Raw genomic sequence first — 133,112 nt, 5'->3', positions numbered from 1 at the left:
TTGTTGACGCTGGATTTGATTTACGTGTGCTCAGGTCACATCGAACGAGCTCACTGGGTTTAGTAACATGCAGTGTCACAACCAACAACCTCTATGGGTTCAGTAACATGCAAAGTCACATCGGTCGAGCTTCACGAAGCTCCAGTAACATGCAAGTCACACTCAACTGAGCTCCACTAGGTTCTAGTAACATGTCAGTCACTCCAACGAGCTCACGACAGGTTCAGTAACATGTCACATTCATCAACGAGTTTACTAAGGTTCAGTAACATGCAAGTCACACTCAATGACTTCACTAGGTTCAGTAACATGCAGAGTCACATTCAACGAGCTCATTTCAGGTTCAGTAACATGCAAGTCACAACCAACAACTCTATAGGTTCAGTAACATGCTGAGTCACATCGAACGAGCTCACTAGGTTCAGTAACATGCAAAGTCACACCTTAACGAGTTTCACTAGGTTCCAGTAACATGCAAGTCACACCCAACTTGAGCTTCACTAGATTCAGTAACATGCAAGTCACCGCACTCAATGACTTCACCAGGCTCAGTAACATCCAAGTCACATTCAACGTGCTCACTAGGGGTTCAGTAACATGCAAGTCACCACTCAACGAGCTCACTAGATTCTAGTAACATCACAAGTCACACACCTAATGACTCACTAGGTTCAAGTAACATGCAAGTCACACCTAACGTGCTCACTTGTGTTCCAGTGCAACATGCACAGGTCACGTCCAACGAGGCTCACTAGGTTCAGTAACATGCAAGTCACCAACGACTCACTGGTTCAGTAACTCAGTCACCCAATGACTCACTAGGTTCAGTAACATGCAAGTCACACCCAATGAGCTCACTAGGTTCAGTAACATGCAAGTCACACCAACGAGCTTCACTAGACTCAGTAACATGCAAGTCACACCCAATGAACTACCATGGGTTCCAGTAACATGCAAGTCACACCTAACGAGCTTCACTAGATTCAGTAACATCTGAAGTCACACCCAACAGGCTCACTAGGTTCAGTAACATGCAAGTCACACTCAACGTGAGAGCTACTAGGTTCAGTAACAAGTCAGAGGCCCATAACGAGCTTACTAGGTTCAGTAATAACACAAGTCACACCTAACGAGCTTCACTAGGTTCCAGTAACATCAGAAGAGTCACACCCAACGTGCTCACTAGTTCAGTAACAATGCAGAGTCACACCCACCAACTCCACTAGGTTCAGTAACATGCAAGTCACACCCACGACTACTACTACTAGGTTCAGTAACATGGAGAGTCCACACCAACGTGCTCACTAGGTTCCAGTAACACATGCAAGTCACATCGAACTTGAGCTCACTAGGTTTAGTAACATGCAAGTCACAACTAACAAGCTCTATGGGTTCAGTACCATGCAAGTCACATCGAACGAGCTCACTAGGTTCAGTAACAACATGCAAGTCACACGCCAACGAGCTTCACTAGGTTCAGTAACATGCAGAAGTCACACCTAACGAGTTTACCAGGTTCAGTAACAGGTCAAGTCACATCCAACAGAGCTCATCAGGTTCAGTAACATGCGTCACACCCACGACTCACTAGGCTCAGTAACATGCAAGAAGAGTCACATCCAACGAGCTCACTATAGGCTCCAGTAGCATGCAAGTCGTCCAACTAACAATCTGCTAGGTTCAGTAACATGCAAGTCACACGACACGAGAGCTCACTAGGTTCATTAGTAACATGTAAAAGTTCACACCTAACGAGCTCACTAGGTTCAATGGCAATACGTCACACCCAACGAGCTCACTAGATTCAGTAACATGCAAGTCACACCCAATGACTCACCAGGTTCAGTAACAGGAAAGTCACATCCAACGTGCTCATTTGTGTTCAGTAACATACATGCAAGTCACACCCAGAGCAGAGCTTCACTAGATTCAGTAACATGCAAAAGTCACACCTAATACTTCATCTATGGTCTCAGTAACATGCAAGTCACATCGAACGTGTTTACTAGGTTCGGTAACATGCACAAGTCCACGTCTAACAGAGCTTCTACTAGGTTCAGTAACATGCAAGTCACACCTAACGAGTTTCACTAGGTTCAGGTAACATGTGTGTCACATCCAATGACTTACTACTAGGTTCAGTAACATGCAAGTCACACTCAATGAGTTTACTAGGTTCCAGTAACATGCAAAGTCACACTCTACGACTTCATTAGGGTTTGGTAACATGTAAAGTCACATTCATCGAGTTTACTGTTCAGTGTACGTAAGTCACAATTCAATAATCTCTTGTTCAGTAATATGTAAGTCACATCGAACAGAGCTTCACTAGGTTCAGTAACATGCAAGTCACACTCACGAGCTCACTATAGGTTCCAGTAACATGCAAAATCACACCCAACGAGAGCTCACTACAGATTCAGTAACATGCAAGTTGCCACCCAATGACTCACCAGGTTCAGTAACATTACAGAGTCACATCCAACGTGTTCACTAGGTTCAGTAACATGCAAGTCACACCCAACGGAGCTTCACTAGATTCAGTAACATGCAAGTCACACCCAAGCTCGGGTTCAGTAACATGCAAGTCACCAACGTGCTCACTAGGTTCCAGTAACATGCAAAGTCACGTCCAACGAGCTCACTAGGTTCCAGTAACATGCAAAATTCACACACCAACGAGCTCCACTAGGTTCCAGTAACATACAGAAGTCACTGACTCCACTAGGTTCCAGTAACATGCAAGAGTCACACCCAACCCAGGCTCACTGGGTTCAGTAACATGCAAGTCACACCCAATGACTCACTAGGTTCAGTAACATGGAAGTCACAACTAACAACCTCTCTAGACTTTAGCAATATTCACGTCACACAACAATCTCGCTGGAGTGCAGAAACATGCAAGTCACAACTAATAACCTCTCTAGACTTCAGCAATTTTCACATCACCGACAACAATCTCGTTGAGTGCAGAAACATGCAAGTGACAATTAACAACCTCACTAGACTTTCCAGCCGTATTCACGTCACACAACAATCTCGCTGGAGTGCAGAAACATGCAAGTGACACCAACAACGCTCACTAGACTTTACAGCAATATTCACATCACACAACAATCTCGCTGGAGTGCAGAAACATGCAAGTCACAATTAACAACCTCCCTAGACTTCAGCAATATTCACGTCACACAACAATCTCGCTGGAGTGCAGAAACATGCAAGTCACAACTAACAACCTCACTAGACTTCAGCAATTCATTCAATCGCTGGGTGCACATGCAAGGTCACAACTCTCCAAGACTTCAGCTGGAGTGCAGAAACATGCAAGTCACAACTAACAACCTCTCTAGACTTCAGCAATATTCACGTCACACAACAATCTCGCTGGAGTGGCAGAAACGTGCAAGTCACAGCTAACAACCTCTCTAGACTTCAGCCGTCTTCCGTGCGATCTCGCTGGAGTGCAGAAACATGCAGAGTCACAGCTAACAACCTCCCAAGACTTCAGCAATATTTACGTCACACAACAATCTGGCTGGAGTGCAGAAACATGCAAGTCACAACTAACAACCTCTCTAGACTTCTGCAATTTTCACATCACACAACAATCTCGTTGGAGTGCAGAAACATGCAAGTGACAATTAACAACCTCACTAGACTTCCCCAGCAATATTCACGTCACACAACAATCTCGCTGGAGTGCAGAAACATGCAAGTGACAATTACCAACGTCACTAGACTTCAGCAATATTCACGTCACACAACAATCTCGCTGGAGTGCAGAAACATGCAAGTCACAACTAACAACCTCCCAAGACTTCAGCAATATTCACGTCACACAACAATCTCGCTGGAGTGCAGAAACATGCAAGTCACAACTAACAACCTCCCAAGACTTCAGCAATATTCACGTCACAAAACAATCTCGCTGGAGTGCAGAAACATGCAAGTCACAACTAACAACCTCTCTAGACTTCAGCAATATTCACGTCACACAACAATCTCGTTGGAGTGCAGAATCATGCAAGTCACAACTAACAAACTCTCTAGACAATTAGGAAAATGCCTGTCACACCCACACAACCTCACTATAGATATGTAACGTTTATAGGACACCCACACAACATCCGGGCAACTACCACATGTTGGACTGACTCATGAATGAAGTGGTTCAGTGACATGACTGGTTTTGGCAGGTCTGCCAGTTTGCACGAAGTTAGGTCCCCTATACTTACATACATGTCACCGTCACCAGGTGGCCACTGTTACAGCAGAGACACAATTTTACACGTACTGCACTAACGAACCCAAGTTGATAGATAATTAAATGTATCTGGAGATCAGGCTGGCTGACTTGGTTGACGGATGTCTTCGTATCCCAGTAGTGTGGATGAATGCTCAGGAGCTAAATTACATTGTCCAGATTCGATAATTAACAGACAGCCGTTATCCAGGTGGGGTATTGGTTAGGACAAAGTCAGGGTACAAACCAACAAACCTCACTAATGAGTGTTAAGGTAGTTAGGTATGAGCGCCATCTGACGAGCTTCCGAACAGTTTGGTCATGAGGTATAAAACCCCCTGATATCAGAGTCTCAAGGTGTAACGCGACCCAGTTACGCTGGACTTTGTATTCCCTCACGTCAAAGTTTGTTTTCACAAGGCTATTCATAAACTACAGTGTTGCCACTATCTCAAAGCTGAAGTAGGTTTCAATTTAGGAGGTGTGAGCAAGACTAAAAGTAGGTGTACAGTAAGGGAGGGGTGACCAAGACTAAAAGTAGGTGTACAGTTTGAAAGGGTGACCAAGACTAAAGAAGGGTACAGTTAGGGAGGGTGACCAAGACTAAAGAAGGTGTACAGTTAGGGAGGGGTTACCAAGACTAAAATGCAGGTGTACAGTTTGAAAGGGTAAACCAAGACTAAAGTAGGTGTACAGTTAGGAGGACTAAAGGGTTACCAAGACTAAAAAGTAGGTGTGTACAGTTAGGGGTGGGTTACCAAGACTAAAAGTAGGTGTACAGTTAGGAAGGGTGACTAAGACCAAAGTAGATAAGACTAAAGTACAGTTAGGGAAGGATGACTAAGTAGGTGTACTTAGGGAAAATCCAAAGTAGGTGTACAGTAAGGAGGGGTGACCAAGACCAAAGTAGGTGTACAGTTTGAAAGGGGTGACCAAGACTAAAGAAGGGGCACAGTTAGGGCAGGAGGGGTGACCAAGACTAAAGAAGGGGTACAGTTAGGGAGGGGTTACCAAGACTAAAGTAGGTGTACAGTTTGAAAGGGGTAACCAAGACTAAAGTAGGTGTACAGTTAGGAGGGGTTACCAAGACTAAAGTAGGTGTACAGTTAGGAGGGTTACCAAGACTAAAGTAGGTGTACAGTTAGGGAAGGGTGACTAAGACCAAAGTAGATGTACAGTTAGGGAAGGATGACTAAGACTAAAGTAGGTGTACAGTTAGGAGAGGGTGACCAAGATTAAAGTAGATGTACAGTTAGGGAGGGGTGACCAACACTCAGAGTAGAAATTACAGTTAGGAGGGGTGACCAAAACTAAAGTAGGTATACAGTTAGGAAGAGGTGACCAAGACTAAAGTAGGTGTACAGTAAAGGAGGGGTGACCAAGACTAAAGTAGGTGTACAGTAAAGGAGGGGTGACCAAGACTAAAGTAGGTGTACAGTTAGGGAGGGGTGACCATGACTAAAGTAGGTATACAGTTAATAGTAGTCTAGATGTGTGCACTTGTATCACTTGAAACATACGTGAGTGTAAGTTTGTACTTGCGTGTGTGTGTATTTGTGTGGCCGTGTGTGTATGTGTCTCTGCTCATGTATGTATGTGATTATGTGTATGCGTGCATGTGCGTGTGTGTGTACATGTGTGCATATGTGTCTGTGTGACTGTGTCTGTGTGATTGTGTCTATGTGTTATCCACATGCATGTACACCCGAGCCTCCCGGTCGTAGTTTATCCCTTTAAATACTGACAGTACAACAAGCATCGTGGTATTCGTTCTTACCTATTCACTCACTATACCATTGTATAGAAGATGGAAGAATGTATCTATATTACATTCTCTCCTGGTGATATTTACATGAGTCATCAAAATAAGAATGCAACGGTCTGTTTTCTTCTGACTGACTTCATAGTATAGTTACACATACAGTTTTTCGAATATCTATTCAGTTCTTGGCTTTATTATTGTTACTTATTTCAATGCAAGGAACCCTGACAGATGACGCACTTCATGAAGAACTGGTCACTAAACTGAGAGTGATAAACCCTGACCCTGTTTGGAGTCGTAATGGCCGTGAGGTGTGTGCACGTGTGTGTGCGCCTCTTACTCTCTCTCTCTCTCTCTCTCTCTCTCTCTCTCTCTCTCTCTCTCTTTTCTCTCTCTCTCTCTCTACTCTCTCTCTCTCTCTCTCTCCTCTCTCTCTCTCTCTCTCTCTCTCTCTCTCTCTCTCTCTTGCTCCTCTCTCTCTCTCTCTCTTACTCTCTCTCTCTCTCTATCTCTCTCTCTCTCTCTCCCTCTCTACCCTCTCTCTCTCTCTCTCTCTCCTCTCTCTCTCTCTATATCTCTCTCTCTCTCTCTCTCTCCTTTCTTTAGGGGTGACCTTGCTTGGTAGTTTTCACCAGCATGGCTGCATGAGTACATTACTTGCGCAGTGCAACCAGACATGCTTAAAGCACCAATGATAGAGCTGTGTTCCACATATTACGTACATAGAGATTCGTGAGTTTTCTGGCATATCACGTGCACGTGGCAGCCAACCGACCTTAACCCTGATCACGTTCTGGCTGCACAGTAGATATACAACAGTACCTCACGTCAACCTGTCACTCGCAGGATACGTCGAACCATACAGAGGGCTTCATGTATACATTATTCTAACGGACAAGGAAATCTCACAGGCTTTTGTACAGATCACAAGATGTCCGAGTTCAAATACATGTCATGGTTGCTGACATCTATCTCCCTAATCTGTTTTTGTAGTGGTCAGGACAGTATGGTGTCTGTCCTAAAGAAACTGGAACAGTTTGATGAGGATCTGCTTGATAATAAGATGGATATGATCGCCATGGAGAAAAGGATACTAAACACCATAGATGTTGTCAAGGCATCCTTGAGAGCTGAGTTAAAGGAAAACATACGGGATGAAGTGAGAGAAGCCATGGCCGAGATTCTACAAGGAGAGTCTCTTCAAGACATGGTGAAAAGTCAGGTTATCTCTGAAGTGCGGCATCTGAAGCAGGGCTATCATCAGATGAAGAGACAGTTACACCATGTCTCAACATCACTAAGTGATTTCCAAAACGAGACGACCATATTTCACGACTCTCTCCTGAAGAAGGCACTTGTGTGGAATCAAGATAATTCCAGAGATATCTGTATGAGAGATAAGCATAAACTGGAAAAAGAACTACAGACGTGTGACGCTAACACTGACAATCTCGAATCTGAAATTATGACATTGAAGGAGACGTGTCAGTCACATATGTCAAAGCTGACATCAAATGTCACGGTGTCTCCTTCTACCCCCCCCCTCATCTAGATGTTACACCAGCCTCCAGGACATCTGTGTCAACAACAACAACCAGACCAGAGGAGGAGAAAAGTAGGATTTTGATAGCTCCAATTTGGTCAAGTACTCCACATCAGTTCCGTCAACTCAACATTCACAGTAACTCCCTGAGTGTCTATCAGTACCACACCATGAAGGAGGTCAGATGTATTGCATATACAACAAAGACAAGGAAACTTCTCATAGGGTTACATAGCCCTGATAAGATAGTGTCATCTACCCTGGATACAAGTCACGTGACGGTATTAAGAGACCGCGTAGGGACATACGGCATGGCAGTGGATGAAGATCGGGACATCGTATTTATATCCACCTATCAACCACGGTACTCAATCAGTCGCATGTCTACACAGGGGAAAGACTTCACTGCCATCATTGACTTATCCAAGTATGGTAGTTCTCCAAAGCAAATAACTCTTGACACAAAGAGAAGGAGGATATATGGATGTAACACCGGGAAACTGTTCACTGTGACATATGATGGTCAAGGTCTGACAACATTAGCCACAGGAAGCCGAATGTATGCTGTAACCCTGGATCAGACAGCAGGTGTGTTGTATTATGGTGTACAGCAGAAACGAATGAAGATGACTGTATCCAATACTACGAGTACAGAGGTGACCGCACTGAACGCCGTCCCCTGGAACCTGGGACTGTATAGAGGCACCATCTACTACAGTAGCTATGATTCTCCTATTGTAGGTGCAGTTGATGTGACATATACCACTGTGGCATATACTCTACAGTCAGTCAGTATGAAGGGAACAAGTACTAACTGTATGTGTTTGATTCCCTAAATGTATCAATCGCATCGTGTTTCCTCTCTGTATTCCGATCTCATCCAACCTGGGAAACGGATTTTAAGATTACATATTTCATACAGCATGTAGCCTATGTTGCCATGTTAATTTGCTGTAGGTTTCATCAATAAATATCTTGTTACAGTTCTATGGCTACTGTCTCTGCTTCCAAGCTACAAAAAACAATGCTTCATTATCCATTATCACCGCTAATCTTTATGTATCTTGAATCAGGGCCGGAAAATAGAATGTTTCGTTTCTAATAGGCTTTTAGTTTGGAATGGAGATACTGTGTTTTCAATATGGCGTTATTTTACCAGTGGATTCAACAATTAGTTATCACCTGATGGAATATCAAACCTGAGGGCAATAGGATTAAACGTACAGCAGTAAACCACCACCGGTGAGGAACATTATAAACAGTCAACACATAGAAAACCATGTGTGTGTATTTGTAAGTGTGTGTGCGCATGCGTCTATATATGTGTATGTGTCGTATTAAAAGCACTGTGTGTACAGATCCTTCAGCAGCCTGTTGTTTGTTATGTTTTTAGCAGCAATACTCAACTGGTTGATTCAGACATTACATGAAGTATTTTCATTTACTTCTTGCTGTACCCGTGAAGATCGGGATTAGAATTGGTCTTCAGCAATCCACGTTTGTCGTACGAGACAACTAACGGGATCAGGTGATCAGACACGCTGACTTGGTTGATACATGAAAGCGTATCCCGATTATGTAGATCGATGCTCATGATGTTGATCACTGGATTGTCTGGTCCAGAGTCGATTGTTTGCAGACTCCGCCGACATATGTCTTGAATATTGTTGATATGGCGATAAACAAACCCAAAAATAATAACGGTGACTTGTGAATAATCGATTCCGGGCAAGACAAACCTGTGATAGATATCACGAGAAATGACTAAAGCCGCCAAGGGTTTCCATGCCATGCATTCAGCCATGTCACTGAGCCTTCCCACTGGATCCACAGTTAGTTCTCGACGCAAATAGCAGCTTTACAATTGCTGGTTGTCGTTAGCAGTCCTCACTCACTCGCTCACTTTTTCCATGAACCTTACAAACGGGACTGTCCTCCCGCATTAAGTAGGGGTGAAACGGTATACCGAGGTAGTTTGCCTTCTATTCGGCATACCGTAATGCAGTCCAAAAAATTCGGTATTTTCGGTTTTCGTACCTTTATTTTATTGTGATCTGCATTGTGATCCTATCTCATTTACCTAACCGAAACGGACTGAACCGAAGTACCGCAATCCGTACCGTGCCGTGGTAAGAGCGTACCGTCGTAAAAGCGTACCGTGCCGTGGTAAGAGCGTACCGTTTCACCCCCAGCATTGAGGCAACGGTTCAGAGCTCCACATTACAACACTACAACAGCGATGTGGGGACATTTGCTTGGGGCCACTTTTTTAAACCCATATTATTGCAGCTGATCGATGTAGTAATCTTGTCATTTATCAAATACGGACATATTGTTTGAGTAATATAGGAAATAAGATATCGATTGAATAGACATAAACTTCAGATCATCAGTTTCAAAAGGTCTAAGCCCAACAACCTCCCTAGACTTCGGTAACATGCAAGTCACACCCAACAACCTCCCTTGACTTCCGTAACATACAGGTTACACCCAACAACCTCCCTTGACTTCCGTAACATACACGTCACAACCAACAACCTCCCTTAACTTCCGTAACATACAGGTTACCCCCAACAACCTCCCTTGACTTCCGTAACATGCAAGTCACACCCAACAACCTCCCTTAACTTCCGTAACATACACATCACAACCAACAACCTCCCTTGACTTCAGTTACATGCAAGTCACACCCAGCAACCTCCTTTGAATTCCGTAAAATACAGGTTACACCCAACAACCTCCCTTGACTTCCGTAACATGCAAGTCACACCCAACAACCTCCCTTGACTTCCGTAGCATACACGTTACACCCAACAACCTCCCTTGACTTCCGTAACATACACGTCACAACCAACAACCTCCCTTGACTTCCGTAACATGCAAGTCACACCCAACAACCTCCCTTAACTTCCGTAACATGCAAGTCACACCCAACAACCTCCCTTGACTTCCGTAACATACGCGTTACCCCCAACAACCTCCCTTGACTTCCGTAACATGCAAGTCACACCAAAAAACCTCCCAAGACTTCAGTAACATGAAAGTCACATCGACACAACCTCACTATAAATATGTAACAGTTAGAGAACACCCACACAACATCAGGGCAACTACCTCAAGTTGGACTGACTCACACAAATGAAGTGGTTCAGTGACATGACTGGTTTTGGCAGGGCTGCCAGTTTGCACGAAGTTATGTCCCCCTGTACTCACAAACATGCCACCGTCACCAGGTGACCCTTGTTACAGCAGATATGAGTGTCACGTACGTGTACCCTTCAGTGATATGTCTTAACTCTGATTCAACTACAACACTGTGTAAAACTGACGTGAGTGTCACGTCCGTGTACCCTACAGTGATATGTCTTAACTGATTCAACTACAACACTGTGTAAAACTGACGTGAGTGTCACGTACTTGTACCCTTCAGTGATATGTCTTAACTCTGATTCAGCTACAACACTGTGTAAAACTGACGTCACTTGATAAAAAGGGACCACGCTAGACGCCCTGCACCACAATGAGGTAGGTCGATATTGTGCTACATGGTCATCCACAGAGACATAATTTTACACGTACTGCACTAACGAACCCATGTGGATAGATAAGAGGCAACTAAATGTATCTGGAGATCAGGCTGGCTGACTTGGTTGACGGGTGTCTTCGTATCCCAGTAGCGTGGATGAATGCTCAGTAGCTAAATTACATTGTCCAGACTCGATAATTAACAGGCAGCCGTTATCCAGGTGGGGTATTGGTTAGGACAAAGTCAGGGTACAAACCAACAAACCTCACTAGTGAGTGTCAAGGTAGTTAGGTATGAGCGCCATCTGACGTGCCCGTAAAAAGTTGGCCTATGAGTCCTAAAATCTCCAGGTGTAACGCGACCCAGTTACGCTGGACTTTGTATTCCTCATGTCTAGGTGTTCTCAGATAAGAGCATGAAAACAAGACTGAAGTACATTTACAGTTAGTAATGGGGGTTGAAGGCACTTATATCACGAGTGGTGTACTGTTTTAGAGCCTCCTCCTGGAGCGAAATTGTCTCAATTACGAAGTTAAACCCCATTTCACCTCACCTCACCTGCTCGGGACCACAATTTATACCCACAATAGGACAGCTCTTCAATGTAGTCGGGCCGGTGGGGTAGAATAGTGGTTAAAGCGTTCGCTCGTCACGCCGATGACCCGGGTTCATTCCCCATATGGTTACAATGTGTGAAGCTCATTTCTGGTGTCCTCCGCCGGGATATTGCTGGAATACTACCAAAAACTAAAATCACTCACTCACTCACTTAATGTAGTAATCTTCTCAGTTATCATGGTATACATGCCCATCGTCATATGATCTAAATATTCTCATGTACTACGTCAAGAGGGCAGCTCTTCAATGTAGTCATCTTGTCAGTTATCAAATATAGGCAGATTGTTAGAGAAATATAGGAAATAAGATATATTGACGAAGTTGATTCATGTGTTGAAAAGTGCATTTATTGTTGTGTGTTTCAATCTCTGGAATACTTTGGGGCAATGGCATATATATGTTGCTGTCTTTAAAGACATGTATGATTCTTCGTATATATGTGATTTGGGAATCGTCTTTCTATGAAATTTTGTCAAACTACGTGTTTTCCTTTTACTTTGATATTACAAAAACAGGGGATATCCTAAGAATTAAAGCAGTAAAAATCGCATTTTGCAACTAAAACATACTGCGGCGGTGTTAACTGAGATTATCTGAAACAAGCAGCTCTAGTTTAGCGTAGGAGGCCTTGAGATCCTGAAGTCCCGATCCACACAACGCTCGTAGAGCTACGACATCGTAAGCCAATGATAAGCTATACAGTTACGACACGTCGTACCGATACAAACGCTTTACAGATCAGGACCCTGATCCTAGTTTGAAAGCTGATGCACAGACACGATGTCATAACTATGGAATACTGTAAGGGGATATCATCGTGCTACATATGACTGTAAGAGTTTGGGTTGATGTCAATCAAATTTAACAGGTAAAACATGTGACGCCAAGAAGACTTGAACCAAATTTACAAGAATTACCAATTTGAGTCGACACGCTTGTCTTCCAGTTCTGCCCCAAAAATGATTCTGTACCAGATAGCGAGAGGACCAAGGGCGCCAAGTTTCTCCCCATTTGCTCTCAAGTTGGAGACCTTTCTTCGAATGGCGAAAATAGAATATCAGGTCAGTGAGGTTAATCAAAGATATCTTTTGGCAGTTATTGCCAATGCCAATCTGTAGCGTTACGTAATAGAAAATATCTCACATAAATATCCGATTATACACACACACACACACATATATATATATATACATCAAATATAGTAAGTGATCTCTGATTGCTGGAATTGTGAACAGTTGGAATTCTGAGAAGAAGAATGATATGGACTCGGATTTGACTAAAAAGTATAGTTGGTTGCTCTTATTTAGTAGTCTCCAACACAAGCATATATATAATTCTAAGGCTGTTCTAATCTGGGTCATCTTTCCTTTCGCCTGTATAACAGGAACCGTTGTTTACTTACAAACGCCACGCACACACACACACACACACACACACACGCACACACATACATACAAAGTAACCCCGACATAAAGCTGAGTTAGAAGGTAAACAACACACAAAGATAATACAAAGAACCCATTCTACAGCTATATAGCGACGATCTGTAAATAATCTCGCCTGCACCAGACAATCCAGTGATGAACATCATGAAAATTCATGAACGCAGTTGGGATACGATGAAATGGGTCAACTAATTCAGCGAGCCTGATCACTCGATCCCGTCAGTCGCCTCAGGGTTGCCGAAGATCAGCTCTGTATTCGCAACCATGTCATCGCTCCTTCACTATGTATACCACCTAGTTCTTGTATACACACCCAATTTATCCATAGTTATCACATCATACCATGTGCATATTTATCACATCATAACATGTGCATATTTATCATATCATAACATGTCCATATTTATCACATCATAACATGTCCATATTTATCACATCATAACATTTCCATATTAATAATATCATAACATGTCAATATTTATCTTATCATAACATGTCCATATTTATCACATCATAACATGTCCACATTTATCATATCGTAACATGTCCATATTTATCACATAATAACATATCCATATCATCTTATCATAACATGTCCATATTTACCACATCATAACATGTCCATATTCATCACATCATAACATGTCCATATTTATCACATCATAACATGTCCATATTTATCGCACCATAACATGTCATATTTATCACATCATAACATGTCCATATTTATCACATCATAACATGTCCATATTTATCACATAATAACATGTCCATATTTATCACATCATAACATGTCCATATTTATCGCATCATAACATTTCCATATTTATCACATCATAACATGTCCATATTTATCATATCATAACATGTCCATATTTATCACATCATAACATGTCCATATTTATCATATCATAACATGTCCATATTTATCACATCATAACATGTGCATTATCATATCATAACATGTCCATATTTATCACATCATAACATGTCCATATTTATCATATCATAACATGTGCATATTTATCATATCATAACATGTCCATATCATATCATAACATGTCCATATTTATCATATCATAACATGTCCATATTTATCATATCATAACATGTCCATATTTATCACATCATAACATGACGATTATATCCCTGCTGATGACACCGTCTTACAGCTGTAATATTGTTGAGTCTCATCACTTTTAAATCTTAGCATACAACTCAGAGGAAGTACCAAGATAAATGTGGTTAATTATTACATATCACTCTTTGTAGAATGATTTTAGTGTCAAGCGCTCGTCCAAAGGCAAGATTCCCTGGATGAAATACGAAGGAGAGGCCGTGGCTGACTCTCAGTTCTGTGTGGAGTATCTGAACCGGAAGTTGAACATTGATCTTAACAGTCACCTGACCGAGGAACAACGGGCTGTTGCGCATGCCTTTCGAAAGATGGCGGAGGAAAACTTATTCTGGTTGGTTTCGAGGGATTACAATTTTCGAGGACGCAATGTAGTGTTGTCCAGCTGTCTTGCGTTGTAATGACTTCGTGTGGTATTGTCCATCTGCTGTCTTGTGTTGTAATGACATCGTGTCGTATTGTCCATGTGCCATATTGTCCTCAGTATCGTATTGTACCTGTGTCGTACAGTCCCTGTTTGTATTGTCCCTCTGCCATATTGTTCCTGTGAAGTATTTTCCCTGTGTCATATTGTCTATGTGCCATATTGTCCCTGTTTCATATTGCCTCTGTGTAATATTGTCCCTGTGCCATATTGCCATTATGTCGTATTTTCCCCTGAGTCAAATTACCCCCTCTGTCTTATTGTCCTTGTGTCGTATTGTCCCTGTCCCGTGTGGTCCTTGTGTCGTATTGTCCTTGTGCCATATTGTCCCTGTTTCATGTTGCTTCAGTGTAATATTGTCCCTGTACCATAATTTCCTTGTGTCGTATTGTCCTTGTGCCATGTTGCCCTTGTGTCATATTGTCCTTGTGTCGTAGTGGCCCTCTGTCATATTGTCCTTGTGCCATATTGTCCCTGTGTCGTATATGGCCCTGTGTCATATTGTCCCTCTGTCATTTTGTCCTTGTGCCATATTGTCCTTGTGTCATATTGTCCCTCTGGCATATTGTCCTTGTGTCATATTGTCCCTGTGTCGTATTGTCCCTCTGTCATATTGTCCTTGGGTCGTATTGTCCCTCCATTTCTGACTTGTCAAAGCTTACAGCATGTGTGTCAATCTTGTTGCCATCTGCTCTCCGCATCAGGCAACGGTAGGGTTCGCAAATGTCTATGCGCGGAGTACGGTTCATATGAGTTTTTAAGCTGAAATATCCTCACTTTATTTAGCAGATGAAAAAGGGCATAGGTCACTACTACGCTGCATATATCGTTTTAATATACATGTTATGTGATAACCCATGACGTGCCAAAGACAGTTGATTTTTTGACCTCGGCAATGTTTTGACCATTACGCATCTTTGCAGGTGTATGGGCCTGTCCCGGGGCTCAGAACCTCGACTACGTGAAGAAACACATCAAGTTGAACAAACTGGTAATCTGGATCGGAACAAGAATTTACCTGAGTAGTACGAAAGCTCACGGAATCGGCCGACACACCCATGAGGAAGTGTTGCACATTATGGAGGAAGATTTGAGATCATTATCAGTCTACCTTGGTAAGAGATGTCGTCAATTGTGATGGGTTTAAATAGGGTTTAATGTGACGTTCAAGTTTATTGCCCTTATATAGCAATGTGCAAATACGTGCTTGAACCAGTCTGGACTGGTTCTATTGTGCAGCCCTCTGCGCAATAACGTTGGAGTTTACTATGGATACCGGGCATGCATGGACTCCCAGGTGACCAGTTCTTGTTTTATTTCCTTAATACTAGGCAGGGCAACAACAAGTGTCATCTTTTACTTGTTTTTGCAGCAGAGAATCGGGCCAACGAGTGAGTGAGTATGGTCTTACACCGTTTTCAGCAATAGTCCAGCAATATCACGGCGGGGGAAACGGGAAACGGGCTGTGCACACGGTTCCTATTTGGGGACTCGAACCCAAGTCTTCAGTGTGATAGTGTACGCTTTAACCACTAAGCTACCCGACCTCCCGGTCTCGAACCAACGAACTTCCGCCCTCAGGGAAGACAATCCATGTACTACAAAACAGCACTCAAATTTCATTGTTTATTGAGCATCAGTGGTCAAACATTTTAACTCTTTTCATCTGTACAACTTTTCTAATACTGACAGGGACAAAGAAATTCTTTTTCGGCGATCAACCATGTGAGACAGATGCTGCTTTGTTTGGACTGTTGTGTCAGTTTTGCTGGCAGTGTCCAGGAAGCAAAGGGGAACAACTCGTGAACGGTAAATACGTTGCCACAAAGACCTCTGTGGTGCTGTCTGGTCGTTCAGCCCTTAGAGTCCGTTATTCATTTGGTCGTAGGTTGACAACCCATGAGAACGGCAACGTTTGTTTGTTTGTTTGTTTGCACTCAGCAGTATTCCAGCTGTAAGGCGGCGGTCCGTAAATAATCGAGTCTGGACCAGACAATCATATGATCAGCATCATGGGCATCGATCTACGTATTTGGGACACGATGACATACGTGTCGAACAAGTCAACGAGTCCGATCCCGTTAGCCGCCTCTTACGACAAGCATGGGTTGCTGAAGATCAATTCTAATCCGGATCTTCACGGGTGTCTTGACCGTTAGGATTAGAAGTTATTTCTCTGTTTTCCGTTTCCTTTTGTTTCGTTATATTCCCTATGTACATATAATTCTCTGCGAAGTCGGTTAAAAATATAATTCTTGCATCCTTTGGTAAGTTCAGGGGGTTATAATGTGAATGAGTGAGTATGGCTTTACGCTGCTTTTAGCAATATTCCGACAACGACAGGGAACATTGTACCCAAGAGGGGAATCGAACCCGGGTGTTCGACGTGACGAACCAACGCGCTTTAACCACTATGCTACCTCACCACCCCTGTTACGTATTCGTCACCACTCGCCCCTTTCCGTAACCTCCGAGAAGACTCCATTCGTCACCACTCGCCCCTTTCCCTAACTTCCAAGAAGACTCCATTCGTCACCACTCGCCCCTTTCCGTAACCTCCAAGAAGATTCCATTCGTCACCACTCGCCCCTTTCCGTAACCTCCAAGAAGACTCCATTCGTCACCACTCGCCCCTTTCCGTAACCTCCAAGAAGACTCCATTCGTCACCACTCGCCCCTTTCCGTAACCTCCAAGAAGATTCCATTCGTCACCACACGCCCCTTTCCGTAACCTCCAAGAAGACTCGTCCCGGTCTCGATGCTTGTTATGTGCGAAAATACGACAAACCAATCAGAACGCGCGTAATGGTTGCGGTGCTGTGAATTTTTTATATGAATCATGAGATTGACAGTGAGAGATTCAAATGCGAAAAGCAAAACAGCAATACAATATATGAGTACTTCGGTGATATTAAATACCACTGGAATCAAACTGGAATAGAGTTATCGTTCCTGTTTGAAGTAGATCTGATGTTCCTACGCCAATATGAAATCCTTCTAGAGGGCCACGAGTCGCTATTCGCCTTGTCCCGGAATAACACGAGTTAGGGGAATCCCTTATATTAACACACGTTCGATAATGACATGCTAATAAATGTTTAATGCCACCGATTTTAATGGTGTGGTTCCCAAAAAATGCTGTAAGAGTTTAATTGATTCAATTTAATTATTATTTGTCGATTATTACGCGGCAATTCTTCATTGCTTTGATAACTTCAGTGTCAGGGTAAATCTCAGGTTATCTCTCCTTTCATTCCTTAGAGAGGCCATTAGTGACTTTGTACATTCCCGTCAAACCACGGAACAGATAAACTAACGAGTACGAGCGTCGAGTCTTTTCGTACATTTGAACAGCTCAGAGATTATCATAAAACGTTGTCCGGAACGAAACGAGTGGTTCCCAAAGTGCCATGGTTATAACTTTCAAAAAAAGACTGGGAGACATTTCTCACAGCCATACGGTATATAGAGAATACTACACGAGGTCTCATTACATACGAATTATACGAAACGAGTGTCCTTCCTATGGTATCTGACCGAGGGAAAGCGAGGTCAGAAACCATAGGAAGGTCACGAGTTTCGTATAATTCGTATGTAATGAGACCGAGTGTGGTATTTTATTTATTACCCACGTCTTACATGCATTTGAATTGACAAAATAGCGTATTGTTGTTATGTTTTTGGTTTCAAACAGAAAACCCGTTTCATAAAGAGGTTGTGGAAGAGTTTTGTACTGTAGTACAATATTTGCATGACGTCACACTAATGACGTCACTGCCATGGTACCCGACATCACGATGCATGTCAGTTGTCATCGCCTCGTACAGTAAACTACTCCGTTGCACCTCGTTTCTTTGTGTCCAGTTGCTTCATTCGGCTAACATCACTGGTGGAAACATTGCGTTTATGTTTTTCGACGGATATAATGTCTCAGTTCGACTCACAATTAAACAGCGACGCGGCAACGTCACAATCAAATAAATAGAATAAAAGTAAATGATGCTGACTAAAAGCGTTTCCATTTCAGTCTTCCAAAAAAATAATATTTACGGGACATCGGCGCCCGAGAGGATCTGGGTTGGAATTTGTCCTTTAGCAACACAGGCTTGTCGTAAAAGGCGATTAACGGGATCGTGTGGTCAGACTCGCTGACTTGGTTGAAACATGTCATCGTATCCCAACTGCGTAGATCGATGCTCATGATCTCAATCACTGGCTTGTCTTGTGACTCAAAAATTAACAGACCGCCGTCATATAACTGGAATATTACCGAGTGCGTTATTAACTGATAAACATACAAAGCGTAATATTGGCACACCATTGTCACCCCTAGAGTATAACTAATAGTGCCCCGTATTCTCCAGAATGACCAAAACATGTACGCATTTAAGTGGTTCATTTCTAGGGAGAAGTATCGATCTGACATATCCTTTAGAAGGTTTGTTTGTCTTTGACAAATGTTAAGTATAACATTACGACAGAAACATGTATTTTATGTTACTTATATTGAGAAAAAGGCAAGGGTCTAAACTACTATGCTGCCGTTCGGTTTTCTTTCAGACAAGTTCACAAATCTGGTGGAGTATTGCGAGCGAATGAAGGCGGCATTTTGGCCTGACTGGGAGGACTGCATCACGGCGGACGGAACTAAAACTGCAACAATATAACATGAGAACTTAATAAATGGAATGTGACCCAAAGACACTTTTAAAACATAAACATACGCCGCCAGATAACATGCCGGATAATGATAATTTTACTGCATTTGCATAATAAATATCGTAGCCAGACTACCAACCTAACCAAAGGCAATCAGTAGTAAATGTTTCTACTGAACAGACAATATCAAATGTTTTCAAGTATTCGATCAAAGATTAATCAACCAGTATACCAGCAACACCACACACCTTCCACGGCAAAATAGACACCTGTGATATAGCTTTCTTGTCCCCGTTCAAAATAGTCCGACCGGCCATAGCTCCAATCTCCCGTTCGTGTTGTTGCTGCTAGTGGTTCTTGATGATCGGCAGATAAACAGAAAAGTCCTTTCAGTGAATATAGTTAGCTAGATATGTTGATGCTCCGAATCCCTCCGACAGTTATAGCGAGCACCTGTGCACAAATAAGAGTCAATATTGAATGTCAGAACATCTGAGTGTGGGTAGCCGTGAAGGTCCGGGTTAGAATATTGATCTTCACAAACCCATGCTTGTCGTAAGAGGCGACTAACGGGATCGGGTGGTCAGGCTCGCTGACTTGGTTGACATGTCATCGGTCCCCAATTGCGCAGATCGATGCTCATGCTGTTGATCACTGGAGTGTCTGGTCCAGACTCGATTATTTACAGACCGCCGCCATATAGCTGGAATATTGTTGAGTGCGGCGTAAAACTAAACTCACTCACTCACTCTGACTGCTGGTGAGTAGTCGACATACTTGTCAACAACAATTAGCTGGGTGACCCTTGGATTTGTAAAAATCCGATCAATAGATATCAATCGATATTTATGCATTATCCTTATCTTGATTGCTGATAAATAAGACTTGTAACAGTGTGTCATCTGTTTCTGTATTTACTTGTACATGTATTTGTTTATGGGAGCAGCCTTCAAATTGGCTCCTCGGAGCTTGTTGGCCAATCCATTCATATCTTCATGAATAAATATGTTTAAACCATATCATCTTCCAAATTGAGGACACTAAAGGTTGTTTAAACTCACAGTTAGTACCTCAGTGTCCGATCGTGTCGTTAGGCTCAGTATTTCCACTTTTCTGCGCAGTTCACACACAGTGTTCGCAATATTTTAGGGCCTATTCGATTATGCTAAACCGATTTGGGTTTCGGGAAAACCATGCACTCGATTATGTCGAGCCTAACACTGGTTTCTGAAACTTCGAAACCATCTCCGAGGCAGTTTTCGCAGTTTCGGTTTCGCGTTCTCTCACAACAAAGATGGCTGAAACGAAAAGCGCTAAGTTCAGCTGATCTTGGTGGCCAAATAGAGCAGCAGTTCCTGTGACCAAAATAATGATAAAAATCAACTGAGAACTAGGAAAATATTATCTAAAACCCCAGTCTATTGACAATGACTATTTTATGTAACTTGAATATATATAATGACTTGTAACAGTATAATTACATATACGCAAATATGTACCTCCAATAGCATCTGTCTCTTTTTTATTTGTTAATCACTGATAAAAAAAATTAAAAATATTACCTTCGGCAATGCTGTCATTCAATTTGTTCCACATATACAGTAGCTGAGACATTTCTTCTGGTATCTATTTTGAAACCGGATGGTGTGACCATCTACTCGTTTATAAAACTAGAAACTAGTTTCACTTTGAAACCATGTAGCCGAAACTAGACACTCGTTTATAACTGGGGAAACCCGTTTCAGAAACCAAAACAAGTTTCGCAATAATCGAACAAGCCCTCTTAAATTGCCATTGGACCGTCAGGGCCTGCTGCCGCCTGCAGACTTTAAAATCTACAGGTCCGGAATGAAATCTGCAGGCCCATTTTGATAAAGTCAAACACACACACCTTACTATCACAAGCTACGGGAAGTCTACCATTATAAATATAGAACCTTTAATTTCAGTGCACTCGTTTCTCAATTTAAAAGGCAGATTTGATTCAAAATCATGTGTTCATATGACATATATTTTTTAACAATGATTGGCGTTATTTTTCGTTTTTGTAACATGTTTTTATTATTCACATTGTACATTCATCATGACATGATTACTCTTCTAATGTACCCCCAGAGCGGTATTCACATAAGCTTGTGCTTGTTTACCAATCCGGCTCTTTTCACAGTAAAATATCTTGGTTTCTGAACACCGGAAACCTAAAGAAAGTAAATGGAAACTTAGGTTTCAATTAGGTTTCTGGACCGTTTCTCTACATTTCCTTCAAGTTTCCGGAAAACGGAAACTTACAAAGTTACCCAGAATCCGGTAAGGCTCCAGTGAGTTTCCGTTACACAGATTCCCGTAAGGCTCCAGTGAGTTTCCGTCACCCAGATTCCTGTAAGGCTCCAGTGAGTTTCCGTTACCCAGATTCCCGTAAGGCTCCAGTGAGTTTCCGTTACACAGATTCCCGTAAGGCTCCAGTGAGTTTCCGTTACACAGATTTCCGTAAGGCTCCAGTGAGTTTCAGTTACACAGAATTCCGTAAGGCTCCAGTGAGTTTCAGTTACACAGATTCCCGTAAGGCAAATTCAACTTAGAAAGTTGAAAAATAACGCGATGAAAAAACCCGCGCGAAATCGGAGTTCAAACGATTCACTAATTTTTCCCCAGCGCTTGTGGTTTCAACAGCTGGGCTGCGCTCATAGCACATGCGCAGTGAAATAGGTTCGCGCAGCTCGGAAGCGGGTTGTCCGGTGAATACTCGGTGAAGGCTTTGATGTGAGCTATTTTTGTAATGTTTTGTTGATATTTCACAGGCGCGAGCTTTTTATATGTTATGACAGTAGATTACTGATTTAACTATTTATATAATTTCATTTGTCTATTTCACCACCCATTCTTCTTACCGAGTCACTTTCTCAGTTCGATACTTAAAAGCAATGGCATTATTTAGCATTGACAGAATTTCTAACTGTGATATAGATATGTCGTTGTCACAGACAAAACTCAATGTCTGTTTTATTGACACCTATTTTGTCTGCCTGCCCGTCTGCTAATGACAATATTCAATACACAACTTCGATCACTGACCACATGCAATTTGAACTTAACACCTATCAGGCTATACAACACAAACAAAACGCATTGATTTATGTCCCGAGTTCGGTCTCTGCCACGTTATGTAATTACACAGACAGGCAGATGTGATACTGTTGATTGTTGACTGTTGATGATGTCTGTTGATTGCAAAATGTTATACACAAAAAATGAGCATGTATTTAAAAAACCCAACATCTCTAAATATACACACACAATGAGCCGTGATCGAGGGCATCGGCAAATGGACCAGCCGTTACACTTGAGTGCACACCCACCCGCTCTGACTGGGTTCGGTATCGCGGCTGCTTCGTTTCTAGGGATGTAAACCCAAGTACAAAATATTACACTTTTGATTTGCGATTGTACACTTATAATTTCGTTTATATGTTTTTTCATATTCAGCAATGTATACTATATGTCATGGATAAGTGATAATTGTGTTTTAATTATGTTTGATTTTTTGGTTGCATGTAACCTTTAAGTTTCCATATTCTTTCAATTAGGTTTCCGTTTTTCGTGAAATCGATTTTAATTTATGTGACAATATCTTTTATTTGAACTCTGGTGTACAGAAACACTGAGATCACTAAACTTAAACCTATATAATGCATAGGCAGGTTAACGTAGGTTAATGTAGGCTTCAGATTATACGTTTTCTGGATATATAAAGTCAAATTTATTTTTTATTTTTCTACGATTGTTTCATTCAAGTTCTCACTAATGGAAACCATCAGTGATGGTTTCCAGTGGCTTTATGCAATGGAAACTAACAACGATACGTTACTGTAAGTTTGCATTTCTGGAAACTAGCCTTGTTGGTTTCCGGCAGTCTCCAGTCTCTGAAACTAACAACGATACGTTACTGTAAGTTTGCATTTCTGGAAACTGAGAAAATTTGAAGCGTTGTTTCTTGATGATATAATCGTGGACGGATTTAACTATTTTCTGGTTTACACAAGGAGTAAATTATTTGTTTCCCTTCAAAATGGTGTCCAGGTTACAACCGGTAGTGTAAAATACATATTAAATCTTATCTGAGTATAGTTACCGCAAGTGAGGAAATAGTGTAGGGCGTTTTCACTCTGATATCCACAAGAGAAACATGGACTGTCTATTAATTGTCTGTTATACTCTTCGGCGTTTAGGTTGCTACTTCCGAGCCTGAGGCGGCAGTGAACGATTTGACAAAAACGAGTGCCATAATTAAGGTCAAAATAAATCTTATTTTCGGTTTTTTGTAATTAGGTCTCTAAATTCTGTGAGACTACATGACTCTTTGGAATTTGGAAGGCAATCCATAAATATATTGTATCGGGTGAAAAGAATTTGGCATAAGAGGCAGTTCGACTGTAAATTCCTTGTATTTCAGAGTTATTTCTTAAATTATAGCTTGTAGTTTGGAGTTTGGGATCAGGTCACAAAGGTATTTTTGGAATTGGCTATTGTACACCTTAAGAAAACAGTCAACTTTTGACAGTACCTTCTATCTTGCAAGGACTGAAATTTGGTCTCATTGTAAAGTGTGTTATGACTTGTGCCATGAACGGCACCACGTATAGTCCTCAGAGCATCAAGATGTAAGTTTTCTAAAGTACGCGATTGCTCAGACGTACAGTTATCCCAAATATGCGAACAATAGTCAAATATTGGCAAGATATAGGACTTGTACATAATGTCCAACGTTTTACGTGATTACCGGTATTTTATACTCCTCAGACAACTGATCAGAGGGCGAGCTTTATCTACATTATCATTAGTGTGATCATTCCATGTACTTTCGCTTTGGAGTGTTAATCCTAAATGTTTTTGACTTTTGACTTCTTTTATGATTGTTCCGTCCATGAACAGGTTCGGTTTTAGAGACGGTTTCGCTTTACGTGAGAACTGAGTAGTTTCGGTTTTATTTGGGTGAAATGTAACCTGCCACTCACGGGCCCACTTTATCTAGGTCATTGTTAAGACAGCTAGGTAGCAGCAACTGATAGATCTTCTATGATAGCATATAATGAAGTGTCATCCGCAAAGAGACGAATGTTACTGTCAATATTACATACAATATCATTGATGTATATCAGAAAACGAATTGGTCCAAAGACAGAGCCCTGAGGTACTCCAGATGATACAGTTTTCTTGTCAGATTTATACCCGTTAATAATAATATTATATAATATACTACCCGTAATACCCGTTGCTACCCGTGTACTCTATTTTCTAAATAACTTTGAAACAATTTTAATACTTCGCCTTGAATACCATAAGATTTCAGTTTATTAATAATTCCTCTGTGCCAGACCATATCAAAGGCTTTACTTATATCGCAGAGGACTGCTCTAACTTCTTTTCCTTTGTCAAGCGCTTTGGCTTGTACAAAAAGGTTAATTGATTTGTTGAGAAATTCGTGGCATGAATCCTGATTGTACATTTGTCAGTGAGTCGTTATCTCTTAGGAACTTGAATACATATTTAAATACACATTTCGCAAAGACTTTCGATAAACAAGATGTGAGTGCAACAGGACGGTAGTTTGAACATTCATGAACGCTATCTTTCTTGTGAATAGGTATTACCGATGCTTCTTTCCATGCAGGGAAAAATTGACTGGCTAAGCGATTAATTGAATAATAAAGTATGGATGTTAGACTATTTGCGGTGTATTTAAGTACTTTATTTCCAATCCAATCCCATCCGGGCCGGTCGCTTTTGATGTGTCCAGTGACCTTAAAATATCTGACGTCATCGCGGGTTAGAGTGATGTTGGTCAATATTGGGTTACGAGGAACCTCGGTATCGGGCAAATCTCGATTTGGATCTAAAATAGTCGACTGAGCGATAAAGTAATTGTTTAAAACATTTGCGATTTCTTCGGGATCATTATAGACTGTATCGATGAAGATAATTGTTCGAAATTGATTGTCATTGTTGCGTGAGATTTGAACGCTTTAGTCAGACGCCACCACGTTTTGTATACCGAGCGAGGTATTAACAGAAGCTTCAACTATAGAGACGAATATTTGTTTAGCAGTTCTAAAAGCGGAAGTAACTTTATTTCTTGCTGATCTGAAATTAGCCCACTTCGTTGGATGGTTACATTTCTTTGCAATTTTACGTAAACGATTACGTTTCCGAATCAAAGAACGTATATAGACTCGTCATCCATAGCGGGTCTGCAGGTCTGATAGTGACAGTCTTATTTGGTATATGTTGATCGCAGATTTTCGCTGTTGCAGATGTTAAATCGGTTGCAATCTTATCTATATTATTGGAAGAAAAGAAAATATCACCATCAACATCATCGACAATCCTGTTCATATTTTCTGTTTCAGCTAACGAATAGCTATAAACTTTCCTCTTATAGTTTATAGGGAGGGGAATTGGTTCTTTGATGGTCACAATATCGGACAATGGTCACTGCAGATAGGCACAAGAACTCCCGATTCATGTACAGCTTTAATATTCGAAACAAAACACAAATCTATCAGGGTACTTGAATGCGGTGTAATTCTAGCTGGTTCTGATATAACCTGTTTAAGGTCACACATCAATTGAAGGTTATCTATTTTAGTTCGATTTTCCCGAAGGACGTCTATATTAAAGTCACCGACAACGATAGTGTACATGTTCAGGTCGACAGCGTTACAAAACGATTCCTCAATCAGGTCCCAGTACCCCGCGCTCTTATCTGCTCGATAGACGGATCCGATTAGGTAAGAACGGTGTTTACACTTTATCTGTATCCACACCGCCTCAAGACCGGGGGTGTCAAGATTGTCCATATGCTTGGCGTATAGATTACTTTTGACATTCATCGCGCCACCGCCACCACGAGTTTGCCTATCTTTCCTGAATGGTAGATGGCATCCAGGTATTGCTATATCAACACTGTTGATGTATGCATGCAACCAGGTTTCTGTTAGACATATAACGTCATAAGATCGAAATTCTGCGTCAAGTAAATCCATGGTATATAGGAGATAAACAGACCATAACCATGGTATATAGGAGATAAACAGACCATAACCATGGTATATAGGAGATAAACAGACCATAACCATGGTATATAGGAGATAAACAGACCATAACCATCGTATATAGGAGGTAAACAGACCATAACCATGGAATAAAGGAGATAAACAAACCATAACCATGGTATATAGGAGATAAACAGACCATAACCATGGTATAAAGGAGATAAACAGACCATAACCATGGTATATAGGAGATAAACAGACCATAACCATGGTATATAGGAGATAAACAGACCATAACCATGGTATATAGGAGATAAACAGACCATAACCATGGTATATAGGAGATAAACAGACCATAACCATGGTATATAAGAGATAAACAGACCATAACCATGGTATATAGGAGATAAACACACCATAACCATGGTATATAGGAGATAAACAGACCATAACCATGGCATATAGGAGATAAACAGACCAGAACCATGGTATATAGGAGGTAAACAGACCATAACCATGGTATAAAAGAGATAAACAGACCATAACCATGGTATATAGGAGTTAACAGACCATAACCATGGTATATAGGAGATAAACAGACCATAACCATGGTATATAGGAGAAACAGAAACAGACAATAATCATGGTATATAGGAGATAAACAGACCATAACCATGGTATATAGGAGATAAACAGACCATAACCATGGTATATAGGAGATAAACAGACCATAACCATGGTATATAGGAGATAAACAGACCATAACCATGGTATATAAGAGATAAACAGACCATAACCATGGTATATAGGAGATAAACACACCATAACCATGGTATATAGGAGATAAACAGACCATAACCATGGTATATAGGAGATAAACAGACCATAACCATGGTATATAAGAGATAAACAGACCATAACCATGGTATATAGGAGATAAACACACCATAACCATGGTATATAGGAGATAAACAGACCATAACCATGGCATATAGGAGATAAACAGACCAGAACCATGGTATATAGGAGGTAAACAGACCATAACCATGGTATAAAGGAGATAAACAGACCATAACCATGGTATATAGGAGTTAACAGACCATAACCATGGTATATAGGAGATAAACAGACCATAACCATGGTATATAGGAGATAAACAGACAATAATCATGGTATATAGGAGATAAACAGACCATAACCATCGTATATAGGAGATAAACAGACCATAACCATGACATATAGGAGATAAACAGACCATAACCATGGTATATAGGAGGTAAACAGACCATAACCATGGTACAAAGGAGATAAACAGACCATAACCATGGTATAAAGGAGATAAACAGACCATAACCGTGGTATATAGGAGATAAACAGACCATAACCATGGCATATAGGAGATAAACAGATCATAACCATGGCATATAGGAGATAAACAGACCATAACCATGGTATATAGGAGGAAAACAGACCATAACCATGGTACAAAGGAGATAAACAGACCATAACCATGGTATATAGGAGATAAACAGACCATAACCATGGTATATCGGAGATAAACAGACCAGAACCATGGTATATAGGAGATAAACAGACCATAACCATGGCATATAGGAGATAAACAGACCATAACCATGGTATATAGGAGGTAAACAGACCATAACCATGGTATAAAGGAGATAAACAGACCATAACCATGGTATATAGGAGATAAACATGCTGTGTTTGGAAACGAGATGAATGTTAGACCGAATTGATAGTCTTTAACTTTCGTTTAAAGCCGAAGCGTTCTACACACGTACTCGTCCGAGATACTCAAGTATCTCTATGTATATAATATATAGAACTTAGTTCCATCATTAGTGATTTAAGCGTGTCAAGTTGCATTGCACAAGTAATGTACTCATGCAGCCACGTTGGTGAAAACAACCATGCAAGGTCACCCCTAAACAACGGAGCGATCGATCGATAGATCAAGAGATACAGAGAGAGAGAGAGACAGAGACAGAGAGAGAGAGACAGTGGGAGAGAGAGAGGAAGGGGGAGAGGAAGAGGTAAATATGTAAACATGTAAATATCACCAGGAGTGCATGTTGTTTAAAATAGATACATTCTTCAATCTCCTATACAATGGTATAGTGAGTGAATAGGTAAGAACGAATACCACGATGCTTGTTGTACTGTCAGTATTTAAAGGGATAAACTACGACCGGGAGGCTCGGGTGTACATGCATGTGGATAACACACGTGCACACACACACACAGATGCACACATACAGACACAGATGCACACATGTACACACACACGCACATGCACGCATACACATAATCACATACATACATGAACAAAGACACATACACACATGGAAACACAAAGACACAGCCGCAAGTACAAACTTACACGTGCATACACACGTATATTTCACGTGATATAGGTGCACACATCTAGACTGCTACCTTCAACTCTAACACATGACACCCCTCCCTAACTTTAAACCTATTTCAGTCTTGAGATACTGTCAACACCGTGTTTACAAAGAGACTTGGTGATAAACAAACCTTGACGTGAGAAATACAAAGTCCAGTGCTACTGGGTCGCGTTACACCTGGAGACCCTGACATCATGGATATCTTTTAATAATACTATCTCCGCATTGGGTAGACCTGCCATCACTTTGCATCGATCATTTATAAACCCAGGTTTTGAAGTACATCAGGTTAAATTTCGACCATTTGATAACCTAGGTTTTTCAGCGCACGTTCAGGACAAAGGTAGGGCGTGCATTGCGCATGCAAGGTAAGGTGTTGGCTGCCAGTCGCATCCCAGTTGACACCGGCTGTTCCATCATTTCCGGGCTGTTCCATCCATGTTGTTCTGCTCAGTACGTGTACACAAAACATTTGCACTAATTGAAAATAATGTGTTTTACATTCATGACGGTTCATAAGTCGGATAAAACACTCCTCCTCGGTTTGGGTAGCAAATGTAAACCCGTGGAGTCGCCTTCAGCCTTCGGCCCTCGGATTTTCCTCCTCAGCGGGTTTTACATTTGATACTAAAACCTCGGAGTCGTGTTTATCCTTTACATAACTCATGGTCAAACTGTTCCTAGGCTCGTCAGAAGGCGCTCATACCTCACTACCTCAACACTCATTAGTGAGGTTTGTTGGTTTGTACCCTGACTTTGTCCTAACCAATACCCCACGGAGGTAACGGCTGGCTGTTAATTATCGAGTGTGGACTTTTATGTTACTGAGCCTAGGGAGGTTGTTGTTATTAGAATTACTGTTGTGACTTGCATATTACTGAAGTTTATAAATTAGTTGTGAAGTTGTTGGGAGTAACTTGCATGTTACTGTAGTCTAGGGAGGTTGCTATAAATTAGCTGTGACTTGCATGTTACTGAAATCTAGGAAGGTTGTTAGCTGTGATTTGCATGTTACTGAAATCTAGGAAGGTTGTTAGCTGTGACTTGCATGTTACTGAAGTCAAAGGAGGTTGTTAGCTGTGACTTGCATGTTACTGAAATCTAGGACGGTTGTTAGCTGTGATTTGCATGTTACTGAAATCTAGGAAGGTTGTTAGCTGTGACTTGCATGTTACTGAAGTCAAAGGAGGTTGTTAGCTGTGACTTGCATGTTACTGAAGTCTAGGACGGTTGTTAGCTGTGACTTGCATGTTACTTAAGTCTAGGAAGGTTGTTAGCTGTGACTTGCATGTTGCTGAAGTCTAGGTGTGGTTTTTGGGTGCTACGGCACATTCATATTGCTGAAGTCTAGGTAGATTGTTAGTTGTGACTTGCATGTTACGGAAGTGTATGGAGGTTGCTGGGCGTGACCTCAATGTTACTGAAGTGTATGGAGGTTGCTGGGTATAACTTGCACATTGCTGAAGTCTAGGGGGGTTGTTACTTGTGACTTGCATATTACTGAAGTCTAGGGAGGTTGTTCGGTGTGACTTGCATATTACTGAACCTGTTGAGGGTGTTTGGCGACATGCATATAAGTAAACCTAGTGAGCTCGTTGGGTTTGACTTCCATGTTAATATAGTTTGGAGAAGTTTTTTGGAGTGGCATACACGTTGCTGAGGTCCACTGAGTCTTTATAGATGTTACTGAAGACTCGTGAGGTTGCTTGATCTGACGAGCATATTGCTCAAGTCCATTGATATTATTGGGAGTAACATGCATATTATTGAAGTCTAATGAGGTTGTTGGGTGTGACATGCATATGATTGAAGTCTAGTGAGGTTGGTAGGTGTGACATGCATATGATTGAAGTCTAGAGAGGTTGTTGGGTGTGACATGCATATTACTGAAGTCTAGTGAGTTTGTTGGGTGTGACACTGATGTTATTGAAACCTTGAGAGGTTGTTTGGTGTGACATGTATGTTATTGAATCCTTGTGAGGTTGCTTGGTGTGACATGTATGTTATTGAAGTCTAGTGAGTTTGTTTGGTGTGACATGCATGTTATTGAAACCTTGTGAGGATGTTTGGTCTGACATGCGTGTTATTGAATCCTTGTGAGGTTGTTGGGTGTGACATGCATATTACTGAAGTCTAGTGAAGTTGTTGGGTGTGACATACATATTATTGAAGTCTAGTGAGTTAGTTGGGTGTGACACTGATGTTATTGAAACCCTGTGAGGTTGTTTGGTGTGACATGTATGTTATTGAATCCTTGTGAGGTTCATTGGTGTGACTTGCATGTAACTGAAGTCTAGGAAGGTTGTTAGCTGTGACTTGCATGTTACTGAAATCTAGGAAGGTTGTTAGCTGTGACTTGCATGTTACTGAAGTCAGAGGAGGTTGTTTGTTGTGACTTGCATGTTATTGAAATGTAGGAAGGTTGTTAGCTGTGACTTGCATGTTGCTGAATTCTAGGAAGGTTGTTAGCTGTGACTTGCATTTTACCTAGAAATCTAGGAAGGTTGTTAGCTGCGTGACTTGCATGTTACTGAAATCTAGGAAGGTTGTTAGCTGTGACTTGCATGTTACTGAAGTCAAAGGAGGTTGTTAGCTGTGACTTGCATGTTACTGAAATCTAGGAAGGTTGTTAGCTGTGACTTGCATGTTACTTAAGTCTAGGAAGGTTGTTATGTTGAGCATGTTGCTACTTGCATGTTGCTGAAGTCTAGGTGTGGTTTTTTTTTGGTGCTACGGCACATTCATATTACTGAAGTCTAGGTAGATTGTTAGTTGTGACTTGCATGTTACGGAAGTGTATGGAGGTTGCTGGGCGTGACCTCAATGTTACTGAAGTGTATGGAGGTTGCTGGGTATAACTTGCACATTGCTGAAGTCTAGGGGGTTGTTACTTGTGACTTGCATATTACTGAAGTCTAGGGAGGTTGTTCGGTGTGACTTGCATATTACTGAACCTGTTGAGGGTGTTTGGCGACATGCATATATAAATAAACCTAGTGAGCTCGTTGGGTTTGACGTCCATGTTAATATAGTTTGGAGAAGTTTTGGAGTGGCATACACGTTGCTGAGGTCCACTGAGTCTTTATAGATGTTACTGAAGACTCGTGAGGTTGCTTGATCTGACGAGCATATTGCTCAAGTCCACTGATATTATTGGGGAGTAACATGCATATTATTGAAGTCTAATGAGGGTTGTTGGGTGTGACATGCATATTATTGAAGTCTAGTGAGGTTGGTAGGTGTGACATGCATATGACTGAAGTCTAGAGGTTGTTGGGTGTGACATGCATATTACTGAAGTCCCTAGTGAGTTTGTTGGGTGTGACGTACATATTATTGAAGTCTAGTGAGTTTGTTGGGTGTGACACTGATGTTATTGAAACCTTGAGAGGTTGTTTGGTGTGACATGTATGTTATTGAATCCTTGTGAGGTTGCTTGGTGTGACATGTATGTTATTGAAGTCTAGTGAGTTTGTTTGGTGTGACATGCATGTTATTGAAACCTTGTGAGGATGTTTAGTCTGCATGCGTGTTATTGAATCCTTGTGAGGTTGTTGGGTGTGACATGCATATTACTGAAGTCTAGTGAGTTTGTTGGGTGTGACATACATATTATTGAAGTCTAGTGAGTTAGTTGGGTGTGACACTGATGTTATTGAAACCCTGTGAGGTTGTTTGGTGTGACATGTATGTTATTGAATCCTTGTGAGGTTGATTGGTGTGACATGTATGGAAGTCTGTGGATGTTATTGAAGTCTAGGAAGGTTGTTAGCTGTGACTTGCATGTAACTGAAGTCCTAGGAAGGTTGTTAGCTTTCGGTGACTTGCATGTTACTGAAATCTAGGAAGGTTGTTAGCTGTGACTTGCATGTTACTGAAATCTAGGAAGGTTGTTAGCTGTGACTTGCATGTTACTGAAGTCAAGGGAAGGTTGTTAGCTGTGATTTGCATTTTACTGAAATCTAGGAGAGGTTTGTTAGCTGTGACTTACATGTTACTGAAATCTAGAAAGGTTGTTAGCTGTGACTTGCATGTTACTGAAGTCAAGGAGGTTGTTAGCTGTGACTTGCATGTTACTGAAAGTCTAGGACAGTTGTTAGCTGTGACTTACATGTTACTGAAATCTAGGAAGGTTGTTAGCTGTGACTTGCATGTTACTGAAGTCAAAGGAGGTTGTTAGCTGTGACTTGCATGTTACTGAAATCTAGGACGGTTGTTAGCTGTGACTTGCATGTACTGGAAGTCTAGGAAACTGAACCTGGTTGTTATAAGCTGTGACTTGCATGTTGCTGAAGTGTTTTGATATAGGTGTGGTTTTGGATGTGCTCGTGAGGTTGCAGCACATTCCTTCCATTGTACTGAGAAGTCAATGATTGAATTGTGTGACATGCAGAAGTTGTGACTTGCATATTATTGAAAGTCTAGTGAGTTAGTTAGGTGTGACACTGATGTTTATTGCGTGACACTGAAACCTTGTGAGGTTGTTTGGTGTGACATGTATGTTATTGAATCCTTGTGAGGTTGATTGGTTTGTGACATGTATGTTATTGAAGTCTAGGAAGGTTGTTAGCTGTGAGCTTGCATGTAACTGAAGTCTAGGAAGAGTTGTTAGCTGTGACTTACATGTTACTGGAAATCTAGGAAGGTTGTGAGCTGTGACTTGCATGTTACTGAAATCTAGGAAAGGTTGTTAGCTGTGACTTGCATGTTACTAAAAGTCTAGGCCAGAGGAGGTTGTTAACTGTGACTTGCATGTTGCTGAAGTCTAGGTGTGGTTTTGGGTGCTACGGCTCATACATATTGCTGAAAGTCTAGGTAGATTGTTAGTTGTGACTTGCATGTTACGGAAGTGTATGGAGGTTGCTGGGCGTGACCTCAATATTACTGAAGTGTATGGAGGATGCTGGGTATAACTTGCACATTGCTGAAGTCTAGGGGGTTGTTACTTGTGACTTGCATAATACTGAAGTCTAGGAGGTTGTTCGGTGTGACTTGCATATTACTGAACCTGTTGAGGGTGTTTACAGCGACATGCATATAAAGTAAACCTAGTGAGCTCGTTGGGTTTGACTTCCATGTTAATATAGTTTGGAAGAAGTTTTTTGGAGTGGCATACACGTTGCTGAGGTCCACTGAGTCTTTATAGATGTTACTGAAGACTCGTGAGGTTGCTTGATCTGACGAGCATATTGCTCAAGTCCATTGATATTATTGGGAGTAACATGCATATTATTGAAGTCTAATGAGGTTGTTGGGTGTGATATGCATATTATTGAAGTCTAGTGAAGTTGTTGGGTGTGACATGCATATTACTGAAGTCCTAGTGAGTTTGTTGGGTGTGACACTGATGTTATTGAAACCTTGTGAGGTTGCTTGGTGTGTATGTGGTTATTGAAGTCTAGTGAGTTTGTTTGGTGTGACATGCATGTTATTGAAACCTTGTGAGGATGTTTGGTCTGACATGCGTGTTATTGAATCCTTATGAGAGGTTGTTGTTATTGACAGTGCATTGTTACTGAAGCGTCTAGTGAAGTTGTTGCGGTTGTGGTGACATAAATATTATTGAAGTCTAGTGAGGGCATTACATTTGCGTGTGACATGCATATTATTGAAGCCTAGTGAAGTTGTTGTGGTGTGACATACACTATTATTGAAGTCTAGAGAGGTTGTTGGGTGTGACATGCATATTACTGAAGTCTAGTGAGTTTGTTGTTGTGTGACAAATATTATTGAAGTCTAGTGAGTTTGTTACGTGTGACACAGATGGTTATTGAATCCTTGTGAGGTTGTTTGGTGAGACATGCATGTTATTGACTCCTTGTGAGGATGTTGGGTGACATGTATGTTATTGAAACCTTGTGAGGATGTTGGGTTTGGCATTGATGTTATTGAATCCTTGTGAGGTTGTTTGGTGTGACATGTTTGTTATTGAAACCTTGTGAGAGGGTTGTTTGGTGTGACATGCACGAAAGCTGAAGTGTAGTGAGGTTGTTGGATCCCTACTTGCACGTTGCTGAGGTGTTAGTAGTGATGTTGCTCCGAACGCCACACGCACGTTGGTGTGTTGATCACTTCCATCTCAAACTTGCTCACAAATGTAGCGTTTGCAGTCCTGTGGATATTTGTTTCGAAACCCAGCACTTGACAGGCCCATTTAACGGCCACTAACGAAAACATACTGCTCACACTGGTGCAGAGCATATGGATCAGACACCCACGTGTTCTCTCAGCTGTTTGAGGTAAGGCGCCGACTTTAAAATATTCATGTGCTCTTCAACAAGAACTTCACTTGACGCTCATCAGCCATGACACTGACAAAAAATCCAAAGATCACTTATTTTATGCAAGTCATATTCATCGTGATTATTCATAATCTTTATTCGTTGCTTGGCACTGAAATACATATGTATATTTCAAAAAGGCAAAAATTCTTCCTTTCTTGAAACGTCATGTCCTTAAAAGTTAGCTATGGATAAATATATTTCAGCCATCGCGACTTCCACGGATTCAGCGTCTGATTTTGGCGATAAGGTGCCTGACACACTGAGGTTGTGGGTTCTGAATCCCGGTATGGGACTCAACCCAACGAAAGTAGTAGAATCTGTACTTTACTAAGAAAGTGTAATCCCAAATATATAACACATGTAGCATATATTAATTTTGAAGACGTTCATCCAAACTGACACTCGTCAGTAAAGAACACTCGTCTTTTCGTCACAACAAATACAAGTTATGTCTGTCAAGTCCTCCAGAAAAGACAAGAAATACGAACAAGGAACTCAGCAACGTCATTCACAGAAATGCTTCTTCCTAAATGTGGACTCACCGATATTGTCAGAGGTACATGCTGATTTGGATACAATCTTACCACATAGCAGTCAAGGTTATTAGATATGAACTAAACTAGCACCAAATGTAAAACAAAATGATTGAAGAAACAGAAAACAATCATTGACTGAGTATCATTATTTAACTGACATTGAATAATATTTTATTAACTGGAAGTAGCTTTTTATTTCGATTTCAGGAAAAAAGCGTCTATACTAAAACAAAATGAAACTTAACGTGTGTTAGTTTTGTGCCCCCAAACATACCTATAGAAACAAAAGTGCTGGTGAATAAATGGATTTATGGACGTAATGAGCGTACACTAAAACAGGATTAAGCATTAAGGTGTGCTTGGTGCCCCTCCACTGTCATTTTCACAGGGACTAGTGTGCCCCAAACATACCCATATAGAACAAAGTATGTTGGCTGGTGAATAAATGGATTTATGGACGTAATGAGCGTACACTAAAACAGGATTAAGCATTATAAGGTTGTGCCTGGTGCCCCCTCCACCAGGAATAAATCATTTTCACAGCGACTATGTGCCCCCAAACATACCCATATAGAAATAAAAGTATGTTGCTGGTGAATAAATGGATTTATGGACGTAATGAGCGTACACTAAAATAGTATTAAGCATTAAGGTGTGCTTGGTGCCCCCTCCACAGTCATTTTCACAGGGACTACCCCATCTGTATTAGAATCGGTCATTGCTGGTGAATAAACGGATGCGGACGTCTCTTTGCATTCACAACAACAAGGCAACGTTCAGCTCATTGACCGCATAGCGATATATATATGCGAATATGGTTGGACGCAATAATGATCTGTTGTCCCATGTACCCATCCGTTTGCCCTGTTGCCTAGCAGGCAGGAGGTTACCTACCGGAAGTGTTCCACAGGTGAAGGACTTGCCTGATTGTGTGCTCCAGATAGGAGGCTTTCATGCTTGACTACGAGAGGGCCATTTGGATTGCTGCTGTGGCAGAGTTCCCGGATGATGAGGATCAAGGGATGGTTCTATCACCAGAGCCAAAATGTTTACAGATGGATCGAGGGTTCAGATACTACAAGCAGAATACTCCACATCACCTTCAGCTTCAGACCCAATGTCGAATGATTCCCGTCCTTGCATTCATTCCGGAACATGAGGTGGCTGGAGCGTTCAGAGTCCTGACAGAGCACCTGCCCGAGGAGCTCCAACCAGTAGTGGATTACTTCAAAGACACGTACATCGTCCACAGCGCAGAGTTCGCCGCCTTCCACTCTTCCCAATCCCATCCTGGAACCAGCACCAGAGAACACTGGAGTTCCTAACCCTAACCAACAATCACCTCGAGGGTGGCACCGACACCTCGTAACCAACATCATCAGGCTGTTACCAATCCATCTGGAGGTTGCTGGACGTCCTGAGACGAGAAGTCCCGAATGACCAGGTGATCACGCAGATGCTGTCCAGGGGCAATTGTCCCAGTTGGCAATTGTGGGTGGCAATTGTCCTAGACATGGCTTTGCTTACCCTGGAATGAACTACACAGCGTGTCCACAAACCCAGTAACATACCTGCTCCTTAGTAAGGAAACGATTGTGCAGTTCACATATCTCCCTGACAACTATCTGTCTCATTAAATACAAACATCACTGAACCCAAAGCTAAACCTTTGGTTCTGCCAAGGAGATTGACCATGTTGTAGTATAAACTATCTGATGAAGTGAGAATCTGCAGGTGTACCATTTTGCTATTCTCTCCATAAGTCCTGTTTCCAGCATCGAGGGCATGAAATCATTAACAAGGTAGCGAGTTTTACGTACCAAAACACGCTAGACTTTGCACCGTTTGCTCTTAATACGACAAAATCTGTTTAATCATCAATGTATCTGAATGGAGTAGGACTGGTTGGCTGGCTGGTTTGTTGTTTAGCGACAGACTCTAGTTAAGCAATATTCTTCCTGGACCAAACAATCTATTGATCAACAGTATGAGCATCAATCTACATACTTAGTATACGATGATACGTGTCAACCAAGTAAGCCTGACCCTGACCTGATCTTGTTAGTCGCCTTTTACAACATGGGTTGCTGAAGACATGGGTTGCTATCCCGGATCTTCACGGGTAGCATTGTCTAGGGAGGAGGTCCACCCATTATAGTATGCCACAAGGTTGAAGTAGATGGGATAGGGTGAGATATAATGGAGTTGATGGTCGCAGGACGTACCACTGCGCGCTTGTGGGTGTCTCCTTGTACTAGTTCGAACTAATACCGGTGTGATAGTCCTAGTCCACTCAGTCGCAGTTTAACATGCATGGTCAGTTAGGAATACTTATAGTAATTGCATCTTAATTCTAAAGGTAACGGTTCCCTAATTCATTTTACTTTCCGAGAATGACTTGACAAACAACTATCCAGAGATTGCATTGTAAACTTCAACACGGCTTCAATTCTGGCGTGCCTGTTACGTCATGTCAGTATTTTCCCCATACGTGGAACTTGATAACCTCCTTTTGAAGGACAGAATGTACATAAAATGTATGTCGGGTAAGGAGGTGAAGAAGGGATTAACATTACGCCTCAGAACATTATTTATATAGCAATGTGCATATACGTGTATATGCGTACATGCGCGTGTTTGTTTTGGTGAAGGTATATTTGTCTCTGTGTGTATGTTACGCAGGCAAACTGTGATACCTGCACCTGTTCTGTTCACACAGTCTGTGCAACTGGTGACCTGCAACACTGAGTAGGTCGATAACACAGTTAATGTATATTTGTACCTTGCGTCAGCCAGTCCGTAGCAGTAAACATCGAACCATACCGAGAGGTACACGCTCAAGTCACTCTAACGGACAAGGATATCCCAGAAGATATTGTATAATCCTAGCTATGGTCGACTTTAAGTATCTTCCATGGTTGTTGACATGTGCCTCCCTAATCTGTTCTTGTTATGGTCAGAACAGTATGGTCTCTGTCCTGAACAAGCTGAAACAGTTTGAAGAGGATCTGCTCGAAAATAAGATGGATATACTTCGTATGGAGAAAAGAGTACTTGACACCATAGATGTCACAGGGACATCCTTGAGAGCTGAGTTAAAGGAAAACATACGGGATGAAGTGAGAGAAGCCATGGCCGAGATTCTACAAGGAGAATCTCTTCAAGACATGGTGAAAAGTCAGGTTGTCTCTGAAGTGCGGCATCTGAAGCAGGGCTACCATCAGATGAAGAGACAGTTGCACCATGTATCAAGGTCGCTCAGTGATTTCCAGGACGAGACGACCGTATTTCACGACTCTCTCCTGAAGAAGGCAGGTATGTCGAATCGAGAGAATTCGTGTGATATCTGTATGAGAGAGAAGCATAAACTGGAAAAAGTACTAGAGACGTGTGACGCTACCACTGCCAACCTCAAATCTCAAATTACGACATTAAAGGAGACACATCAGTCTCTAATATCAAAGCTGACATCAAATGTCACGGTGTCTCCTTCTACCCCCGCTCCTCTAGATGTTACACCAGCCTCCAGGACATCTGTGTCAACAACGACACTCAGACCAGAGGAGGAGAAAAGTAGGATTTTGATTGCTCCAAGGTCGTCAAGTACCCCACATCAGTTCCGTCAACTCAACATTCACAGTAACTCCCTGAGTGTCTATCAGTACCACACCATGAAGGAGGTCACATGTATTGCATATACAACAAAGACAAGGAAACTTCTCATAGGGCTACGCAAGCCTGATAAGATAGTGTCATCTACCCTGGATACACGTCACGTGACGGTATTAAGAGAACGTGTAAAGACATATGGCATGGCAGTGGATGAAGATCGGGACATCGTATTTATATCCACCTATGAACCACGACACTCAATCAGCCGCATGTCTACACAGGGGAAAGACTTCACTGCCATCATTGACTTATCCAAGTACGGTGGTTATCCAAAGCAAATAACTCTTGACACAAAGAGAAGGAGGATATATGGGTGTAACAACGAGAAACTGTTCACTGTGACATATGATGGTCAAGGTCTGACAACATTAGCCACAGGAAGCAGTATGTATGCTGTAACCCTGGACCAGACAGCAGGTGTGTTGTATTATGGTGTAGAGAAGAAACTGATGAAGATGACTGTGTCCAATAATGTGAGTACAGAGGTGACCACACTGAACACCACCCCCTATAACCTGGGACTGTATAGAGGCACCATCTACTACAGTAGCTATGGTTCTCCTATTGTAGGTGCAGTTGATGTGACATATAACACTGTAGCATATACTCTCCAGTCAGTCAGTATGAAGGGGACAAGTACTAACGGTATGTGTTTGATTCCCTAAATGTATCAATCGCATCGTGTTTTCTCTCTATATTCCGATCTCATCCACCCTGGGAAACTGATTTTAAGATTACATATTTCATACAGCATGTAGCCTATGTTGCCATGTTAATTTGCTGTAGGTTTCATCAATAAATATCTTGTTACAGTTCTATGGCTACTATCTCTGCTTCCAACCTACAAAAAACAATGCTTCATTATCCATTATATCCGCTAATCTTTATGTATCTTGAATCAGGGTCGGAAAATAGAATGTTTCGTTTCTAATAGGCTTTTAGTTTGGAATGGAGATGCTGTGTTTCAAATATAGCGTTATTTCACCAGTGTATTCAACAATTAGTTATCATCTGATTGAATATCAAACCTGTGGGCAATAGGATTAAACGTAGAGCCGTGAACCTGTACACCAGGAACATTATAAACAGTCAACACATAGAAAACCATGTCTGTACTTTGTACGTGTGTGTGCGCATGCGTCTGTATATGTGTATGTGTCATATTAAAAGCACTGTATGTACAGATCCTTCAGAAGTCTGTTGTTTGTTATGTTTTAGCAGCAATACTCAACTGGTTCATTCAGACATTACATCAAGTATTTTCATTTACTTCTCGCTGTACCCGTGAAGATCGGGATAAGAATTGGTCTTCAGCAATCCATGTTTGTCGTACGAGACAACTAACGGGATCAAGAGATCAGACACGCTGACTTGGTTGGTACAAGAAGGCGTATCCCGATTATGTAGATCGATGCTCATGATGTTGATCACTGGATTGTCAGGTCCAGAGTCGATTGTTTGCAGACCACCGCAGACACATATCTTCAATATTATTGATATGGCGATAAACAAACCAAAAAAAACAAGCCATAATTATAACGGTGACTTGTGAATAATCGATTCCGGCCAGACAAACCTGTGATAGATATCACGAGAAATGATTAAAGCCGCCAAGGGTTTCCATGCCATGCATTCAGCCATGTCACTGAGCCTTCCCACTGATCCACAGTTAGTTCTCGACGCAAATAGCAGCTTTACAATTGCTGGTTGTCGTTAGCAGTCCTCACTCACTCACTCCACTTGTCCCATGAACCTTACAAACGGACTGTCTTCGTACATTAAGTAGGGGTGAAACGGTATACCGAGGTAGATTGCCTTCTATTCGGCATACCGTAATGCAGTCCAAAAATTCGGTATTTTCGGTTTTCGTACCTTTATTTTATTGTGATCTGCATTGTGATCCTATCTCATTTACTCTAACTGAAACGGACTGAACAGAAGTACTGCAATCCTGTGCCGTGGTAAGAGCGTACCGTTTCACCCCCAGCATTAAGGCAACGGTTCAGAGCTCCACATTACAACAACACTACAAAAGCGATGTGGGGACATTTACTTGGGGCCACATTTTAAACCCATATTATTGCTGCTGATCGATGTAGTAATCTTGTCATTTATCAAACACAGACATATTGTTTAAGTAATATAGGAAATAAGATATCGATTGAATAGATATAAACTTCAGATTATCAGTTTCAAAAGGTCTAAGCCCAACAACCTCCCTAGACTTCGGTAACATACAGGTTACACCCAACAACCTCCCTTGACTTCCGTAACATACAGGTTACACCCAACAACCTCCCTTGACTTCCGTAACATACAGGTTACACCCAACAACCTCCCTTGACTTCCGTAACATACAGGTTACACCCAACAACCTCCCTTGACTTCCGTAACATACAGGTTACACCCAACAACCTCCCTTGACTTCCGTAACATACAGGTTACACCTAACAACAGACTTAACATACAGGTTACACCCAACAACCTCCCTTGACTTCCGTAACATACAGGTTACACCCAACAACCTCCCTTGGACTTCCGTAACATACAGGTTACACCCAACAACCTCCCTTGACTTCCGTAACATACAGGTTACACCCAACAACCTCCCTTGACTTCCGTAACATACAGGTTACACCCAACAACCTCCCTTGACTTCCGTAACATACAGGTTACACCCAACAACCTCCTTTGACTTCCGTAACATGCAGGTTACACCCAACAACCTCCCTTGACTTCCGTAACATACAGGTTACACCCAACAACCTCCCTTGACTTCCGTAACATACAGGTTACACCCAACAACCTCCCTAGACTTCCGTAACATACAGGTTACACCCAACAACCTCCCTTGACTTCCGTAACATACAACCTCCCTACACCCAACAACCTCCCTTGACTTCCGTAACATACAGGTTACACCCAACAACCTCCTCTTCCTTACACCCCAACAACCTCCCTTGACTTCCGTAACATACAGGTTACACCCAACAACCTCCCCTTGACTTCCGTAACATACAGGTTACACCCAACAACCTCCCTTGACTTCCGTAACATACAGGTTACACCCAACAACCTCCCTTGACTTCCGTAACATACAGGTTACACCCAACAACCTCCCTTGACTTCCTGTAACATACAGGTTACACCCAACAACCTCCCTTTGACTTCCGTAACATACAGGTTACACCCAACAACCTCCCTTGACTTCCGTAACATACAGGTTACACCCAACAACCCTCCCTTGACTTCCGTAACATACAGGTTACACCCAACAACCTCCCTTGACTTCCGTAACATACAGGTTACACCCACCCCAACAACCTCCCTTGACTTCCGTAACATACAGGTTACACCCAACAACCTCCCTTGACTTCCGTAACATACAGGTTACACCCAACAACCTCCCTTTGACTTCCGTAACATACAGGTTACACCCAACAACCTCCCTTTGACTTCCGTAACATACAGGTTACACCCAACAACCTCCTTTGACTTCCGTAACATACAGGTTACACCCAACAACCTCCCTTGACTTCCGTAACATACAGGTTACACCCAACAACCTCCCTTGACTTCCGTAACATACAGGTTACACCCAACAACCTCCCTTGACTTCCGTAACATACAGGTTACACCCAACAACCTCCCTTGACTTCCGTAACATACAGGTTACACCCAACAACCTCCTTGACTTCCGTAACATACAGGTTACACCCAACAACCTCCCTTGACTTCCGTAACATACAGGTTACACCCAACAACCTCCCTTTGACTTCCGTAACATACAGGTTACACCCAACAACCTCCCTAGACTTCCGTAACATACAGGTTACACCCAACAACCTCCCTTGACTTCCGTAACATACAGGTTACACCCAACAACCTCCCTTGACTTCCGTAACATACAGGTTACACCCAACAACCTCCCTTGACTTCCGTAACATACAGGTTACACCCAACAACCTCCCTTTGACTTCCCTCCCTTTAACATACAGGTTACACCCAACAACCTCCCTTGACTTCCGTAACATACAGGTTACACCCAACAACCTCCCTTGACTTCCGTAACATACAGGTTACACCCAACAACCTCCCTTGACTTCCGTAACATACAGGTTACACCCAACAACCTCCCTTGACTTCCGTAACATACAGGTTACACCCAACAACCCTCCTTTGACTTCCGTAACATACAGGTTACACCCAACAACCTCCCTTGACTTCCGTAACATACAGGTTACACCCAACAACCTCCTTTGACTTCCGTAACATACAGGTTACACCCAACAACCTCCCTTTGACTTCCGTAACATACAGGTTACACCCAACAACCTCCCTTGACTTCCGTAACATACAGGTTACACCAACAACCTCCCTTGACTTCCGTAACATACAGGTTACACCCAACAACCTCCCTTGACTTCCGTAACATGCAGGTTACACCCAACAACCTCCCCCTGACTTCCGTAACATACAGGTTACACCCAACAACCTCCCTTTTCCTTCCGTAACATACAGGTTACACCCAACAACCTCCCTTGACTTCCGTAACATACAGGTTACACCCAACAACCTCCCTTGACTTCGGTAACATACAGGTTACACCCAACAACCTCCCTTGACTTCCGTAACATACAGGTTACACCCAACAACCTCCCTTGACTTCCGTAACATACAGGTTACACCCAACAACCTCCCTTGACTTCCGTAACATACAGGTTACACCCAACAACCTCCCTTTGACTTCCGTAACATACAGGTTACACCCAACAACCTCCCTTGACTTCCGTAACATACAGGTTACACCCAACAACCTCCCTTGACTTCCGTAACATACAGGTTACACCCAACAACCTCCCTTGACTTCCGTAACATGCAGGTTACACCCAACAACCTCCCCTTTGACTTCCGTAACATACAGGTTACACCCAACAACCTCCCTTGACTTCCGTAACATACAGGTTACACCCAACAACCTCCTTGACTTCCGTAACATACAGGTTACACCCAACAACCTCCCTTGACTTCCGTAACATACAGGTTACACCCAACAACCTCCCTTGACTTCCGTAACATACAGGTTACACCCAACAACCTCCCTAGACTTCCGTAACATACAGGTTACACCCAACAACCTCCCTTGACTTCCGTAACATACAGGTTACACCCAACAACCTCCCTTGACTTCCGTAACATACAGGTTACACCCAACAACCTCCCCTGACTTCCGTAACATGCAGGTTACACCCAACAACCTCCTTGACTTCCGTAACATACAGGTTACACCCAACAACCTCCCCGGTTGACTTCCGTAACATACAGGTTACACCCAACAACCTCCCTTGACTTCCGGTAACATACAGGTTACACCCAACAACCTCCCTTGACTTCCGTAACATACAGGTTACACCCAACAACCTCCCTTGGACTTCCGTAACATACAGGTTACACCCAACAACCTCCCTTGACTTCCGTAACATACAGGTTACACCCAACAACCTCCCTTGACTTCCGTAACATACAGGTTACACCCAACAACCTCCCTTGACTTCCGTAACATGCAGGTTACACCCAACAACCTCCCTTGACTTCCGTAACATACAGGTTACACCCAACAACCTCCCTTGACTTCCGTAACATACAGGTTACACCCAACAACCTCCCTTGACTTCCGTAACATACAGGTTACACCCAACAACCTCCCTTGACTTCCGTAACATACAGGTTACACCCAACAACCTCCTCCCTGACCACCCATACAGGTTACTTCCGTAACATCCCTTTGACTTCCGTAACATGCAGGTTACACCCAACAACCTCCCTTGACTTCCGTAACATACAGGTTACACCTCCCTCCCTGACTTCCGTAACATACAGGTTACACCCAACAACCTCCCTTGACTTCCGTAACATACAGGTTACACCCAACAACCTCCCTTGACTTCCGTAACATGCAGGTTACACCCAACAACCTCCCTTGATTTCCGTAACATGCAGGTTACACCCAACAACCTCCTTGACTTCCGTAACATACAGGTTACACCCAACAACCTCCCTTGACTTCCGTAACATACAGGTTACACCCAACAACCTCCCTTGACTTCCGTAACATACAGGTTACACCCAACAACCTCCCTTGACTTCCGTAACATACAGGTTACACCCAACAACCTCCCTTGACTTCCGTAACATACAGGTTACACCCAACAACCTCCCTTGACTTCCGTAACATACAGGTTACACCCAACAACCTCCCTTGACTTCCGTAACATGCAGGTTACACCCAACAACCTCCCTTGACTTCCGTAACATACAGGTTACACCCAACAACCTCCCTTGACTTCCGTAACATACAGGTTACACCAACAACCTCCCTTGACTTCCGTAACATACAGGTTACACCCAACAACCTCCCTTGACTTCCGTAACATACAGGGTTACACCCAACAACCCTCCCTTGACTTCCGTAACATACAGGTTACACCCAACAACCTCCCTTTGACTTCCGTAACATACAGGTTACACCCAACAACCTCCCTTGACTTCCGTAACATACAGGTTACACCCAACAACCTCCCTTGACTTCCGTAACATACAGGTTCCGTAACACAGGTTACACAACAACCTCCCTTGACTTCCGTAACATACAGGTTACACCCAACAACCTCCCTTGACTTCCGTAACATACAGGTTACACCCAACAACCTCCCTAGACTTCCGTAACATACAGGTTACACCCAACAACCTCCCTTGACTTCCGTAACATACAGGTTACACCCAACAACCTCCCTTGACTTCCGTAACATACAGGTTACACCCAACAACCTCCCTAGACTTCCGTAACATACAGGTTACACCCAACAACCTCCCTTGACTTCCGTAACATACAGGTTACACCCAACAACCTCCCTTGACTTCCGTAACATACAGGTTACACCCAACAACCTCCCTTGACTTCCGTAACATACAGGTTACAACCTCCCTTGACTTCTGTAACATACAGGTTACACCCAACAACCTCCCTTGACTTCCGTAACATACAGGTTACACCCAACAACCTCCCTTGACTTCCGTAACATACAGGTTACACCCAACAACCTCCCTTGACTTCCGTAACATACAGGTTACACCCAACAACCCCTTGACTTCCGTAACATACAGGTCACACCCAACAACCTCCCTTGACTTCCGTAACATGCAGGTTACACCCAACAACCTCCCTTGACTTCCGTAACATACAAGTTACACCCAACAACCTCCCTTGACTTCCGTAACATGCAGGTTACACCCAACAACCTCCCTTGACTTCCGTAACATACAGGTTACACCCAACAACCTCCCTTGACTTCCGTAACATACAGGTTACACCCAACAACCTCCCTTGACTTCCGTAACATGACAGGTTACACCCAACAACCTCCCTTGACTTCCGTAACATGCAGGTTACACCCAACAACCTCCCTTGACTTCCGTAACATACAGGTTACACCCAACAACCTCCCTTGACTTCCACGTAACATACAGGTTTCACCCAACAACCTCCTTGACTTCCGTAACATACAGGTTACACCAACAACCTCCCTTGACTTCCGTAACATACAGGTTACACCCAACAACCTCCCTTGACTTCCGTAACATGCAAGTCAGGTTACACCCAACAACTCTCCTTGACTTCACACAAATGAAGTGGTTCAGTATATTGAGGTTACACCCAACAACCTCCTCAGTGATATGTCTTAACTCTGATTATGCTACAACAGTGTGTCAAACTGAGGTGATTGTCACGTCCTTGTACTCTTCAGGTAGGGTCGATATTGTGCTGCTACATGCTCATCCACAGAGACATAATTTTACACGTACTGCACTAACGACTGACTGACTGACTGAGTTTGGTTTTACGCCGCTTTTAGCAATATTCCAGCAACATCACGGCGGGGGACACCAGAAATGGGCTTCACACATTGTGCCCATGCGGGGATTCGAACCCGGGTCTTCGACGTGACGAGCCAACGCTTTAACCATTAGGCTACCCCACCGCCCCACTGCACTAATGAACGCAAATGGATAGATAAGAGGCAACTAAATGTATCTGGAGATCAGACTCGCTGACATGGATGACGGGTGTCTTCGTATCCCAGTAGTGTGGATGAATGCTCAGTAGCTAAATTACATTGTCCAGACTCGATGATTAACAGACAGCCGTTATCCAGGTGGGGTATTTGTTAGGACAAAGTCAGAGTACAAACCAACAAACCTCACTAATGGGTGTCAAGGTAGTGAGGTATGAGCGCCATCTCACGTGCCTGTAAACAGTTGGCCTATGAGTCCTAAAATACCCATGATATCAGAGTCTCCATGTGTAACGCGACCCAGTTACGCTGGACTTTGTATTCCTCATGGCAAGGTTTTCTCTGATAAGAGCATGAAAACAAGACTGAAGTACGTTTACAGTTAGTAATGGGGATTGAAGGTAGGGGGTCAAGATGTGTGCACTTATATCACGAGAAAGCTACGTGTGCGTTTGTACCTTGCACCTTTGTATGCGCGCGACCGCCTCCGTGGTGTAGTGTTTTAGAGCCTCCCCTGAGCGAAGAAGTCTCACCATTACGACGTTAAACCCCATTTCACCTCACCTCACCTACTCGGAACCACAATTTATACCCACAATAGGACAGCTCTTCAATGTAGTCGGGGCGCTGGGGTAGAATAGTGGTTAAAGCGTTCGCTCGTCACGCCGAAGACCCGGGTTCATTCCCCACATGAGTACAATGTGTGAAGCTCATTTCTGGTGTCCTCCGTCGTGATATTCCTGGAATACTGCTAAAAACTAAATTCACTCACTCACTCACTTAATGTAGTAATCTTCTCAGTTATCATGGTATATATGCCCATCGTCATATGAGCTAAATATTCTCATGTACTACGTCAAGAGGGCAGCTCTTCAATGTAGTAATCTTGTCAGTTATCAAATATAGGCAGACTGTTGGAGAAATATAGGAAATAAGATATATTGACGAAGTTGATTCATGTGTTGAAAAGAGCATTTATTGTTGTGTGTTTCAATCTCTGGAATACTTTGGGGCAATGGCGTATATATGTTGCTGTCTTTAAAGACATATATGATTCTTCGTATATATGTGATTTGGGAATCGTCTTTCTATGAAATTTTGTCAAACTACGTGTTTTCCTTTTACTTTGATATTACAAAAACAGGGGATATCCCAAGAATTAAAGCAGTAAAAATCGCATTTTGCAACTAAAACGTACTGCGGCGGTGTTAACTGAGACAAGCAGTATGATTGTAACGCTCTAGTTTAGCGTGGGGAGGCCTTGAGATCCTGAAGCTGAGATCCTGAGTCCCGATCCACAAAACGCTCGTAGCGCTACGACATCGTAAGCCAATGATAAGCTATACAGTTACGACAGGTCGTACCGATACAAACGCTAACGGATCAGGACCCTGATCCTAGTTTGAAGCTGATGCACAGACACGATGTCATAACTATGGAATACTGTAAGGGATATCATCGTGCTACATATATGACTGTAAGAGTTTGGGTTGATGTCAATACAATTTAACAGGTAAAACATGTGACGCCAACAAGACTTGAATCAAATTTACGAGAATTACCAATTTGAGTCGACATGCTTGTCTTCCAGTTCTGCCCCAAAAGTGATTCTGTACCAGATATCGAGAGGACCAAGGGCACCAAGTTTCTCCCCATTTGCTCTCAAGTTGGAGACCTTTCTTCGAATGGTGAAAATAGAATATCAGGCTAGTGAGGTTAATCAAAGATATCTTTGGGCAGTTATTGACAATGCCAATGTTTAGGATTACGTAATAGAATATATCTCACATGAATATCCGATTATACACACACACACACACACACATATACATCAAGTGATCTCTGATTGCTGGAATTGTGAACAGTTGGAATTCTGAGAAGAAGAAGAATGATATGGACTCGGATAAACACAAGCATATATATAATTCTAAGGCTGTTCTAATCTGGGTCGCCTTTCCATTCGCCTGTATAACAGGAACTGTTGTTTACTTACAAACTACACACACGTGTGTGTGTGTGTGTGTGTTATCATAACTACGACATCGTATGTTTCTTGTCGTATTTGTGACACAATCATAACGCAGCAGGAAAGGAAATACAATTTAAAATATACCCTTTCTTTAAAATTAATACTGCTGACGCCATGCAGCGTAAAGCTACAGAAATCATTTTCATTAAAGAATTGTGTCCATCGTTAAATAGGTAACTCAATGTGTCTGAATTATACTTGTTTTCATTGTGCTACTAGTACTGTCAATTTAACCCCCTGGCTGCCGAGTTTTTTTTCAGGCGCACATTTTCATACGGTTTGAAAAGTGATCGTTGTGCAAGAATTGCGCTCGCGTGGTCCTGGATCTACGTACGGCTATAAAATTACACAGAAATGTAGAATATTAAATTTCCTATCCGTTGGTATAAATATAAGTGCAACTACCTCGGCGGTTTGAGAAATAGACACTGCTAAATGTTGTCCAATTTTTTTTTATGCGTTAAAAAACAGTAATTTTATCCGCTTTTTATCGCGCACCGATAAAAGCACTGTGCTACGAATTTTTTAATGTGGCATCTTTACGGAAAGTGTTAGCGAAGAAAATACAGCTTGATATCTGAACGACATAAGTGTATATGAATTGGGTTTATGTGCTTGTGCATAACGTTATACGCTCAACATTAAAAATGACTCGCAATAAATGTCAAAAATGGATTTTCTTCTATGACGTCAAACGACGACAGAGAGGTCATACACATATAATGATAAGGGGGCATAACTCCGTTATGCGTAACACTAGGTCCATGTAACTCAGATCACTTGAGAGAATTTGTTGTGGATACGGACGCTATATTTTCGTTATTTTATGTTCATGGTGAACCAAACTATCCCAATTCAAAGTTCCCCCAAAGTGAGCGGATGCAGTTTGGTAGTTTCACAATTTACAAGAAAAATGACAACGTATTACATGTGAAAGCACGTAATAGCGATTTGGATGGCCCTATCCGATATATAAGTTAGTTCTTAGATTCCCATATTGTCCTGTTTGTGTAGATGTATTTTGACTAATTTTGCATCGTTATTACCAGAGTACTAGCCATATCTTCAAATGTAATGAAATTGCTGAAAATAATACACCATTTTAGTTGACGTCATTGCTTGTTTTATGCATTTTGCGACGTCGGAAAAAAGACGACACTGGTATGCTGTTTAGTACATATCTCACCTAATTTCCTTTAATTGTGTGAAAGGTCTCGGCTTCTATGTCAGAATTTAAGACTCTTTAGACAAAACATAAAATGACTGATTTTTCCATTTAAATAGTGTCCTGAATATATCAACAATTAGACAGTTTGACTGTGTATCTTTTTGTGAGAAACACGCGCACCTGTTTGGCATCAATTTAACGTAAATGAAAAATAACATTTCACAACACCCGAATATTTTGTTTAGGATAAGAATTTTCTTTGTTTATGATTATGTAGCTATTTCTCTTCATAAGTATGCAATGGAAGATGCAAAAAAGATAGCTTTTTATATATGAAACTAGTACGTACTATTTATTAGAATATGGATGTAAGATTTGTCCAAATTAAGACATGACATGGTTTATATATTTTTAAACAATTTTCGTATAAATATAGTTAGAGTTTGATATCCTGTCATCACAATATTTTTAAATCGAATATGAATTGATTATATTATCGAAAACAATGATAGTGAATCATAAAACGTTTCCGACAAACGCGCACCTGGCCAATCAATTTACATCATTGTTTTCTCTATAAACCGACACATAAATGTGCAAAAAAAAACAAGACAATTCCTTTAAATATGTGTGCATATACATTTCATACCATATACAGGCCCTCCTATCTATTTGACTAAAAAGAAGCATTATTGGATGTAAAGTAAACTATATCGTGTGTTTAGCTACCATATGCGAAGGAATAGCATTAAATGTGTTGTGAATGCAGCAACTATCGCTGTAAAAGCGGTTGGCATCGGAAGCACTATACAGCCGCTATTGGAACCTAAAGCATCGGCAGCCGAAAACTTTCGGTCATCTCCGATAATTTCCGCGTTTCGCCGAACAACGCCAACACTTCCTGTCGTCACAGCGAGCGAAAAATGGCTGCCGACAGAGGAGAAGAGAAAAGGGTAAGTGTTTCAATCAACGCTTAGCTCCACATACTGTAGTTCTGATTTAGAAGGTAGTGTGCATTGAACGCATGTTATCACCCCCCTTTGATAGCAATACTTCATCTTCGTAAAAAATGTATTTTGTGTCCATTATCTGCGTTTTTGTATGGAAGTCGAACGGATTTCAAGCTGAGGTCGGCGGAATGAGGCTACCAACCTCCTTTGCTTTGAGTGAATTCTTACATGACTTTAGAAAATTTATCGTGAGGGGATTCAGTGAGGAGCAAAGTGAGACTCAGTGTGAATATGGTATTCGGGGTTATTACGGACGATGACGACTTGAGCAATATGGAAGTGAGTGCGAACAGTAAGCATTTTATTCGTGTCTAGATGTGATTGAACCTATATTACTTTGTGTAACAGATACACTTACCAGACCATCATGTTTGTTTTGGGAAATACACAGTCGCCGAGTGTGCTGGGATCTGGTGGACGGATGGGCGAGATGTCTGACAGTTGTGACCTCCCTACTGTTCCCGAAACTCCGTCGACAGAGATTATACATGGAGTCTGACCAATACCAAAGTCTTCCAATGTGCCAGAGTCACCAGCTGTGATTCTCACACAAAGAGGTAGATTATTGCCCTTCAGTTTCAGTTCTCTTTGTTTTTTTCGGTTAAATTAGATTGTAAAGATATGTGACAAACATGACACACACGCCCCTTTTCATTCCATGTTTAAAATATAACTCATAATAATTAGTTTTGAATAATATTTTCTGAATTTATTTCATAATTTTATTCTCTTGGTTTGACACTTACAGGTCAGTCTGCAGAAGTGTTCAAGACTTGAGCAACAAGATGACACAAGTTTCCTGGTAGTGTCTCACTTAGATGAGACACTGATCAAGCTTCCAGGATAGATGAGACATTGTTTGTTGCAGCAGCGACTGAGCACAAACCATCTTTACAGTGTGGGACCTGAGGGAAGATTGTCAAGACCTAAGGCTCCTTGAACCTGCAAGTGAGGCGCCACACTAAAGATGTCAAATTCTCATGTGAATTGTGTGGGACGTTTTTCCTTATCAACCAAACGCTGGAGGAACATGTTGCTAAAGTACACAAACAGATTGGTGTTGTCAAGTGCAAGGTTTGCAGTATAGTTACAACATTTCGGGGTATGGAGGAATACAAGTCTGCTCCATGATGAGCATGCACCCAAATACAGGTTGTGGTAAACTCATAACATAATCTGTCATGACATTTTTTCATTGGTAGAATGAATGACCATGGCCAGTTGTCAGATCCCAAATACGTAATTTGGAAACCCGACTTATAATTGCCACGATAACCATACCACCTTTGCTTATTTGAAGTTCATTTGTTTAGATTTAGTAATAGAATTTCCTCAAATGTCTTTTCTGGTGTTAGAGATTGTAAATTTTGTTGATGTTGGAAAATACTTGTGCATGTTTGTAATGTAATGTGTGCATGTTTGTTCATGTGACTTTGTGTTTTGAAAGTAGTAGGAAGGATGCTTGGCTAACCAGGTTAGCTATGTGATAATGGCAAAGATAACTAACAAATAACTGCAATGATATGTTTAATGTTGTTTTTATCAACCATGTTAACTTGTAATAAAGATATATACAGCCATATATGAAGTTCAAGTGTTTTATTCATTGACAAATCTGAATATGACTTTCTTTGTCCAATGATAATCAGTAGATAAAAATGTCTTATTTTCTGTTTACGTAAGACACAACATCACATCATGTCCAACTTTACCATTCCCATATTTACACATTATGAAAGTGCATATGTAAAAACATAACAGATTCAACACTTGGACATCTGTTCATCACAGTGGGCAACAGAAAGACCAGCTCTTATTAGTCACTTCATCTTGCTTTCCTTGACTTTGTGGTAGCTCCAAGACCAGGTCCATGCAGACTTGACATACCCTTCACCGGTTTCCTCGCACGATGAGCCTACTGGGGGCATCAACAAGTGGTCCTGTAATAGGATTGAAGAACACTTTTAGTGGAATGCAATGTGTGTGTGAAAGTGAGGGGCTTAACTTTGATGGAAGAGGACCAACTTTATTATACTTGAAAATATCACACCAAGACCTCTGCAAGATAGCAATCAGTTGAAAATTCAGATGATCAAATAGTTAAACCTGTGGAATCACACTGTAAACCATGGCGCACTGTTCAGTTAGTCATCTAAACAATAAGCTACCACACTGCTAGATTCTACATATTTAATAATGCTATTAATAGTAAAAAAGTAATGGTAAACAAAACTGTCTGCCAGTGTTTGTTAGAAAACGCCATTAGTTAAACATTTAAATGTCAAACAACACCAGCCTTCCTAGTACGGTGTGGGACTTACCTGGTTGGATCTTGTCTTACAATGCTCTCCCCACAAATTTTGGACGTGTTCACATGTAAACCCACAGGAGGGAAGCGGACAAATCAGCCAGTGACTGAAGGAATTTCTTGAACCTGTAACAATAAGAAATATAGCAATTTCATGAAGTTAAGAGAGTTAACGTTTAATCAGCCGTAGCTTTCATTATGGATGTTGGTCATATTACAATGATCTGAAGTCCACAGAGGAAATTCTAAATCAACTCACCTATATACCCATATGTATCATCCTGCATCTGTCAGTAGCTGATATCCCTGGGTCATCACACGCCTGGAACCACTCACGAACCTGAAATGTGTTTAATATCTATATACCAAGAGTCCAATTTCAACCAATTAACATGTTAATCAACATTGAGATACCAAATGCATGATCATCATATATTCTAATGCAAGTTACACCTGACTACCTATGAAATAAGTTACATATTTGCGCAATTGATCATGCACACCCTCTTAAGTAATTCAGAATTAAAATCAACGACATATCCTTTTATCAAGTTGTCAGCTGAAAACAGCCATAAACCAACATTCCCGATATTCACCGTAATTTCACTTTGCACAACTGTACTCGAGATCTAAACAAGAACACATTCACTACTACATATCTTAGACACAACATGCTAACACTGAAAAAAATAAACTGGTACCAATGTGCGATTTGGAGAAATCATACCCGCCTCGATTAACTTTCAGCCTGCAACACTTCTTTCAGACACAACTGTGTAACCTAACTTGAGGCTGAACAGTGAACACACTGACGAGGCCGAACCCTACCCATTTATTTACGGTAACTGATTAAACAAAACACGTATTCCACATCAAATGACAAATCCAGCTGCATATACATGATGGTTGATCAATGATGTGGGTGTTATGCATAAAAGTCAAAACTTCAACCCGAAATATACAAAAGAAACTACTCACCTTGTCACTTGTTTGGTTTCGTCCGCCATTTTGTCGTACAATGTTTTTCCGGAAATGGTGTTGTCATTCAGCTACGATCGGTTTTTCACGGATACAGTCGAAGTTATTCCGCTGCATTTTACCGAGTTTCGCATAGCGGCTGTACGCGTATTCCGCTAACAGCCGCTGTCAAATCCGATAGTACCTCTTTTTGTTCGCATATGAACTGCATTAGATAGCAATACAGACGCTATGCTACTAATACGCCATCATTATGATCTCATTTAACGCTTTTTCATCACATAGATAGGAGGGCCTGCATATATAAATCATTTTCATTAATATTATCAGTTTTAGTTATAAGGTTGAATTAAATCGCCGTTCATTAACCTGTTCATGTGAAACTGCAATATTAGTCCAAATGCATTGAATATTGTACATCATCGGAACTAACGCAATTGCAGTTATGGCTACGTTTGATCTTCTAACACTTGTGTAAAGGTTTAGAATATGGTGTATTGCACTAAATATGTCAATTTCCTATGTAAATATGATTCAAACAATCAAAAAACTTTCAAATAATAAAACACCGTAAACCCTATACGCACGTTTGATATGATATTGAACAAGGCTAAATGTGGATACTGAAGTCAGTTTCATGAAAAAAAGTATCTGAACTATACGCAAAATATACACCATAATACTGACAGTGTAATCGGAAGGATTGGGCGATTGTGTTTACTCTTGTTCAACCGACCTTCACCTCAAAGAAATTGCCTAATATGTACAACAATGTTGACGTATGACATCACTACCGCTGACCGATTTCTTACAAAATGGCGGCTTTGCTGACAAGGGTACACAGGATTTTGCGAGGACCCTTCCATTGATTCAGGGATCGTTTGTCCATAAATATGAGATGTAAGTAATCAGAATGATTCTGACTATCTGTATTGTTATATGTTTTTATCGTTTTCACTAAAAGTAAGAGAAAAAGACAGAAATCCAGATAATTACCGTTGTCGTTCTGCGTGATTTTCCGTCAGTCATGGCGTCACGCTGCACGGAAACTTTGACAATTTCTTATGAATTATCAAATCATTGCATTGTATCTATTTATAATTTCCTATTTCTCGCTACGATACTCTTTCCATGCATATTCCAAAGGTATTGAGCCATTGCAAGCAATGAATAGACGGATGAATGTTGGAAAATTTCAGAAAATGCTACACAGTGTAACATAGGTTTTTTGTCTTTGTTTACATTTCGAACCAGCGCAGTCTTTCGAGCACAGCGTTCGTTTTCACACCAAATATGTTTCGTCTCATTTTATCTAGACAGTTGGCATTGGTGACAAAGACCACTTGCAGTTTGAGTCTAAAATATATGGGGAGTTTATTGATGCATTTTTCGAAGCTGAATATGAAATATACGTGCTGTAATATGCGTCTCAATACCGGCCTTCGCGAAACGTGATTTTGTAAACACTATCCAATATGGCGGAAAGCGCTCTACGGCGTTCGTGTAAGTGCATTTTCGAAAACATCCCAACCGATTCTAGATTCATCGGCAACGTTTCAGAATTTTACTTAGCGATTTCATGTAAAACTGATATGAGTGATCATGAATATGTTATTTTTGAAATTCAATACTCCCAGTAATTATACGGTTTTCACATTTCAAAACATACAGCAAATAACGCTGTGAATCGCGATTTCGTACTGTGTCAAAAATGGCGACATTTTCGATGAAGCCTATTTTGAAAGGTCATTTTCAGCACTTGAACTTTGTCTAAAATAATAGTGGATGGTATCAAGAAACAGGAAATTTCCCGAAGAATTCGAAACTGTGAAGTGTATTTGTGTGCGTGGGATATTTTGATTTTTATTGGACTTGAAATTGAGGGTTGAAGGGGAAGGACATATATGTCCCTGTGGCATCCAGGGGGTTAAAGCCGCCAATCTGACGTCATGGCAACGCCCCGTCACAACATTTGTATACAGTTGCATTGTGACGTCATGACAAAGTGACGTCATAACATAATCCGTTTAACTGTAATCACTTCTCCCTGAAGATAAAAGTGAAACATGTTGGAGAAGATCCGTGCCGTGTGATTATATCAGAAACTTCTTATATATGTAGTACTGTACGCTCGGTATTCTCATCATCTTTCTTTTATATATAAACACACACACACACACACACACACACACACACACACACACACACACACACACACACACACACACACACACACACACACACACACACACACACACACACACACACACACATATAATAATAATAATAATAGGGGTACTTATATTGCGCAATACCACAATGGGGTATGCTCAAAGCGCGCACAAATGTTTAAAAACAAACACATCAAAAAGTCATATGAATCAGTATTGTAGTAAATATGAGCTTGGAGAGAGTTACTGTTTATATCGACTGAAAAGGTGTGTTTTGAGGTTACGCTTGAACACTTGAAGGGATGGAGCTGTACGTAATTTAAGTGGAAGTGAGTTCCATAGTGCGGTTGCAACTGAAGCAAAAGAACGGGCACCAAATGTCTTGAGGTTGAATGATGGAGGATCCAGCAGGTGTTGGTTACTGGATCTGAGGGCACGAGCAGGAGTGTATGGTGTGAGAAGATCACACAAGTATGAGGGAGCCGTGGAGTTAACACACTGGTAAGCGAGAGTGAGTACCTTGAAATCAATTCTTTCATGGATCCGTAACCACTGTAAGGAATCCAGAATGAACTGTACGTCACATGACGGCTTAGAATGGCTTACAAGACGGGCAGCTTTATTTTGAAGAGATTGTAGGCGCTTTATCTGGGTTTTGGAGGCACGTGTAAGCAGACTGTTGCAGTTGTCTAATCTTGACAGAATGAGGGAGCGAACAAGCAGAGCATACATACATGCATGCATACATACATACATACATACATACATACATACATACATACATACATACATACATACATACATACATACATACATACATACATACATACATTCATACATACATACATTCATACATACATTCATACATACATACATACATACATACATTCATACATACATACATACATACATACATACATACATACATACATACATACATACATACATACATACATACATACATACATACATACATACATACATACATACATACAAAGTAATCCCGACATAAAGCTGAGTTAGAAGGTAAACAGCCCACAAAGACAATACAAAGAACCCATTCTACAGCTATATAGCGACGATCTGTAAATAATCTGTTTTCGCAGCCATGTCATCGCTCCTTCACTATGTATACCACCTAGTGTAAATACACCCTCTTTATCATAACATATCCATATTTATTACCCACGTGGTCAACGTATGGGTAGTTGCATACTAATCTCGTACGTCACACGAGTGTCGTATCGCGTTGACCTGTGTCGTAACGACTTTAATTACCCACGTGGTCAACGTATGGGTAGTTGCATATTAATCTCATACGTCACACGAGTGTCGTATCGCGTTGACCTGTGTCGTAACGACTTGACCTGAAATTCTAACGATTTGATTGGATAACCGATGACCTCTCAATTAGGTCACATTCTGACGTAACTATTTTTTCATTCATAACAAACATGTGAATTCATTCAATCTACAACTTAAATGCATTGTGGGAATGTAAACATTGCGAACGTTGCCGTGTCGCTGTTTAATTGTGAGTCGAACTGAGACATTATATCTGTCGAAAACCATAAACGCAACGTTTCCACCAGTGATGTTAGCCGAATGAAGCAACTGCAAACCAAGAAACGGGGTGCTACGGAGTAGTTTACTGTAGGTAGCTGTTCGAGGCGATGCCAACTGACATGAATCGTGACGTCGGTTACCAAGGCAGTGACGTCATTACAGTGTGACGTCATGCAAACATTGTACTACAGTACAAAACTCTTCCGCAACCTCTTTATGAAACCGGTTTCGGTTTGAAATTGTATCATGACATGTCCATATTTATCATATCATAACATGTCCATAATTATCAAATCATAACATGTCCATGTTTATCATGTCATAACATGTCCATATTTATCACATCATAACATGAGCATATTTATCATATAATAACATGTCCACATTTATCACATCATAACATGTCCCTATTTATTACATCATCACATGTGCATATTTATCGCATCATAACATGTCCATATTTTTCACATCATTACATGTGTATATTTCTCACATCATAACAAGTGTAGATTTATCACATCATAACATGTCCCTATTTATCATATCATAACATGTACATATCTATCATATCATAACATGTCCATATTTATCACATCATAACATGTCCATATTTATCACATCATAAGATGTCCATATGTATCTTATCATAACATGTCCATATTTATCACATCATAACATGGCCATATTTATCAAATCATAACATGTCCATATTTATCACATCATAACATGTCCATATTTATCACATCATAACATGTCCATATGTAGCTTATCATAACATGTCCATATTTATCACATCATAACATGTCCATATCTATCATATCATAACATGTCCATAGTTATCACATCATCACATGTGCACATTTATCACATCATAACATTTCCATATTTATCACATCATAACATGTTCATATTTATCATATCATAACATGCCCATATTTATCACATCATAACATGTCCATATTTATCACATCCCAACATGTCCATATTAATAACATCATAACATGACCATTATATGCCTTCTGATGATGCCGTCTTACAGCTGTAAAATTGTTGAGTCTCATCACTTTTAAATCTGAGCATACAACTCGGAGGAAGTAGCAAGATATATGCGGTTAATCATTACCTATCATTCTTTGTAGAATGATTTTAGTGTCAAGCGCTCGTCCAAAGGCAAGATTCCATGGATGAAATACGAAGGAGAGGCCGTGGCTGTCTCTCAGTTCTGCGTGGAGTATCTGAACCGGAAGTTGAACATTGATCTTAACAGTCACCTGACCGAGGAACAACGGGCTGTTGCGCATGCCTTTCGAAAGATGGCGGAAGAAAACCTATTCTGGTTTGTTTCGAGGGATTACAATTTTCGAGGACGCAATGTAGTGTTGTCCATCTGCTGTCTTGAGTTGTAATGACTTCGTGTCGTATTGTCCATCTGCTGCCTTGTGTTGTAATGACTTCGTGTTGTATTGTCCCTGTGCCATATTGTCCTCAGTATCGTATTGTCCCTGTGTCGTACAGTCCCTGTTTGTATTGTCCCTCTGTCATATTGTTCCTGTGAAGTATTTTCCCTGTGTCATAGTGTCTATGTGCCATATTGTCCCTGTTTTATATTGCCTCTGTGTAATATTGTCCCTGTACCATATTGTCATTATGTCGTATTGTCCCTGAATCAAATTACCCCTCTGTCATATTGTCCTTGTGTCGTATTGTCCCTGTGTTGTATTGTCCCTGTGCCGCATTGTCCTTGTGTCGTATTGTCCTTGTGCCATATTGTCCTTGTGTCGTATTGTCCCTCTGTCATATTGTCCTTGTGCCATATTGCCCTTGTCTCGTATATGGCCCTGTGTCGTATTGTCCCTCCGTCATATTGTGCCTCTGTCATATTGTCCTTGTGTCATATTGTCCCTCTGTCATATTGTCCTTGTGTCGTATATGACCCTCTGGCATATTGTCCTTGTGTCGTATTGTCCCTCTGTCATATTGTCCTTGTGCCATATTGCCCTTGTCTCGTATATGGCCCTGTGTCGTATTGTCCCTCCGTCATATTGTGCCTCTGTCATATTGTCCTTGTGTCATATTGTCCCTCTGTCATATTGTCCTTGTGTCATATTGTCCCTCTATCGTATTGTCCCTCTGTCATATTGTCCCTGTGTCGTATTGTCCCACTGTTATATTGTCCTTGTGTCGTATTGTCCATCCATTTCTGTCTTGCCAAAGCGTACAGCATGTGTGTCAATCTTGTTGCCATCTGCTCTCCACATTGTTTTAGTGTCAGGCAACGGTAGGGTTCGCAAATGTCGATGCGCGGAGTACGGTTCATATGAGTTTTGTAAGTTGAAATATCCTCCCTTTGTTTAGCAGATGAAAAAGGGCATATGTCACTACTACACTGCATATATCGTTATAATATACATGTTATGTGATAACCCATGACGTACCAAAGACAGTTGATGTTTTGACCCCGGCAACGTTTTGACCATTACGCATCTTTGCAGGTGTATGGGCCTGTCCCGGGCTGAGAACCTGGACTACGTGAAGAAACACATCAAGTTGAACAAACTGGTAATCTGGATCGGAACAAGAATTTATCTGAGTAATACGAAAGCTCACGGAATCGGCCGACACACCCATGAGGAAGTGTTGCACATTATGGAGGATGATCTGAGATCATTATCAGTCTACCTTGGTAAGAGATGTCGTCAATTGTGATGGTTATAAATAGGGTTTAATGTGACGTTCAAGTTTATTGCCCTTATATAGCAATGTGCAATTACGTGTTGAACTAGTCTGGACTGGTTCTATTGTGCTGCCCTCTGCGCAATAACGTTGTAGTTTACTATGGACACCGGGCATGCATGGACTCCCAGGTGACCAGTTCTTGTTTTATCTCCTTAATACCAGGCAGGGCAACAACAAGTGTCATTTTTTACTTGTTTTGGCAGCAGGGAATCGGGCCAACGAGTGAGTGAGTATGGTCTTACACCGTTTACAGCAATAGTCCAGCAATATCACGGCGGGGGAAACGGGAAACGGGCTGTGCACACTGTTCCCATTTGGGGACTCGAACCCGAGTCTTCAGTATGATAGCGTACGCTTTAACCACTAAACTACCCCACCTCCCTGTCTCGAACCAACGAACTTCCGCCCTCAGGGAGGACAATCCATGTACTACAAAACAGTACTCAAATTTCATTGTTTATTGAGCATCGGTGGTCAAACATTTTAACTCTTTTCATCTGTACAACTTTTCTAATACTGACAGGGACAAAGAAATTCTTTTTCGGCGATCAACCATGTGAGACAGATGCTGCTTTGTTTGGACTGTTGTGTCAGTTTTGCTGGCAGTGTCCAGGAAGCAAAGGGGAACAACTCGTGAACGGTAAATACGTTGCCACAAAGACCTCTGTGGTGCTGTCTGGTCGTTCAGCCCTTAGAGTCCATTATTCAGTTGTTCGTAGGTTGACAACCAATGAGAACGTCAATGTGTGTTTGTTTGTTTGTTTGTTTGTTTGCACTCAGCAGTATTCCAGCTTGGGCGTAAATAATCGGGTGTGGACCAAACAATCATGTGATCAGCATCATGGACATCGATCTACGTATTTGGGACACGATGACATACGAGTCGAACAAGTCAACGAGTCCGATCCCGTTAGCCGCCTGTTACGACAAGCATGGGTTGCTGAAGATCAATTCTAATCCGGATCTTCACGGGTGTCTTGACCGTTAGGATTAGAAGTTATTTCTCTGTTTTCCATTTCCTTTTGTTTCGTTATATTCCCTATGTACATATAATTCTCTGCGAAGTCGGTTAAAAATAGAATTCTTGCGTCCTTTGGTAAGTTTAGGGGGTTATATAATGTGAATGACTGAGTATGGCTTTACGCTGATTTTAGCAATATTCCGACAACGACAGGGAACATTGTACCCATGTGGGGAATCGAACCCGGGTGTTCGACGTGACGAACCAACGCGCTTTAACAACTATGCTACATCACCACCCCTGTTACGTATTCGTCACCACTCACCCCTTTCCGTAACCTCCAAGAAGACTCCATTCGTCACCACTCGCCCCTTTCCGTAACCTCCAAGAAGACTCCATTCGTCACCACTCGCCCCTTTCCGCAACCTCCAAGAAGACTCCATTCGTCACCACTCGCCCCTTTCCGTAACCTCCAAGAAGACTCGTCCCCGTCTCGATGCTTGTTATTTGCGAAAATACGACCAACCAATCAGAACGCGCGTAATGGTTGCGGTGCTTTGAGAAAAATAATCCCGACTACTTAAATCGTTTATGGCATTTTAGTATTGTATAAAAGATCATGAAAAATATACATCGTCATTTTGAAAATACTAAGAACGTAGCTAACAGAACTGTGCTGTCTAATGTGAAGTTTTTATATGAATCATGAGATTGACAGTGAGAGATTCAAATGCAAAAACAAAAACAGCAATACAATGTATGAGTACTTCGGTGATATTAAATACCACTGGAATCAAACAGGAATAGAGTTATCGTTCCTGTTTGAAGTAGATCTGATGTTCCTACGCCAATATGAAATCCTTCTAGAGGGCCTTGAGTCGCTATTCGGCTTGTCCCGGAATAACACACGAGTTGGTCACGAATGGAAGCGTACCTCTTTGCGTCAGCGAATTGTGGGACATATTTAAGGGGAATCCCTTATATGTACACACGTTCGATAATGACATGCTAATAAATGCTTAATACCATCAATTTTAATGGTGTGATTCCCCCAAAATGCTGTAAGAGCTTAATTGATTCAATTTAATTATTATTTGTCGATCATTAGGCGGCCATTGCTTTGATAACTTCAGTGTCAGGATAAATCTCAGGCTTTCTCTCCTTTCATTCCTAAGACAGGTCAATTCTGACTTTGTACATTCCCGTCAAACCACGGAACAGATAAACTAACGATTACGAGCGTCGAGTCGTTTCATACATTTGAACAGCTCAGAGATGATCATAAAACGTTGTCCGGACCGAAACGAGTGGTTCCCATTGTTCTATGGCTATAACTTTCAAAAAAGACTGGGAGACATTTCTCACAGCTATACAGTACTAAAGGGTATGTTAAAGTATATACCTACCAGTATGATCACTTTGTCAAACTGGGCCTTCAACCAGTGATCACAATCAAATAAATAGAATAGAAGTAAATGATGCTGACTAAAAGCGTTTCCATTTCAGTCTCCCAAAGATTAATATTTACGGGACATCGGCGCCCGAGAGGATCTGGGTTGGAATTGGTCTTCAGCAACACAGGCTTGTCGTAAAAGGCGATTAACGGGATCGTGTGGTCAGACTCGTTGAAACATGTCATCGTATGCCAACTGCGTAGATCGATGCTCATGATCTCAATCACTGGCTTGTCTTGTGACTCGAAAATTAACAGACCGCCGTCATATAAGTGGAATATTACCGTGTGCGTCATTAACTGATAAACAAAGAAAGCGTAATATTGGCACACCATTGTCATCCTTCGAGTATAACTAATGGTGCCCCGTACTCTCCAGAATAACCAAAACATGTACGCATTTAAGTGGTTCATTTCTAGGGAGAAGTATCGATCTGGCATATCCTTTAGAAGGTTTGTTTGTCTTTGACAAATGTTAAGTATAACATTACGACAGAAACATGTATTTTATGTTACTTATATTGAGAAAAAGGCAAGGGTCTAAACTACTATGCTGCCGTTCGGTTTTCTTTCAGACAAGTTCACAAATCTGGTGGAGTATTGCAAGCGAATGAAGGCGACATTTTGGCCGTACTGGGAGGACTGCATCACGGCGGACGGAACTAAAACTGCAACAAAATAACATGAGAACTTAATAAATGGAATGTAACCCAAAGACACTTTTAAAACATATACATACGCCGCCAGATAACCTGCCGGACAATGATAAGTTTACTGCATTTGCATTATAAATATCGTAGCCAGACTACCAACCTAACCCAAGGCAATCAGCAGTAAATTCAATTTCTACTGAACAGACAATATCAAATGTTTTCAAGTATTCGATCAAAGATTAATCATCCAGTATACCAGCAACACCACACACCTTCCACAGCAAAATGGACACCTGTGATATAGCTTTCTTGTCCCCGTTCAAAATAGTCCGGCCGGCCATAGCTCCAATCTCCCGTTCGTGTTGTTGTTGCTAGTGGTTCTTGATGATCGGGGCTCTTATCGTGTCGGTGTATGCGAGGAGCTGTTCCCATCTGTACGCGGCACGGTAACAAGCCTGTCATTCTTGAAGTACCCAACAAGCCTTGTTCCTTACTGTCACGGAGTTTCTGACGTTGTCTTGTAGTGAGGTCATTCGATATGCCATACTGTCATTCTTGAAGTACCCAACAAGCCTTGTTCCTGACCGTCACGGAGTTTCTGACGTTGTCTTGTAGTGAGGTCATTCGATATGCCATACCCTCCATCCTTCATCACTGGGCTAGCTTTCGGTGCTTCAATCTGATTCTCTGAACTTGGCAGTAAGGGGTCTCGGTCTACTAGCATCCGAGATTTCAGTACCAAGGCGATGAGCACGAATAATATCACTGGGTGACCATGTCTTAACATGTACATGGTCATTTAGGATGGAGAAAAAAGTATCCTGGCACTGGATATTTCTTTCACCAGGTTCCTCGGCTACGCCATAGAGTATAACATTGTCTCTCGTTCTCAAAGCCTCTAGTTTATCAAACGCGTCGTCGAACCTTGTCACCTGTTCCTGCACCAGATCAATCTTATCAGTGAGCGAGTCAGTATCAGCGTTCACTACTTCGATACTCTGGTGCATGTTTGTCAATTCGGATTTCAACTCTGCCGTTTGTCATTCCAGATTATCATATATGTTATGTAACCTCTTTACTTTATTAGTTACGCCATTCAGATTTCTATTGATACTTTGTTTAAAGTTTTTAAATTAGGTAATTAATTAATCTATTGAATCCTTAAGTGATAATGGTACTGGGTTCGAGTCCACGTCATTTGAACATATAATTCTGTGGGTAACAACTTCATCCGGCACCGGTCCACCACCAAGCAACACACATCACGATACCCACGTGCAGTGTGATAGGCAACGTGCAGCTGATCAAATTCCAATTTGATGACGTCAACAACAAGCCCTTCAGTGAATATAGTTAGCTTGATATGTTGATGCTCCGAATCCCTCCGACAGTTATAACGAGCACCTGTGCACAAATACATTGAATATCAGAACATCTGAGTGTGGGTACCCGTGAAGGTCCGGGTTAGAATATTGATCTTCAGAAACTCATGCTTGTCGTAAGAGGCGACTGACGGGATCGGGTGGTCAGGCTCGCTGACTTAGTTGACACATGTCATCGGTTCCCAATTGCGCAGATCGATGCTCATGCTGTTGATCACTGGAGTGTCTGGTCAAGACTCGATTATTTACAGACCACCGCCATATAGCTGGAATATTGTTGAGTGCGGCGTAAAATTAAAATCACTCACTCACTCTGACTGCGGGTGACATACTTGTCAACAACAATTAGCCGGGTGCCCCTTGGATTTGTAAAAATCCGACCAATAGATATCAATCGATATTTATGCATTATCCTTATCTTGATTGCTGATAAATAAGACTTGTAACAATGTGTCATCTGTTTCTGTATTTACTTGTACATGTATTTGTCATGATTCCACTGGTTTGTCAAACGTAAGTTTGGAGCCTTAAATGCTGCAGTCTACCTGAAACATTGCCGAATACAACGGAAAATCATGAAGTACTTGTTGATTTCATATTTTTCCATTTTTTCCAATTACGTCGGCATCAGACTCGCTATTTGTCAGTAGTGTGTGCCGTGAAAGTTGTTCTGTATTCTCATTGGCTGACAAGATGTCATTCTAAGGCTATGACCGAGTACCATAACTATTTCCATAACCAAACACTGGGGTAACATACATTGTCCTGACTAGTATTCTGCAATTCACCAGTTTTCGGGGAATAACCTATCTGCGTCGCGAATATTATCTCTGGGAATCTTGTATGGAGATTTGATACGTTATTAATGAGAACTAGGATCCTATTTTTTTCCAACAAAATAATTCCAGTGTCATTATTGTAGGAGATAATTTTTATTTTCCCCCGTCTGAAGCATAATTATTTTGTTTTTACATCCCAGAAACCCTACAGTCACCCAAATTGACACAAAAGGAACTGCAATCACATTTCATTCACAAAAGATCATTCTTAGGGACTGGTCATATATTTATATGGGTGGATTTGCTGGTTGGAACTGTATTACATTTTGCTGATAAATAGTATTCTTGTTAAGTGTTGTGGTATATTTTTGAATTTATTTTGACCTAAAGCGGTGCCTCCGTTTCGCTTGATTCTTCTTCTTTATCTACACTAGGAGATTTTCTGGCAAGATGTAAAATCGGATCGTATTGATACGGTCTAACATCAATTTCAGAAATGACATCAGGAACATCTATTACTGCTTCAGAATCCATGGACACAGTTAAGTTGTGCGGTAAAATCAAAGAGGAAGCCATCAGTAACAGGCACATATGACGTCATGTCCCCCTCTGCTCATTAACTGTCGGTTTTTTTGTGTTTTTAATGCTAGTTTACAATTTTTTGCTCAATTTTAATCACGGAGGGCGAGTTTTAGAATATCCTTTACAACATATCAAAAGTTTTGTTTTAGTTCGTATTCCCCTTTAAATCCGTTCGGCAGTCTCGCGTTTGATTGGACGGTCATAGGTCGCTCAAAGGTTAGCTGACGCGACCTTCTACTAGGGTTTGTTAGACCCGATGTAGCAGTATAACGAATAATTCTGAGTAGAATCTTAAGTTTCCATATTCTTTCAATTAGGTTTCCGTTTTCCTGAAATCGATTTTATTTTATGTGACAATATCTTTTATTTGAAATCTGGAGTACAGAAACACTGAGATCACTAAACTGAAACCTATATAATACATAGGCAGTTTAACGTAGGTTGTGTAGGCTTCAGATTATATGTTTTCTGGATATATAAAGTCAAATTTATTTTATATTTTTCTACGATCGTTTCATTCAAGTTCTCACTAATAGAAACCATCAATGGATGGTGCACCATTGAACTCGATGTCGACGATGTTGTTGTCGAAGCACAGGGCCAAAATAAGGTCTTCTGGTACGTAAACCAGCCTCTCTCAACCTGTTCCTGACGGTCTGTGCGGAAAGCCTCCTCAATCCGGGTATTTGTCGAGCGGTACTGGTCGCCATAGCTGTTCGATGACGCAGGTGATGTACCTGGATGTAGCGATCCTGCGCCGCAGTGGTCACTCGAGGTCGCCCACTACAAGGGGCATCTGCTACCGAATTCTGCCGGCGATATCTCTCCCAGAGCCGTGTATTTGTGCTTTGGTGAACATTCATGGCAACTGCACGTTGAGACTGGCCAGCTTCAAGCAAACCAATGGCGATATGACGTTTGGCTTCACTTAGACGTGGCATTTTGCGTTCGTCAACAATATTCCAAATACAGTGAATAATCGACAGACAGTCATCAACCTTTTATACCCATCATTGAGACTATCTGATCCTCAACTTTCACGTGCATTGCATGTGAATTGTGTATTCTGTGACACTACACGCCGAAATTGAAAATTATGCTGTTAAATACGGGTATTTTAGGGATGGTGCGTTTTGTTGTGATGTTTCAAAACATAAACACCATAGGACTCATAAACAGAGCAAAACCTTTTGTAAAATGAATCACGTTTTAATTCATTGCTACATGAAATTGCTATTTTCATGATGCGTTTCTTTTTGGCAGAGTATACAAAAGTTATCGATATTGACCATTGCATAGATATAATATTTTTAAATACATATAAATATATATACAGATTACATGAAATACAACTATTCTCTAAGTAGTCATAAGTTAGAGAGTTACAGTTGTGTCTAACAAGCAATTGTAGAAATATATATCATGAGAAAGTTGTTGAGTAAATTTAATTATTTTCCTGAGAAAATTTGAAGCGTTGTTTCTAGATGATATAATCGTGGACGGATTGAACTATTTTCTGGTTTACACAAGGAGTAAATACTTTGTTTCCCTTCAAAATGGTATCCAGGTTACAACCGGTAGTGTAAAAATACATATTAAATCTTATCTGAGTATAGTTACCGCAAGTGAGGAAATAGTGTAGGGCGTTTTCACTCTGATGTCGACAAGAACAACATGGGCTGTCTATTAAATGTCTATTATCCTTATCGGCGTTTAGGTCGCTACATCCGAGCCTGAGGCGGCAGTGAACGATTTGACAAAAACGAATGCCATAATTAAGGTCAAAATAAATCTTATTTTCTATTTTTGTAATTAGGTTTTTAAATTCTGTGAGACTACATGACTCTTTGGAATTTGGCAGGGCATTCCATAAATATATTGTGTCGGATGAAAAGAATTTGGCATAAGAGGCAGCTCGACTGTAAATTCCTTGTATTTCAGAGGTATTTCTTAAATTATAGCTTGTAGTTTAGAGTTTGGTCACAAAGATATTTTGGGAATTGGCTATTGTACATCTTAAAGAAAAGAGTAAACTTCTGGCAGTACCTTCTATCTTGCAAGGACTGAAATTTGGTCTCATTATCAAGATGTAAGTTTTCTAATGTACGCGATTGCTCAGACGTACAGTTATGCCAAATATGCGAACAATAGTCAAATATTGACAAGATATAGGACTTTTTATCCAACGTTTTACGTGATAATCGGTATTAAAAAAAACCCAGGCAACTGATCATAGGGCGAACTTTACGTACAATATCATTAGTGTGATCATTCCATGTACAATCGCTTTGGAGTTTTAATCCTAAATGTTTTTGATTATTGACTTTTTTTATGATTGTTCCGTCCATGAATAGGTTCGGTTTTAGAGATGGTTTCGCTTTACGTGAGAACTGAGTAGTATCGGTTTTATTTGGGTGAAATGTAACCTGCCACTCACGGGCCCATTTTATCTAGGTCATTATTAAGACAGCTACGTAGCAGCAACTGATAGATCTTCTATGAAGGCATATAATGAAGTGTCATCCGCAAAGAGACGAATGTTACTGTCAATATTACATACAATATCATTGATGTATATCAGAAAAAGAAGTGGTCCAAAGACAGAGCCCTGAGGTACTCCAGCTGATACAGTTTTCTTGTCAGATTTATACCCGTTAATAATAATAATATATAATATACTACCCGTAATACCCGTTGCTACCCGTGTACTCTATTTTCTAAATAACTTTGAAACCATTTTAATACTTCGCCTTGAATACCATAAGATTTCAGTGTATTTATAATTCCTCTATGCCAGACCATATCAAAGGCTTTACTTATATCGCAGAGGACTGCTCTTACTTCTTTTCCTTTGTCAAGAGCTTTGGCTATGAAATTGTACAAAAAGGCTAATTGATTTGTCTGGAAATTCCTGGCATGAACCCTGATTGTACATATGTCAGTGAGTCGTTATCTCTTAGGAAGTTGAATACATATTTAAATACACATTTCGCAAAGACTTTCGATAAACAAGATGTGAGTGCAACAGGACGGTAGTTTGAACATTCATGAATGCTATCTTTCTTGTGAATAGGTATTACCGATGCTTCTTTCCATGCAGGGAAAAATTGACTGGCTAAGCGATAAATTGAATAATAAAGTATGGATGTTAGACTATTTGCGGTGTATCTAAGTACATGTACTTTATTTCCAATCCAATCCCATCCGGGCCGGTCGCTTTTGATGTGTCCAGTGACCTTAAAATATCTGACGTCATAGCGGGTTAGAGTGATGTTGGTCAATATTACGAGTTACGAGGAACCTCGGTATCGGGCAAATCTCAATTTGGATCTACAATAGTCGACTGAGCGATAAAGTAATTGTTTAAAACATTTGCGATTTCTTCGGGATCATTATAGACTGTATCGATGAAAATAATTGTTCGAAATTGATTGTCATTGTTGCGTGAGTTTTGAACGCTTTAGTCAGACGCCACCACGTTTTGTATACCGAGCGAGGTATTAACAGAATCTTCAATTATAGAGACGAATATTTGTTTAACAGTTCTGATAGCGGAAGTAACTTTATTTCTTGCTGATCTGAAATTAAGCCCACTTCGTTGGATGGTTACGTTTCTTTGCAAACGATTACGTTTCCGAATCAAAGAACGTATTAGACTCGTCATCCATAGCGGATCTGCAGGTCTGATAGTGACAGTCATATTTGGTATATGTTGATCGCAGATTTTCGCTGTTGAGGATATTAAATCGGTTGCAATCTTATCTATATTATTAGAAGAAAATAAAATATCACCATCAACATCATCGACAATCCTGTTCATATTTACTGTATCAGCTAACGAATAGTTATAAACTTTCCTCTTATAGTTTATAGGGAGGGGAACTGGTTCTTTGATGGTCACAAATATCGGACAATGGTCACTGCAGATAGGCACAAGAACTCCCGATTCATTTACAGCTTTAATATTCGAAACAAAACACAAATCTATCAGGGTACTTGAATGCGGTGTAATTCTAGCTGATTCTGATATAACTTGTTTAAGGTCACACATCAATTGAAGGTTATCTATTTTAGTTCGATTTTCCCGAAGGACGTCTATATTAAAGTCACCGACAACGATAGTGTACATGTTCAGGTCGACAGCGTTACAAAACGATTCCTCAATCAGGTCCCAGTACCCCGCGCTCTTATCTGCTCGATAGACGGACCCGATTAGGTAAGAACTATGTTTACACTTTATCTGTATCCACACCGGCTCAAGACCGGGGGTGTCAAGATTGTCCATATGCTTGGCGTATAGATTACTTTTGACATACATCGCGCCACCGCCACCACGAGTTTGCCTATTTTTCCTGAATGGTAGGTGGCATCCAGGTATTGCTATTTTAACACTGCTGATGTCTACATGCAACCAGGTTTCTGTTAGACATATAACGTCATAAGATCGAAATTCTGCGTCAAGTAAATCAGTTTTGTCTTTCAAACTGCGTACGTTGAAATGTATTATTTTAAAGTCTGTGAAATAATTCGGCCCTGGATTAGGATGAATGTCGCCACAGCAGAGTAGGATGAGAGAGGCAATTACAGATACTTGAGGACTGTAGAGACACAAGAACTTAAAACTGTGGATGAATTTCGTAAATCGGACTGCAAATTTTGAATATATTTTTACAGCAAATGTTCTCACTGCCTGTCTGTACTGCTCAATATCAGCCATTATCAAATATCATACATATAGTCATAACAGGTAGGACAGTGGGTCACTGTACGTAAGTTAACGGAGGTAGACACACACAGACTGAACAAAAATAACTAACACGTGTAAACACGTTTGTTGTAATTTGATGTCGATATAGGTCAAATTACACGTTGTAACATGGTTTAAATTGAAACAATGAAAACAAAGAAAAGAAGAAAGAAAGGAAGATAAATCAGACCATGGTATATAGGAGATAAACAGACCATAACTATGGTATAGAGGAGATTAACAGACCATAACCATGGTATATAGGAGATAAACAGACCATGACCATGGTATAGAGGAGATTAACAGACCATAACCATGGTATATAGGAGATAAACAGACCATGACCATGGTATATAGGAGATAAACAGATCAAAACCATGGTATATAGGAGATTAACAGACCATAATCATGGTATATAGGAGATTAACAGACCATAGCCATGGTATATAGGAGATAAACAGACCATAACCATGGTACATAGGAGAAAAACAGACCATAACATGGTATATAGGAGATTAACAGACCATAACCATGGTATATAGGAGATAAACAGACCATAACCATGGTATATAGGAGATTAACAGACCATAACCATGGAGATTAACAGACCATAACCATGGTATATAGGAGATTAACAGACCATAACCATGGTATATAGGAGATAAACATGCTGTGTTTGGAAATGAGATGAATCTTAGACCGAATTGATAGCCTCTAAATTTCGTGGGAGGGAGAGGGAGAGGGGAGGGGAGGAGAGAGAGCGAGAGAGCGCAGAGAGCGAGAGAGCGCAGAGAGAGAGGGAGAGCGCAGAGAGAGAGAGAGCGCAGAGAGAGAGAGAGCGCAGAGAGAGAGAGAGAGCGCAGAGAGAGAGAGAGAGAGAGAGCAGAGAGAGAGAGCGCAGAGGGACTTAGAGGCACACTAACACGCGCACACACAACCACACACACACACACACACGTACACACACACACCCAAAGTCCATGATAGTTTCGGAGCAGTGCCTTAAACTAAGCAAACGGGGTCAGGGTTTATCACTCTCAGATTAGTGACCAGTTCTTCATCAAATGCGTCAACTGTCAGGGTTCCTTGCATTGAAATTAGGAACAATAATCCTGGAAGTGAATAGGTTAATCCAAAGGCTGTATGTGTAACTATACTAGGAAGTCAGTCAGTACAAAGCAGACCGTTGCATTCCTATTTTGATGACTCATGTAAATATCACCAGGAGAGCATGTTGTCTAATATAGATACATTCTTCAATCTTCTATACAATGGTTTAGTGAGTGACTAGGTAAGAACGAATACCACGATGCTTGTTGTACTGTCAGTATTTAAAGGAACAAACTACGACCGGGAGGCTCGGGTGTACATGCATGTGAATAACACACGTGCACACAGACACAATCACACAGACACAGTCACACAGACACAGGTGCACACATGTACACACACGCACATGCAAGCATACACATAGTAACATACATACATGAACAGAGACACCTACACACACGGACACATAAAGACACACCCGCAAGTACAAACTTACACGTGCATACGCACGTATATTTCACGTGATATAGGTGCACACATGTAGACTGCTACCTTCAACTCTAACACATGACACCCCTCCCTAACTTTAAACCTACTTCAGTCTTGAGATACAGTCAACACCGTGTTTACACAGAGACTTGGTGATAAGCAAACCTTGACGTGAGGAATACAAAGTCCAGTGTAAATGGGTCGCGTTACACCTGGAGACTCTGACATCATGGATATTTTTTGATAATACTATCTTCGCATTGGGTAGACCTGCCGTGACTTTGCATCGATCATTTATAAACCCAGGTTTTGAAGTACATCAGGTTAAATTTCGACCATTTGATAACCTGGGTTTTTCAGCGCACGTTCAGGACACAGGTAGAGCGTGCATTGCGCGTGGAGGTAAGGTGTTGGCTGCCAGTCGCATCCCAGTTGACACCGGCTGTTCCATCATTTCCGGGCTGTTCCATCCATTTTGTTCTGCTCAGTACGTGTACACAAAACATTTGGACTAATTGAAAATAATGTGTTTTACATTCATGACGGTTCATAAGTCGGATAAAACACTCCTCCTCGGTTTGGGTGGCATAACTCATGATCAAACTGTTCCTAGGCTCGTCAGAAGGCGCTTATACCTCACTACCTCAACACTCATTAGTGAGATTTGTTGGTTTGGACCCTGACTTTATCCTAGCCATTACCCCACGGAGGTAACGGCTGGCTGTTAGTTATCGAGTGTAGACTTTTATGTTACTGAAGCCTGGGGAGGTTGTTAGTTGTGACTTGCATATTACTGAAGTCTAAGGAGGTTGTTGGGAGTAACTTGCATGTTACTGTAGTCTAGGGAGGTTGCTATAAATTAGTTGTGACTTACATATTACTGAAGTCTAAGGAGGTTGTTGGGAGTTAAACTTGCATGTTACTGCAGTCTAGGGAGGTTGTTATAAATTAGTTGTGACTTGCATATTACTGAAGTCAAAGGAGGTTGTTGGGAATAAACTTGCATGTTACTGAAGTCTAGGGAGGTTGTTATAAATTAGTTGTGACTTGCATATTACTGAAGTCAAAGGAGGTTGTTGGGAGTAAACTTGCATGTTACTGTAGTCTAGGGAGGTTGTTAGCTGTGACTTGCATGTTACTGAAGTCTAGGAAGGTTGTTAGCTGTGACTTGCATGTTACTGAAGTCTAGGAAGGTTGTTAGCTGTGACTTGCATGTTACTGAAGTCTAGGAAGGTTGTTAGCTGTGACTTGCATGCTACTGAAGTCTAGGAAGGTTGTTAGCTGTGACTTGCATGTTACTGAAGTCTAGCGGGGTTGTTAGCTGTGACTTGCATGTTACTGAAGTCTAGGAAGGTTGTTAGTTGTGACTTGCATGTTACTGAAGTCTAGGAAGGTTGTTAGCTGTGACTTGCATGTTACTGAAGTCTAGGAAGTTTGTTAGCTGTGACTTGCATGTTGCTGAAGTCTAGGGGTGGTTTTTGGGTGCTACGGCACATGCATATTGCTGAAGTCTAGGTAGATTGTTAGTTGTGACTTGCATGTTACGGAAGTGTATGGAGGTTGCTCGGCGTGACCTCAATGTTACTGAAGTCTATGGAGGTTGCTGGGTATAACTTGCACATTGCTGAAGACTAGGGTGGTTGTTACTTGTGACTTGCATATTACTGAAGTGTAGGGAGGTTGCTGGGTGTGGCCTCCATGTTACCTAAGTCTAGGGAGGTTGCTCGGTGTGACTTGCATATTACTGAACCTGTTAAGAGGGTGTTTGGCGACATGCATATAAGTAAACCTAGTGAGCTCGTTGAGTTTGACTTCCATGTTAATATAGTTTTGGAGAAGTTTTTGGGAGTGGCATACACATTGCTGAGGTGCACTGAGTCTTTTTTTTTAGATGTTACTGAAGACTCGTGAGGTTGTTGGGTGTGACATGCATATTATTGAAGTCTAGTGAGGTTGTCGGGTGTGACATGCATATTATTGAAGTCTAGTGAGGTTGTTGGGTGTGACATGCATATTACTGAAGCCTAGTGAGGTTGGTAGGTGTCACATGCATATGATTGAAGTCTAGAGAGGTTGTTGGGTGTGACACTGATGTTATTGATACCTTGTGAGGTTGTTTGGTGTGATATGTATGTTATTGAATCCTTGTGAGGTTGTTTGGTGTGACATGTATGTTACTGAAGTCTAGTGAGGATGTTGGGTGTGACATGCATATTATTGAATCCTTGTGATGTTGTTTGGTGTGACATGCGTTTTATTGAATCCTTGTGAGGTTGTTGGGTGTGACATTCATATCACTGAAGTCTAGTGAGGTTGTTGGGTGTGACATGCATATTATTGAAGTCTAGTGAAGTTGTTGTGTGTGACATACATATTATTGAAGTCTAGTGAGGTTGTTGGGTGTGATATGCATATTTTTTTAAGTCTAGTGAAGTTGTTGGGTGTGACATGCATATTACTGAAGTCTAGTGAGTTTGTTGGGCGTGACATACATATTATTGAAGTCTAGTGAGGTTGTTGGGTGTGACATTCATATTACTGAAGTCTAGTGAAGTTGTTGGGTGTGACATACATATTATTGAAGTCTAGTGAAGTTGTTGTGTGTGACATGCATATTATTGAAGTCTAGTGATGTTTCTCGAACGCCACACGCACGTTGGTGGTGACCACTTCCATCTCAACTTGCTCACAGATGTAGCGTTTGCAGTCCTGTGGATATTTGTTTCGAAACCCAGCACTTGACAGGCCCATTTAACGGCCACGAACGAAAACATACTGCACACACTGGTGCAGAGTACATGGATCAGACACCCACGTGTTCTCTCAGCTGTTTAAGGTAAGGCGCCGACTTTAAAATATTCATGTGCTCTTCAACAAGAACTTCACTTGACGCTCATCAGCCATGACACTGACAAAAAATCAAAGATCACTTATTTTATGCAAGTCATATTCATCGTGATTATTCATAATCTTAATTCGTTGCTTGGCACTGAAATACATATGTATGTTTCAAAAAGGCAAAAATTCTTCCTTTCTTGAAACGTCATGTCCTTAAAAGTTTGTTATGGATAAATATATTTCAGCCATCGCGACTTCTACGGATTCGGCGTCTGATTTTGGCGATAAGGTGCCTGACACTGAGGTTGTGGGTTCGAATCCCGCATGGGACTCAACCCAACGAAAGTAGTAGAATCTGTACTTTACTAAGAAAGTGTAATCCCAAATATAACACACGTAGCATATACACATTTAAGACGTTCATCCAAACTGACACTCGTCAGTATAGAACACTCGTCTTTTCGTCACAACAAATACAAGTTATGTCTGTCAAGTCCTCCAGAAAAGACAAGAAATACGCACAAGGAACTCTGCTACGTCATTCTCGAAATGCTTCTTCCTGAATGTGTACATGCTGATTTGGATACCATAACCATAGCAGTCAAGGTTATTAGATATGAACTAAACTAGCACCAAATGTAAACAAAATGATTGAAGAAGCAGAAAACAATCATTGACTGAGTATCATTATTTAACTGACATTGAATAATATTTTATTAACTAAGTAGCTTTTTTATTTCGATTTCAGGAAAAGCGTCTATACTAAAACAAAATGAAACTTAACGTGTGTTAGTTCGTGCCCCAAACATACCCATATAGAACAAAGTATGTTGCTGGTTGATAAAAGGATTTATGGACGTAATGAGCGTACACTAAAACAGGGTTAAGCATTAAGGTGTGCTTGGTGCCCTTCCACTTTCATTTTCACAGGGACTACCCATCTGTATTGGAGCTCGGTCGTTGCTGCCTGTGTCTCTTGCATTCACAACAACAAGGCAACGTTGGCTCATTGACTGCATAACGATAAATATATGCGAATACGGTTGGTAATGATGCTGTTGTCCCATGTGCGTTTGCCCTGTTGCCTAGCAAGCAGGAGGTTACCTTCCGGGAAATGTTTTCACAGGTGAAGGACTGGCGTGATTGTGCTCCTGATTTATTCATGCTTGACTACGAGAGGGCCATTTGGATTGCTGCTGTGGCAGAGTTCCCGGATGATGAGATCAAGGGATGGTTCTATCACTTGAGCCAAAATGTTTACAGACGGATCCAGAGTTCAGGCCTACAAGCAGAATACTCCACATCACCTCAGCTTCAGACCCAATCTAGAATAATTCCCGTCCTTGCATTCATTCCGGAACATGAGGTGGGTGGAGCGTTCGAGTCCCTGACAGAGCACCTGCCCGAGGAGCTCCAACCAGTAGTGGATTACTTCGAAGACACGAACATCGTCCACAGCGCAGAGGTCGCCGCCTTCCACTCTTCCCAATCTCATCCTGGAACCAGCACCAGAGAACACTGGATGTCCTAATCCTAACCAACAATCACCTCGAGGGGTGGTACCGACACCTCTTAACCAACATGTCAGGCTGTTACCCATCCATCTGGAGGTTCCTGGACGTCCTGAGTCGAGAAGAAGCTCCAAATGACCAGGTGATCACGCATATGCTGTCCGGGGGGCAATTGTCCTAGTTGGCAATTGTGCGGGTGGCAATTGTCCTAGACATGGCTTTGCTTACCCTGGAATGAACTACACAACATGTCCACAAACCCAGTAACATACCTGCTCCTTAGTAAGGAAACGATATTGTGCAGTTCACATATCTATTAATACAAACACTCGAACCCAAAGCTAAACCTTTGGTTCTGCCAAGGAGGTTGACCGTGATGGGTATAATATCGATTAAGTGAGAATCTGCAGGTGTACCATTTGCTATTCTCTCCACAAGTCCTGTTTCAGCATCCAGGCATGCAATCCCTCAACAAGGTAGCGAGTTTTACGTACCCAAAACACGCTAGACTTTGCACCGTTTGCTCTTAATACGGCAAAGTCTGTTTAATCATCAAGGCATCTGTATGGAGTAGGACTGGTTGGCTGGCTGGCCGGTTTGTTGTTTAGCGACGGACTCTAGTTTAGCAATATTCTAGCTGGAACAGACAAGCTAGTGATCAACAGTATCAATTTACATAATTAGTATACGATGATACGTGTCAACCAAGTGAGCCTGACCCTGACCTGATCTTGTTAGTCGCCTTTTACACCATGGGTTGCTGAAGACATGGGTTGCTATCCCGGATCTTCACGGGTAGCATGGTGTAGGGAGGAGGTCCACCCATTATAGTATGCTACAAGGTTGAAGTAGATGGGATAGGGGTGAGATATAATGTAGTTGATGGTCGCATGACCTACCACTGCGTGCTTGTGGGTGTCTTCCTGTACTAGTTCGAACTAATACCGGTGTGATAGTCGTAGTCCACTCAGTCGCAGTTTAACATGCATGGTCAGTTAGGAATACTTATAGTATTGTATCTTAATTCTAAAGGTAACGGTTCCCTTATTCATTTACTTTCCGCGAATGACTTGACAAACAACTATCCAGAGATTGCATTGTAAACTTCAACACGGCTTCAATTCTGGCGTGCCTGTTACGTCATGTCAGTATTTTCCCCATACGTGGAACTTGATAACCTCCTTGAAGGACAGAATGTACATAAACTGTATGTCGCAGTAAGGTGAGGTGAAGAAGGGATTAACATTACGCTCAGAACATTATTTATATAGCAATGTGCATATACGTGTATGCGTGTGCACGCGCGTGTTTGTTTTGGTGAAGGTATATTTGTCTCTGTGTGTATGTTACGCAGGCAAACTGTGATACCTGCACCTGTTCTGTTCACACAGTCTGTGCAACTGGTGACCTGCAACACTGAGTAGGTCGTGATAACACAGTTAATGTATATTTGTACCTTGCGTCAGCCAGTCCGTAGCAGTAAACATCAAACCATACCGAGAGGTACACCCTCAAGTCACTCTAACGGACAGGGATATCCCAGAAGATATTGTATAATCCTAGCTATGGTCGACTTCAAGTATCTTCCATGGTTGTTGACATGTGCCTCCCTAATCTGTTCTTGTTATGGTCAGGACAGTATGGTGTCTGTCCTGAACAAGCTGAAACAGTTTGAAGAGGATCTGCGGGATAATAAGATGGATATACTTCGTATGGAGAAAAGAGTACTTGACACCATAGATGTCACATGGACATCCTTGAGAGCTGAGTTAAAGGAAAACATCCGGGATGAAGTGAGAGAAGCCATGGCCGAGATTCTACAAGGAAAGTCTCTTCAAGACATGGTGAAAAGTCAGGTTGTCTCTGAAGTGCGGCATCTGAAGCAGGGCTACCATCAGATGAAGAGACAGTTGCACCATGTCTCAAGGTTGCTCAGAGATTTCCAGGACGAGACGACCGTAATTCACGACTCTCTCCTGAAGAAGGCAGGTATGTCGGATCGAGAGAATTCGTGTGCTATCTGTATGAGAGATAGGCATAAACTGGAAAAAGTACTACAGACGTGTGACGCTACCATTGCCAATATCCAATCTCAAATTACGACATTGAAGGAAACACATCAGTCTCAAATATCAAAGCTGACATCAAATGTCACGGTGTCTTCTTCTACCCCCGCTCCTCTAAATGTTACACCAACCTCCAGGACATCTGTGTCAACAACGACACTCAGACCAGAGGAGGAGAAAAGTAGGATTTTGATAGCTCCATGGGCGTCAAGTACCCCACATCAGTTCCGTCAACTCAACATTCACAGTAACTCCCTGAGTGTCTATCAGTACCACACCATGAAGCAGGTCAAATGTATTGCATATACAACAAAGACAAGGAAACTTCTGATAGGGTTATACAGCCCGAGTAAGATAGTGTCATCTACCCTGGATACACGTCACGTGACGGTATTAAGAGAACGTGTAGAGACATATGGCATGGCAGTGGATGAAGATCGGGACATCGTATTCATAGCCACCTTTATACCACGTTACTCAATCAGCCGCATGTCTACACAGGGGAAAGACTTCACTGCCATCGTTGACTTATCCAAGTACGGTGGTGATCCAAGGCAAATAACTCTTGACACAAAGAGGAGGAGGATATATGGGTGTAATGACTTGAAACTGTTCACTGTGACATATGATGGTCAAGACCTGACAACATTAGCCACAGGAGGCCGAATGTATGCTGTAACCCTGGACCAGACAGCAGGTGTGTTGTATTATGGTGTACAGAAGACACTGATGAAGACGACTGTGTCCAATAATGTGAGTACAGAGGTGACCACACTGAACACCGTCCCCTGGAACCTGGGACTGTATAGAGGCACCATCTACTACAGTAGCTATGATCCTACTGGTGTTGGTGCTGTTGATGTGACATATAACACTGTGGCATATACTCTCCAGTCAGTCAGTATGAAGGGGGCTAGTGTTTACGGTATGTGTTTGGTTCCCTAAATGTATCAATTGCATCGTGTTTTCTCTCTATATTCCGATCTCATCCACCCTGGGAAACTGATTTTAAGATAACATATTCAATACATCATGTAGCCTATGTTGCCATGTTAATTTGCTGTAGGTTTCATCAATAAATATCTTGTTACAGTTCTATGGCTACTATCTGTGCTTCCAAGCTACAAAAAACAATGCTTCATTATCCATTATATCCGCAAATATTTATGTATTTTGAATCAGGGTCGGAAAATAGAATGATTCGTTTGTAATAAGCTTCTAGTTTGGAATGGAGATAGTGTTACTTTCAGTATAGCGGTATTTTACCATTGAATTCAACAATTAGTTATCACCTGATGGAATATCAAACCCGACGGCAATAGGATTAAACGTAGAGCCGTGAACCTCTATCGGTGAAGAACATCATAAACAGTCAACACATAGAACACTATGTCTGTATATTTGTAAGTGTGTGTGCGCATGCGTCTGTATATGTGTATGTGTCATATTAAAAGCACTGTATATACAGATCCTTCAGCAGTCTGTTGTTTGTTATGTTTTTAGCAGCAATACTCAACTGGTTGATTGAGACATTACATGAAGTATTTCCATTTACTTCTCGCTGTACCCGTGAAGATCGGGATTAGAATTGGTCTTCAGCAATCCACGTTTGTCGTACGAGACAACTAACGGGATCAGATGATCAGACACGCTGACTTGGTTGATACATGAAAGCGTATCCCGATTATGTAGATCGATACTCATGATGTTTGAACACTGGATTGTCTGGTCCAGAGTCGATTGTTTGCAGACCGCCGCCGACATATATCTTGAATATTGTTGATATGGCTATAAACAAACCAAAAAAGAACAAGCCATAATTATAACGGTGACTTGTGAATAATCGATTCCGTGCCAGACAAACCTGTGATAGATATCACGAGAAATGATTAAAGCCGCCAAGGGTGTCCATGCCATGCATTCAGCCATGTCACTGAGCCTTCCCACTGGATCCACAGTTAGTTTTCGACGCAAATAGCAGCTTTACAATTGCTGGTTGTCGTTAGCAGTCCTCACTCACTCGCTCACTTGTCCCATGAACCTTACAAACGGGACTGTCTTCCTGCATTAAGTAGGGGTGAAACGGTATACCGAGGTAGTTTGCCTTCTATTCGGCATACCGTAATGCAGTCCAAACATTCGGTATTTTCAGTTTTCGTACCTTTATTTTATTGTGATCTGCATTGTGATCCTATCTCGTTTACCGAAACGGACTGAACAGAAGTACCGCAATCCGTACCGTGCCGTGGTAAGAGCGTACCGTTTCACCCCTAGCATTAAGGCAACGGTTCATAGCTCCACATTACAACAACACTACAACAGTGACGTTGGGACATTTACTTGGGGCCACATTTTAAACCCATATTATTGCAGCTGATCGATGTAGTAATCTTGTCATTTATCAACTACAGACATATTGTTTGAGTAATATAGGAAATAAGATATCGATTGAATAGACATAAACTTCAGATCATCAGTTTCAAAAGGTCTAAGCCCAACAACCTCCCTAGACTTCGGTAACATGCAGGTTACACCCAACAACCTCCCTAGACTTCGGTAACATACAGGTTACACCCAACAACCTCCCTAGACTTCGGTGACATGCAGGGTACACCCAACAACCTCCCATGACTTCGGTAACATGCAAGTCACACCCAACAACCTCCCTTGACTTCCGTAACATGCAAGTCACACCCAACAACCTCCCTTGACTTCCGTAACATGCAGGTGACACCCAACAACCTCCCTTGACCTCCGTAACATACACGTTACACCCAACAACCTCCCTTGACTTCCGTAACATACAGGTTACACCCAACAACCTCCCTTGACTTCCGTAACATACAGGTTACACCGAACAACCTCCCTTGACTTCCGTAACATACAGGTTACACCGAACAACCTCCCTTGACTTCCGTAACATGCAAGTCACACCTAAAAACCTCCCAAGACTTCAGGACAACTACCTCAAGTTGGACTGACTCACACAAATGAAGTGGTTCAGTGACATGACTGGTTTTGGCAGGGCTGCCAGTTTGCACGAAGTTAGGTCCCCTGTACTCACAGACATGCTACCGTCACCAGGTGGCCACTGTTACAGCAGATATGAGTGTCACGTACGTGTGCCCTTCAGTGATATATCTTAACTCTGATTCAACTATAACAGTGTGTCAAACTGACGTGAGTGTCACGTACGTGTACCCTTCAGTGATATGTCTTAACTCTGATTCAACTACAACACTGTCTAAAACTGACCTGAGTGTCACGTACTTGTACCCTTCAGTGATATGTCTTAACTCTGATTCAACTACAACACTGTGTAAAACTGACGTGAGTGTCACGTACTTGTACCCTTCAGTGATATGTCTTAACTCTGATTCAACTACAACACTGTGTAAAACTGACGTGAGTGTCACGTACTTGTACCCTTCAGTGATATGTCTTAACTCTGATTCAGCTACAACACTGTGTAAAACTGACGTCACTTGATAAAAGGGACCACGCTAGACGCCCTGCACCACAATGAGGTATGCTCATCCACAGAGACATAATTTTACACGTACTGCACTAACGAACCCATATGGATAGATAAGAGGCAACTAAATGTATCTGGAGATCAGACTGGCTGACTTGGTTGACGGATGTCTTCATATCCCAGTAGCGTGGATGAATGCTCAGTAGCTAAATTACATTGTCCAGACTCGATAATTAACAGACAGCCGTTATCCAGGTGGGGTATTGGTTAGGACAAAGTCAGGGTACAAACCAACAAACCTCACTAATGAGTGTTGAGGTAGTGAGGTATGAGCGCCATCTGACGAGCCTAGGAACAGTTTGGCCATGAGTCCTAAAATACCCATGATATCAGAGTCTCCATGTGTAACGCGACCCAGTTACGCTGGACTTTGTATTCCTCGTGTCGAGGTTTTCTCTGATAAGAGCATGAAAACAAGACTGAAGTACGTTTACAGTTAGTAATGGGGATTGAAGGTAGGGGTCAAGATGTGTGCACTTATATCACGAGAAAGCTACGTGTGCGTGTGTACCTTGCACGTTTGTATGCCCGCGACCGCCTCCGCGGTGTAATGTTTTAGAGCCTCCGCCTGGAGCGAAATAGTCTCAATTACGACGTTAAACCCCATTTCACCTCACCTCACCTGCTCGGGACCACAATTTATACCCACAATAGGACAGCTCTTCAATGTAGTCGGGGTGCTGGGGTAGGTGTGGTTAAAGCGTTCGCTCGTCACGCCGAAGACCCGGGTTCATTCCCCACATGGGTACAATGTGTGAAGCTCATTTCTGGTGTCCTCCGCTGTGATATTGCTGGAATACTGCTAAAAACTAAACTCACTCACTCACTCACTTAATGCAGTAATCTTCTCAGTTTTCATGATATATCTGCCCATCTTTATATGAGCTAAATATACTCATGTAATACGTCAAGAGGGCAGCTCTTCAATGTAGTAATCTTGTCAGTTATCAAATATAGACAGATTGTTAGAGAAATAGAGGAAATAAGATATATTGACGAAGTTGATTCATGTGTTGAAAGGTGCATTTATTGTTGTGTGTTGCAATCTCTGGAATACTTTGGGGCAATGGCATATATATGTTGCTGTCTTTAAAGACATATATGATTCTTCGTATATATGTGATTTGGGAATCGTATTTGCTTCCTGGCTTGATTATTGTTACTCTTTTCAATACAAGTAACCCTGACAGATGACGCAATTTTTGAAGACCTGTGGCCGTATGGCCGGGCTTAGTAGCGCCCTGCTCTTACACGTCATGCACAACGTCGGTTAAGCCTAGGTGTTACTACGCCCGACTTAACAGATTCAGTTCGAGGTGCAGTGTGCTATTTTTTTTATTTTCGACCGTGTTTCAACCACCGGGAAAAGGCGCGAAACAAACGAACCCGTTGCACTAAACCGTAAGGCTGCAAGTACCTGCATTTCCGGGCTAATCATTATCACCTCTGATTGTATCCACTAACTTCAAAATGTCAATTCTCCTGAATCTCTCTCTCTCTCTCTCTCTCTCTCTCTCTCTCTAGCGCTCTGTCTCTCTCTCTCTAGCGCTCTCTCACTCTCTCTAGCGCTCTCTCTCTCTAGCGCTCTCTCTAGCGCTCTCTCTAGCTCTCTCTCTCTCTCTCTCTCTCTCTCTCGCGCTCTCTCTCTCTCTCTAACGCTCTCTCTCTAGCGCTCTCTCTCTCTCTCTGTCTCTCTCTCTCCCTCTCTCTCTCTCTCTCTCCCGCTCTCTCTAGCGCGCTCTCTCTCTCTAGCTCTCTCTCTCTCTCTAGCGCTCTCTCTCTCTCTCCGTCCGTCCTTCAGGGGTGACCCTTCATGGTTGTTTTCACCAACGTGAGTGCATCGATTGTGCAATGCAACCTGACATCCCTAAATCACTAATGATAGAGCTATGTTCTATATATTATATACATAGAGATACGTGAGTGTTCTGACATATCACGTGGTAACCAACCGACCTTCAACCCTGATTATATTCTGGCTACACAGTAGATATAAACCTGTACCTCACGTCAACCTGTCACTCTCAGGATTCGTCGAACCATACGGAGGGTTTCATGTATAAATTACTTTAACGGACAAAGACATCTCTACAGTTCACAAGATGGCCGAGTTCAAATACATGTCATGGTTGCTGACGTCTATCTCCCTTGTCTGTTTCTGTAGTTGCCATGACAATATGGTGTCTGTCCTAAACAAACTAGAACAGGATTTGCTTGATAATAAGGTGGGTGTGATCGCTATGGAGACAAGGATACTAAACACCATAGATGTTGTCCGGGCATCCTTGAGAGCTGAGTTAAAGGAAAACATACGGGATGAAGTGAGAGAAGCCATGGCCGAGATTCTACAAGGGGAGTCTCTTCAAGACATGGTGAAAAGTCAGGTTGTCTCTGAGGTGCGGCATCTGAAGCAGGGCTATCATCAGATGAAGAGACAGTTGCACCATGTCTCAACATCACTCAGTGATTTCCAAAGCGAGACGACCGTATTTCACGAATCTCTCCTGAAGAAGGCACATGTGTGGAATCAAGATAATTCAAGTTATATCTGTATGAGAGATAAGTATAAACTGGAAAAAGAACTTGAGAAGGCCGATATTACCACTGCCAGACTCACAGAAGACATCAAGCGAATAACGACATTGAAGGAGACGTGTCAGTCACAGATGTCGAAGCTTATAACAAATGTCACGGTGTCTCCTTCTACCCCCGCTCCTCTAGATGTTACACCAGCTTCCGGGACATCTGTGTCAACAACGACACTCAGACCAGAGGAAGAGAAAAGTAGGATTTTGATAGCTCCATTGTCGTCAGGTACCCCACATCAGTTCCGTCAACTCAACATTCACAGTAACTCCCTGAGTGTCTATCAGTACCACACCATGAAGCAGGTCAGATGTATTGCATATACAACAAAGACAAGGAAACTTCTCATAGGGTTATACAACCCTGATAAGATAGTGTCATCTACCCTGGATACACGTCACGTGACGGTATTAAGAGAAGGTGTAGAGACATACGGTATGGCAGTGGATGAAGATCGGGACATCGTATTTATAGCCACCTATCAACCACGTTACTCAATCAGCCGCATGTCTACACAGGGGAAAGACTTCACTGCCATCATTGACTTATCCAAGTACGGTAGTTCTCCAAAGCAAATAGCTCTTGACACAAAGAGAAGGAGGATATATGGGTGTAACATCGGGAAACTGTTCACTGTGACATATGATGGTCAAGGTCTGACAACATTAGCCACAGGAAGCAGTATGTATGCTGTAACCCTGGACCAGACAGCAGGTGTGTTGTATTATGGTGTACAGAAGAAACTGATGAAGATGACTGTGTCCAATAATGTGAGTACAGAGGTGACCACACTGAACGCCGTCCCCAGGAACCTGGGACTATATAGAGGCACCATCTACTACAGTAGCTATCGGTCTCCTATTGTAGGTGCAGTTGATGTGACATATAACACTGTGGCATATACTCTCCAGTCAGTCAGTATGAAGGGAACAAGTACTAACGGTATGTGTTTGATTCCCTAAATGTATCAATCGCATCGTGTTTTCTCTCTGTATTCCGATCTCATCCACCCTGGGAAACTGATTTTAAGATTACATATTTCATACAGCATGTAGCCTATGTTGCCTTGTTAATTTGCTGTAGGTTTCATCAATAAATATCTTGTTACAGTTCTATGGCTACTATCTCTGCTTCCAAGCTACAAAAAACAATGCTTCATTATCCATTTTATCCGCTAATCTTCATGTATCTTAAATCAGGGTCGGAAAATAGAATGTTTCGTTTCTAATAGGCTTTTAGTTTGGAATGGACATAGTGTGTTACTTTCAATATAGCGTTATTTTACCAGTGTATTCAACAATTAGTTATCACCTGATGGAATATCAAACATGTGGGGAATAGGATTAAACGTACAGCAGTAAACCACCACCGGTGAGGAACATTATAAACAGTCAACACATAGAACACTATGTCTGTATATTTGTAAGTGTGTGTGCGCATGCGTCTGTATATGTGTATGTGTCATATTAAAAGCACTGTATATACAGACCCTTCAGCAGTCCGTTGTTTGTTATGTTTTTAGCAGCAATACTCAACTGGTTGATTCAGACATTACATGAAGTACATTCTTTTCCTTCTCGCTGTACCCGTGAAGATTGGGATTAGAATTGGTCTTCAGCAATCCACGTTTGTCGTACGAGACAACTAAGGGGATCAGGTGATCAGACACGCTGACTTGGTTGATACATGAAAGCGTATCCCGATTATGTAGATCGATGCTCATGATGTTGATCACTGGATTGTCTGGCCAGAGTCGAGTGTTTGCAGACCGTCGCTACTTCCGGTAGCTGCGGTATCTGTGCTGCTCACTATAAGCTGAACTACTGATTACTCTCCATGCAATTTTTCGCTGATCCGCGGATTTCCACCGATCTTATTTCAAACTGATCAATCCCGGGAAACGCCTAAGACCTGAGTTCCGTTCCCCACACGGGTACAATGTGTGAAGGCCAATTCTGGCCCTCGCCGTGATTGCTGAAATATTGCTAAAAACGCGGTGTAAAACATTACTCACTCACTTGAATCATAAGATTCCGATTCTGAACATGTCTCACTAACAACCCTATCATAATATACAAGAATCGGTTCCTGAAACAACAGTGTTCACATATACCATTCGATTAAGCATTTGTTATGTACTGATTGGGTTGGAATCATTGAGAGGGTACAGATGCAAAACGGATATAAATTCAAACTCTACCAGTCCCGTTTTCAACTCGATGGATTGCTTGGTCGGCTGGTTTGTTGTTTAACCCGCACTCAGCTATATGCTAACTCTATGGCGACGACAGTGATCAACAGCATGAACATCGATCTACGCAACTGGGATACGATGACATGTGTCAACCAGGTCAGCGAGCCTGACCACCTGAACCTGTTAGTCGCCTCTTACGGCAAGCATGGGTTACTGAACACCAATTCTAACCCGGATCTTCACGGGTCTGTGCGCAAGTGCATGAATATGTTGTAGACAGTTAAGAGTCCTGGCCCCGATTTCTTGAAACAAACATAAGTTTTTGCTAAAATTTCAAACTCAGTTTGAAACAGCTGATTTTATAACTCAATTGCATTTTTGAAATTAAAAAGCACAAACAATTCAAGTAAGCTATCCACCAAACTCAAATTGTCTACTATGTTTGAGTTTAATATCGATTTCAGTTCATTCTGGGAAATGCATTTTCCTGTATGTTCTCAAATTTGAGTAAAAACTCAGACTTAATTTTGTTGCGAGAAATCAGGGCCTGGTCACTCCTTGACTGAGCGACCCTCGACGGACTAGGCTAGTCCGATCTTACTTTCCTCCTGACAACATGTAATCTCTCCTTTAAGTCAGTTCATTATGCCAGACAGGTAAATGCTGTTTTAAAGAATCTAAGTTCAAGGCCGATTTCCAGGACGAGTTTGGAGACGTCATTACAGAGCGGTTAATACACGTCACAGTCAATATCGTCGGGACAACATCAGTGCCCCAGCAAACAATTTCACGTTGTCACAACGCTATGCATTCGTTGTTACAACGTTAATCTGTGGACTCTCATTTACGTTGTCACGAGTGTAGGGTGACGTTGTGATACGTCACCACCGGGGTAAAGTTATTTGATGCTAACGTATTTTACGTTGTCTAACGTTCTATTTAAGGTTAGCAGTTGACTAGTTTTCCCAACAGTGAACAGTATATAAGAAACAAAGCAGAAACTCACTTCACTATTTATTCGTCAATTTGTATGTTGTTTTGGTCGTAGGCTTTCTGGAGCTGGAGCTGAATAGTGAAGAAAAGGGTTACAGAAAACTCTATCGTGACAGTTATAAGAAACGTTGTTATACCGTTGTCAGGAGCACAAAGGATAACGTTTCCTCAACGTAAATTTGCAACGTGGTTATTACGTTGCAAATGAGGTTACAGAATGACGTAATACTAAAGTTGTGTCGTGACGTTACCAATCTGTAACCTTCCCACGACGTTGTAAAGCCGTTGTGTGTTAGCTGTGGCGCCATTTAAAAAACACAACGTGATGAGCAACGTTCCATTTTACAGGATGATCTTGACAGGATTGTGGCCCACTTCCCGCAACTGCAAACCATCCACGTCGTACCATGGCCCTCTCTCAATCCCCACCTTTCCTTCTATAAGCACACCTGGGACTCCATTGCAGACGAGTACGTCAACGTCAAAATCCATTCTCCACAGTGTTTTCAGCTTCCAGTTTTCACCAAAGGCATGTATTTTATCTCTGCACTTTTGATAATTGTTATAGTTAGTGAGTGAGTTTAGTTTTACGCCCTTTCACGGAATTCAAACCTTATCTATATCACTCTGATTCAATAACAAAAATTTGAAAAATAGTAACACAAAAAATATTGTAACAAAAAATATTTTACGCCCTTTCAGTAATATTACAGCAATGTCAAGGCTATGGACACTTTAATAATTAATCAGAAGTCATTTTTGCTACCAACACATTCCCAAAGAGGGTAAATCAAACACAAAAGACATAATGATTTAGAATTTTTGTTTTGACAGTGTTATTCAGTTGGTACTGTATTCTGCCTCAGTTTAATATGCCATAAATCTGAGTGTTGTTTGTTTTTCTCTTTAAAACAGCACAAAAGACAAAAATTCGTGCTCTAGTACAGTAACACACGACTATAACGAACTTACGGTATAAGGAACTTTTTGTCACTGCCACTTGCTGCACAATTTGGACAAAATCCATATGATGAACTCCGGTTATACCGATCAAATAGTGGTCTGTTTTAGTTCGTTATAACCGTAGTGTATTGCGATACAGTTCTGATTGGCTGGTGTCTCTGACGTCTGCAGTAATGTACTGATCACTGTATGATGATAGTGATTACACAAATGTTGTTTTTTTCCACACAACATATTGTTACGTGTTGAATCATTACAAGGACACTTGAAGATCCGAGTTAAAATTGATCTTCGCCAACTCATGCTTCTCGTAAGAGGCGACTAACGGGATCGGGTGGTCAGGCTCATGTATCCAAATACCAAGATTGATGCTTATGCTGTCGATCACTCGATTGTATTGTCCAGACTTACAGACTTGTCCAGATTTACAGACCAGCGCCATATACCTGGAATATTGCTGAGTGTGGCGTAAAACAAGAAACATACAAACAAGCATACAAACAAACAAACAAACAAAAGAATAGTTATTTCACAATGACATTTTCCAAGCCTGCATTCTGACTGGTGCGTGTAGATGATAATACATAACCATCTTCGTGTTCGCTGTCTTAATTTCATTATTTCATCTTGAAAGACTTCCACAATATCTTCTAATTGCATTTTGACAGATATGGCAGGTATTTTGATAAACTTGACCGGTATTTTGATTTGACTAAGTTGACAGGTACAAAAAAACTTGCCAACATTATCTCTACACAGTATGTTCAAGTTGATGGAGATACCGCTGCGCCAAACTAATATTATCTCTACCCAGTTTGTTCAAGTTGATGGAGACAGCGCTGCGCCAAACTAACATTATCTCTACACAGTTTGTTCAAGTTGTTGGAGACACCGCTGCGCCAAACTAACATTATCTCTACACAGTTTGTTCAAGTTGTTGGAGACACCGCTGCGCCAAACTAACATTATCTCTACACAGTTTGTTCAAGTTGATGGAAACACCGCTGCGCCAAACTAACATTATCTCTACACAGTTTGTTCAAGTTGATGGAAACACCGCTGCGCCAAACTAACATTATCTCTACACAGTTTGTTCAAGTTGATGGAAACACCGCTGCGCCAAACTAACATTATCTCTACACAGTTTGTTCAAGTTGTTGGAGACACCGCTGCGCCAAACTACATTATCTCTACACAGTTTGTTCAAGTTGATGGAGACACCGCTGCGCCAAACTACATTATCTCTACACAATTTGTTCAAGTTGATGGAGACACCGCTGCACACAGTTTGTTCAAACTACATTATCTCTACACAGTTTGTTCAAGTTGATGGAGACACCGCTGTGCAAACTAACCAAAACAAACATTATCTCTACACAGTTTGTTCAAGTTGATGGAGACACCGCTGCGCCAAACTAACATTATCTCTACACAGTGGGCCAAACTAACATTATCTCTACACAGTTTGTTCAAGATGATGGAGACACCACTGCGCCAAACTAACATTATCTTTACACAGTTTGTTCAAGTTGATGGAAACACCGCTTCGCCAAACTAACATTATCTTTACACAGTTTGTTCAAGTTGGTGGAGACACCCCTGCGCCAAACTAACTTTTCTGACCTCATGTTGTTTCTCCCAAGTCACTCACTTCCGGTTCGGATTGTTAACTGGTCTTAAAAATTGGAAAAAACAAAACCTCTAAATTATAAAGTTAAAGAAGCGCTCGTAATAGTTAATTGCAAAGGAGCTTGCAGTTGGTTCAAAAGAGTTATTGGAAATTATTTCTCTGCAGTAGGCAATCTTAATGAAGAGGCTGACATCGTATCTTGCTAATGACAGGGTAGTGAGTGAGTGAATGAGTGAGTATCATTTTACGCCGCTTTTAGCAATCCTGAATATAATGTTTGTTAGAAAGTTCGATCAATCTCAAAGTGCAGTATGTGAATGTGGTTTTATGCCGCCCTGGTAATATTCCATCAATATCACGATAGGGGACACCGAAAATGGACCTAATACATTGTATCCATGTTAGGAATAGAACCCGGGTCTTCGGCTTGACGAGGTAACGTTTAAACCACTGGGCTACCCTAAGTGACGGGTAGATTTTGTAAGCGTATATGGGCTACAGTCTAAACTGTAATCTATGTAGATTATACACTGTACTGTGTCCACGTAGAAGATACTTTTATCTACGCAGGAGATTCCTTCATCCACGTAGAAGATTATTTCATCAACGTAGAAGATACTTTCATCCACGCAGAAGACTCTTTCATCTGCGTAGGAGATCATTTTGTCTACGTGGAAGATACGTGTATCTACGTAGAAGACTCTTTCACCCATGTGGAAGATATTTTCATCTAAGCAGAAGATTCTTTCACCCACGTGGAAGGTATTTTCATCAACGCAGAAGATTCTTTCATCCACGTAGAAGATTATTTCATTCATGTGGAGGATACTTTTATCTACGTTGAAGATTCTTTCATCCACGTGGAAGATAATTTTATCTACGTAGAAGATACTTTCATCCACGTGGAAGATACCTTCTTACACACGGATATGCTTTCATCTACGTAGAAGATTCGTTCATCAATGTACAGGAACCATCTGCGTAGAAGATTCTTTTGTCCACGTGGAAGATGCGTTTATCTACGTAGAAGACTCTTTCTCCCACGTGGAAGATATTTTCATCTAAGCAGAAGATTGTTTCATCCACGTGGAAGATACTTTTATCTACGTAGAAGATTATTTCATCCATATGGAAGATACTTTCACCTACACAGAAGATTCTTTCATCAACGTAGAAGATTATTTCATTCATGTGGAAGATACTTTTATCTACGTTGAAGATACTTTCATCTACCTAGAAGATACTTTCTTCCACGTGGAAGATTAATTGTTATCTATGATGAAGATTCTTTCATCTACGTGGAAGATACTTTCATCCATGCGAAAGATACTTTCATCTACGTAGAAGATGCTTTCATCCATGTAAAGATAATTTCATCCACGTAAAACATAATTTCATCCACATAAAAGATCATTTCATCCACGTGGAAGACACTCTCACATGTGGAAGATAGTTTCATCCATGGGAAGATTTTTTCATCCACGTGAAAGATCCTTTCATCCACGTGTAAGATACTTTCATTCACGTGGAATTTCCTTTCATCTACGTAGGAGATACTTCATCTTTATAAATGATATCACTGTCGTGCTTATCGTTACAGAAAGGTGATATTGTGTTGTGATATAATGACCTTTGTTGCTTGTAGCTACAACAAGAGTTTAAGTGTATGAAATTAAGGCATTATTCACATGACTTCTTTAAATGGTTGGCAGAAAATGTCTATCATTTTCATTGGCCATTTCCTTATTTTCACACCTAAGATCATTTCAAAGTGTCAGCGTTAAAATAAAAAAGATACTTCCCACAACAAAGTGTCAACACATTTGAATGCTGAAAAACATTACTGCTTGCTCTGATTGAACCCATTAAAGACAACTAGATCAAGTTCAATGTTGAAAGTCAGACAATACGGCCATTATTAATCAATCCGGAGGTTACATAACAGACTAGGAACTATTCATGATTACTCGAGAAAATTTGCTTACAAAGTCGATAATTCGATACTAGATGACAACTTCAAATACATTATAATACCATATGCGTAGACGAAAGGAACATCCACGTGAAGGTAAAGTTGTTTTTTAAGGAAGACATTAATATAGATTCAAATTTTGACAGGAACAATAAACTGCATTAGAATTTAAATGTGTGTAATTGACTTGGGCAGTTCATAGAATGAACCTAAAGAAAATCTAAACATATTTATCTTAGGTCGTTAACAGTACAGAGCGAGCTAGCGGAAGAGGAAATAATATAACACTGTAAAACAGACTGGGACGAAAGCTGCTAAAGGCGATTAGCCCTATATCAGGGGCCAGAAACGGTGGGTGTTATTACAGCTGAACTTTTACATTGTATTTCGTGTCCAGTTTTGTGGAGTACAATAATCACCGTCAATGGTTGGGTAAAGTAACCTTTTTCTACATAAGAGATTCGTCGCTGATTTGTATCAATACACTATATTTTCTACTGTTACTGGTGGAAAAGAAAATACGAGGAATATGAATAACATCGAAACAGGTCTGAACTGCATAACGGAACATAGATTCAGAACTCAACACTTGCAGAACAACATACAACGTAAAGTTCTCCATTAATGATCTACAGTTCAGTGTATGAAAGATCGCGAACCCACACGACATTGTGAGTACAAAGTTGATTTTCTGCATGTGTTTTCTGCAGTTGAAGAATTTCCATCTTTAGGTCGTGTTCTTCCTTCATGTACTTTATTTAAGTTTAGTTCGTGTTCTTCTCGTGCGAGCTGCAGAAGAGTTGTCTCGGGTGTCGCATCTCTAGTTGAACCGGTCGATTGTCTCTTTCTCTTTGTAAGAATGGGGAGTTTATCATTATGACACTGACTTACGCTGATGTCATCGTCGCAGTAGTCACCATTTGGGCCGACAGTATCACGCACACACTCGGATAATGTTGATGTTGACGGTATAGGGGCTCCCTTGCTGACATTTACTACCTGGACGTCGGGACTGAAGAGTAAAGATCAATGCCTCCATGAAAAACACATGTCTGTGTGCACTCAGACATTGATTGGATATTACACGCTGATTGGATACAAGTAAAAACTTAAGTTTTATCTTTAATGTTTTCTATGTTCATGGATTACCATGCATCAGTATATTATGTTATTTACACTTAAACCACTCTAGTTTAATATAAACATGTGTCACAAATGATGTGTATCATATATGATACAACGGGAAAGACGTGAATTGTAAGGGGAAGTCACTCTAATATTTTTCTCTGATGATGTCTTTCAAATCTTCATGTTGTATGCTATAAATACTAGATTTGTTACTGAATAATGAAATTTAAGACAATAATTATTTTCTGGTTAAACATCAGTTGAAAAAATTGCGTGATTTTTCGTTCACTTTGTACTTGATGTTATTGAGGATGAAGAAATCTATATAATTTTATGTGACCGCGTCTTGACAAAATACGGTGAATGACCAAATTTAATATTTTAGACTTTTGGTGATTTGAAATCAGCATCATCTTAATGACACACACACACTAAACTTTATAGAGGTACCTCACTTCCTGTTGAAGTTACAGCATGTTTTTCTGGGGTTTTGTGAAAGGCGAATGACGTTATAAATAACTGAAAATTGCTTGTGCCGCATCTGGCCCCATTTTGTCAGCCCTGGTCACATATTCATCTTTATATACCTCAAATTATCGCCTTCCGCTGATATATCTCCTTGTTCGTGATGGTCGTCAGCGTCGTCGTCGTATGGGTTGGTCAGTTGTTCAAACTCCCTGATTATTCTATGCGATACATTTGACACGTCCTTGGGTGGTGGCCCCCCTCCAGTTTTTTAAGTTCCTTTCCGTAGTTGCGTAGTTCTCTTTTGGCAGTTAACTTTAGTCGTTTCCATAATTACTTCAATTTATCTGTTTCAATGTAGATGCCAAAACGACCTTGAAAAGATACCTTGATTCTTCCCCATGCTGTCAATTTGTTTTTAACGCATTGGCGTCACACCTCTTGTCTTCAATGATTGAAATATTATCCTCAATACACTGGGGAATGTACAGCTTGTGTTCCTCAGTAAAGTTTTAATTCTAGATGCCATATTGCCTTACCTTGACGTTTGAAACGCTACCGTCATGTACCGCCATGCAACGTATAAAACGTTGAGTCAAAAACGGAAATAGGACACTGATTATGCGCAAAAACGGTTTAATCTAATGTTTGAAACATGTTTAAAGTGGAAAAACATTAAACTCCTAGTCTAGGTTTAAACCAAGGGTTTTGCCAGACCTGCTTTCTATAATACCGTTTATTTTAGACCCGGGCTGTGGGTTTACAAAAACCCAGACTAGCCTTAAGCCTGGTCTAAGTTAAACTTCTTTCCATAATCCGACTGCTTTATGACCCAACACTGCCGCTGTTACAGGTCATTGGCTCCCTCCCTCTGCAAGCAGTCTGCGTTCTGCTGTTGATTTTGTTGACAGTTACATAGACAGATTCTTTAATACAAATGCATAAAATCGGTGATTTACAATGTGATTAGGTTGTCTGACAAAGCATCCACTTGCACAGTTTGAGATCGATTGGATCATCGGATGAAGAGATATTTACAACAAACCGGGTCCACATGCATTTCATGCCAAACTATTGCCTGGACTCCTGACATTCATGCACTGGCGGGCTAGAATCGATCTTCAGTAACTTATGCTTATCGTAAGAGGCGACTAACGGGATCGGGTGGTTTAGGTTCCCCGATTTAGTTGACACATGTCATCGGTTCCCAGTTGCATAGATAGATGCTCATTATGTTGGTCACTGGCTTGGCTGGTCTCACGATTATTTACAGAGTGCCGCCATAAAACTGGAATATTGCTGAGTGCTGCGTTAATCATCAACGAAACCAAACCAATCAAACTCTACGAATGAACTCAAGGGTTTTGCTACAAATGAAACTGGAATATTGACACCATGTCGGAAATGCGTAGAATACCTAAAATGTCACAGACAATTTCAGGCCAAAATTAGAATTTTATACACTTAGCCACAAACACCAATGTATCAAATAGGACGGTCAAATGTATTCAGGATACTGCACCTGTATCAACACAGACCAAACAATCTAACTTTTGTATATACTTATGTATTTCGCCTCCGTAGTATAGTGGTTAGAGCGTCCGCCCAGAGAGCGGAAGGTCGCGGGTTCGATCCCCATCCGCCTCAGACCAAAAGACGTTAAAATATGGTACTTGTTGGTCCCTGTCTGGCGCTCGGCATTAATGGGTACAGCAAGGACTGGTCGGCTCAGAGTCAGTATAATGTGTCTGCGTGGGGTATTCATGCTTCACTGCGGCATGGTATCTCAGTGGCTAGCACTATAAAACCAGCTTGAGTCTGAGGCTAGTACAAGCAGTCACACATACCTCATACTCACGCATGCACGTCGTCATTTGATGAGCGAAATATTCTTAAGTTTCTTTTTCACGACGTTAAACCCCATTTCACCTCACCTCACCTCACCTCACCATTACACCTCACCCTTTTCTTGAATCCTAGTGCTTTTAGAAGGTACATCCCAGTGTAGATTCTGGTGTTCTCTGCCGTGATATTGGATCTGTAAACAACCCTGAGCTAAACAATTCAACGTTGTCAGTCAACTTTATTCTGTTGATTTCCATTAAAAGATTCAACGTTGTCACAACGTTCTGTTGCCTGACGTTGCCTGACGATATGTCCTTTTCACGTCGCTACAAGGTTAAGTTTTTGTATGCTAAGGTATTTTACGTTGTCTTAACATTCCATTTAATGTTTATAAACTTACGGGCAAAACGATACCAGGTCGAAATCACTAATATTATCTTACCGTCATGTAAAATACTGTAAGTTCAATCGTCAATGACGCTTTAACAAGTTTCCGTGTCACTCTCACCACCCCACCCTCCAAACTATCCGCCGAGAAGCTGTATCGCTAACAATCGTATGACGTCGTAATATGACGCATGCAGTGCACGGAGTTCGAAAACCGTTCGATTAGCTGCTTTTGAGTTCAGTATGTACACCTTATTTTACCGACTTCCCTGTTTTATTTATACTATTTTATACACTGAATCGTTTGCACATTCAACTTAACATAATTAACCATTTTTATAGCAGTTTGAAGCTTGTCAGAATATGTTTCCCTGATCTTTAAAATCCAGTCGAGAGGCAGACGCCATTTTGTTTACATGTCATATGGTTGGTAGCGATCTTCAACATAAAATATAATGATATTTTGTACATTTAACATGGCGGTAAGATAAATACGTTGTATGCTACTCCCTCGGGTAATACGGTCTGAGCCTACCGGCTCTGGTGACACTGCTACAAAGAGGCGTATTACCCACGAGAGAAGCATACAACTTATATTACAAAACGACAAACCACCATTGTGAAAAAGGACAGTGGATCTTAATAACAGGTGTATGGCCAACACGCACTTGGTCATGTCATTGGAGTAGCAACAACAACAAGTCCATTGAGTCACTGTATAAAAGAAGGAATGAAGTGTCCAGTATTCGATCACAGATAAAAACATAACAGCACACGCACGTGGTCAGTATCTGGTATGTCCACCGTGGGCATCAATGCAAGACCTAACTCTGCGACGTGCTGAGAACGTCAGAGGCCGTAATCCTTGGGCAGGGATCCTTCGTCATTCTTCTTGAAGGGCTTGTACAAGCTGACGTTTGTTTCTAGCAATAACAGCTCTAGTACGAATCTGACGATCCAAATGGTCCCACAAGTGTTCAACTGGTGACATGTCAGGTGACCTGGAGGGCCAAGGAAGCACATTGACGTTGTTTTTCTTTCGAAATTCAATGACACTACGTGTTGTGTGAAGACGGGCGTCGTCCTGCTGATACGTGATCCGGTTATGACGTTGACGTAGGAACAGTAGCACAACCGGACGCATAATTTGATCAGTGTATCGTTGAACTGTGAGATTACACACACACACACACACACACCACAAGATCTGTCTTCATATCACACACCACCAGATCTGTCTTCATATCGCTACATACGCCACCCCAACTCTTACACCGCCGCACCCCAGACGGTTCCTCTCCCTGTATGCAGCAACGTTGCACACGTCCTCCACGGCGTCAGTGGAGACGAGCCCTGCCATCATTCTTGAACAGCCGGAACCTGCTTGAAATCGTCTGAGAACACCACTCTCTGCCACTGGCTGTTTTGATAGAACCTTGCCTGCCCATTGACATCAATGATGTAGCGTCAGCCGTACACCTCGGTAGGGTCTGTAGGCACGGATACCGTATTGTCTGAGTCGTCGTGCTGCTGCTGCTCCTGTCTCAGGTAGTAAACGGTTTCTTGGGTGCAGGATACCTACGTATCGGTCTTCGTTGGGTGGGGAGGGAGGGGATGCGCCCTGTTTGCCTGTAGCGGGTCACCAGCCTCGTGATGGTTAGACGTGTACAGCCCAAGGTCGCTGCAGCATGTGCATGAGTGGCACCCATGTGTACCATTCCAATGGTTCTCTCTCTGGATTCCTGCGATTATCGGGGCATGGTCGCTGTAGTTGACTTGAAGGACTGATGTGGAGGAAGGTTTGTGTGCACACTCCCATATACCCCCAATAATGCATGTTTTTATGCAATCTGTTCACGAGATTTTCGTGCTTCACGACCTGTTGCAGTAATACTGTTCGCCCAAACACAACATTTTTCATGACAAATGTTAGGAAAGCGTTGTGGCGATTGTTTTCAGCTCATAACTACGAACAAAATTTGAGTTGTGTTTTATATTCATTTATTTTAATGAAGAAAACCTCTTTGATGTAACTAAAAGAAGGAGAAAAATATTTCTTAAACACATATTCGAATGTGATTATTACCAGCATTTCACCTTATATTTCCACATGTATATTTCTGAATAAGATTTAGGAATCATACATCGGATTTGTTTTATGGAATATGCAAATAAAATAATCTTTTTCGGCTACATTAAATCCCCAAAACAGATTATTCGTGTAACCTTGCTGCCATACCCCTGCTGGAATTTTAAATGAACACGCTGAAAAAGGCTGAAGGACCCCAGAAACGTCAGACTGAAATATCCCCAGAGATGTTAAATGTAAGCCCGGTGTTAAAGATTAAAGTTGATTAGTTATACGGCATATATTGTCTTGAAACACGCAGTGATTTGTAATTCTATTTCCTAAAAATGTCGGAAAGCGGACGTAAAATCTGAAAGACCAGTTTGAAGACGGTTTACGTTCGGGTTAAATATCTTCTCTCAAATATTTGATTAACAAAAACCATATTTGGGGCAATGTGAATGTCGCATTTCTACTTCCAACGTATCTTTTTATCAGTACTTGAAGATGAAGCGCGACATTCCACGGATACATTTTGGGAATGTAAACATACGGAACTTTGCCGGGTCGCTGTTTAATTGCGAGTCGAATTGAGACATTTTAACCGTCGGAAAACATAAACGTAATGTTTCCGACAGTGATGTTAGCTGCGTGAATCAACTGCAAACCAAGAAACGGGATGCAACGGAGTAGTTTACTGTAGGAGGCTGTACGAGGCATGACAACTGACATGCATCGTAACGTCGCTTACACTGTGACGTAATGCAAAATTGTTCGATTACGAGGGGGCAGACTAGAATGGCGCAGTGACGCCAATACATTGTGACGTAATGCAAAAATGTGCACGTTATCGCCTGATAAAGTTCTGTTAGCGCTTTTGATCTTTCAACGAAGCATCTTAGAACTTCTCATCAGATCAAATAACTCTCTCAGAGTATACCTACCCCTGGACTCACTAAAGGAATGTTATGATCACCCCAAAGAGATTCATTCCCCTTCCGCAAATCAATTCTGCCTGTCTGATGATTCTGATAGAAGAATGTCGAGAAGCTATGCAAGTTGATATGTTCCCTTACTCGGAACGTAAAGGTAGCTCGATCAAAACAGGATGACAGAGTATTGGATGTACTCACCGTGAAAACCATCCTCAACCCCACTGTTACGAAAATCCAGTGATGTACAGTTCTGGGCTGAACCCGAGAGTGTCATGTCAAGATTGAGAAGCACAGAGTCAGCTGAGATACACTGTAGAGAGATCCAGAAGTTGGTTGACGCCGGCTACGTGAAGATACTGAAGGGTGAGGGTGAACCTGTTTCAGATTATCTAAGTTTGGTATTCTATGGCGCTGACATGTTTTCTTTTTCTTTAATTCCTATGAATATGAGTAATGTAGCTTTTATTGACTGGGTGTATCATCAATTGTTGTCAATCAAGTGTACAGTACACAACCCTGTGCACTTCAAAGAACCGTTGAATCCGTTGCTAAATGACCAGATGGTGGCGACATGAATGCGTGCAAACACCTAGTTGTGGGTACAGCAACTTGCAGTAAAACTTGGACAAAGTACTGTGACTATGTAAAGCACTGTTTAGGGTGGCGTAACAGCCCAGACCGTACGTACCGCTTCCGCACTGCCCATCTTTGTGTCCGAAGGTCGATTCTGACACAGATAAAACGTAATGATGGGCACAATTGCAGATGGCTAGACTGCCTGCAAAATGAGGTATTGACTTCATGGAGTGGCCAGCGACACCACCTGACCTCAATGTCATCGAACACGTATAAGCTGCTATTGGAAGATGTCTTCACACCTTGAAACGTCAATCCCAGAATGCTCAAAAGCTGGGCGCCATGTTGGTACAGCAATGATGCAGGTTGCCTAATGCTGTGTTCAGGGGTGCCAAGCAGTCGGTGAGACAACGTTGCCTTCCTGTTGCGATTGCGAGAGGGGGCATACACGGAACAAACTTCAATGCAGATGTCCAGTCCCTGTGCTCAAATAAACAAATAACAAATGCATCAGTATGGCAGAAGAAAACGAGTGGAATAAAGATTCATAAGGAGCATAATACAAAAACAGTGACGTATACAATAAAGACAGAGATGGTGATATTCACCTCTAAGCAACAGTTACCTAACTTGCAAGAAAAGCCTAGGCAGATGAGTATCCAGGCTATAACAATCACCACACGTACTGCCAGTCCTTTTGAGATGTAATGTGTGGCAGTAGTGTTATAGTTGCAGGGCGACTTGGACTGACTGACTGAGTTTGATTTTACGCCGCTTTTAACAATATTCCAGCAACATCACGGCGGGGGACACCAGGCGACTTGGACCAAAGTAAAGTCTATTTGCGCCCAACACATTAATTGAAGTTGAACTATATATATCCTAAATATAAGTAGGCCTACTGCAAATGTTTATATTTACCATGCAAACAAATGTATTCACTATCCAGATATTTTGATGAAATGACAGGATCTTCTGTTTGATGATATGAATTAAAACATCAAACAACCACTTCTTGTTTTCGAAAAAACAACAACCAAAAAACACATAAAAATATGATGCTCGTTCAATAAAAAAGCAGGAAAATCAGACTGAAAAGGAAATGTTGAAACGATTTAATCGCAATAAATGAATGTGAGATAAGAGCAAGAGTTATCTCCCCTTGTATATGAAAGAAAACGAAGGATAATGCTAAGTGCATATGATCCTGTAGAAAGGGGGCACGCACCTAATACAACCATCGGGCGGTTTAGCGTCAGTCAGCCATGGGGTAAGGCAAATACACAATTGTCTTTTAAATGACCAACGTTCGTGGGAGGTAAACCTGCTTCAGTTATCATCAACACCAGCGTCACCTTCACTTGTACCTCGATGCTGTGCATTTGCTGACTGTATTTGTGCTTGTGGGGAACATCACACAGTAATGACCTAATTATGCTAGGTCGTTCTGACTGGGTCACCTTGTTCCACGTGCGGTCGGCAAGGGCGAGGTTGTTTTCAGTGGCCGACCACCTCGGGATTATCCTATATGTAATCATGCTTTCGTCATCTGAATATCATCTTAACATGGTGGCTAATATCACATACATAGAGGATACTAAACGACCTTCCGTGTAATACCAATATTAAACGAGTTAATAATTTGGTATCAAACGAGCGAAAGTGAGTTTTATACTAAATCTTTCACGAGTTTGATAAAAATGATATTTCACGGAAGCGAGTTTAGTATTCTGTTTATTACTCTCCAACATAAATAGAGGAGATTATATGAGTGCCCATGTCATACTAAATACAGTGCCTAAATGTTGGCATTTCCCGAGCGAGAGCGAGGGATATACCGATATGTAGGCAGGAGTGTCGTAAACATAGTGTGATATGGGTACGAATATAATATTCTGTTTATTACCGAAGTTGTTAAATTGAGGAAAATAGACCGAAATCTACTTTCAAACGAAGGCTGGCTGCCCGCCGTCACCGCATGTAGAACCCAACGTCACAGAAGAAACGTTACGTCATAGCCTTGTTCATGACGTCACGTCACCATGACAAAGTGATATTTTGCCCTAGGGCATCGTATGAAAAATATTAACCCCGATATGACTGCCCTCGTAAGTAATAAATATTGATAGAAACTGCCTACAGTGTGATGACTCTCAGCTTTCCACGAGTCAAACAAGGTCTAATACCATTGTGACAGAGGTATTAGCATTGTGACGTCATAACTGTACCAATATGACGTCATACGTCTAGCGGTATTACACTAGTGTAATAATGCCGTGAAAATATTACACTGTAGTATCTTCCACGGGCGAGTAATAAATGTCATTCTGGAGAAGGAATTTGGTAAGGACGTGACATTGGAATAAAGACATTCCCTCAATCCCACAGACACACCGGCAGACAGTGGAATGTATCCGAAATGGAATAAGATCCACTTGTTTACTAGTTTACGTTACCATCACATTAAAAATTGAGGGCCTACATTTAGAATACAGCACCACAAACTTTAAAAATACGTCACAATACACTTTTACGTAATTAAGTGTGATTTTGTTCGAAAGCACGTTCTCGAAACAATGCCCTATGTCGCCTCCATGGCAACACGGTTGTCTAGCTCAGCTATCTGCTCGAGCTATGTCATTGCAGAAGCCTAACGATGTCAAGAGTTTCCAGTAGTTGTATACCGGCGGATGCGCAATTTTTTTGCAAGCACCAGTTTGAAATTTTTCTTTTTTTCACTAATATGCTCATATTTATTTGTATTACGGGGTGCTGAGGTGTTATGTTTTGTGTATTATTGCGTTTTGTATCTTTAAAATTTAGCGAGAATGCGTTACACCGGTCTATATTATATATATTCGATTATTCGCAATTTTGGTTAATGTAATTATTTAAATTATGTAAATATATTTTATATTTCGGTTTCTAAGTAACTATTAAGTCTAAATGATTTACCAATGTGAACTGACATACATATATATTTTTTTCATTCAGTAATTTGCACCATTACATAAAAAAGTTTTTTATTTGTTTCTTATTTTTCGAAGCGGTAATGATGTACTACACTGGACACGTCAGTCATGTTTGTGCCGGTTTGGTCAATGCATTAGTATTATTTCAAGGGTTCGGGTTAGGTCTAGGGCTTGGGGCTAGGGGCTAGGGGCTGAGGGTTAAGGGTTTAGGGTTTAGGGTTAGGGTTAGGGACCTAATCCAATATCTAGTAGGTATATGTCCGGTGTAGTAAGTGAGTACCATTTGTTGTTTTTCCTTTGATATTTTAATACTGCCGGTTCGGTCAACCCATTCTATTTATTAGGAGGGCGGTGAGGTAGCCTAGTGGTTTAAGCGTTGGTTCGTCACGCCGAAGACACGGGTTCGAATCCCCACATGGGTACAATGTGTGAAGCCCATTTCTGGTGTCCCCCCGCCGTGATGTTGCTGGAATATTGCTAAAAGCGGCGTAAAACTAAAAACTCAGTCAGTCAGTCAGTCTATTTATTAGGATTATTTCAAGGAGTTAGGGTTAGGGTTAGGGCTGAAGGTTTAGGGTTTAGGGTTTGTCCGTAGATTACAATCACGAGACACCAAGTCTACCCGTTACCTTCGTAATTGTTCGTGACCTATTCGACTCTTTCCGTTCATTTCCGTGACGTCACAGGAATGACTCGATAAATTTGCACATTGTGCAACAGTGTGGACGTAGCTCAGTCGGTTAGCTGTCGGGCTAACAATCCGAAGGTCGCGGGTTCGCGTCCGATGGGTTCTCACAAACTGGTTGCTTGTCTTAATGGCACGTGACCTACGGCAGGGATCGTCCTCACGAGAAGTTGTGGTGCTGTATTCTAAAGGTGCTCCAAAACTGAGATTCAGCGGCAATTGTAACCCTTATTTAAGTGTTGTTCATTATCAAAATATACATTTCGCCGACTCGTGATCAATTCCTTAGAATTCCTTTACAAGTTGTATGGATATTCAACAATGGTATCTCGTGTTACACGGACTACAGTGATATCATAGGGTATCACTACACCTTCTCGGGGGTATTATGAAGCTAACGGAATGAGCCGAGAGATTCCGAGTGCCTGCCAGTGTCAGTGACCAGTATTTTCAGTTCACCTGAAAGGTGAGAGGTTGGGATATGAGTTAACTTTCACCGTTCTTTAGTTGGTTATTTATATTTTTGTGTTTAAACATCTGCCTGTTCTAGTTTGGGAATAAGCAAGTATACATTTACAACTTTCCTTGAAACAAATAAGTAATTTGCATTTCTCATTACATTGACTAATAAAGTTTTCTTTTCTAAGCTCCGCAGCCAAAGTGATTCTTTACCAACTATTCCGAGGTCCCCGAGCGCCAAGTCCGTCACCGTTTGCTGTTAAACTGGAGACTTTCCTCAGAATGGCTAAAATAGAATACACAGTGAGTATTTATAATAAAGCATCATAAGTAATATATACTTAAATACACTCAACCCTGATGTGAGTGACGCGAATACATAAATTAAAGTTATGAATGAAAGTTTAAGACTGTTTGCTGTAACACTGAACTACATCAATGAACGTCATATTTGTCTTATGGATTGGGAAACTGTTTCGATTGTCCTTGAAATAATTCCTGAAATTCACTGTCAAGGACATAGGCTGAATTATTTTGTTCACAGTGAACGGGAATTGTCTATTGTAGTAGGATGGAGCATGTGCGTGCTGGGGGCGGGGTATTGATGTGGTGAGGTTTGTTTTTTGTTTGTTTGGTTGTTTTTGTTGTTTTTTTGTTTTGTTTTGTTGTTGTTGTTTTTTTTTTTGGGGGGGGGGCAGCCAACCCTGTGTTTGTTTGACATGTTCATAAGAGGTGCCACACATATTGTCAAATGGTAATAGTTAGATACGCGGATGCCTAAAACTTATATATACATATACGTTTCTTATTCCTATAGCTACACGATTTGGATTTTAAATAATGAGATTAATATAACACACTAGAAGTCATAATAGCCATGAAGTCAGCAAAACTAATGTTCCTCTAATCACTACATTAGCCAAGTTTGTAAAAAGCCAAGGCTGGATATCTGCGGTGAAAATATTATCTTCGCACAACCGCTAAATGCTTCCCAGAATGTTCCATACTATGGTCTATGCTATTCCAGGGTTTTACATCTGACTTTCCCAAACCACTGCTACATTAGACAGTAATATGTTCCGACATATTCCAATATATTATGGTTAAAACATGATGCTATGAACTGAATCTAAACAGAAGCAACGTCATACATTTGCAGCATTGTTTAGGAACAGACAACACTACCATATTCAAGCACCTGCTAATGCACTGTAGTACCCCATGACCATTATAGACTTGTCTAGGGATCCGACATTCGTCGTGAATAGTTTCTGAATAATGACAGAAACCTTTTGTAGTTGGTTCGAATGAAGGTGTATGAACCTTGGCGAAAACACAACACAAAACCTCCGAGGTTTTCAGCAAGGTCCTAAGAACAGACTTTCCACCCCTACTAAGCTGAAGACATTATGAGTGGTATACTGTTCAAACATCACACATTCATTCAAAGCACATTGCAGAACGACTTCAGCGTGACACAGTCGTCCAAAGGCAAGATCCCCTGGATGAGATACGACGGAGAACCTGTAGAGGACTCTCAGTTCTGTGTCGAGTATCTGAACCGGAAGTTAAACATAAACCTAAACAGTCACCTGGCCGAGGAACAACGAGCTATTGCGCATGCGTTTCGGAAGATGGCGGAAGTGAATCTATACTGGTACGTTATATCATTCTATGAACTATGTTCATCATGAAGCTTCTCTGTGAATGTACTGAATATTTGTGCAGGGATGGGTTTTTTTTGTAAATCGTAATATATGGAAGGGATACTATGGCATCCGGATCTACAAAAACACATATTTTATGTGGATATAATATGTAAATACTCATGTCTGGCGTTCTGCCATGGGGAGGAAGTCAAAATTATTACTACTGCCGCATGGTTGATGAGAGATGTTATTTTCCAGGTGTATGGGATTGGCTAGAATGGAAAATATGGAGTTTATGACAAGTATGTCCGGAAATAGGTTCAACAAATTATTTATTTGGTATGGTATACGCGTGTATCGGAACCAAATGAAAGCTCACGGAATCGGACGACATTCCCCATGACGAATTCCTGCATATGACAGAAGGGTCGGGCCCTGTGGGGCTTTAAATTGTTGTCTATTTTGTATCATCATTTTTAGTGTAGCAAAATAGATATCCCGCGGAGATTGTTTGATGATTTGATTGATTGATTGATTTAATTGTTTTATTGATTGATTGATTTTTTTATTGATTAGTGCTATAACTGATTGATTGATGATTAATTGATTAATTTTTACTGGTTGTTTGATTTTTTGATTAATTGATTGATCGGTCGGTTGGTTGATATGGTCAATGTATTTTTCCTTTTTACTTTCATTTTTCAGGAGATAAGAAGTTCTTTTTCGGCGATGAACCCGTGTGAGACGGATGCTGCTTTGTTTGGACAGTTGTCGCAGATTTACTGGCAGTGTCCAGGAAGCAAAGGGGGAACAACTCTTGAACGGTAGACCAAAGGAGTTATCTCATCTTTGAAGCATTCTTTGAAGAGCCCCTAGACTATGCCATAAATCCGTTCAAACAATATTTCCGGTCCTTTCATTTCTATACAAAGGCATATATCATTAATTTGTTTTGGTTAAAAGGATAAATGGTCTGGGATTTTCTTGAACAGTTAACAAACCTAGTCATATCATGCTGAACCGGGAATTATAAGAATATGCATCATGAAATGTAAACATAAGATAACGTCATTTACGTAAGTTCAGATCCTCTACAACAGTTCTCTTTCAGAAAGATTCTCAAATTTGATTGAGAATATTTCATTGGCAGTCGCATGAACATGTATGAACATAAGGAGGGAAAAGTTATGTCCTAACATTTTAAACTAAGTGGTTCATACCAAGAGGAAAAGACGTGTGAAATATCATCCTCCCGTTCGGTTTTTTTTTCAGAAAAGTTCACAAATCTGGTGGAGTATTGCGAACGAATGAAGGCGGCATTTTGGCTGGACTGGGAGGACTGCATCACGGTGGAAGGAAATGACACGAGAACTTATTAAATGGTCCTGATGAACGTCAGTTGTTAAACCGGAAGTTAATGATGGTTCACGTTGCATGATCCTAACGTCGTTGTAATCCTCTGAAGAAAAGATGTCAGTCCAAATAAAGAATGCATGAAGATACCACACCAAACTAGAATGCACACTAAACTGATGTAAATGACGTTTTAAATTGCTGATTAATAATGTGACGTCATTATTTTGAGTAAAGGTGATTATTTGCCAAATGGGATTTCTCTATTGCAGTTTTTAACATTTTGAAAAGATTCAATTAAAATGATGTCCCTCCCGTTGCCTGCAAAAACACTAACGAGTTATTTGGTCTCTGCATTTCAGACACAAGCATGATTTGTTTAGACGTGTGAGACATGACGTTGACATTCATCATCTGATTCAACCTTAAACCTCAGGACGCGGTAGCAGCGTGGTTAAAGCGTTGACTCACCATGCCGGAGGTCCGGGTTTGATTCCCAACATGGGGAAATGTGTCCAATATGTTACCAGAAAGATGTAAATAAATACGTGATATCGAATAAATTACCTACACCTGAAATTACTAATTTTATTAAAGGTCAGGCTGATATTTTAAAGGACGAACGTTTTGAATACGAACTATGTTTATCCATAGCAAACTTTTAAGAACATGACGCTTTAAGAATGGAAGAATTTTGCCTTTTTGGAATATACATATGTGTGTCAATGTCTAGAAGCTAATAAAGGACTATGAATAATCACGATGAATATGATTGTATAAATTAAGTGATCTATGATATTTTTGTCAGTGTCATGGCGTCAAGTGAAGTTCTTGTTGAAGAGCACATGGATATTTTAAAGTCGGCGCCTTACCGTAAATAGCTGAGAGAACCGTGGGTGTCTGATCCATGTACTCTGCACCAGTGTGTGCAGTATATTTTTGTAGTGGCCGTAAAACAGGCCCGTCCCGTGTTGGTATTCGGAACACATATCCACATGACAGCAAAAAATACATCCATGAGCAAGCTGACATGAACGTGGTGCCATCTTTTGGATGAGTTCACGCCATGTGCGTGTGACAACAGAAGAAGAACACTTTCAAACGTTTCAAACGCAGATTGACTACACTATACCAATATGCATGTGGCGTTCGAGGAACCTCACTACGTGCATGCTACACCCAACAACCTCGCTAGAGCTCAGCAATAACCTCTCAAGGTTTCAATAACATGCATGTCACACCTAACAACCTCACAAGGTTTCAATAATATGCATGTCACACCCAACAACCTCTCAAGGTTTAAATAACGTGCATGTTACACCCAACAACCTCACAAGGTTTCAATATTATGCATCTCACACCCAAAACCTGACTAGACTTCAGCAACCTCTACGTCAGACCAAACCACCCCACTAGACTTCAGCAACGTGCTTCCCACACCAGACCTCATTAAACTTCAGCCATATGCATGTCACACCCAACAACATTATGATTACACAATGCCATTTAGTAAGCGATCAATGTAACATATGTTATATTTGGGATTGCACTTTCTTAGTAAAGTACAGATTCTTGTACTCTTGGATTCGAACCCACACCCTCAGAGTCAGGCACCTAATCGCCCACACACAAAGTCAGCCGCCTAACCCACTCAGCCACCGCGACTTCCAGTCTGTGTAATCATTGCCTTCGGCTGTGAGAGCCGTGCCAATTTACACTTATCAGAGGGGTACACAAAGTCCGCAGTCTAGACTGTGGAAGTCGTGGTGATATATGACATATGTAATATTATAAGTCTTCAGTATCATCTACATCCCATTCTTACGACACACTTCAGCAATATGAATGTCACACCCAACAACGTAATTAGTCGTCAGTAACATCTATATCCCACCTTTAAATCGTTTCTGGGCTTCAGCAACGTGCATGTCATGTCCATCAAGTTCGCTAGACCTAAGCAACGTGTATGCCACACCCAATAACTTCCCTAGAAGTAACAAGTAAGTCATACCCAACAATCTCACTAGAAATCAGTAACATGGAACTCACACCCAACGAGCTCACTAGGTTCAGTAACAAGCCAGTCACAACTAACAACCTCACTAGAAATCAATAACATGGAACTCACACCCAACGAGCTCACTAGGTTCAGTAACAAGCACGTCACACCCAACGAGCTCACTAGAAATCAGTAACATGGAACTCACACCCAACGAGCTCACTAGGTTCAGTAACAAGCAATTCACGCCCAACGAGCTCACTAGGTTCAGTAACATGGAACTCACACCCAACGAGCTCACTAGGTTCAGTAACAAGCAAGTCACGCCCAACAACCTCACTAGAAATCAGTAACATGGAACTCACACCCAACGAGCTCACTAGGTTCAGTAACAAGCAAGTCACGCCCAAAAACCTCACTAGGTTCAGTAACAAGCAAGTCACAACTAACAACCTCACTAGAAATCAATAACATGGAACTCACACCCAACGAGCTCACTGGGTTCAGTAACATGGAACTCACACCCAACGAGCTCACTAGGTTCAGTAACATGGAACTCACACCCAACAATCTCACTAGAAATCAATAACATGGAACTCACACCCAACGAGCTCACTAGGTTCAGTAACAAGCAAATCACACCCAACAACCTCACTAGAAATCAATAACATGGAACTCACACCCAACGAGCTCACTGGGTTCAGTAACATGGAGCTCACACCCAACGAGCTCACTAGGTTCAGTAACATGGAACTCACACCCAACAATCTCACTAGAAATCAATAACATTGAACTCACACCCAACGAGCTCACTAGGTTCAGTAACAAGCAAATCACACCCAACAACCTCACTAGAAATCAATAACATGGAACTCACACCCAGCAAGCTCACTAGGTTCAGGAACATGGAACTCACACCAAACGAGCTCACTAGGTTCAGTAACAAGCAAGTCACACCCAACAACCTCACTAGAAATCAGTAACATGGAACTCACACCCAACGAGCTCACTAGGTTCAGTAACATGGAACTCACACCAAACGAGCTCACTAGGTTCAGTAACATGGAACTCACACCTAACGAGCTCACTAGGTTCAGTAACAAGCAAGTCACGCCCAACAATCTCACTAGAAATCAGTAACATGGAACTCACACCCAACGAGCTCACTAGGTTCAGTAACAAGCAAGTCACAACTAACAACCTCACTAGAAATCAATAACATGGAACTCAAACCCAACGAGCTCACTGGGTTCAGTAAAAAGCAAATCACAGCCAACAACCTCTCTAGAAATCAGTAACATGGAACTCACACCCAACGAGCTCACTGGGTTCAGTAACACGGAACTCACACCCAACAAGCTCACTAGGTTCAGTAACATGGAACTCACACCCAACAATCTCACTAGAAATCAATAACATGGAACTCACACCCAACGAGCTCACTAGGTTCAGTAACAAGCAAATCACACCCAACAACCTCACTAGAAATCAGTAACAAGCAAATCACACCCAACAACCTCACTAGAAATCAGTAACATGGAACTCACACCCAACGAGCTCACTAGGTGCAGTAACATGGAACTCACACCCAACGAGCTCACTAGGTTCAGTAACATGGAACTCACACCAAACGAGCTCACTAGGTTCAGTAACAAGCCAGTCACACCCAACAACCTCACTAGAAATCAATAACATGGACCTCACACCCAACGAGCTCTCTAGGTTCAGTAACAAGCAAATCACGCCCAACGAGCTCACTAGGTTCAGTAACATGGAACTCACACCCAGCGAGCTCAGTAGGTTCAGTAACAAGCCAGTCACGCCCAAAAACCTCACTAGAAATCAGTAACATGGAACTCACACCCAACGAGCTCACTAGGTTCAGTAACAAGCAAGGTACGCCCAACAACCTCACTAGAAATCAGTAACATGGAACTCACACCCAACGAGCTCTCTAGGTTCAGTAACAAGCAATTCACGCCCAACGAGCTCACTAGGTTCAGTAACATGGAACTCACACCCAACGAGCTCACTAGGTTCAGTAACAAGCAAGTCACGCCCAACAACCTCACTAGAAATCAGTAACATGGAACTCACACCCAACGAGCTCACTAGGTTCAGTAACAAGCAAGTCACGCCCAAAAACCTCACTAGAAATCAGTAACATGGAACTCACACCCAACGAGCTCACTAGGTTCAGTAACAAGCAAGGCACGCCCAACAACCTCACTAGAAATCAGTAACATGGAACTCACACCCAACGAGCTCACTAGATTCAGTACCAAGCAACTCACACCCAACGAGCTCACTAGGTTCAGTACCAAGCAAGTCCCAACTAACAACCTCCCTAGACTGCAATATGCACGTCACACTCAACAACCTCGCTGGAGTGCAGAAACATGCAACTAACAAACTCTCTAGATAAATAGCAAAATGCATGTCACACCCACACAACCTCACTATAAATATGTAACAGTCAGAGAACACCCAAACAACATCAGGGCAACTACCGTATGTTGGACTGACTGACACAAATGAAGCGGTTCAGTGACATGACTGGTTTTGGCAGGGCTGCCAGTTTGGACGAAGTTAGGTTCCCTGTACTCATTACAGACATGCCACCGTCACCTGGTGGCCACTGTTACAGCAGATATGAGTGTCACGTACGTGTACCCTTCAGTGATATATCTTAACTCTGATTCAACTATAACAGTGTGTAAAACTGACGCAACTTGATAAAAGGGACCACGTTAGACGCCCTGCTCCACAATCAGGTAGTTCGATAGTGTGCCACATGCTCATCCACAGAGACATAATTTTACACGTACTGCACTAACGACTGACTGACTGACTGAGTTTGGTTTTACGCCGCTTTTAGCAATATTCCAGCAACATCACGGCGGGGGACACAAGAAATGGGCTTCACACATTGTGCCCATGCGGGGATTCGAACCCGGGTCTTCGGCGTGACGAGCCGACTCTTTAACCATTAGGCTACCGCCCCACTGCACTAACGAACCCATATAGGTAGATAAGAGGCAACTAAATGTATCTGGAGATCAGGCTGGCTGATTTAGTTGATGTGTGGCCTCGTATCACAAAAGCGTTGATGAATGCTCTATCGCTAGATTGCATTGTTCAGATTCGATAATTAACAGACAGCCGTTATCCAGGTTGGGACAAAGTCAGGGTACAAACCAACAAACCTCACTACTGAGTGTTGAGGTAGTGAGGTATGAGCGCCATCTGACGAGCCTGTAAACAGTTTGGCCATGAGCTATAAAATACCCATGATGTCAGAGTCTCCAGGTATAACACGACCCAGATACGCTGGACTTTGTATTCCTCATGTCAAGGTTTCTTTATCACAAGGCTTCGTAAACACAGTGTTGACAGTATCTCAAGACTGAAGTAGGTGTACAGTTAGGAAGGGGTGACATGTATTAGAGTTGAAGGTAGCAGTCACGATGTGTGCACTTATATCACGCGCGTGAAATATACGTGTGTATGCACGTGTAAGTTTGTTCTAGCGGGTTTGTCTTTTTGTGTGTGCATGTGTGTAGGTGTCTCTGTCCATGTATGTAAGTATGTATGTATGTGATTATGTACATGCGTGTACGTGCGTGTGTGTGTACATGCGTGTACGTGCGTGTATCTGTATGTGTGTGCCTGTGTCTGTGTGATTGTGTCTGTGTTTCTGTGTGTACGTGTGTTATTCCCATTTTATCTCTTTAAATACTGAGAGTACATTAAGCATCGTGGTATTGCCTATTCACTAGCTAAACCATTGCATAGAAGATGGAAGAATGTATCTATATCAGACAACATGCTCTCCTGGTGATATTTGCATGAGTTATTATACTAGGAATGCAAGAGTGTTTCATATTCTGACTGATTGCATAGTATAGTTACACATACAGCCTTTGGATTAATTATTCACTTCCTGGCTTGATTATTGCTGCTCTATTCAATGTAAGGAACCCTGACAGATGACGCATTTGATGAAGAGCTGGACACTAAACTGAGAGTGATAAACCCTGTCCCCGTTTGGAGTCGTAATGGTTAGTTTAAGACACACTACTCTCGCATGGACGTGAGGGAGGTGTTTGTATGTGTGTGTGTACGTTCGAATGTGTGCGCGTGCGTGTCTGTGTGTATGTGTGTGTGTGTGTGTACGTGTGTGTGTGTGTGTCTGTGTCTCTCTCTCTCTCTCTCTCTCTCCCTTCTCTCTCTCTCCCTTCTCTCTCTCTCTCTCCTCTCTCCTCTCTCTCTCTCTCTCTCTCTCTCTCGCTAAGTTCTTTAGAGGTGACCTTCCATGGTTGTTGTCACCGACGCGACTACATGAGTACATTACTTGTCCAATGCACACTGACACGCTTAAATCACTAATGATAGAGCTAAGTTCTATATATAATATACATAGAGATACGTGAGTGTTCTGACATCACGTGGTAACCAACCGACCTTCAACCATGTTTACGTTCTGACTACAGGGTAGATATAAACCTGTACCTCACGTCAACCTGTCACTCGCAGGATACGTCGAACCATACGGAGGGCTTCATGTATACATTATTCTAACGGACAAGGAAATCTCACAGGTTTTTGCACAGTTTACAAGATGGCCGAGTTCAAATGCCTGTCATGGTTGCTGACATCTATCTCCCTAATCTGTTTCTGTAGTGGTCAGGAGAGTATGGTGTTCTGTCCTAAACAAACTGGAGCAGTTTGATCAGGATCTGCTTGATAATAAGATGGATATGCTCGCTATGGAGAAAAGGATACTAAACACCATAGATGTTGTCAGGGCATCCTTGAGAGCTGAGTTAAAGGAAAACATACGGGATGAAGTGAGAGAAGCCATGGCCGAGATTCTACAAGGAGAGTCTCTTCAAGACATGGTAAAAGTCAGGTTGTCTCTGAAGTGCGACATCTGAAGCAGGGCTATCATCAGATGAAGAGACAGTTACACCATGTCTCAACATCACTCAGTGATTTCCAGAACGAGACGACCGTATTTCACGAATCTCTCCTGAAGAAGGCAGGTACGTCGAATCGAGAGAATTCGTGTGATTTCTGTATCAGAGATAAGCATAAACTGGAAAAGTACTACAGACGTGTGACGCTACCACTGCCAATCTCAAATCTCAAATTACGACATTGAAGGAGACACATCAGTCTCAAATATCAAAGCTGACATCAAATGTCACTGTGTCTCCTTCTACCCCCGCTCCTCTAGATGTTACACCAGCCTCCAGGACATCTGTGTCAACAACGACACTCAGACCAGAGGAGGAGAAAAGTAGGATTTTGATAGCTCCATTGTGGTCAGGTACCCCACATCAGTTCCGTCAACTCAACATTCACAGTAACTCCCTGAGTGTCTATCAGTACCACACCATGAAGGAGGTCAGATGTATTGCATATACAACAAAGACAAGGAAACTTCTCATAGGGTTAGGCAACCCTGATAAGATAGTGTCATCTACCCTGGATACACGTCACGTGACGGTATTAAGAGAACGTGTAGGGACATACGGCATGGCAGTGGATGAAGATCGGGACATCGTATTTATATCCACCTATCAACCACGACACTCAATCAGCCGCATGTCTACACAGGGGAAAGACTTCACTGCCATCATTGACTTATCAAAGTACGGTAGTTCTCCAAAGCAAATAGCTCTTGACACAAAGAGAAGGAGGATATATGGGTGTAACAGCGGGAAACTGTTCACTGTGACATATGATGGTCAAGGTCTGACAACATTAGCCACAGGAAGCCAAGTGTATTCTGTAACCCTGGATCAGACAGGAGGTGTGTTGTATTATAGTGTACAGAAGAAACTGATGAAGATGACTGTGTCCAATAATGTGAGTACAGAGGTGACCACACTGAACGCGGTCCCCTGGAACATGAGACTGTATAGAGGCACCATCTACTACAGTAGCCAAGGTTCTCCTATTGTAGGTGCAGTTGATGTGACATATAACACTGTGGCATATACTCTCCAGTCAGTCAGTGTGAAGGGATCAAGTACCAACGGTATATGTTTGATTCCCTAAATGTATCAATCGCATCGTGTTTCCTCTCTATATTCCGATCTCATCCAACCTGGGAAACAGATTTTAAGATTACATATTTCATACAGCATGTAGCCTCTGTTGCCATGTTAATGTGCTGTAGGTTTCATCAATAAATATCTTGTTACAGTTCAATGGCTACTATCTCTGCTTCCAACCTACAAAAAACAATGCTTCATTATCCATTATATCCGCTAATCTTTGTGTGTCTTGAATCAGGGTCGGAAAATAGAATGTTTCGTTTCTAATAGGCTTTTAGTTTGGAATGGAGATAGTGTTACTTTCAGTATAGCGGTATTTCACCAGTGGATTCAACAGTTAGTTATCATCTGATGGAATATCAAACCTGTGGGCAATAGGATTAAACGTACAGCAGTAAACCACTACCGGTGAGGAACATTATAAACAGTCAACACATAGAACACTATGTGTGTGTACTTGTACGTGTGTGTGCGCATGCGTCTGTATATGTGTATATGTCATATTAAAAGCACTGTATGTACATATCCTTCAGCAGTCTGTTGTTTGTGATGTTTTTAGCAGCAATGCTCAACTGGTTGATTCAGACATTACATGAAGTATTTTCATTTACTTCTCGCTGTACCCGTGAAGATCGGGATTAGAATTGGTCTTCAGCAATCCACGTTTGTCGTACGAGACAACTAACGGGATCAGGTGATCAGACATGCTGACTTGGTTGATACATGAAAGCGTATCCCGATTATGTAGATCGATGCTCATGATGTTGATCACTGGATTGTCTTTTCCAGAGTCGATTGTTTGCAGACCGCCGCCGACATATATCTCTAATATTGTGCATATGGCGATAAGCAAAAACATAATAGAACAAGCCATAATTATAACGGTGACTTGTGAATAATCGATTCCGGGCCAGACAAACCTGTGATAGATATCACGAGAAATGATTAAAGCCGTCAAGGGTGTCCATGCCATGCATTCAGCCATGTCACTGAGCCTTTCCACTGGATCCACAGTTAGTTCTCGACGCAAATAGCAGCTTTACAATTGCTGGTTGTCGTTAGCAGTCCTCACTCACTCGCTCACTTGTCCCATGAACCTTACAAACGGGACTGTCTTCCTGCATTAAGTAGGGGTGAAACGGTATACCGAGGTAGTTTGCCTTCTATTCGGCATACCGTAATGCAGTCCAAACATTCGGTATTTTCGGTTTTCGTACCTTTATTTTATTGTGATCTGCATTGTGATCCTATCGCATTTACCTAACCGAAACGGACTGAACCGAAGTACCGCAATCAGTACCGTGCCGTGGTAAGAGCGTACCGTGCCGTGGTAAGAGCGTACCGTTTCACCCCTAGCATTAAGGCAACGGTTCAGAGCTCCACATTACAACAACACTACAACAGCGATGTGGGGACATTTACTTGGGGCCACATTCTATACCCATATTATTGCAGCAGATCGATGTAGTAATCTTGTCATTTATCAAATACAGACATATTGTTTGAGTAATATAGGAAATAAGTTATCGATTGAATAGACATAAACTTCAGATCATCAGTTTCAAAAGGTCTAAGCCCAACAACCTCCCTAGACTTCGGTAACATGCAGGTTACACCCAACAACCTCCCTAGACTTCGGTAACATACAGGTTACACCCAACAACCTCCCTTGACTTCGGTAACATACAGGTTACACCCATCAACCTCCCTAGACTTCCGTAATATACAGGTTACACCCAACAACCTCCCTAGACATCCGTAACATACAGGTTACACCCAACAACCTCCCTTGACTTCCGTAACATACAGGTTACCCCCAACAACCTCCCTTGACTTCCGTAACATACAGGTTACACCCAACAATCTCCCTTGACTTCCGTAACATACAAGTCACACCCAACAACCTCCCTAGACTTCCGTAACATACAGGTTACACCCAACAACCTCCCAAGACTTCAGTAACATGCAAGTCACAACTAACAACCTCACTGGATATTTAGGAAAATGCATGTCACATCGACACAACCTCACTATAAATATGTAACAGTTAGAGAACACCCAAACAACATCAGGACAACTACCTGAAGTTGGACTGACTCACACAAATGAAGTGGTTCAGTGACATGACTGGTTTTGGCAGGGCTGCCAGTTTGCACGAAGTTATGTCCCCTGTACTCACAGGCATGCCACCGTCACCAGGTGGTCACTGTTACAGCAGATATGAGTGTCACGTACGTGTACCCTTCAGTGATATATCTTAACTCTGATTCAGCTACAACAGAGTGTAAAACTGACGTCACTTGATAAAAGGGACAACGCTAGACACCCTGCACCACAATGAGGTAGGTCGATATTGTGCTACATGCTCATCCACAGAGACATAATTTTACACGTACTGCACTAACGAACCCATAGGGATAGATAAGAGGCAACTAAATGTATCTGGAGATCAGGCTGGCTGACTTGGTTGACGGATGTCTTCGTATCCTAGTAGCGTGGATGAATGCTCAGTAGCTAAATTACATTGTCCAGACTCGATAATTAACAGACAGCCGTTATCCAGGTGGGGTATTGGTTAGGACAAAGTCAGGGTACAAACCAACAAACCTCACTAGTGAGTGTTGAGGTAGTGAGGTATGAGCGCCATCTGACGTGTCTGTAAACAGTTGGCCTATGAGTTCTAAAATGCCCATGATGTCTCCAGGTGTAACGCGACCCAGTTACGCTGGACTTTGTATTCCTCATGTCAAGGTGTTCTCTGATAAGAGCATGAAAACAACACTGAAGTACGTTTACAGTTAGTAATGGGGATTGAAGGTAGGGGTCAAGAAGTGTGCACTTATATCACGAGAAAGCTACGTGTGCGTGTGTACCTTGCACGTTTGTATGCGCGCGACCGCCTCCATGGTGTAGTGTTTTAGAGCCTCCGCCTGGAGCGAAATAGTCTCAATTACGAAGTTAAACCCCATTTCACCTCACCTCACTTGCTCGGGACCACAATTTATACCCACAATAGGACAGCTCTTCAATGTAGTCGGGGCGGTGGGGTAGAATAGTGGTTAAAGCGTTCGCTCGTCACGCCGAAGACCCGGGTTCATTCCCCATATGGTTACAATGTGTGAAGCTCATTTCTGGTGTCCTCCGCTGTGATATTGCTGGAATACTGCTAAACACTAAACTCACTCACTCACTCACTGAATGTAGTAATCTTCTCAGTTATCATGGTATACATGCCCATCGTCATATGAGCTAAATATTGTCATGTACTACGTCAAGAGGGCAGCTCTTCAATGTAGTAATCTTGTCAGTTATCAAATATAGACATATTGTTAGAGAAATATGGGAAATAAGATATATTGACGAAGTTGATTCATGTGTTGAAAAGTGCATTTATTGTTGTGTGTTTCAATCTCTGGAATACTTTGGGGCAATGACATATATATGTTGTTGTCTTTAAAGACATATATGATTCTTCGTATATATGTGATTTGAGAATTGTCTTTCTATGAAATTTTGTCAAACTACGTGTTTTCCTTTTACTTTGATATTGCAAAAACAAGGGATATCCCAAGAATTAAAGCAGTAAAATCACGCATTTTGCAACTAAAACATACTGCGGCGGTGTTAGCACTCGAGATTATCTGAAACAAGCAGCTCTAGTTTAGCGTAGGGAGGCCTTGAGATCCTGAAGCTGAGATCCTGAGTCCAGATCCACACAACGTTCGTAGCGATACGACATCGTAAGCCAATGATAAGCTATACAGTTACGACAGGTCGTACCGATACAAACGTTTTACGGATCAGGACCCTGATCCTAGTTTGAAGCTGATGCACAGACACGATGTTATAACTATGGAATACTGTAAGGGATATCATCGTGCTACATATATGACTGTAAGAGTTTGGGTTGATGTCAATCAAATTTAACAGGTGAAACATGTGACGCCAAGAAGACTTGAACCAAATTTACAAGAATTACCGATTTGAGTCGACAAGCTTGTCTTCCAGTTCTGCCCCAAAAGTGATTCTGTACCAGATATCGAGAGGACCAAGGGCGCCAAGTTTCTCCCCATTTGCTCTCAAGTTGGAGACCTTTCTTCGAATGGCGAAAATAGAATATGAGGTCAGTGAGGTTAATCAAAGATATCTTTTGACAGTTATTGATAATGCCAATCTTTAGGATTACGTAATAGAAAATATCTCACATGAATATCCGATTATACAATATAGTAAGTTATCTCTGATTGCTGGAATTGTGAACAGTTGGAATTCTGAGAAGAAGAATAATGATATGGACTCGGATTTGACTAAAAAGGATAGTCGGTTGCTCTTATTCAGTAGTCTCCAACACAAGCATATATATAATTCTAAGGCTGTTCTAATCTGGGTCGCCTTGTAACCTGAGTACTTTTATAGCCTTACGTAGATACAGGACTACGCGAGCGCAATTCTCGCATAACGTTCACTTTTCAAAGCGTATGAAAAAACGACAGAGAGGTCATACAGGTATAATGATAAGGGTGCATAACTCTGTTATGCGTAACACTAGGTCAATGTAACTCAGATCACATGGAGAGAATTTGTTGTGGATACGGACGCTATATTTTCGTTATTTTGTGTTTACGATGAACCAAACTATTCCAATTCAAAGTTCCTCAATATGAGAGGATACGCTTTGGTAGTTTCACAATTTATAAAAAAAGATGACAACGTATTACATGTGAAAGCACGTCATAACGATTTGGATGGCCTTCTCCGATATATAAGTTAGTTCTTAGATTCCCATATTCTCCTGTTTGTGTAGATGTATTTTGACTAATTTTGCATCGTTATTACCAGAGTACTAGCCATATCTTCAAATGTAATGAAATTGCAGAAAATAATACAACATTTTAGTTGACGTCATTGCTTGTTTTGTGCATTTGCGACGTCGGAAAAAGACGACATTGGTATGCTGATTAGTATATATCTCACCTAATTTCCATTAATTGTGTGAAAGGTCTCGGCTTTCTTGTCAGAATTAACACTCTTTAGACAAAACATAAAATGACTGGTTTTTCCATTTAAATAGTGTCCTGAATATATCAACAATTAGACAGTTTGACTGTGTATCTTATCATGAGCAACACGCGCACCTGTTTGGCATCAATTTAACGTACATGTAAATGAAAAATAACATTTCACAACACCCGAATATTTTGTTTAGGATAAGAATTTTCTTTATTTATGATTATGTAGCTATTTCTCTTCATAAGTATGCAATGGAAGATGCAAAAAAGATAGCTTTTTATATATGGATCTAGTACGTACTATATATTAGAATATGGATGTAAGATTTGTCTAAATTAAGACATGACATGGTTTATATATTTTTAAACAATTTTCGTATAAATATAGTTAGAGTTTGATATCCTGTCATCACAATATTTTTAAATCGAATATGAATTGATTATATTATCGAAAACAATGATAGTGAATCATAAAACGTTTCCGACAAACGCGCACCTGGCCAATCAATATACATCATTGTTTTCTCTATAAAACGACACAAAAATGTGCAAAGAACAAGACAATTCCTTTAAATGTGTGTGCATATACATTTCATAACATACATAAATCATTTTCATTAAATATTATCAGTTTTACTTATAAGGTTTAATCAAATCGCCGTTCATTAACCTGTTCATGTGAAACTGCAATATTAGTTCAAATGCATTGAATATTGTACATCATAGGAACTAAAGTAATTGCAGTTATGGCTACGTTTGATCTTCTAACACTTGTGTAAAGGTTTAGAATATAATGTACTGCACTAAATGTGTCAATTTCTTATGTAAATATTATTCAAACAATCAAAAACTTTCAAAGAATAAAACACCGTAAACCCTATATGCACGTATGATATGATATTGGACAAGGCTAAATGTAGATACTGAGGTCAGTTTCATGAAAAAGTATCTGAACTATCCGCAAAATATACATCATAATACTGACAGTGTAATCGGAAGGATTGGGCGATTGTGTTTACTCTTGTTCAACCGACCTTCACCTCAAAGAAATTGCCTAATATGTACAACAATGTTGACGTATGACATCACTACCGATGACCTATTTCTTACAAAATGGCGGCTTTGCTGACAAGGATACACAGGATTTTGCGAGGACCCTTCCATTGATTCAGTGATCGTTTGTACATAAATATGACATGTAAGTAATCAGAATGATTCTGACTATCTGTGTATTGTTATATGTTTTTATCGTTTTCACTGTAAGTAAGAGAAGAAGCCAGAAATGCTGATAATTACACTTGTCGTTCTGCGTGATTTTGCGTCAGTCATGGCGTCACGCTGCACGGAAACTTTGACAATTTCTTATGAATTATCAAATCATTGCATTGTATCTATTTATAATTTCCTATTTCTTACTACGATACTCTTTCCATGCATATTCCAAAGGTATTGAGCCATTGCAAGCAATGAATAGACGGATGAATGTTGGAAAATTTCAGAAAATGCTACGCAGTGTAAAATCGGAATTTGTCTTTGTTTACATTTCGAACCAGCGCAGTCTTTCGAGCACAGCGTTCGTTTTCACACCCAATATGTTTCCTCTCATTTTATCTGGACAGTTGGTATTGATGACAAAGACCAGTTGCAATTTGATTCTAAAATGTATGGGGAATTCAGTGATGCATTTTTCGAAGCTGAATATGAAATATACGTGATGTAATAGGCGTCTCAATACAAGCCTTCGCGAAACGTGATTTTGTAAACACTATCCAATATGGCGGAAAGCGCTCTACGGCGTTCGTGTAAGTGTATTTTCGAAAACATCCCAACCGATTCTAGATTCATCGGCAACGTTTCAGAATTATCATTAGCGATTTCATGTAAAAGTGATATCAGTGTTCATTAATATGTTATTTTTGAAATTCAATACTCCCAGTAATTATCCGATTTTCACATTTCAAAACATACAGCAAATAACGCTGTGAATCGCGATTTCGTACTGTGTCAAAATGGCGACATTTTCGATGAAGCCTATTTTGAAAGTTCATTTTCAGCACTTGAACTTTGTCTAAAAATAATAGTGGATGGTATCAAGAAACAGGAAATTTCCGCAGAATTCGAAACTGTGAAGTGTATTTACTATTTGTGTGCGTGGATATTTTGATTTTTATTGGACTTGAAATTGAGGTGAGAAGATCCGTGCCGTGTGATTATTTCAGAAACTTCCTATATATGTACTACTGTACGCTCGGTATTCTCATCACTTTCTTTACACACACACACACACACACACACACACACACACACACACACACACACACACACACAACCACAACAACCACACAGAGACACAGACACACACGCACGCACGCACGCACGCACGCACGCGCACGCACACGCACACACACACACACACACACACATACATACATACATACATACATACATACATACATACATACATACATACATACATACATACATACATACATACATACATACAAAGTAACCCCGACATAAAGCTGAGTTAGAAGGTAAACAACACACAAAGATAATACAAAGAACCCATCCTACAGCTATATAGCGACGATCTGTAAATAATCACGCCTGCACCAGACAGTCCAGTGATCAACATCATGAACATTCATGAACGCAGTTGGGATACGATGAGATGTGTCAACTAAGTCAGCGAGCCTGACCACTCGATCCCGTTAGTCGCCTCAGGGTTGCCGAAGATCAGCTCTGTATTCGCAACCAGGTCATCACTTCTTCACTATGTATACCACCTTATTCTTGTATACAAACCCTATTTATCCATATTTCTCACATCATACCATGTGCATATTTATCACATCATACCATGTGCATATTCATCACATCATAACATGTCCCTATTTATCATATCATAACATGTCCATATTTATCACGTCATACCATGTGCATATTTATCACATCATCACATGTCCATATTTATCACATCATAACATGTCCCTATTTATCACATCATCACATGTGCATATTTATCGCATCATAACATGTCCATATTTTTCACATCATCACATGTGTATATTTATCACATCATAACATGTGCATTTTTATCACATCATACCATGTGCATATTTTTCACATCATAACATGTCCATATTTATCACATCATAACATGTCCCTATTTATCATATCATAACATGTCCATATTTATCACATCATCACATGTGCATATTTATCACATCATGACATGTCCCTATTAATCATATCATAACATGTCCCTATTTATCACATCAAACCACGTGCATATTTATCCCATCATCACATGTGCATATTTATCACATCATAACATGTCCCTATTTTTCCAAACATCACATGTGCATATTTATCACATCATAACATGTGCAGATTTATCTCATCATAACATTTCCATATTTATCTCATCATAACATTTCCATATTTATCACATCATAACATGTCCATACTTATGCATATCATAACATGTCCATATTTATCATATCATAACATGTGCATATTTATCACATCATAACATGTCCATATATATCATATCATAACATGTCCATATTTATCATATCATAACATGTCCATATTTATCATATCATAAGATGTGCATATTTATCACATCATAACATGTCCCTATTTATCACATCATCACATGTGCATATTTATCGCATCATAACATGTCAACATTTTTCACATCATCACATGTCTATATTTATCCCATCATCACATGTGCATATTTATCACATCATAACATGTGCAGATTTATCTCATCATAACATTTCCATATTTATCTCATCATAACATTTCCATATTTATCACATCATAACATGTCCATACTTATGCATATCATAACATGTCCATATTTATCATATCATAACATGTGCATATTTATCACATCATAACATGTCCATATATATCATATCATAACATGTCCATATTTATCATATCATAACATGTCCATATTTATCATATCATAAGATGTGCATATTTATCACATCATAACATGTCCCTATTTATCACATCATCACATGTGCATATTTATCGCATCATAACATGTCGATATTTTTCACATCATCACATGTCTATATTTATCATATCATAACATGTGCAGACTTATCTCATCATAACATGTCCATATTTATCATATCATAAGATGTGCATATTTATCACATCATAACATGTCCCTATTTATCACATCATCACCTGTGCATATTTATCGCATCATAACATGTCAATATTTTTCACATCATCACATGTCTATATTTATCACATCATAACATGTGCAGATTTATCTCATCATAACATTTCCATATTTATCACATCATAACATGTCCATACTTATCATATCATAACATGTCCATATTTATCATTTCATAACATGTCCATATTCATCACATCATAATATGTCCCTATTTATCACATCATAACATGACCATATTAATCATATCATAACATGTCCATATTTATCACATCATAACATGTCCTTATGTATCTCATCATAACATGTCCATATTTATCACACCATAACATGTCCATATTTATCACATCATAACATGTGCATATTTATCATATCATAACATGTCCCTATTTATCATATCATAGCATATCCATATATATCATATCATAACATGTCCGTATTTATCACATCATAACATGTCCATATACATCATATCATAACATGTGCATATTTATCATATCATAACATGTCCATATTTATCACATGATTGCATGTGCATATTTATCATATCATAACATGTCCATATTTATCACATCATAACATGTCCATATGTATCTTATCATAACATCTCCATACTTATCATATCATAACATGTCCATATTTATCATATCATAACATGTCCATCTTTATCATTTCATAACATGTCCATATTCATCACATCATAATATGTCCTTATTTATCACATCATAACATGTGCATATTTATCATATCATAACATGTCCATTTTTATTACATGATAACATGACCATATTTATCATATCATAACATGTCCATATTTATCACATCATAACATGTCCATATGTATCTCATCATAACATGTCCATATATATCATATCATAACATGTGCATATTTATCATATCATAACATGTCCATATTTATCACATGATTGCATGTGCATATTTATCATATCATAACATGTCCATATTTATCACATCATAACATGTCCATATGTATCTTATCATAACATCTCCATACTTATCATATCATAACATGTCCATATTTATCATATCATAACATGTCCATATTTATCATTTCATAACATGTCCATATTCATCACATCATAATATGTCCTTATTTATCACATCATAACATGTGCATATTTATCATATCATAACATGTCCATTTTTATTACATGATAACATGACCATATTTATCATATCATAACATGTCCATATTTATCACATCATAACATGTCCATATGTATCTCATCATAACATGTCCATATTTATCACACCATAACATGTCCATATTTATCACATCATAACATGTGCATATTTATCATATCATAACATGTCCGTATTTATCATATCATAGCATATCCATATATATCATATCATAACATGTCCATATTTATCACATCATAACATGTCCATATATATCATATCATAACATGTGCATATTTATCATATCATAACATGTCCCTATTTATCACATGATTACATGTGCATATTTATCATATCATAACATGTCCATATTTATCACATCATAACATGTCCATATGTATCTTATCATAACATCTCCATATTTATCACACCATAACATGTCCATATTTATCACATCATAACAGGTGCGTATTTATCATATCATAACATGTCCATATTTATCATATCATAGCATATCCATATATATCATATCATAACATGTCCATATTTATCACATCATAACATGTCCATATTTATCACATCATAACATGTGCATATTTATCATATCATAACATGTCCATATTTATCACATCATAACATGTCCATATTTATCACATCATAACATGTCCATATTTATCACATCATAACATGTCCATATTTATCATATCATAACATGTCCATATTTATCACATCATAAGATGTCCATATTTATCACATCATAACATGTCCATATTTAATGTATCATAAGATGTGCATATTTATCATATCATAACATGTCCATATTTATCACATCATAACATGTCCATATTTATCACATCACAACATGTCCATATTTATCACATCATAACATGACCATTATATCCCTGCTGATGATGCCGTCTTACAGCTGTAATATTGTTTAGTCTCATCACTTTTAAATCAGAGCATACAACTGGGAGGAAGTACCAAGATATATGTGGTTAATCATTACATATCATTCTTTGTAGAATGATTTTAGTGTCAAGCGCTCGTCCAAAGGCAAGATTCCATGGATGCAATACGAAGGAGAGGCCGTGGCTGACTCTCAGTTCTGTGTGGAGTATCTGAACCGGAAGTTGAACATTGACCTTAACAGTCACCTGACCGAGGAACAACGGGCTGTTGCGCATGCCTTTCGAAAGATGGCGGAGGAAAACCTATTCTGGTTTGTTTCGAGGGATTACAATTTTCGAGGACGCAATGTAGTGTTGTCCATCTGCTGTCTTGCGTTGTAATGACTTCGTGTCGTATTGTCCATCTGCTGTCTTGTGTTGTAATGACTTCGTGTCGTATTGTCCCTGTGTCATATTGTCCTCAGTATCCTATTGTACCTGTGTCGTACAGTCCCTGTTTGTATTGTCCCTCTGCCATTTTGTTCCTGTGAAGTATTTTCCCTGTGTCATATTGTCTATGTGCCATATTGTCCCTGTTTTATATTGCCACTGTGTAATATTGTCCCTGTACCATATTGTCATTATGTCGTATTTTCCCTGAGTCAAAATACCCCTCTGTCATATTGTCCTTGTGTCGTATTGTCCCTGTGTTGTATTGTCCCTGTGCCGTATTGTCCTTGTGTCGTATTGTCCTTGTGCCATATTGTCCTTGTGTCGTAGTGTCCCTCTGTCATGTTGTCCTTGTGCCATATTGTCCCTGTGTCGTATATGGTCCTGTGTAGTATTGTCCCTCCGTCATATTGTGCCTCTGTCATATTGTTCTTGTGTCATATTGTCCCTCTGGCATATTGTCCTTGTGCCATATTGTCCCTGTGTCGCATATGGCCCTGTGTCGTATTGGCCCTGTGTCGTATTGTCCCTCCGTCATATTGTGCCTCTGTCATATTGTCCTTGTGTCATATTGTCCATCTGGCATATTCACCTTCTGTCATATTGTCCTTGTGCCATATTGTCCCTCTGTCATATTGTCCTTGTGCCATATTGTCCCTGTGTCGTATTGTCCCTCTGTCATATTGTCCTTGTGTCGAATTGTCCCTCCATTTCTGGCTTGTCAAAGCGTACAGCATGTGTGTCAATCTTGTTGCCATCTGCTCTCCGAATTGTTTTAGTGTCAGGCAACGGTAGGGTTCGCAAATGCTTATGCGCGGAGTACGGTTCATATGAGTTATGTAAGGTGAAATATCCTCACTTTATTTAGCAGATGAAAAAGGGCATAGGTCATTACTACGCTGCATATATCGTTATAATATACACGTTATGTGATTACCCATGACGTGCCAAAGACAGTTAATGTTTTGACCCCGGCAATGTTTTGACCACTACGCATCTTTGCAGGTGTATGGGCCTGTCCCGGGCTGAGAACCTGGACTACGTGAAGAAACACATCAAGTTGAACAAACTGGTAATCTGGATCGGAACAAGAATTTACCTGAGTAATACGATAGCTCACGGAATCGGCCGACACACCCATGAGGAAGTGTTGCACATTATGGAGGAAGATTTGAGATCATTATCAGTCTACCTTGGTAAGAGATGTCGTCAATTGTGATGGGTTTAAATAGGGTTTAATGTGACGTTCAAGTTTATTGCCCTTATATAGCAATGTGCAATTACGTGCTTGAACCAGTCTGGACTGGTTCTATTGTGCTGCCCTCTGCGCAATAACGTTTGAGTTTACTATGGATACCGGGCATGCATGCACTCCCAGGTGACCAGTTCTTGTTTTATCTCCTTAATACCAGGCAGGGCAACAACAAGTGTCATTTTTTACTTGTTTTGGCAACAGGGAATCGGGCCAACGAGTGAGTGAGTATGGTCTTACGCCGTTTTCAGCAATAGTCCAGCAATATCACGGCGGGGAAACGGGAAACGGGCTGTGCACACTGTTCCTATTTGGGGACTCGAACCCGAGTCTTCAGTGTGATAGCGTACGCTTTAACCACTAAGCTACCACACCGGTCTCGAACCAACGAACTTCCGCCCTCAGGGAAGACAATCCATGTACTACAAAACAGGACTCAAATTTCATTGTTTATTGAGCATCAGTGGTCAAACATTTTAACTCTTTTCATCTGAACAACTTTTCTAATATTGACAGGGACAAAGAAATTCTATTTCGGCGATCAACCATGTGAGACAGATGCTGCTTTGTTTGGACTGTTGTGTCAGTTTTGCTGGCAGTGTCCAGGAAGCAAAGGGGAACAACTCGTGAACGGTAAATACGTTGCAACAAAGACCTCTGTGGTGCTGTCTGGTCGTTCAGCCCTTAGAGTCCATTATTCATTTGGTCGTAGGTTGACAACCCATGAGAACGTCAACGTTTGTTTGTTTGTTTGTTTGTTTGCACTAAGCAGTATACCAGCTATAAGGCGGCGGTCTGTAAATAATCGAGTCTGGACCAGACAATCATGTGATCAGCATCATGGGCATCGATCTACGTATTTGGGACACGATGACATACGTGTCGAACAAGTCAACGAGTCCGATCCCGTTAGCCGCCTCTTACGACAAGCATGGGTTGCTGAAGATCAATTCTAATCCGGATCTTCACGGGTGTCTTGACCGTTAGGATTAGAAGTTATTTCTCTGTTTTCCGTTTCCTTTTGTTTCGTTATATTCCCTATGTACACATAATTCTCTGCGAAGTCGGTTAAAAAAAAGTTTAGGGGGTTACAATGTGAATGAGTGAGTCACCACTCGCCCCTTTCCGTAACCTCCAAGAAGACTCGTCCACGTCTCGATGCTTGTTATGTGCGAAAATACGACAAACCAATCAGAACGCGCGTAATGGTGCGGTGCTTTGAAAAAAATAATCCCGACTACTTAAATCGTTTATGGCATTATATTATTGTATAAAAAATCATGAAAAATATACACCGTCATTTTGAAACTACTAAGAACGTAGCTAACAGAACTGTGCTGTCTAATGTGAAGTTTTTATATGAATCATGAGATTGACAGTGAGAGATTCAAATGCACGAACAAAAACAGCAATACAATGTTTGAGTACTTCGGTGATATTAAATACCACTGGAATCAAACTGGAATAGAGTTATCGTTCCTGTTTGAAGTAGATCTGATGTTCCTACGCCAATATGAAATCCTTCTAGAGGGCCACGAGTCGCTATTCGGCTTGTCCCGGAATAACACGAGTTAGGGGAATCCCTTATATTAACACACGTTCGATAATGACATGCTAATAAATGTTTAATACCACCGATTTTAATGGTGTGATTCCCAAAAAATGCTGTAAGAGTTTAATTGATTCAATTTAATTATTATTTGTCGATCATTACCCGGCCATTCTTCATTGCTTTGATAACTTCAGTGTCAGGATGAATCTCAGGCTATCTCTCCTTTCATTCCTTAGAGAGGCCATTAGTGACTTTGTACATTCCCGTCAAACCACGGAACAGATAAACTAACGAGTACGAGCGTCGAGTCATTTCATACAATTGAACAGCTCAGGGTTTATCATAAAACGTTGTCCGGAACGAAACGAGTGGTTCCCATTGTTCTATGGCTATAACTTTCAAAAAAAGACTGGGAGGCATTTCTCACAACCATACGGTATTAAAGGGTATGTTAAAGTATATACCTACCAGTATGATCACTTTGTCAAACTGGGCCTTCAACCAGTGATCACAATCAAATAAATAGAATAAAAGTAAATGATGCTGACTAAAAGCGTTTCCATTTCAGTCTTCCAAAGATAAATATTTACGGGACATCGGCGCCCGAGAGGATCTGGGCTGGAATTGGTCCTTTAGCAACACAGGCTTGTCGTAAAAGGCGATTAATGGGATCGTGTGGTCAGACTCGCTGACTTGGTTGAAACAAGTCATCGTATCCCAACTACGTAGATCGATGCTCATGATCTCAATCACTGGCTTGTCTTGTGACTCGAAAATTAACAGACCGCCGTCATATAACTGGAATATCGCCGAGTGCGTCATTAACTGATAAACAAACAAAGCGTAATATTGGTACACCATTGTCATCCTTCGAGTATAACTAATAGTGCCCCGTATTCTCCAGAATGACCAAAACATGTACGCATTTAAGTGGTTCATTTCTAGGGAGAAGTATCGATCTGGCATATCCTTTAGAAGGTTTGTTTGTCTTTGACAAATGTTAAGTATAACATTACGACAGAAACATGTATTTTATGTTACTTATATTGAGAAAAAGGCAAGGGTCTAAACTACTATGCTGCCGTTCGGTTTTCTTTCAGACAAGTTCACAAATCTGGTGGAGTATTGCGAGCGAATGAAGGCGACATTTTGGCCGGACTGGGAGGACTGCATCACGGCGGACGGAACTAAAACTGCAACAAAACAACATGAGAACTTAATAAATGGAACCCAAAGACACTCTAAAAACATATACATACGCCGCCAGATAACCTGCCGGACAATGATAATTTTACTGCATTTGCATAATAAATATCGTAGCCAGACTACCAACCTAACCCAAGGCAATCAGTAGTAAATGTTTCTACTGAACAGACAATATCAAATGTTTTCCATCAAAGGTTAATCGTCCAGTATACCAGCAACACCACACACCTTCCACGGCAAAATTGACACCGGCGATATGGCTTTCTTGTCCCGGTTCAAAATAGTCCGGCCGGCCATAGCTCCAATCTCCCGTTCGTGTTGTTGCTAGTGGTTCTTGATGATCGAGGCTCTTATCGTGTCGGTATATGCGAGGATCTGTTCCCATCTGTACGCGGCACGGTAACAAGCCTGTCATTCTTGAAGTACCCAACAAGCCTTGTTCCTTACTGTCACGGAGTTTCTGACGTTGTCTTGTAGTGAGGTCATTCGATATGCCATACTGTCATTCTTGAAGTACCCAACAAGCCTTGTTCCTTACTGTCACGGAGTTTCTGACGTTGTCTTGTAGTGAGGTCATTCGATATGCCATACTGTCATTCTTGAAGTACCCAACAAGCCTTGTTCCTTACTGTCACGGAGTTTCTGACGTTGTCTTGTAGTGAGGTCATTCGATATGCCATACTGTCATTCTTGAAGTACCCAACAAGCCTTGTTCCTTACTGTCACGGAGTTTCTGACGTTGTCTTGTAGTGAGGTCATTCGATATGCCATACTGTCATTCTTGAAGTACCCAACAAGCCTTGTTCCTTACTGTCACGGAGTTTCTGACGTTGTCTTGTAGTGAGGTCATTCGATATGCCATACTGTCATTCTTGAAGTACCCAACAAGCCTTGTTCCTTACTGTCACGGAGTTTCTGACGTTGTCTTGTAGTGAGGTCATTCGATATGCCATACTGTCATTCTTGAAGTGCCCAACAAGCCTTGTTCCTTACTGTCACGGAGTTTCTGACGTTGTCTTGTAGTGAGGTCATTCGATATGCCATACTGTCATTCTTGAAGTACCCAACAA

The 133,112-nt window shown here is 41.0% G+C and overlaps 4 protein-coding genes and 2 long non-coding RNA genes across 12 annotated transcripts; 5 read left to right on the top strand and 1 right to left on the bottom strand.

The window, feature by feature from the left end:
* Nucleotides 1–11,053: 11,053 nt before the first annotated feature.
* Nucleotides 11,054–19,358, top strand: LOC124261710 (failed axon connections homolog). Its single transcript, XM_046696055.1, has 6 exons — nt 11,054–11,073; nt 12,639–12,753; nt 14,410–14,606; nt 15,620–15,811; nt 16,389–16,505; nt 19,257–19,358. Exons 1-4 carry the CDS (start codon nt 11,069–11,071, stop codon nt 15,720–15,722), a joined length of 420 nt encoding a protein of 139 aa, XP_046552011.1. The 5' UTR covers nt 11,054–11,068; the 3' UTR covers nt 15,723–15,811; nt 16,389–16,505; nt 19,257–19,358.
* A 32,010-nt stretch (nt 19,359–51,368) lies between these two features.
* On the top strand, nt 51,369–52,943 carry LOC124261698. Of its 2 annotated transcripts, none has more exons than XR_006894397.1 (3): nt 51,369–51,547; nt 51,953–52,161; nt 52,353–52,943. It is a non-coding gene; the product is annotated as an uncharacterized LOC124261698 (long non-coding RNA). The 2 variants fall into 2 exon arrangements; XR_006894398.1 differs by having other exon boundaries at nt 51,372–51,547; nt 51,996–52,161.
* A 245-nt stretch (nt 52,944–53,188) lies between these two features.
* Nucleotides 53,189–55,179, bottom strand: LOC124261699. The gene is made up of 4 exons (XR_006894399.1): nt 54,891–55,179; nt 54,172–54,252; nt 53,926–54,038; nt 53,189–53,544 (listed from the first exon to the last, which is right to left on the bottom strand). It is a non-coding gene; the product is annotated as an uncharacterized LOC124261699 (long non-coding RNA).
* A 4,590-nt stretch (nt 55,180–59,769) lies between these two features.
* On the top strand, nt 59,770–108,848 carry LOC124261691 (failed axon connections homolog). Its single transcript, XM_046696042.1, has 5 exons — nt 59,770–59,963; nt 61,120–61,310; nt 61,887–62,003; nt 64,353–64,455; nt 108,276–108,848. Exons 1-5 carry the CDS (start codon nt 59,812–59,814, stop codon nt 108,277–108,279), a joined length of 567 nt encoding a protein of 188 aa, XP_046551998.1. The 5' UTR covers nt 59,770–59,811; the 3' UTR covers nt 108,280–108,848.
* LOC124261687 (failed axon connections homolog) lies at nt 76,145–132,347 on the top strand. 4 transcript variants are annotated; one of them, XM_046696035.1, is made up of 6 exons: nt 76,145–76,295; nt 120,342–120,456; nt 127,718–127,914; nt 129,038–129,228; nt 129,801–129,917; nt 131,937–132,347. In XM_046696035.1, exons 1-6 carry the CDS (start codon nt 76,258–76,260, stop codon nt 132,188–132,190), a joined length of 912 nt encoding a protein of 303 aa, XP_046551991.1. In that variant the 5' UTR covers nt 76,145–76,257; the 3' UTR covers nt 132,191–132,347. The 4 variants fall into 4 exon arrangements, with proteins under 4 accessions (XP_046551991.1, XP_046551992.1, XP_046551994.1 ...); XM_046696036.1 differs by lacking the exon at nt 76,145–76,295 and adding an exon at nt 83,187–83,401; XM_046696038.1 differs by lacking the exon at nt 76,145–76,295 and adding an exon at nt 112,929–113,042.
* On the top strand, nt 100,785–108,848 carry LOC124261693 (failed axon connections homolog). 3 transcript variants are annotated; one of them, XM_046696047.1, is made up of 5 exons: nt 102,402–102,421; nt 105,456–105,570; nt 106,728–106,924; nt 107,622–107,740; nt 108,632–108,848. In XM_046696047.1, the coding sequence occupies exons 1-4, from the start codon at nt 102,417–102,419 to the stop codon at nt 107,626–107,628; spliced, it is 324 nt and encodes a 107-aa protein (XP_046552003.1). In that variant the 5' UTR covers nt 102,402–102,416; the 3' UTR covers nt 107,629–107,740; nt 108,632–108,848. The 3 variants fall into 3 exon arrangements, with proteins under 3 accessions (XP_046552002.1, XP_046552001.1, XP_046552003.1); XM_046696046.1 differs by lacking the exons at nt 102,402–102,421; nt 107,622–107,740; nt 108,632–108,848 and adding exons at nt 100,785–100,938; nt 107,175–107,326; XM_046696045.1 differs by lacking the exons at nt 107,622–107,740; nt 108,632–108,848 and adding an exon at nt 107,175–107,326 and having other exon boundaries at nt 102,308–102,421.
* Nucleotides 132,348–133,112: the final 765 nt, after the last annotated feature.

Source organism: Haliotis rubra, unplaced genomic scaffold, assembly GCF_003918875.1.
Source record: "Haliotis rubra isolate DU_JTF1 unplaced genomic scaffold, ASM391887v1 Scf804, whole genome shotgun sequence".
Classification (NCBI taxonomy): Eukaryota; Metazoa; Mollusca; class Gastropoda; order Lepetellida; family Haliotidae; genus Haliotis; species Haliotis rubra.
This window is presented reverse-complemented; position numbering and strand designations above follow the sequence as displayed.

What these genes read in the sequence shown, in the direction of transcription:
- LOC124261710 (XM_046696055.1), top strand. An exon ending in TGGCGAAAATAGAATATCAG is followed by an intron (nt 12,754 to 14,409) that starts GTCAGTGAGGTT and finishes CACTCTTTGTAG; the next exon opens with AATGATTTTAGTGTCAAGCG. An exon ending in GCGGAGGAAAACTTATTCTG is followed by an intron (nt 14,607 to 15,619) that starts GTTGGTTTCGAG and finishes GCATCTTTGCAG; the next exon opens with GTGTATGGGCCTGTCCCGGG.
- LOC124261687 (XM_046696035.1), top strand. Translation starts at nt 76,258, where the DNA reads ATGGATCAGACACCCACGTGTTCTCTCAGCTGTTTAAG. An exon ending in TGTTCTCTCAGCTGTTTAAG is followed by an intron (nt 76,296 to 120,341) that starts GTAAGGCGCCGA and finishes CTTGTCTTCCAG; the next exon opens with TTCTGCCCCAAAAGTGATTC. An exon ending in AGGGGAACAACTCGTGAACG is followed by an intron (nt 129,918 to 131,936) that starts GTAAATACGTTG and finishes GTTTTCTTTCAG; the next exon opens with ACAAGTTCACAAATCTGGTG.
- LOC124261693 (XM_046696045.1), top strand. An exon ending in TGGCTAAAATAGAATACACA is followed by an intron (nt 105,571 to 106,727) that starts GTGAGTATTTAT and finishes AGCACATTGCAG; the next exon opens with AACGACTTCAGCGTGACACA. An exon ending in GCGGAAGTGAATCTATACTG is followed by an intron (nt 106,925 to 107,174) that starts GTACGTTATATC and finishes GTTATTTTCCAG; the next exon opens with GTGTATGGGATTGGCTAGAA.
- LOC124261691 (XM_046696042.1), top strand. Translation starts at nt 59,812, where the DNA reads ATGAAATACGAAGGAGAGGCCGTGGCTGTCTCTCAGTTCTGCGTGGAG. An exon ending in GCGGAAGAAAACCTATTCTG is followed by an intron (nt 59,964 to 61,119) that starts GTTTGTTTCGAG and finishes GCATCTTTGCAG; the next exon opens with GTGTATGGGCCTGTCCCGGG. An exon ending in AGGGGAACAACTCGTGAACG is followed by an intron (nt 62,004 to 64,352) that starts GTAAATACGTTG and finishes GTTTTCTTTCAG; the next exon opens with ACAAGTTCACAAATCTGGTG.